This window comes from Symphalangus syndactylus, chromosome 15 (genome assembly GCF_028878055.3).
Source record: "Symphalangus syndactylus isolate Jambi chromosome 15, NHGRI_mSymSyn1-v2.1_pri, whole genome shotgun sequence".
NCBI classification, from domain to species: Eukaryota; Metazoa; Chordata; class Mammalia; order Primates; family Hylobatidae; genus Symphalangus; species Symphalangus syndactylus.
The window spans coordinates 72,449,267-72,561,560 of NC_072437.2; the positions used below are offsets into that span (position 1 = coordinate 72,449,267).

At 41.3% G+C, this 112,294-nt stretch overlaps 1 protein-coding gene across 7 annotated transcripts; it reads left to right on the forward strand.

Moving 5' to 3' along the window:
* The first annotated feature begins 3,963 nt into the window (after positions 1-3,963).
* On the forward strand, positions 3,964-90,912 carry ZDHHC20 (zinc finger DHHC-type palmitoyltransferase 20). Of its 7 annotated transcripts, none has more exons than XR_008651471.2 (14): positions 3,997-4,312; positions 37,575-37,601; positions 42,179-42,282; positions 49,597-49,717; positions 61,331-61,400; positions 62,457-62,489; positions 63,647-63,767; positions 70,949-70,984; positions 72,092-72,224; positions 76,602-76,728; positions 81,221-81,310; positions 82,304-82,348; positions 82,705-82,820; positions 85,220-85,244. XR_008651471.2 is itself a non-coding variant. In XM_055245336.2 (14 exons), the coding sequence occupies exons 1-13, from the start codon at positions 4,195-4,197 to the stop codon at positions 85,255-85,257; spliced, it is 1,134 nt and encodes a 377-aa protein (XP_055101311.1). In that variant the 5' UTR covers positions 3,997-4,194; the 3' UTR covers positions 85,258-85,297; positions 86,838-90,912. The 7 variants fall into 7 exon arrangements, 6 of the variants coding, with proteins under 6 accessions (XP_063475099.1, XP_063475100.1, XP_055101311.1 ...); XM_055245336.2 differs by lacking the exon at positions 82,304-82,348 and adding an exon at positions 86,838-90,912 and having other exon boundaries at positions 85,220-85,297; XM_055245340.2 differs by lacking the exons at positions 70,949-70,984; positions 82,304-82,348 and adding an exon at positions 86,838-90,912 and having other exon boundaries at positions 85,220-85,297.
* The last annotated feature ends 21,382 nt before the right edge of the window (positions 90,913-112,294 follow it).

Genomic DNA, 112,294 nt, shown 5'->3' on the forward strand with positions numbered 1-112,294 from the left:
GAAGGATATACTTCCAGGTATAGGGAGGGCACCTCCCTAATGAGGGTCTTATGGCCTACTTCAGATAATTCTTTTATGGCCTGCTTTAGGAGGGAAGGATGGGTCAAAGAGAGCTTCTTGTTTTGGTTGTTCCCTCAAATGCCAAGGTGCCATATATTGGAGTAACATGTCCTGAACCCCATCAGTAGAAAGACAAAAACATGGTTTTATGGATTTGTCTTTTTTTTTTTTTTTTTTTTTTTTGAGACAGAGTCTCACTCTGTCACCCAAACTGGAGTGCAGTGGCGCGATCTTGGCTCACTGCAATCTCCACCCCCTGGGTTCAAGCAATTCTCCTGCCTCAGCCTCCCGAGTAGCTGGGATTACAGGCACCCAGCTAATTTTTTGTATTTTTAGTAGAGACGGGGTTTTGCCATGTTGGCCAGGCTGCTTTTGAACTCCTGACCTCAGGTGATCCACCCGCCTCGGCCTCCCAAAGTGCTGGGATTACAGGTGTGTGCCACCGTGCCCAGCCTATGTTTTTTCATATATTCCAGCCCACCCCTCCGCCACTTGGATGGGTTGACATATTCAAAGGGCTGCACAGTAAGATTCAGCCCACTGCTGCAGGAAGCAAGACCCAGGACCTTGTGTGCCAAGTCCCTCTTCCACAATGTCCAGATTGGAATTTTATTCTGTCTATTAAGTTTTAAATTTGACAGCAGTATTTTCTTATTTCAAAGACTTGTAATTATTATTTTTCAAATCTACCTGTTGTTTTTTGTTTGTTTGTTTTTTGCTTTTTGTTTTTTTCTTAGACGGAGTCCTGCTGTGTAGCCCAGGCTGGAGTGCAGTGGTGCAATCTCAGTTTACTGCAACCTCCGCCTCCCAGGTTCAAGCAATTCTCCTGCCTCAGCCTCCTGAGTAGCTGGAATGACAGGTGCCCGCCACCGTGCCCGCCACCATGCCCAGCTAATTTTTGTATTTTTAGTAGAGACGGGGTTTCACCATCTTGGCCAGGCTGGTCTTGAACTCCTGACCTCGTGATCCACCCACCTCGGCCTCCCAAAGCACTGGGATTATAGGCATGAGCCACTGAGCCCAGCCAAATCTACCTGTTTTTTTCCCATTTTTGTCTATTATTTTGTTTCCAAATTTTGTGCACTTTTCAGATGGAAGATATTCCTTCATTTACCTCTTTGTACATGCATGCTGAATACTGTTTTTAAAAGTCTTCATCAGACTGCTTCATATAATTAATTTTATTTTGAGTGAACTCTCGTTCTGATTGTTGATTTTTATTTGCATCCTTTTTCAGTATTAGATCTCTTCATGTGTTTTGAAATTGTGGTTTAATTTTGAACTAGTGAATTGTTCGTATTTTCCTCTTCACTCTTTCCACATTTATATGTACATGGTTTCCAGAAACCCTAATTGTTTCATAGCTGCCTCTACTTGCCCTCATTCTTCCCCAGCTCTCAGTCCAGAACTAGAACTTAAAATGGTATTTTCAGGTTCCTGGATGGTGGTTATAATGGGGAAACCACAGATCTAGTCCCCAGGCTAGTTGGTAGCTTGGTTTACTTCCAGGTTAGGGAGCTGCATGGTGTCCTCCAGTCTCCATGAAAAGCCATTATCCTAGAGATCAATCAGCACAATTCTCTTTTGTTACAGAATGGAGAGGGATAGAGGTTGGGGATGAAGGTTTGAGGCTGACTGTCTTTTGTTTTCTATCTACCATTGCTATGTTTTGGAGTAGAGTAGGTACATCAAAGCTGGTCTGAAGTCCTAAGTAGCTTCCTTTTTTTTTTTTTTTTTTTTGGAGACAGAGTCTTGCTCTGTTGCCCAGGTTGGAGTGCAATGGCGTGATCCCGGCTCACTGCAACTTCCACCTCCCAGGCTCAAGCAATTCTCCTGCCTCAGCCTACAGAGCAGCTGGGATTATAGATGCCCCGCCACCATGCCCAGCTAATTTTTTTTTTTTTTTGTATTTTTAGTAGAGATGGGGTTTTACCATGTTGGACAGGCTGGTCTCAAATTCCTGACCTGGTGATCTGCCCACTGTGGCCTCCCAAAGTGCTGGGACCACAGGCGTGAGCCATCACACCCGGCCCTAAGTAGCTTTCTTATCACCTTCTCCACTGCCACAAATCAAGGTCAGGCTACCATCATCTCTTGCCTCTACGACTGCGACAGCCTCCCAACTGGTCTCCTTGCCTCTAGACTTTCCTCCCTCCAATCCGTTCTTCCTACCACAACCAGAGTGATTGTTATAAAATGTAATTCTACTCACGTCACTACGCTGCCTAAAGTCTTTAAATGATTCCCTGTTGTCAAAACCAGTAGCAAAGATGGAGTGAAATCACAAGCCCAACATGGAAATGGAAGGAAGGGGTTTAAGACACTGGCTTCTATTGCTCACAAGCAAAAGAACATTAATTCATGTCTGTAAGCATTTATGTCAGAAAGAGTCCAAAATAATAAAAATATTACCACCTCAAAAATGTGTCTGTCCTCATTGTACAAGGACATAGATCAGAAATATTCTCTAGATCCCACATAAATCTCCTTAGAATATGTGGCAGTCATTTAGAAATCAGAAACTGGCCGGGCACGGTGGCTCATAAAAAATACAAAAAATTAGCTGGGCGTGGTGGTGTGTGCCTGTAATCCCAGCTACTGGGGAGGCTGAGGCAGGAGAATCGCTTGAACCACAGGGTCGGAGGTTGCAGGGAGCTGAGATGGCGCCACTGCACTCTAGCCTGGCAACAGAGCGAGACTCTGTCTCAAAAAAAAAAAAAAAAAAGAAAGAAAAAAGGAAAAAAAAGAAATCACAAACTAATGTGATCTGGTTGGCAACGCCAGAAGTTAGGAGGAGTAACTGGATGACAACAGAAAACTTTAAATATTCGTTCAACAATTTCTTACTAAATATTTCCTACTGCAAGTCACTGTGGATGTGCAAGAAATACTTTCTACCTTCCAGAACCTTACAAGGTAGTAGGCAAGATCACACATTTCAATGAGTATCAAAACTATTGGCTGAGCGAGGTGGCTTAGGCCTGTAATCCCAGCATTTTGGAAGGCCGAGGCAGGCAAATCACTTGACTCCGAGAGTTTGAGACCAGCCTGGCCAACATGGCGAAACCCCGTCTCCACTAAAAATACAAAATACAGGCCGCACGTGGTGGTGCACGCCTGTAATCCCAGCTACTCGGGAGGCTGAGGCATGAGAATCACTTGAAGCTGGGAGGTGGAGGTTGCAGTGAGCCAAGATCACGTGACCGCACTGCAACCTGGGTGACAGAGCAAGAGTCTACGGAAAAAAAAAAAAAAAAGAATGTGGCCTTATTTGGAAGTGGGCCTTTAAATTTCCGTAGTCATTTGCGGGGCAAGGAGAGGGTCATTTACATGCCCTTTCCTTCTCGCTACTCAATCTTCAATTTGGGTTACGAATCAAACTGATGGACCCTACATGGCTTCTACCCGAAATTACAGGTATCTACCGTTCCATCTTCAAGAAAGGGAGGGGTTCCGCCAAGATGGACATAAAAATCACAGGAGGAGCCTTCTAACAATGTGCATTCTTCGCACACTGAGTGGGGAATGGCCTCGTCATGTTTGAAACAGTGCCCCAACTACTCAATGTCCCAGGAACCCCAGTGGAGCGAGTTCTGTACACAGAGAGGCCGAAGATCCACAAATCAGCTAAGGAATCATTTCCATAGTCTCCCTCCCGCAATGAGTCTCGATCCACAAAAGCTATCCCCTGTCCCTCTCATCCATCAAGGGCGTATTTTTCGCCTCTCCTTCCCCGGCCTCCCGCGTCCGCCCAGCCTGTCCGCATCCAGCCCCGCCACGCCCCATGGGCGGTCCCGAGCTGCGGCCCCGCCCCCTCACCGCCTCCCCGGCCGCGGAAACCCCGCCCCAATAGCGCGGAGACCGTGGGCGGCCGGCGGCCCGCGGCCCGCGACGGGCGGGCGGGGACGGACGCCGGGGGAGGGGGGCGACGAGATGTGGGGTGGGGGCGGGACCTGGCCGGGCGCCGGGACGGGAGGAGTCCCGGCGGCGCCTCGGACTTTTGCTCCCACAAGCCCTGCCTCGGAGGCGGGGGAGCTGGACCAGCAGCCGCCTGGAACGTCCGAGTCGCCGTTGCCGGGGCTCCCGCGCTCCCCAGAACGGTGGGACTCGGGGCTCGGCAGCCGCCAGCGGAACATGGCGCCCTGGACGCTGTGGCGCTGCTGCCAGCGCGTCGTGGGTTGGGTGCCGGTGCTCTTCATCACCTTCGTGGTCGTCTGGTCCTACTACGCGTACGTGGTGGAGCTCTGCGTGTGTGAGTACCGTCTCCGGGGACTGCGGCGGGGCGCGGGCCGCGGCTAGGGCGCGAGATAGGCCTCTGCGCCCCGCGCCCGCCGCCTTTCTGGAGCCAGCGCCGGACGCCGGGCGTCCGGCCCCGAACGCGCTCGGAAGCGCCGAGGTCGCCGCACCCGCCGCTTTGTTCAATCCTGCGGCGCGGCCTTCGGGCGACCTGGGGCTCCTGAAGCCTTGCGGCGGCTTCCCGAGTGCAGGTCTGGCCCAGGGAGGCCCCAAGAGCTTCCTGGTTCCCGCCGACACCGGGGGTCCGCATCCTTCTGGGAAGGAAAGTGCAGAACGGGAGTAGTCGAGCTTCTTAGAAGGTTCAGGTTGTGTTTGTGGCCGTTTTGGCTTTTGTTCTTTTTTTTTTTTTTAAAAAAAAACCAAATCTGTTCCTTCTGTTGTTTTTGTTCAAACTGCGCGAGAAGAAACGCCTGTTACCTGTAGAGCGGGCTGTGGCGGGTTGGGGGAAGGGAGGTGTGTCTTTTGGTGGCCTCGGGCTGGAGGCGGGTCAGGGCTGGAGGCGGGTCAGACCTGGAGGACGAGTAAGCTCCCACTTTTGATTTTTGGTGGAACTTGGCTCGTTGTAAAATTCATTTATTTCTACTCTGAATCCAGCCGACTTTTGCAAAAGGTTAAGACAGAAAGAATGGGTGGGAGGAGACATAACCTGATTATCTTTTTCTTGGCTGATTATTATGTAGGCTTATATTTCTTATACTCATATTTTGGCGTCTTATTTTCGTTACTTCCATTTCCCTGATTAGTTCTTAGCACAAAATTCTCATCTGATTCCCTGGAAAAAAGGAGTAGCATTGCAGTGTACTTCAAGGATTTAACCTACTGGCTTGAATTGGTTGCCTTTTTAAGATGGAAGGAAATTGGTTGTCATTAATCAAAACACTGTTTAGGGGTGACTGCTATATTTGTGATATTGGGCAATTTCTCCAAGATTGTTTTGTCTTAAGTAAATTGTTCTTAGGCTTTGAGTATGTGGGTATTTTACACTTAAACCGGCCTCACCTAGGTTGTTCTGTATACATCTGCTGCGTATTTTTTATGAAAACCTAGGACCAAATGGTAAGTGGTGTTTGTGAACGTTATTGTTATTCCAGAATGTCCTACTCTTAGTCCTTAGATTGAATCTACCATTTTATGAAGGACTGTTAACAATATTCTTTGAATAAAGAACCACATGAGCTAGAAACTAATGTTATGAATGAGAAGAATCTGTACCGCCCACTCTTGAAAGTGGCAGAATCAAGACTTCAATTATGTTTGGATTTGTACAGCTTTCAACCAAGTATTTGGTTAAAACCCTAGTTCTATACATGGAAGAGAATGCTTTGGCTCAGAAAATTTATAAGTTTTGAAATTAAAACATCCACTCTTAAAATTACTTTGTACCTATAGAACGTTTAATTTTGAGACGACTATCCCTGCAGGTAGGCCCAGAATAAATTAGTTGTGGAATACATTTCCAAATAATATTAATCTTTTCAATATCATTGTTTAGTCTCATCCTTTTGGATACCAGAATGTTTACTAAAAATGATGTTTGAGTCAATTAAAATTACTAGATTTAAATATTTCTGGGAGCTACTTCCAGAAAGTGATAGTGATCATAGGATTCTCATCAACTTATGATGATACCTCCTTTATCTTCTTATTTACTCTGAAGTGGGCATTTATTCCAAAAGTTATATCATTCCTATTCTGTCAGAAGATTATTCCTACCATATTTTAATTCCCATAGTGGTTTTGAAGTAAAGCTGAAGGAGCACTAAAAATGTGCATTTATGTTGAGCTTCCACAGCTTAACCTGTAGATGGTTTTTGTCAAAAATATTAAAAAATGAGATGAAGCAGTGCTGTGAAAAGTCCTAAATTGCTTCTGATTTCTTTCACCACTTCAAATAAAGAAAGAGAAATGAACATGAATTGAGAAGTGCCATGTGCTAGTGGGCATAGAGGGGACATTTCATTCACCCTCTCCTTTAATTGTTTCAGTATGTCACAGCATAGGTATCTCTGCAGGTGGAGGAAGTGAGACTGAGCGAATAGGTCCTTTTGGTTAGGTCACACAATTGTTGATTATTGGAATGTGACCCACATCTTTCCGTTCTTTCATATAACTTCAGTGAGCTATGAGGGTCAATGGAATTGTAATTGTTTGGTCCATAATGGTGTTGGGGATAAAGAGGTTGGCATATTTTTGGAGATCATCTAGTTAGGCTTGAGGTTCATACTGTGGAGATTATACCCTACAATTTCATTAAGTTAAAACATTCTACAACTATGGCCTGATGCTTGGCAGAATCTTAAAATGTTTGGTGGTGAAAGGTCTTATGTAGAGGCTGTATTAACTCTGAGTTATCTCATTTTAACTAGAGAGAATTTGGGAGGTCTGCAGTGTCACTGGAGTATAAAATAGTTGAGCATAAAAGTGCATTTACTCATATTAAAACTATCCTTTAAACTACTCGTATGTATTCGTTTTCATAAGTACTGACCCTCCCACTGAAATATGTATAGATATATTACTTTATAAGTAAACTAAATGGAGGGAAGTATGAGTTTTACTTAAAAGTGCTGTTTTAATAGTTTTATAGGATATTCTTTTTATTTATATATGTATTTTTTGAGTCGGAGTTTCACTCTTGTTGCCCAGGCTGGAGTGCAATGGTGTGATCTTGGCTCACTGCAACCTCCGCCTCCTGGGTTCAAGTGATTCTCCTGCCTCGGCCTCCCAAGTAGCTGGGATTGCAGGCGCCCGCCACTACGCCCAGCTAATTTTTTTTGTATTTTTAGTAGAGACGGGGTTTCACCATGTTGGTCAGGCTTGTCTCGAACTCCTGACCTCAGGCAATCCACCCACCTTGGCCTCTCAAAGTGCTGGGATTATAGGCATGAGCCACTGCACCCGGCCTATAGGATATTCTTAGATTCTGGTATTCTTCATCAAACTAGGAGGAGAAGATCATAATTATATCCTTACATGTATGTATTAATTCATTTAATCTTAATCATGATCCCCACAAGGTTAAGTAATTTGTCTACGGTTATAGAGCCAGTAAGTAGCATGGTTAGAATTGGAACTCAAGGGGTTTGGCTCCAAAGCCCATGCTGTTAACCACTATACAATGAATGACGATTTCTATTTGGTGTCCAGATCTGGACACTCAGGGCAGATTTCAGTCCTGTATATGATATATTTATATAAAGTACTTTTCTCCTAAAAGGCAGCTGCAGAAGATTCCTAAATATCTCAGACAATAAAAATACCTGGCCCACAGTTGGCCGTAAGTTGAACAAATTATTGATTACCAAGAGGCCCTCATTCCGTCTCACCCTCTGTAACTTCCTAATTTTGTAATTAGACACACACACACCACTTCACTGGGAGTAATACTGAGGACAAAATTGAGGAAGAGGGTAATACATGTAAAATGGCCATCTCACAGGAGTGATAAGCTGAGAAGCAAAGATTAAGTAATTAGTAATATTGGTCCTTGATTTTAAATTAGACTGAAATTCTCCTATGATTTTTTTTCCCCAGGGTTGATATTTAAAGTATGAATGGATTGAATAACTTCTTCTCTTTGGTCAAGGTGGCTATTTTTGAGGAAAGTGCTAATTCTGGTTCCCAAGGTTTTATCAGAATATCTTGTTCAGGTCATCTTGAGTTGTTAGTAGATGTGTACCTCTTCTTTGGCATGTAGAGAATCTTAGAACTTAAAGAGATTTTAAAGATAATCTCATTCAGTCCCTTTACTTCTGAGGAAACTATTGCTCAAAAGAGCTATATTGGCTGGGCGCGGTGGCTCACGCCTGTAATCCCGGCACTTTGGGAGGGCAAGGCGGGCGGATCACGAGGTCAGGAGATCGAAACCATCCTGGCTAACACGGTGAAACCCCATCTCTACTAAAAATACAAAAAATTAGCCAAGTGTGGTGGCGGGTGCCTGTAGTCCCAGCTACTCGGGAGGCTGAGGCAGGAGAATGGCATGAACCTGGGAGGTGGAGCTTGCAGTGAGCGGAGATCGCGCCCCTGCACTCCAGCCTGGGTGACAGAGCGAGACCCTGTCTCAAAAACAAACCAACAAACCAACCAACCAACAAACAAAAGAGCTATGTTGTTTGTCCAAGGACAGGTATACCTTTTATATTTTTTCAGATAAATTTGTGGAGTGACTCTGACCTTTGAGTATGTATCAAATACTTCTTTGTGTCTCCTGCATAACTTCTTCAAATTTAGAGACAGATTAAGATAAATAACTTAAGCACTATCATTGCACACACTAGCTTGACACAGTTGATTCTGAAGTATTTTATTGATCTTGAAAGAACCAGTTTTGTATTTTATTGATGTTTCTCTTTTCTGTTTTGTTTTCCTGTTTGATCTTTACTATTTTCTTTTACTTTGGGTTTAATATGCTCTTTTTCTAGATTAATGTGGAAGCCAAGGTCATTGATTTGAGCCCTTTCTTAGGTAGCTAGTCCTATAAATTTACCTCCAAATATTGCTTTAGTTTTATTCTATCAATTTTGCTATGTTATGTTGTCGTTGTCATTCAATTAAAATTATTTTCTTGGGCTGGGCACAGTTGCTCACGTCTGTACTACCAGCGACTTTGGGAGGCTTGATGAAACCTCATCTTTTTGTTTGTTTGTTTGTTTTTTTTGAGACAGAGTCTCATTTTGTCGCCCAAGCTAGAGTGCAATGTGGTGATCTTGGCTCACTGCAACATCCTCCTCCTGGGTTCAAGCAATTCTCCTGCCTCAGCCTCTTGAATAGCTGGGATTATAGGCATGTGCCACCACGCCCGGCTAATTTTTGTATTTTTAGTAGAGATGGGGTTTTGCCATGTTGGCCAGGGTGGTCTTCAACTCCTGACCTCAAGCGATCCACCCACCTCGGCCTCCCAAAGTGCTGGGATTATGGGTGTGAGCCACCATGCCTGCCAAAACTCCATCTCTACAAAAAATACAAAAAATTAGATGGGCATGGTGGCTTGTGTCTGAAGTCCAACCTACTCAGGAGGCTGAGACAGGAGGATCCCATGAGCCCAGGAGTTCAAGTCTGCGTTGAGCCATGATTGTGCCATTGCACTCCAGCCTGGGTTACAGAGCAAGACCCTTTCCCAAAGAACAAACAAATCCTTTTATTTTGTTTTGTTTTAAGACAGTTTTGCTCTGTTGCCCAGGCTGGAGTGCAATGGCACCATCTTGGCTCACTGCAGCTTCCACCCTTCAAAATTCAAATTATTTTCTAATTTCACTTTTGATTTCATCTTTCACCCCATGGATTTAGTTTCCATTTATTTGGGGGTTTTACAGATATCTTTCTGTTACTGATTTCAAATTTCCTTGTGGTCAGAGAACATACTTTGTATGATTTAAATCCTTTAAAATGTATTCAGGCTTGTTTTATAGCCCAGAATGTGGTCTGTCTAAGCAGTGTTCCATATGTGCTTACAAAAAATATGTCTGTACTCAGCAATGTATTGTGCTGTTTGTTGCTGGATGGAGTATTCTGTTATGTTATAATGCTCCATAAATGTCAATTAAGGAAAGTTGGTAGTGTTATTCAAGTCCTCTATATTCTTGCTTTCCTGTTTGTTCTCTCAATTATTAAGAGAGGTATAACTATAATTGTGATTTATTTCTCCTTGTAGTTCTATCAGTTTTTGCCTCATGTATTTTACATCTGTGTAATTAGGTGCATAAAACATTTAGGATTGTGATATCCTGTTGACCAGTTGGCTCATTTAACATTATGAAGTGACTTTATTATCCCTGGTGATATTGTTTGCTCTGAAATCTGCTTTGGCAGATATTAACATGGGCACTAATCTTTCTTTTAATTATTGTTAGCATGGAGTATCTTTCTCCATCCTTTTAATGTGTATATGTCTTATATTTAAATTGTAATTCTCGTAAAGAGCATATATTTGGATCTTTTTAAATCCAACCTGAAAATCTCTGCCTTTTAATAGGGGGTTTTGACCATTTACATTTAATGTGATTACTGATACAGGCTTAAGTCTATCATTTGCTATTTGTTTTGTTGTCTGTCCTCTTTGTTCCATTTTCCTCCTTCTTTGACCTTCTTTTGAATTAATTGATCTTTACAACTTTTTTAATTTTGATTTTTAAAAATGATTCTATTTTATCTCCTTATTGGCTTATTACTAGTAATTCTTTTTGTTATTTTATTGATTGCTTTAGGGCTTATAACGTGCGTCTTTAAGTTATCACAGTCAACCTTCCAATTACGTACTGTTTCATATATAATACCTTATGAAAATATACTTCTATCTCTTCCATCTTGGCCTTTATACTATTATTGTGCATTTTATATGTTGTAAACCTCACACTGTATTGCTACTATGTTTAAACAGTTGATTATATTAATAGTTTTTGAAGATTTAGTTTAAAAAAACCCAAAATGTATATATTTATTCCTATAGTTAACATTTCTAGTTCTCTTCATTCCTTTTTATAAATCCATCTAGTGTCATTTCCTTCTGCCTGAAGGCCTTTTTTAACGTTTATCGTAGTGCAAGTCAGCTGGACTGAATCATTTCAGTTTTTGTATGTCTGTGAAAGTTTTAATTTTGCGTTTGGTTTTTAAAAGACAACTTGATCGAGACATAGTTTGCATGTCATAAAATTCACCAATTTAAGATGTACAATGCAGTTATTTTTAGTAAATTTGCCAAGTTTTGCAGTCATCACAACAATCCGTTTTTAGAACATTTCTGTCACCACATTAAGATCCTTCATGCCCATTTACAGTTAATCCTTCTTCCCACCCCCAGCCCAAGGTAACCACTAATCCATGTTGTCTCCAAATGCCTTTTCTGAACATCTCATACAACTGGAATAATACATGCTTGCAACACATATACTGAAATTGGAAGGGTACAGAGAAGATTAGCATAAAAACCAAGAAAAATTTAAAAAGGGGAAAAAATAAATGGAATCATACAATAAGTGTTTTTTTGTGTTTTTTTTTGGAGATGGAACTTCACTCTTGTTGCCCAGGGTGGAGTGCAATAGTATGATCTCGGCTCACTGCAACCTCCGCCTCCTGAGTTCAAACAATTCTCCTGCCTCAGCCTCTCAAGTAGTTGGGACTACAGGTGTGTGCCGCCATGCCCTGCTAATTTTTTTTGTATTTTTAGTAGAGACAGGGTTTCACCATGTTGGCCAGGCTAGTCTCAAACTCCTGACTTCAGGTGATCCACCTGCCTCAGCCTCCCAAAGTGCTGGGGTTACAGGAGTGAGCCGTGCCTGGCCAATAAGTGGTCTTTTTTGTCAGGTGTATTTTGCATAGCATAATGTTTTTGAGGTTCATCTGTGTATTATGTATCAGTATTTCTCCCCTACTCTTCACTTCACACCCTAATTTGTGTTTTTCTGTTTTCAAAACATATTCAGTTTTATTTAGGAATATATTTCTAGTAAGCCTCCCCACATCATTTGTACATTGAATTAGAATATAAATTAAAAGTATGCACTTTCTTATATTTATTTATGTACCTGAATAATCCTGCTTACAAGACTTATAGTATGATTGGGTCCTGTTTGTTCTTGTATCCATTAGAGCCTAGTGCTAGTAGACTTTAAATTAATATAACTTGAATTGAATTGAATCATACTCTTGTAAACTCACTTGAATCATGTTTGAATATTAGGACACACAAACATCTAGAATAATAATACTAATTATAGTTACAAAACATGTATTTCACAATCTTTAGTGGTAAAGGCTACGTGAAATGGCTTATTGGTCCAACATGCAGTCTTTGTTTTGGGTTATGAAACAGTGATTCTTTGAAATTATGCTGACATGGTTTAAAAAAACCTATTTCCCTCAATCTTATCCTCAGTGGTTGGCATACTTATAGGAAAAGTTAAATGTGAATTAGAATTAAAAACAAAAAACTTTTGGCCAGGCATGGTGATTCATGCCTATAATTTCAGTACTTTGGGAAGCCCAAGTAGGAGGATTGCTTGAAGCCAGGAATTCAAGGGCAGTTTGGGCAACATAGCAACACCCTTTACAAAAATAAAATAAAAAATTAGCCAGGCGTGGTGGTACCCACCTGTAGTCCCAGCTACTTGGGAGGCTGAAGCAGGAGGATTACTTGAACCCAGGATTTGGAGGCTGCAGTGAGCTATGATCACACCACTGCCCTGCAGCCTGAGTTACAGAGTGAGACCCTGTCTCCAAAAAAAAAAAAAAACCTTTTTATTAATTTTATCATTTCGCATCTATTTTCAGATGCGAGAGTGTAGTAATTTTCTAGATAACTTGCCTTTGAAAGATACAGTGGCCAGAAGACCTATTTATTTGAATTCTGCAGTTACCTTAGCCTTCTCTTTTACTTTTTGTTATTTTTGAAGAAAAAGTTTTTTTTTCTCATGACTACTAGTGAGTTAATCTGTCCTGGTATGATTTTCTGTGCTACCAAATAGCAAACTGGTCTGAGAGAGCTCTGTAAATACATATTTTTAAAAACCCACCTAAACTCAAATGAAAAAAAAAGATGTTTTATTTCCCCACAGAAACTAAACCTTCTTTGGGGCTTCCCTGCTTTCTTTAAAGACAAGAAGTGTGGAAGAGAAAGATGCTGGACAACCTAGAAACCAAGTCAGACTGTTTAGAAGAACCTTATGCCCTAGTCATGCAAATAAAAGCCTAGCTGCTTCTCTGCCCACTCCCTTTCTGGCAGAGAAGTAGTAGTATGCTGAACTCCAGACTCTAATCTGTTTACTTGACATCTCTGCTTGGAGATCTAATAGGCATTGTAGACAAAACTCTTGATTTTCTTTTTTTTTTCTCACCTGAACCTGCTGCTCCTAATAGCTCAGTAAATGACAGTTGTATCCTTCTACTTCTTGGGTTGAAAAGTCATTCTACATCCAGTTAATCAGCTTGTCCTGTCATTAAATGTATAAAATCCAGCTGCTTCTCACCACTACTACTGCAACTGTTATTATCCTTTAAACCACCATGATCTCTGCTTAGTGTAATAGACCGAAAAACATGACTTTAATAATTTGCACTGTCTGGGTGCAGTGGCTCATGCCTGTAATCCCAGCACTTTGGGAGGCCGAGGTGGGCAGATCATCTGAGGTCAGGAGTTCGAGACCAGCCTCATCAACATGGCAAAACCCCATCTCTACTAAAAATACAAAAATTAGCTGGGAGTGGTGGCAAACACCTGTAATCCCAGGTACTCAGGAGGCTGAGGCAGGAGAATCGCTTGAACCCGGGAGGCAGAGGTTGCAGTGAGCTGAGATCATGTCACTGCTCTCCAGCCTGGGAAACAGAGTGAGACTCTGTCTCCAAAAAAAAAAAAAAAATATGTAAAATAACAATAATAATAATAATTTGTACCATCTTCCATCAAGAAATAGTCTGTTTACCACCCATTGAATCTGGGCTGGCCTTGTACTTGCTTTGGCCAGTAGAATGTAGATATGTGAGTTCTGGAACTCAGGCCTCAAGACAGCATACATCTTCTGCCTTAGCTCTTTTGGGACATTCTGGTCGTCGTGTAAGGAGTCCAGACTAGACTGCTGAGTGGTCTGGTCGTCGTGTAAGGAATCCAGACTAGACTGCTGAGTGAGAGACCACATGGAGAAGAGGCCCAGCCAAGAGAAGCCAGAACCCCTAATGTGTGAGCAAGGCCATTTTAGACTCCCACCCCATTCGAGCTGCCTGATGACTGCTGTTAGTAGAAAAACTTTCCAGCCGATCATAGCCCAAACTGCTGACCCACACAATTGCAGGAAATAATTAACAGTGGTTGTTTAAAGTAACTAAGTTTTAGGGTGGGTTGTTAATGCCACATTATCACCTATATTGTTGTAGTATCCTTGTAAACCTGTCTCATCCTCTACTCCACCCCCACCTTTATTCCATGTGTTCTCCAGGAAGCAGTCAGAATGGTCTTTTTCAAATTAATATCAGTTTGTTACTCCTATTCTCAAGACCTTGACTGGCTTCCTCTCTTGCTCAGCAAGATATCTAAAAGCCTTACCATGGCCTTTAAGGCATTATGTATTCATTACTTCATTACTTCTCTGACATAATTTCCTTTCCACTCTTCCTCTAATTTTATCTCTAACTTAAGAAATCTATTTTCTATAGGCAGGTCTGTGGAAGGGTGTGTTGTCTAAGGGAGGGAGCCCTCCACATCATCACCATGTGGGATTTTAAGATTAATACCTGACACTATTCCTATAAGCATATAAACAATGCATTTAGATACTGCTCAAATATGTAGAACATACACTTGAACAGATGGGCATTACCCTTAAATAACTGATATAATAAAGAATAAAGGTGACTAGTTTTATGGAGAATAGATTCCCTTAAATAGAGATCCATAGGTCTTTAAAATAAAATTAAAAAAAATTTGGGTTTAAAACATCTGTATTTTGGCTTTCCCGATGCATTTTAGTAACTATCGTGAACTTTGAACCACTCATTGGAATCATAGGAAGAGTTAATTTTTATGGACATACTAATTGAACAGCATATAAAAACAAACACAAACTTATTAAATGTGAAGTCTTCTGGGAAGCTTTTAAAACTAATTGCATGAAAAGGATATCCTCAGCATCTGAAGGAAATAATACCAAATACACCAAAATATTAACAGTATATGTTGCTGGGTGTGAGATTATACTGATTTTTTCCTTATGCAATACATAGCCTCTTAATAGACTTTCATATTTTCCCCTTACAGCATATTCTTCCCTTATCCCCCAAAGAGCTAATGAATCTGCTAAAAAAAATACAAGTCGTGATTATGACTCCTCTGCTCAGCACCCTCTGATGGCTTTCCACTTTGCTTAAAATGAAATTCAAAGTTGAAAATATGTAAGGCTCTAGATGCTCTGGCCTGCCACTGCTTCTCACCTAATTTCTTCCTTTGCTCATTCTGCTTCAGCCAACAGGCCACCTTTCTTTTCATCTGTCAGGCCACCTGAGGACCCTTGAACTTCCTGTTCCTTCTGCCTGGAATGCTTTCCTCCCAGATTTCCGCATGGCTAGCTCTCACTTCATCTAGATCACTGTTCAGATAGTCAGAAGAGGCATTCCTATCAGAGAGGCATTCCTATCAGAGAGGCATACCTATCAGAGGCATACCTATCAGAGAGGCATACCTATCAGAGAGGCATTCCTGACTACCTTCTGTAAAAGAAGTACTTCGTCTTTTACTATCTCCTCACCCTGCATTTTTCCCCCCTCATAGCGCCTATTATTACTTGACATATAGTTATTTTTGTTTCTCTCCAGAGTCGTATATTCACTGCTGTATTTCCAGAACTTAAAATAGCGTCTGGTATAATATGTTCTCAATAGATGTTTGTCGAATGAGTGGATTGATTGTGTAGCTGCCAGTTCCCATGCTAGTAGAAGAGGGAGAATTGGAATGTTTTCATATAGTAAACAACTTGCAATTATTGATAATCGGTGTTATTGATAATCTTAAAGTTGCCTCTGGATTTCAGATAGCCTGTTCATTAGGCAGGTGAGGAAACTGTCTTGAATTGTCAGGAGGAAATGTTAATTATAATAGCTGTTATTATTTATTGTATGCCCACTGTGTGCCTGACATAGTCTAAGGCACTTCACTTATGTTAGGTCTTTTTTAATTCTAACTCTATTGGAGAGAGATTATTAGCATTATTTTATGGATTAAAAACAAAGACTCATAGGTTAAAGATCTCTTTTGAGGCCATACAATTGATACATAAAACCAAAGCTCAAATCCACATCTGTGTAACTCTATAAGTTTTGCCCTTTCCATTATACATTTGTCCATTAAAATATTTAATAATTTATAAGCTCTATGTGCAGGCCTTTCATTATATTTGTTATCACTAGTCAAATCTTGTATTTGGGGCGTGTAATGCAAATAAGACAAAACCTCTCCCATGTATATATAAAAATATATAAACCATACATGTAAAACGTGTGTGTGTGTGTGTGTGTGTGTGTGTGTGTGTGTGTGTTTTGAGACAGGGTCTCTGTTGCCCAGGCTGGAGTGCGTTTGGCATGACCACAGCTCACTGCAGCCTCAAACTCCCAGACTCAAGCAATCCTTCCACCTTAGCCTCCTGAGTAGCTGGGACTACAGGCGCATAACACCATGGCCGGCCAATTTTTGTATTTTTTATAGAGACGAGATCTTGCTATGTTGCCAGGGCTGGTCTCGAACTCCTAAGCTCAAGCAGTCCTCCCACCTCAGCCTCCCAGAGTGCTGGGATTGAAGACATGAGCCACTGTGCCCAGCCCTATATTTTTATACAGGTGACATTTGGTATAACAGTACCTATCAAGAGCAGTTTGGAGGAAAAAGATCATAAAAAGGTAGGGGATGGATATACCTACTAACTTTCACGTAGAGAAGGCTGATTTACTGGCTGTTTGTATTTATAACTATTTCAGATCTATGCTTGTTTCTTGGGTTTATGGCCCAATACAAATAATTTAATTTAGTAGAATAATATAAATTTACTAATTTTATCATATATAATGTATTTTTTGAAAGTACCCTTTATTATCACTATCATTTTATAAAAGGATATTCTAATATCAAAGTATGAGACATAATCTAAATGAAGACTTCAGTGCTTTTAAATTATTGCAGTTTATGAAAAATTCTCTCCCTTTTGCTTATGTTTCTTGTTTTACTGTGGCCTGGGTCATAGACTTGGATTTGGGAGTCATTTCTTTAGCACACCAATTTATCTCTCCAACTAGTTTCTATGCTGATCTACATAATAAACAAGTAACCTTCCGTGACTTCCAGGCAGTCTGTTTAGAGCCTAAAGCCTTAACCTAAAACCAGGGAGGTGAGGTATTCCTGGTTCTAACAACAAAATTTTACTTATTTATTAATTTTTTTGAGACAGAGTCTCGCTCTGTCACCCAGGCTAGAGTGCAGTGGCACAATCTCAGCTCCCTGCAACCCCCACGTCCCGGGTTCAAGCAATTCTCCTGCCTTAGCCTCCCAAGTAGCTGGGACTATAGGCACACGCCACCACACCTGGCTAATTTTTGTATTTTTAGTAGAGATGGGGTCTCACCATGTTGGCCAGGCTGACTCCTGACCTCAAGTGGTCCTCCCGCCTTGGCCTCCCTAAGTGCAGGAATTACAGGTGTGAGCCACTGTGCACAGCCAAAATTTTAGAACACAGACTAATCATAAGATGACATTATCTATAGCTATATGTGGAAGTTCTAGAAAAATGAGAGTTAGCAGAGAATATTTTAAATCCTTCTGAACAATATTGAAGGACCCCAGGAAATAGTAATAATTATCCTTACTATTCATGCATTTAATGTGCTAAGTAATTAAGTGGTCTGTCTATATCTTTTGATCTTTACAATAACTCTACAAAGGAGATGCATATTTTTCTTCAATTTATAACTTGAGAAGTTGACTTAGTTCCTCAATTCAGACCTTTCCACATATCCTTCTAAAACCCATACAGATTAGTAAGAGCAAATAAAATCAACTATATAACCTGGGCCTATGGAATAACTAGGACATAGAGAATTTTTAAAACCACAGTTTATATATGAGTGGGGAAATAGTCATCTAAGAATAGCTAGGTGAACTCTGGTGACTATCAGAACTAAGAGTAAGGGACTCTGCAGAGGATAACAGGCTCTCTTTGTTCATCCTCAGAAGATGAGAAACCTATCCCGAGTGGGAAATACTGAAAACAGGTCTGAAATCTGGTGGATCAGAGCATGGCAACTGAGAATGCAAAAGAAAAGGGACTTGGAAAAGTGTTTATGACTTGAGATGGCAGCCTTAAAAAAAAAAACACCACTCCTAGGGGAGAAGGTAGCACCTTGGAAGTTGAAAGTGTCCCATGAAGTATTAATATTTAATAGTAAAGAGAAAGAAGGAAATAGCTGGAAGGACACAGCTGAAACAAGAGTATCAAAGCAATAGAGGATAATAAATGCAGCGTCCATCTAGCAAATAAACTGTACTTCACTGAAGCAACAGAAGAAGGCACTGGTAGAAATAAGAAATTAAGCAAGCCCTTTTGCCCCAGAGGGTTTCTTGCTGTGGATGGTCCATGAAAATCAACGTAACTCAGCATGAACAATAATTAAAACAGCATCCATGTAGATTTCTCTGATCCAAAAAATGAGAATCAATGCTTTTCAGTAGATGAAAATACATTAAAAGGCAACAAAGAAGAGAACTAATTCAGCATCCAGACATAAATTAAATATAAATAAATATCTGCTGAATAAAAGAAACTCCAAGTCAAAAGTTTTTTTTTTTTTTTTTTTTTTTTTTTTTTTTTTTTTGAGATAGAGTCTCGCTCTGTCACCCAGGCTGGAGTCCAGTGGTGTGATCTCGGCTCACTTTAATCTCTGCCTCCTGGGTTCAAGCAATTCTCGTGCCTCAGCCTCCTGAGTAGCTGGGATTACAAGTGCATGTCACCACACCCAGCTAATTTTTGTATTTTTAGTAGAGACAGGGTTTCACCATGTTGGCCAGGCTGGTATTGAACTCCTGACCCCAAGTGATCCCCCCGCCTTGGCCTCCCAAAGTGCTGGGATTACAGGCGTGAGCCACCATGCTCGGCCACGTCAAAAGTTTTTAAAACTCAATAAAAACAGTCAAAGAGCAGGAAGATCTGAAATAAGAGCTGTTCAAACTCAGGAAAGAAATGGAAAATAAGACAGTATCAGAAATGAAGACTAAACTACAAGATGCCTAAAGATGAACAGATGTGATTGAAGATACAGTGAAGGCATAGAGGATAGAAATGGAAAAAGCCAAGAATCTGAAATCATGATAAAGGGAAAGGTAAAAGGATTGGAGGAAAAAATGATGGATATACAAGCTAGGCTAAGATTCATTATTATAATTCACCATCTTAATACATCATTATTTCCACATATACCAAAAAGGTATTTGAAAAGTCCAACACATCCATTCTTGATAAACAATAAAATAGGGATACATAACGTAAACAACGTAAACAAAATTTATGATACCTAATGTAAACAAAATTTAGGTACACACAAAATGCTTGATAAAATTCCACTATAAAACCAAGAATAATGATGCCTACTATGTCTATTACTTGGTAACATTGTATTGACGGAATTAATTTTACCATATTCATTCAAGAGAAAATAATCAGGAGCTTGAGACTTTGGAAAAGGGAAAGCTATTTCTGTGTGCAGATTATCTGATAGTGTATGTTGAAAAGCCAAGACAATAACAACAGAAAACCTAGACGAAAAGAATTGAGTAAAACGGCAGAATAAAAAATTAGCAAACAAAACCCAATACTTTTTATATATACAGTAATTTAGTTTGAAAATATAGTGGAAGAGGGCTGCGTGCGGTGGCTCATGCCTGTATCCTAGCACTTTGGGAGGCTGAGTTGGGCAGATCACGAGGTCAGGAGATCAAGACCATCCTGGCTAACACGGTAAAACCCTGTCTCTACTAAAAATCAAAAAAAAAAAAAAAAAAAAAAAAATTAGCTGGGCGTGGTGGCGGGCGCCTGTAGTCCCAGCTACTCGGGAGGCTGAGGCAAGAGAATGGCGTGAACCCAGGAGGCAGAGCTTGCAGTAAGTGGAGATCGCGCCACTGCACTCCAGCCTGGGCGACAGTGTGAGACTCCGTCTCAAAAGAAAAGAAAAGAACATCGAGTGGAAGAGAACTGTCCATATCCGGTAACATCAAAAAGAGAAAATACCTTAGGAAAAAAAACAAGAAAAATGTCACATTCACAAGAGGAAAACATTCTTAAAAGACCCAAAATGTGACTTGAACAAATGGAAAGACGTTTCATACTTTATGTTCGTAGACAGAATAATTCAACATTACAAAGATGCCGGTTCTCCCCCAGTTAATGTATAAATGAACTCTAATCCCAGTAAACATTTTTTGTTTCTGGTGCTAGACAAGTTGATACCAGAGGTCTTATGGAAAAATAAGAAAGAATAAGCAACCAGGAAGTCTCTGAAAAATAAGAGCAATAAGTAGGGGAATTCCCCCAGATTTTAAACCAAAAAGCCTTATAATTAAAACTGGGGAGGCAGGAAGTATATGAGAACTTTCTACTTTCTGCCCAATTTTGCTGTGAACTTAAAACTACTCTAAAAAATAGTCTCTCTCTCTGTTTTTTTTAAACTGTGTGGTATGGTGCATGGACAGATGTATTGACTAATGGAACAGTATATAATGTCCAGAAATAGACTAATTAAAGAAATTTAGAATATTGTAAAAATAGTACATCAAATTACAGAGGAAAAGATGGGACAACTGGATACGTATTTTCTAAGAGTAAAATCAGGTCCATACCTCATGCTATGTTTTAGTATAAACTCAAATGGATAAAATCTTTCTTTTGTCATACACACACACACACACACACACACACACACTTTTTGTTTTTGAGACAGAATTTTGCTCTTGTCACCCAGGCTGGAGTGCAATGGCATGATCTCGGCTCGCTGCAACCTCAGCCTCCCAGATTGAAGTGATTCTCCTGCCTCAGCCTCTCAAGTAGCTGGGACTACAGGTGTGTGCCACCATACCTGGCTAATTTTTGTATTTTTAGTAGAGACAGGGTTTCACTATGTTGGCCAAGCTGGTCTCAAACTCCTGACCTCAGGTGGTCCACCCTCCTCGGCCTCCCAAAGTGCTGGGATTACAGGCGTTGAGCCACTCCACCTGGCGGATCTTATATTATTAACTTTTCATTTTAAAATAATTTGACTTTTGAAAAACAGTACAAACAATTGTCATATAACCTTCACCCACATTTTCTAAGTGTTACTATTTGTCATATGTGCTTTGTCATTCATTCATTCATTCATTCATTCATTCTCTCTCTGAAATGTATGAGAGTAAGTTGTAGAGCTAATGCCCCTTTACCTATGTTTACCTTTATTTCCTAAGAACAAGAACACTGTGTTTTTTGAAGATAATTTTCACCAGATGTGGCAGTTTTTTTTTTTTTTTTGTTTTGTTTTTTATATGGATCAGTGATAATAACTCAATCCTCTATTTGACAAAGAAGAGGGAGAAGGAAGAGGAAGAAAAAGAAAGTGGGATAAAGGATCAGAAAGGGAGGAAAATAGAAAAAATTAGAGTATGACTCCAGGGTAGACCTGTTTTGTTGTCATTGAGTTGGTTGGTTGGTTTGTCTGTTGTATTCTTCATGTTTCGCCAAGTTGGCCAGACTGGTCTCGAACTCCTAGTCCGAAGTGATCAACCCGCCTCGCCCCCTAGAGTGCCGGGACCACAGGCGTGAGCCACCACGTCCAGCCCCCACATTGCTTCTGGCCTCCATGGTAGACCTCCCAGACGGAGCGGCCAGGCAGAGGAGCTCCTCACTTCTACCCAGACACGGGGCGGCCGGGCAGAGGGGCTCCTCACCTCCCAGATGGGGCGGCCAGGCAGAGACGCTCCTCACTTCTTCCCAGACGATAGGTGGCCGGGCAGAGGCGCTCCTCACTTCCCAGACGATGGGTGGCCGGGCAGAGGCGCTCCTCACTTCCCAGACGATGGGTGGCTGGGCAGAGGCGCTCCTCACTTCCCAGACGATGGGTGGCCGGGCAGAGGTGCTCCTCATCTCCCAGACGATGGGTGTCCGGGCAGAGGCACTCCTCACTTCCCAGATGGGGCAGCCGGGCAGAGGCGCTCCTCACTTTCCAGATGATGGATGGCCGGGCAGAGGCGCTCCTCACCTCCCAGACGGGGCGGCCGGGCAGAGGCGCTCCTCACTTCTTCCCGGACGGGGCGGCCGGGCAGAGGCGCTCCTCACGTCTTCCCGGACGGGGCGGCCGGGCAGAGGCGCTCCTCACTTCTTCCCGGACGGGGTGGCCGGGCAGAGGCGCTCCTCACTTCCCAGACGGTGGGTGGCCGGGCAGAGGCGCTCCTCACTTCTTCCCGGACGGGGGCGGCCGGGCAGAGGCGCTCCTCACTTCTTCCCGGACGGGGCGGCCGGGCAGAGGCGCTCCTCACTTCTTCCCGGATGGGGCGGCCGGGCAGAGGCGCTCCTCACTTCTTCCCGGGCGGGGCGGCCGGGCAGAGGCGCTCCTCACTTCTTCCCGGACGGGGCGGCCGGGCAGAGGCGCTCCTCACGTCTTCCCGGACGGGGCGGCCGGGCAGAGGCGCTCCTCACTTCTTCCCGGACGGGGTGGCCGGGCAGAGGCGCTCCTCACTTCCCAGACGGTGGGTGGCCGGGCAGAGGCGCTCCTCACTTCTTCCCGGACGGGGGCGGCCGGGCAGAGGCGCTCCTCACTTCTTCCCGGACGGGGCGGCCGGGCAGAGGCGCTCCTCACTTCTTCCCGGATGGGGCGGCCGGGCAGAGGCGCTCCTCACTTCTTCCCGGGCGGGGCGGCCGGGCAGAGGCGCTCCTCACTTCTTCCCGGGCGGGGCGGCCGGGCAGAGGCGCTCCTCACTTCTTCCCGGACAGGGCGGCCGGGCAGAGGCGCTCCTCACTTCCCAGACGATGGGTGGCCGGGCAGAGGCGCTCCTCACTTCCCAGACGGTGGGTGGCCGGGCAGAGGCGCTCCTCACTTCCCAGACGGGGCGGCCGGGCAGAGGCGCTCCTCACTTCCCAGACGGTCGGTGGCCGGGCAGAGGCGCTCCTCACTTCCCAGACCGTGGGTGGCCGGGCAGAGGCGCTCCTCACTTCCCAGACGGTGGGTGGCCGGGCAGAGGCACTCCTCACTTCCCAGACGGTGGGTGGCCGGGCAGAGGCGCTCCTCACTTCCCAGACGGTGGGTGGCCGGGCAGAGGCGCTCCTCACTTCCCAGACGGGGCGGCCGGGCAGAGGCGCTCCTCACTTCCCAGACGGGGCGGCCGGGCAGAGGTGCTCCTCACCTCCCAGACGGGGCGGCCGGGCAGAGGCGCTCCCCACCTTCCAGATGGGGCGGCGGCCGGGCAGGGGCTGCAATCCCAGCACCCTGGCAGGCCAAGGCAGGCGGCCGGGGGGTAGAGGCTGCCGCGAGGCCAGACCACGCCACCGCCCTCCAGCCCGGGCAACACCGAGCACTGGGTGAGCGAGACTCCGTCTGTAGTCCCAGTACCTCGGGAGGCTGAGGCGGGCAGAGCACTCGGCGTCAGGAGCTGGCGACCAGCGTGGCCAAGATGGCGAACGCGTGCCTGCATCCAAAGGAGAAAAGGCAGGCAGCGGTGGCGGGCGCCGGCAGTCCCAGGCAGTCCGCGGCGCGGGCAGCAGCAAGCCGAGTAGATTGTAGCCTGGGCCAGAGAGGGGAAAGAAAGAAAGAAAGAGAGAGAGAGAGAGAGAGGAGAGAGAGAGAGAGAGAGGGAGGGAGGAAGGGAGGAAGGAAGGAAGGAAGGAAGGAAGGAAGGAAGGAAGGAAGCAAGCAACACTGTGTTTTTTTTCCTGAGAAACAGTCTTACTCTGTCGCCCACGGTGGAGTGCCGTGGCGCGATCTTGGCTCACTGAAACCTCTGCCTCCTGGGTTTGAGCAATTCTCGTGCCTCAGCCTCTCGAGTAGCTGGGATTACAGGCACATGCCACCACACCTGGCTAATTTTTGTATTTTTAGTAGAGATGGGGTTTCACCATGTTGGCCAGGCTGGTCTTGAACTTGTGACCTCAGGTGATCCACCTGCCTCAGCCTCCCATATTGCTGGTATTACAGGCATGAGCCACCGTGCCTGGGAATTAGAATATTATATAACCAGAGTGCAGTTATTAAAATCAATAAATTAGTATTGATTAAATACTACTCTTTAATCTGTAGGCCTATTCAGACTTCATTTGTCCACTCAGTTCCTTGTTCTGCTCCAAAGTTCAGTCTAGGATCACATATTGCAGATGTCATGTCTCTTTAGTGTCCTTATATTCGGAAGAGTTCTTCAGTCTTTATTTCATAATCATGATTTTTTAAGAGTACAGGTTTGTTTTACTTTGTTTTGTTTTGTTTTGAGACAGAGTATCACTCTGTTATCACTCTGTTGCAGTGCAGAGTGCAGGCTGGAGTGCAGTGGTGTGTTCGCGGCTCACTGCAGCCTAGACCTCCTGGGCTCAGGCAATCCTCCTGCCTCAGCCTCTTCAGTAGCTGAGACCACAGGCATATGCCACCATGCCTGACTAATATTTGAAATTTTTGTAGAAACAGGGTCCCACTATGTTGCCCAAACTGGTCTCAAGTTCCTGGGCTCAAGCAATCCTCTTGCCTCAGCCTCCTTACGTGTTGGGATTACAGGCGTGAGCCACTGCACTCGGCCAAGGTTTATTTTTTAAATGTTCCTCAATTTAGGTTTATCTGATCTTTCCTCATGATTAGATTCAGAGAATTGCAGGCATGCCTTGGTGGGAAAATTGCAGGTTTGATTTCATACCACCACAATAAAGCAAATATCAAAATAAAGCAAGTTACACAAGTTTTTGGTTTCCTACTGCATATAAAAGTTATGTTCACCCTATACTGTAGTCTGTTAAGTGTGCAATAGCATTATGTCTTTAAAAAATGCTTTTTGCTAAAAAATGCTAGCAATTAGCAATCACCTAAGCCTTCAGCAAGTCTTGATCTTTTTGCTGGTGAAAGGTCTTGCCTCGATGATGATGGCTGTTGGCTGATCAGGGAGGTGGTTGCTGAAGGCTGGGGTAGCTGTGGCAGTTTCTCAAAACAAGACAAGAACGAAGTTTGCCACATCTGTTGACTCTTCCTTTCACAATATTTTTCTGTAGCATGTGATGCTGTTTGATAGCATTTTACTCACAGTAGAACTTCTTTCAGAAATTGGAGTCAGTCCTCTCAAACCCTGCTGATACTTTATCAACTAAGTTTATGTAATATTCTAAATCGTTTTTGTCATTTCATCAGTGTTCACAGTATCTTCACCAGGTATAGATGCCATGTCAAAAAAACCATTTTCTTTTCTCTTCCATAACAAGCAACTCCTCATCTGTTCAAGTTTTATCATGAGGTTGCAGCAATTCCATCACATCTTCAGGCTCTGTTTCTTATTCTACTTCTCTTGCTGTTTTCACCACATCTGCAGTCCCTTCCTCCACTGAAGTCTTGAGCTGTTAAGCGTCATCCATGATCTTGGACTGGAATCAGCTTCTTCTGTTCTCCTGTTAATGTTGATATTTTGACCTCCTCCCATGAAAAACGAGTGTTCTTAATGGCATCTAGAAATGATGACTCTTTTCCAGAAGGTGATCAATGTACTTTGCCTAGATCCATCAGAGGAATCACTGTGGCATTGATAGCCTTATGAAATGTATTTCTTAAATAAATAATAAGACTTGAAAGTTGAAATGACTCCTTGATCCATGGGCTGCAGAACGGATGTGTTAGCAGGCATAAAAACAACATGAATTCCTTGTACGTCTCCATCAGAGCCCTTGGGTGACAAGGTGCATTTTCAATGAGCAGTAATATTTTGAAAGGAATCTTTTTTCTGAGCAGTAGGTCTCAACAATGGGCTTAAAATATTCAATAAAGCTGCTGGGTGCAGTGACTCACACCTGTAATCCCAGAACTTTGGGAGGCGGAGGCGGGCGGATCACGAGGTCAGGAGATTGAGACCATCCTGGCTAACATGGTGAAACCCGTCTCTACTAAAAATACAAAAAATTAGCCAGGCGTGGTGGCGGGCGCCTGTGGTCCCAGCTACTCAGGAGGCTGAGGCAGGAGAATGGCGTGACCAGGAGGTGGAGGTTGCAGTGAGCTGAGATTGTGCCACTGCACTCCAGCCTGGGCGACAGTGTGAGACTCCATCTCAAAAAAAAAAATATCAATAAAGCATACTGTAAACAGATGTGCTGTCACCCAGGTTTTGTTGTTCCATTTCTAGAGCATAGGCAGAGTAGATTTAGCATAATTCTTCAGAGCCCTAGGGTTTTTGGAACGGTAAATGAGCTTTGGCTTCAACTTAAAGTCCCCATCTACATTAGTTCCTGAGAAGAGTCTGCCTATTCTTTGAAGCTGGACATTGACTTCCTCTCTCTGGCTAGGAAAGTTCTAGGTGACCTCTTCTTCCAATAAAAGGCTGTTTCATCTACAGCAAGCATCTGTTATTTAGTGTAGCCACTGATAGGGTGTGGCTCTGTGCCCCACCCGAATTTCACAGTGTGAAAATGGACTAATATAGCTACCTTCATCAATTATCTCAGCTAGATCTTCTGAATAACTTGCTGCAGCTTTTACATAAAAACTTGTTGCTTTGTCCTGTACTTTTATGTTATGGAGATGGCTTATTTCCTTAAACCTCATAAATCAACTTCTGCTAGCTTAAGACTTTTCTCCTGCAGCTTTCTCATCTCTCTCAGCCTTCACAAAATTAAAGAGAGTTAGGACTTTGCTCTGAATTAGGCTTTGGCTTAAGGGAATGTTGTGGCTGGTTTGATTCTCTGTCTATAAAACTCAAACTTTTTTTGTATCAGCCTTGTTGCACTTTCTTATTCATCTATTCACTGGAGAGTACTTTTTTTAAATTAACTAATTTTTTTATTATACTTTAAGTTCTAGGGTACATGTACACAATGTGAGCCAAAGTTAATTTTAATTTTCTTCAAGAGCTTTTCCTTGGCATTCACAAGTTGGCTAACTTTGGCCCAAGAGGCCTAGCGTTTAGCCTGTCTTGGTTTTTAACATGTCTTTCTCACTAAGCTTAGTCATTTCTAGCTGTTGTCAAGTGACAGGTGTGTGACTCTTCCTTTCACTTGAACACTTAGAAGCCATTGTAGGATTATTAATTGGCTTGATTGCAGTATTGTTATGTCTCCGGGAATAGGGAGGCCCAAGGAGACGGAGAGAGATAGAGGAATGTCTGGTTAGTGGAGTGGTAGAAACACTACATTTATTAAGTTTTCCATCGTATATGGATGCAGTTGGTGGTACTCCAAAACAATTACAATAGTAACCTCACAGATCACTGATCACAGAGCACTAGAGCAGATATTATGATAGTGAAAAAGGTTGAAATAATGTGAGAATTAACCAAAATGTGACACGGAGACACAAAGTGAGCATGAAGTGTTGGAAAAATAGCACAGATAGACTTGCTTAACGCAGGGTTGCCACAACCTTCGATTTGTAAAAAACATAATGTCTGCAAAGCACAATAAATCGAAGCACCTTTTGAGGTGAGATGTGCCTATATGTATTTTCAGCAAGAATATCACAGAAGTAATGCTGTGTCATGATAACATTTTGGGGATCGTTAATGTTGATCAACACCTAAGGTAGTGTGTGCTATGTTTCTCCATTCTATAAAGGTACAGTTTTTCTTTGTAATTAATATTCTGTTAGACCACCACATCACTCGGATTCTTTTTTGAGGAAGGACTTGTTGCTCAGTTTTGGTCAGTGCAGTCAGCAGATAGCTTCCAGCACTTTCAGCATGACTCATATCACCCAAGGTCACACCCTTCCTGGTGCAGCTTGCACACAATGCCTGAGTGAGGTGGGGTGGGACTGCCCACTTCAGAGCTCCCTGCGGGTTGCTGAAGCTAGGCCTACATTGCAGTGAGATTGCTCCCTTAGCCCAATTATACCTCTTCCCCCTTCCTTTCACATATGCTGGTCCCTAGTAAATACATTGCACCCCAAACTCTGTCTTAGCATCTGATTCCAGAGAACCCAACCTGAGTCATTTCTTACTGGGAGACATTTTGAAACCCTGTGAATAATCTGTTTGTTATTACTTTCACTTACTCCTTTTAGCATCTATTGAGAATTCTTGCTTGAAACAGTTATTATTGTGCTGGTTGCCAAATGGTGGTTTTCTAATTCCACGATTTCTGCTACATTTACTAGTTAGAATTCTACTGTATGGAAGAGATTATCCTTCTCCCATTTACTTATTTATTGATTCACTCACATATGTCAGCATGCACCGGCAAATTCTATTTTGTGAATTATAATCTAACATTTATTTTATTGTTCAATTTGTCCCAGATTTGGCCAGTAGGAGCCGTTTCCATCTTGTTTCTGTATGCTTTGATGTGTCCTTATTGTTTTTTTAGTACTTCCTTTCTTTCTGGCAACATATTTCAGCATTGTTTGATACTTTTCCTGCCCCTGGAATTGGTCACTTCAACAGGGACCAAGAATGAATATAAAAAATGGAAACATTCAAACATTAGAAGAAAATATGGGTGGATGATCTTAAGGCAATGAGGAAAGCCTGTAACATCTCAGAATCACCAAGCCCAATAGAAAAAACAAACAAACAAAAAAATAAGCAGATGTTTCACAGGAAAAAAAAAATGGAAGTGACACATAAGCATAAGAAAAGATACTGACCCTCACTTATAAGATAAATACGAGGTGAAATTACCCTGCCATACCAAAAGATTGAAAACTTCATTGAGTAGACTGCAGAGAAACAGTCAGTTTCATTCATTGCTGGTAGAAGTATAAAATGGTACAACCCGTATAAAAGGGTTTTTGCAAAAAGCTAAAGACATGGTGGACAGATTTACTTTTGGTTCAGTAATCCCACTATTAGGAATCTATACTGAAGATAAACTTCCACAAATAAACAACACATGCACAAGGTTATTTGTTGCAACACTGTAGTAGCAAAGGATTGGAGACAACACAGATGCCCATCAATAGAAGGCTGATTGTATAACTGGAATATCCACACAATGGAATATTGTGCAGTGCTTTAAAAAAAAAAAAAAGGATGTCTCTGTGCTAATGGGTAGTGATTTCTAGAATTTGTAGGACATTTCAAAAGACATCTGGCCTGATCTTTTCAAAAAGTCATCATCATATGGATTTAGGGAAGATGATGGTAATAGTGCATTATTTTTGAGTCACTCCAAATCACTGCATAAAAACAGAACATGAACAGTATCTGTAGCAAAACTAGTTTGCTAGAGAATGACAATGAACTTCAGACAACCAAATTGACTGCAGAGATACAAATTAAACTCTAATATGAACATTAAATATTTATTTTCTTGTGGACCCAAGACTAAGACTAAATGAGGAATAATGTTTGAAATGGATACTATATGCTTTAACAATGTAGGTTCAGCACAACTACTAGAGAAAGGAGAGAGAATATGTGAAAAACTTATTCAAACTTTTAAGTAATTGTATTACTGACAGTGTTATTGGTGTCATTATCTTGAGATTATTGGGTAAGCAATATGGGATATTCTAATTCTTCATCCCTTGTGTCCTTGAGAACCAGAATTCTCAATGGAAAAAGGAGATACAAATGTGAGATAGAAGATGTTAAGTAAAAACCCTGTAGACTTTAATTTTAATTGGAAATGTCAGTATCAACTTATCAGGTGTTTAATCTTCCTTTTAAAATGGTATGCATGTGCGCGTGCACGCGCACACACACACACACACACACACACACACACGTAGGAAAGGAAAACAAACCCTGTTGATTACCAGACTAGTCATTTATGTAGAAAATCCCAAAGAAACTGCAAACAAGCTACTAGAACCTATAAGTGAATTTAGCCATTATACAAGGTCAATAAACAAAACTAAAACATATTTCTAAATAGTATTCTATAGCAATGAGTAATTAAAATTGGAATTTTTAGAAATGCTGTTTATAATAGCATCAAAAACATGAAATATTTTAGGGATAACTCTAACAAAATATGTGCAAGGTTCTGTGTGATAGAGAAAATCTAAAATGGAGAGCTACGCCATGGTCATGGGCTGTAAGACAATATTTCAAAGACATTAGTTCTCCCCAAATTGATCTGTAAGTTTAGCCAGTCAAAATCCAGGCATCAGCCAGTACTGGATCTGCCAGAACAAACAAACAAGAAACAAAACCAGGCAGATTTTTGTTTGTGAATTCCTGCCCCCCACCCCCACCAGGTGGAGTCTTGCTCTGTCGCCGAGGCTGGAGTGCAGTGGAGTGATCTCGGCTCACTGCAAACTCCGCCTGCCGGGTTCACACCATTCTCCTGCCTCAGCCTCCTGAGTAGCTGGGACTACAGGCGCCCACCACCACGCCTGGCTAATTTTTTGTATTTTTAGTAAAGACGGGGTTTCACCGTGTTAGCCAGGATGGTCTTGATCTCCTGACCTCAAGATCTGCCTGCCTCAGCCTCCCAAAGTGCTGGGATTACAGGCATGAGCCACCATGCCTGGCCTTGTTTGAATATTTTTTTAAGGAACTCGATAAGATGAATTTAAAATTTACATGGGCCAGACACAATGGCATGCAAACTGTCTAGCTACTTAGGAGGCCTATAGTCCTAGCTACTTGGGAGGCTGAGACAGACAGATTGCTTGAGCCCAGGAGTTTGAGACTAGCCTGGGCAATACAGCAAAATCCTGTCTCTAAAAAAGGTAAAAATAAGTAAATATTTACATGGAAATGCAAACCTAAAATAGCCAAAATACTTTTGAAAAATAATAATTTGGAGGACTCATACTATCTGATTTCAAGATTTACTGAAAGCTATATGTAATCAAGACTGCAGTATCTGAGTAAGAATGGACATATAGATCAGTGGAACAAAATAGAGTTCAGAAATAAACCCTTACACGTATAGTCATTTGATTCCCATAAAAAAATTCCAGGCTGGACGCGGTGGCTCACGCTTGTAATCCCAGCACTTTGGGAGGCCGAGGCAGGCGGATCACGAGGTAAGGAGATCGAGACCACGGTGAAACTCCGTCTCTACTAAAAATACAAAAAAATTAGCCGGGCGTGGTGGCGGGTGCCTGTAGTCCCAGCTACTCGGAGAGGCTGAGGCAGGAGAATGGTGTGAACCCCGGAGGCGGAGCTTGCAGTGAGCCGAGATTGCGCCACTGCACTCCAGCCTGGGCGACAGAGCGAGACTCCGTCTCAAAAAAAAAAAAAAAAAAAAAAAAAAAAATTCCAAGTTAATTTAATGAAGAACAAATAGTTATTTCAACTAACACTGTAAGAACTATTCGCCATTCATATGTAAAAAAAATTAACCTCAACCTTTACCTGTACCATATACAAAGTATCAACTTTTAAAATGGGTTACATGGCCAGGCATGGTGGGTCACACCTGTAATCCCAGCACTTTGGGAGGCCATAGTAGGCGGATCAGTTGAGGTCAGGAGTTCAAGACAAGCCTGGCCAACATGGTGAAACCCTGTCTCTATTAAAAATACAAAAAAGTTGGCCAGTAGAGGTGGCTCATGCCTGTAATCCCAGCACTTTGGGAGGCCGAGGCAGGTGGATCACGAGGTCAGGAGATCAAGACCACCTAGGCTAACATGGTGAAACGCCATCTCTACCAAAAAATACAAAAAAAATTAGGCATGGTCGTGGGCGCCTGTATTCCCAGCTACTTGGGAGGCTGAGGCAGGAGAATGGTGTGAACCCAGGAGGTGGAGCTTGTAGTGAGCCAAGATCATGCCACTGCACACCAGCCTGGGCTACAGAGCGAGACTCCGTCTCAAAAAAAAAAAAAAAAAGTAGTGGGACATTATGGTGCATGCCTTAGTCCCAGTTACTTGGGAGGCTGAGGCAGGAAAATGGCTTGAACCGGGAAGTGGAGGTTTTAGTGAGCTGAAATCGCACCACTGCACTCCAGCCTGGGTGACAGAGCGAGACTCTGTCTCAAAAATAATAAAATAAAATATGAAATAAAACGAGAGCAAGACTCTCTCAAAAATAATAAAAAATATGAAATGATATAAAATGAAATATATTACAGACCTAAATAGAAGACCTATAAAACTTCTAGAAGAAAGCATATGAGAAACTGTGACTTTCATAGGTTGGCAAAGATTTCCCAGGCATGAATGATAAAAGAAAAAAATTGATAAATTAAGACTTCATCAAAATTAAGAGTTTGTGCTCTTCAAAAGACACTGTTAAAAAATATAAAGAGGCAAGTTATGGACTAGGAGAAAATATTGGCACACACGTATCAAGATTTGTATCCAGAATATATAAAGAACTCATGACTCAATAAGCAATACAGTTAAAGACGGGCACCATTGAACATATAACTTCACAAATAAGGGATAGTGATTGTTAATAAACACATGAAAAAATGCTGTAGTTATTCGAAAAACACAAAAGTAAAATGAAGATACCACTGCATATTTTTTAGAACAGCTAAATTTTAAAAATTATCAATTCTAAGTATTGGTGAGGATGTGGAGCAACTATAACTCTGATCCGTTGTAAGTGGAAGTGCCAAACACTTTGTGCCAAATACAGCCACTTTGAAAACAGTTTGGCCGTTCCTGGTAAAGTTAAGCACACATTTAACATTAGACCAACAATCCCATTTTTAGATATTTACTTAAATAATGAAAATTGATACTGTTTGGCTGTGTCCCCATCCAAATCTCATCTTGAATTGTACTCCCATAATTCTCCTGTGTTGTGGGAGGGACCCAGTGGGAGATAATTTGAATCATGAGGGTGGTTCCCCCATACTGTTCTCGTGGTAGTGAATGAGTCTCGAGAGATCTGATGGTTTTATCAGGGGTTTCTGCTTTTGCATCCTCATTTTCTCTTGCCTTCACTGTGTAAAAAGTGCCTTTTGCCTCCAGCCATAATTCTGAGGCCTCCCCAGCCATGTGGAACTGTAAGTCCAATTAAACCTCTTTTTCTTCCTAGTCTCGGGTATGTCTTTATCACCATCGTGAAAATGGACTAATACAAAAATATTATGTCCACGCAAAGGCTTGGTGAATACACGAGTAATCATAATAGACAAAAAGGTGAAATCACTCAAATGTCTATGAACTGATCAATGGATAAAGTTGTCGTACCTCCATATAACAGAATGCTATTTGGCAGTAAAAAGACAAGCAGGGACTTCCAGTTCTGAGACAAGATGAAATAAAGACTCTTCTTCCTTTTCTTAGTAATTACAACTAAAATCCCTGGAAAATGTACAGAAAACAAACCTGTGAAGACTCTGAAAGGTAGCAAGAAGAAGCCAGATCAGCTAGGGACCTTGCCACCTGAGGAATAATATGGTGGTGTGTTCCCTAGATTTTTTTTCTTCATATATGTGCCAGAGAAGCTGTCAACCTGGAAACACCAATGAATACAGACCAAAACAAACCCTAGAAAAGACCATTTTTATTAGTCAAGCCAGGAAAGGGACAACCTAGTACGACAGAAAACTTGTAGACAATAACTGCCCTACTCTAGCCAAAAACAATAGACAAACTATGCTCCATCCCCCACTCTCACCAGCAAAGACTGAGTATTGAGCTTAAGACTTCCCCTGCTTGCCCAGCTGCAACAAGACACCCCTCCTGTGTCTCTTCCCCAACATTCCTGCTGAGAGAGTATCAGAAAAGGTGAAGCCCTAGTCAGGAGCCTAGATTTTCATTCCCACTGGGCAGTAATGATGTGTCCCTTTCATCCCCCCACCCCAAACAGTAACAAGTTCCCTCTCATGGTGTCAATGGAGGCTATTTGGGAAGCACTAAGAGGCACCTCTACCCTTCTCAGCCAAGATACATGTGCAGAAGCCTAGCGGGGAGCTGGGACTTGGACTCCCACCTGATGGCAACAAGGTGGTGCTCCCACATCTCTCACTGCATGGAGTCAGACGAGGCCTGCAAAAACAAATTTAAATAAGATCTAGAGTCTCAGCATAATACTAAAACATTTCAGGATAGAATTGAAAACCATCCCTCCTACCAAGAGCCAGGAAAACTAATTTAAATGAGAAAAGACAATAGATACTAAAACCAAAAAGACACAGATGTTGGAATTACTCGACAAGGACTTTAATGCAGCTATCTTTAAAATGATTCAATTTGTAATTGAATCATGAAAAAATAGAATTCTCATCAAAGAAATAGAATATCTAAAGAACCAGATGGAGATTTTTAAACTGAAAATACAATAGCCAAAATTTTAAAAAGTCAACTGAACAGCAGAATGGAGAGGGCAGAGGAAAAAAGTGAATGAACTTGAAGATAAAACATTAGAAATTACCCAATCTGAACGAAAGAGAGAAAATATACTGAAAAATAAAAATGAACAAATCATCAGGGACTTGTGGGACTATTTTTATATTTGTACCATCAGAGTCCCAGGGGAGAAGAAATGATAGCTTAAAATTTTCAAAGTTGGCAAAGGATGTATTCAAGAAGAACTCAAGAAGTTCAGCAAACTCTGAACAGGAAAATCCCAAAGAAATCCACTCCAACATACATTATAACCAAATTTCTGACAACTAAATATAAAGTCTTGGAAACAGTGAGGACACTTTACCTATAGGGGAAAAACAGAATAACAGCAGATTTGTCATCAGAAACCGTGGAATTTAGAAGGAAGTAGTACATATTTAAAGTACTGAATGAAAAGAAGTGTCAACCCAGAATTCTATATCCAGCATATAACTGGCCCATCAAGGTTGAAAGTTGACAGTTGTAGGCCGGGCGCGGTGGCTCACGCCTGTAATCCCAGCACTTTGGGAGGCCGAAGCGGGCGGATCACAAGGTCAGGAGATCGAGACCATCCTGGCTAACACAGTGAAACCCCATCTCTACTAAAAATACGAAAAATTAGCCGGGCGAGATGGCGGGCGCCTGTAGTCCCAGCTACTCAGGAGGCTGAGGCATGAGAATGGCATGAACCCCCGGGGGGCGGAGCCTGCAGTGAGCCGAGATCGCGCCACTTCACTCCAGCCTGGGTGACAGAACAAAACTCTGTCTCAAAAACAAAAGAAAAAACAAAAAAGAAAAAATATTTTGGGATCCCCATAAAAAGGAATAGCTTTGTCTCACTGTGAGAGGTTCTGCAGATTGCTGTTCCCAGCCATGTCTTTGTCTCTGTAGTTAGAGGTGCCAGTAGCAAATATTGAGAGCTTGTTCCATGCCATACACCGTTTCAGATGCTGGTGAAAAAGTCATGTCCTCTACTTCCAGGAAAAAGACCTAGGAGGAACTATGAACTGTAAACCAGTAATTACGAGTGTCAGGGGTGTTATGAAAGGGAAAGTATAAAGTGTTGTGGGGATATATACCGAGATTTATTTAACCCATTCTGTGGTCAAGAAAGTCCTCTGTGAAGAAGTGATTCTAGCCATTGTTGGTCTGGTGTTTTGTTTTGTTTTGTTTTTTTTTTTGAAACAGAGTCTAGTTTCTGTTGTCCAGGCTGGAGTGCAATGTGCAATCTTGGCTCACTGCAACCTCTGCCCCCTAGGTTCAAGTGATTCTCTTGCCTCAGCCTCCCGAGTAGGTGGGACTATAGGTGCATGCCACCACACCTGGCTAATTTTTGCATTTTTTAGTACAGATGGGATTTCACCATGTTGGCCAGGCTGGTCTCGAATTCCTGACCTCAAGGGATCCGCCCATCTCAGCCTCCCAAAGTGCTGAGATTACAGGTGTGAGCCACTGTGCCCAGCCTAGCTTTGTTTTTATATGAAGCAGTTTTATTGTTCCCTGAATATCTTAGTGAGAAGCTGGAAGAGACAACCACTGGAAACTGTTAGCTAGATGTTATTTTAAATTCAGATTTTCTACTTGGGAGGAGGGTAATAACACAGTATATTACCAAGTTTTCATCCTTACCAGTAGTCTGAACAGACTTTTAGTTCAAATCCCATCTATACTACATATACTAGCTCTGTGATCTTAGGAAGGTCATTTAATTGTTTTGAGCCTTAGTTTACTTATCTGTAAAATGGAGCTAATGATAACTTGAAGGGTTGTTACTATTCTAAGACATGATTCCACACTTCAAGGAGCATTTATTCCAGTAAGGTGAGACAGACATATTGACAAGTAATTGAAAAAATAGAAAAAAAGAAAAATGAGATGGTGTGGTAAAGATGGAAGAGTGATCAGTGGTGATATAAAGGAGTTATCTACTCTGCCTAAAGAGGGACTCAGGAAGGCTTTACAAAGGAGCTAGTATTCAAAACGGGCCTTGAAGGATGAATAGACAAGGTACATGGCACATATGAAACAGCTTGATGCATTTGGGAAACCACGATTTGTTTAGAATAATCAGACCAGAAATATGGGCAAATGACAGAAGACACTAGAGAGGGCCTGGCGCAGTGGCTCATGCCTGTAATTCCAACACTTTGGGAGGCTGAGGCAGGCGGATTCACTTGAAGTCAGGAGTTCGAGACCAGCCTGGCCAACATGGTGCAAACCTGTCTCTACTAAAAATACAAAAATTAGCCAGGCGTGGTGGCACGCACCTGTAATCCCAGCTACTCTGGAGGCTGAGGCAGGAGAATCACTTGAACCTGGGAGGTGGAGGTTGCAGTGAGCCAAGATTGTGCCACTGCACTCCAGGCTGGGCGGCAGAGCTAGACCCTGTCTCAAAAAGAAAAAAAAAAAAAAAGGAAGAAACTAGAGAGATAGACAGATTGTAGATTACAGAGGGCTTGTAGTGTTTGCTACCCTGAAGATTTTGGGCTTCATTCTGAAAGTGACTCATAGGTATCGAAGAGTATTCATCAGATTTGCTAGTGGTGGTGGTGTGTTACACTGACTGTAGGAAGATGCCTTAAGCTGTTGCATTTGAGGAAGACAGTGGGGAGGGATTGAAAAATAGGTGACAGATTATAAAGAGACTTTGATAGTAGAACCAACAGGACTCGAGGCCATTGGATTATCCAGGAAGAAAGAGTAAATAGCAGTTCGCAGGGTTTCAGGATTGGTAGACTGAAGTGGTTGTTGGCTTTATTCATCACAATAGTAATACAAGATGGAAGAAAACATACGAGAGGTAGACACTGAATTACCTTTTCTGTACGTAGTCTGACTTCTTCAGTATTTGATTATTCAGAGAAAAAAAACCCTAAAAATTAGCAGGGTAAGTTCCTCTACTTTTTTCTTTAGAAAAATACATTTGTCTTGAGTATAGATTCACAAAGAGGTTGATAAGAGTACATCACAGACTAACAAATAAGTTATGGGGGTCATAGAAGACAGTTCTGTTCATTCTGCAGATATCATTAAGGAAAGAGCTAAAGAAAGCATTGCAGCTATAACCATGTTGATACACTTAAAATTAATAAAGTTCTGAAAACATTTAGTGTGACTGTAGTGTTAATGATAAAGAATTTGGATTTTAGCATTTGAATGGTTTTGGAGTTTTTTAAGTGCAATTTTGACTTTGAATTAGTGTCTACAATTTATAACTAAAGTTTATTTTTTTGAAAATGATATTAAGATGAATATTCAACCTGAAATAAAACTTACGTACAAAATGTTTAAAGTATATTTATTCACTATTTTTTCTTCTATTCTAGTTACTATTTTTGGAAATGAAGAAAATGGTAAGGTACTTTTAGTTTCAATTTAAGTTTAATGCTTAATGATATTTTAACTGGAACATACTTTTTACTTAGTGATAAATGCATGTGTTTTTGTTTTTTAGAAATAAAATCCCTATCTTTACATTTTAAGTAATTAAAAGGAGATCTAGTAATGGGGTTATTTCCAGACCAAGACATTTCATGTGTTCTCATTTTGTGTTATTTATGTAAATTAAAGTAGACATTATTTTGTGCAACACCTAGTACCCAAACTTGTTTGTGTATTTATATAGCTATTTCTGTCTCATATGTTCTTCAAAACTTTTTATTTAGATTTTTTTAATATGAGTTCTAGCTACGTTGAGGAGACAATTCTGCTTTCATGATGTCTGAATTTTATTGATGGTTCTCGTTTAGGTATTTGTTAAAATCGCACTTTACAATGCAGAGATATTTAAGAAAATAACCAGACTGTAAATGTGTAAATTGCATTACCAGTTTAAGGAAGCTAAAGTTTTTATAACAACTAAGTAAAAAAGATAGTGCCTAGAGGGAGAAATCATTTCTCAAAATTTCACTGGGATAAAAGCAAATTTCATAAGTCTGTTGAAATTAAATTTAAACAAAATTTAATTGGACATACAAAACTCCAGAGGATTTCTAAAATACTTGAACAGTTAGAAATTATTAATAAATAGTAATTCCTCTTACTGGAGACAATTAGGCATTAAGTATGTAAATCTTAAATTACCTTTAAATTTAATTTCTCGGTAACAGAATAAATGCAGACTCAATCTTGGTTGGCTTATTTTCTTTCTTTAAATCAAAAATGTTTCCTGTATGTTGGAAGCACAGATATAGAAAGCAAAGAATTTCAGAAGTTCTTATAAAAGAACTTTTAACTTATATCATTATCTCTTGGGGCTATTTTTACCGTGTCTCTCAAAGAGTCTTTTTTTTTTTTTTTGAGACAGAGTCTTGCTCTGTTGCCCAGGCTGGAGTGCAGTGGCGATCTTGGCTCACTGCAAGCTCCACCTCCCAGGTTCACGCCATTCTCCTGCCTTAGCCTCCTGAGTAGCTGGGACTACAGGCGCCCGCCACCACGTCCGGCTAATTTTTTGTATTTTTTTAGTAGAGACGGGGTTTTACTGTGTTAGTCAGGATGGTCTCGATCTCCTGACCTCGTGATCCGCCCACCTCGGCCTCCCAAGGTGCTGGGATTACAGGCGTGAGCCATGTTGCCTGGCCAAAGAGTCTTTCAATACAGTCTTTTGTTGTTGTTAGCTTGTTTGTTTTTAAATTCAGTTACGGGTGATGTTTGAACTTTTGAACACAGAGTTTGGTATATAGGTTTCAGGTTTTTCTTTCAACTTTGATTGAATTTTCTCAGTTAACTATGATTTTACTTCCTATATTACTTGTAACCAGTGGTTTAATAGCATGTATATGTAACCAGAAGTTTGCCTATTGATAATCACATTAATTTGAATTTAGTGAAAAGCATTGTTTTCTGTTATTCTTTACTCATTATAATTTAATGATAACATCTTTTAAGTACTTACTATATTCTAGGTCTTGTGTTAAGAGCTTTATTTTATCTGTTTTTTAACAGAATATATTTTTAAGCAAAACCATTTCCTTTTGTTTTCATGAAGAAAGAAAATATTCTAAAATTATATTAAATGTTTTTAAAACTATGAAGAGTATATTGTTTTTACATTTAAAGTATCTCAAAGTTACCATCTATCTCAAAGTTATACGATAGTGTATAGATGAGGAACAACAAGCTTGATTTAATATGGGGTCTAGGCAAAAATATTTATAAAGGAAGTAAGCAAAGTGAAGATAACATTGCAGGGTTGTTAAATGGTCTCAGTGTTATCATAGCAGTAGGAAACTAAGTTCTTGCATGCTTTTCCAAAGGAAAAACAAATGAAGCAATTATATATAATATATAAAATATACATATATATATTTTTTCTTTTTCTTTTTTTTTGAGATGGAGTCTCCCTCTGTCACTCAGGCTAGAGTGCAGTGGCACGATCTCGGCTCACTGCCACCTTTGCCTCCCAGGTTTAGGCGATCCTCCCACCTCAGCCTACCAAGTAGCTGAGATTACAAGTGTGCACCACTACGCCCAGCTAATTTTTTGTATTAGTAGAGATGGAGTTCTACTATTTTGGCCAGGCTGGTCTTGAACTCCTGACCTCAAGTGATCCGCCCGCCCCAGCCTCCCAAAGTGCTGGGAATACAGGCGCGAGCCACTGCACCTGGCCAAAGCAATGATACTGAGTCCATTGGGTACACCATGGGGTTCAACCTGAAGGGAACTGACAGGATAGAGAAAGCAGATTTTGAGAAACCAGTTTTTAATATGTATGACAATCAATGTTAGTGGAAACAAAAAGAGCACATTTGAAAATGGAAGTTAGGGTTACGATTTTATCTTGGCATCAGATACTGGCTTAGAAGTAGAATATGACCATTAAGATGATGGTTTAAAACGTGGAGGAAACTATAATTTTAGCTAGGACATAGTGAAAAGAACCTTGGATTTTTGTCAAACAGATACGGGTTTGAATTCTGGCTTCATCATTTAATAACTGGACGTTGGGCAAAGTATTAAATTCTCTGAGCCTCACTGTTTACATCTGTAAACTGGAATAATACCTAAGAAGACTTACTGTGAGGGTTAGAAATAAGGTATAGATTATATGCCTTCTAGTTGGCTTTCAGTACATAGGAATGGTGATTTGAGTACCTATAGTCAAATATGGTGACTCAATAGTCCCACGGTTTTACTAGGGTGCACTGGTCATGAGGTTGGAATTATTTCTTAGGAATTCCACAGCCGAGAGGGAAAAGAAACTATGAGCAGCATATTTTACATCAACCACTGAGATGGATTGGAAGCAAGGAGACCAATTGGCTTTTGCAGCAATCCAAAGAACATAGGCAACAATTTATGAACTATGCACTGGCAGTGAAAATAATGATAATTATTTTGAAATTATTGAAAAATAATGATAATTATTTTGAAATTATTGAAAAATAATGATAATTATTTTGAAATTATTGAAAAATAATGAAAATAGTAATGAGTTCACTTGGAGAGAAATTTTAGGAGCTAGAATTAGTATTTGTACTGATAAGCTGTGAGATACAAGGAGTCATTTCAGGCCTGGGTTTCTGCATTGGTCAACTGTGTGACTGCAGTTTCTGTTCTCTGAGATCAGGCATGAACCCAATACAATTTCAAAAGAAAAGGTTGGGTTGCAACAGGGTTGTCAAATTATTATTATTATTTTATTTGAAAAGTACAAGCAATTTTTAAACCAAAAACAAAGGAAAATAAACCTCAGACCGAAGGAAGGACAGTACTTCAAACTGAATACATGTTAGCTTTTACAAAAGCTTCCTTACATTGTTCTTGGTCTTTCTTTTCTTTTTTTTTTTTTTTCAGCGCAGACCAGTGAACACTTTATCACTTCTTAAAATTGAGAAACACTGATATAGGGAATGCACAAAAAAGACCAAATTTTGCAGAAAATAATTAAAATACCTGGATAAGACTAATAGTAATATTAAGAGTCAGTATTTATTGAGGATTTATTGTGTGCCAGGCATTCTTCTAAGTGTTTTGCATGTATTACTTCATCAGTATTAAGCAGCTAACTTTACTGAAATAAGTACTTTAATTGAAATCTAAGCAAATTATTTGGAGAGTGCAATATGAAGAAGTAATGAATTCTGAAAGTAACAGAAAAGACCTTTGTGGAAGGAGTAGCATTTTATCTGAACTTTAAAAATGAGTAGAATTTCAGACCATTTTATCTGAACTTTAAAAATCAGTAGAATTTCAGACTTGTCTGTATTTGTTATCTTCAGTGGGTTTATGATGCTGCATTACAAACTGAAAAAGAGTTTAAGCATCTGGTAGATAGTTCTTGCTTCTTAAAGAAATCAGTACTGCTTCTTTGAAATATGTAGAATACAACAAAAAGCTTTTGAAATATGTTGGAATGTTACATTAATCTACTTGCGAAACAGTTATGTTAGATATTCAAAATGGCCAAAACTTTTTCTTGTTAGCCTGTATTGAACAGGGGAATGAAATTTAGGGTACTTTTTCTGAACAATACAGGGAATGAGTTATTCAGATGTATTCATCATTTGTGGTGATGGTAACTTATTTTATTTACTTTCAGTTGACAGTTGCTTGGATTTAATGTTCATAGTAATAGATTCTGTTTTAAATAATTTTAAGTCATTTAAAATGAACTTTTGGAGAACTTGAAATACAGTGAGTGAAGAAAGTGTTTTAGCTTAAATCTTCAGCAATTTAATACAATCAAATCTCATCTTAAATCTCATCTTATAAACCAGACTGATAATCCTTAAATATAGGAACAGAATATTTCTTCATATCTAGTAATGTTTCCTCATGCAAGTAAAGTTTATATATTTGATGTTTCAGTACATTTTAATTTAATCGTTTATTGGATTCGGCCTCCTGACCCAATTATTGTGTTTTAATGTAATGCTTTTTGCTGTTTTCACCTGGATTCAATGAACTGTTATTTGTTTTTATTTACCAGGAAAGACCGTTGTTTACCTTGTGGCTTTCCATCTGTTCTTTGTTATGTTTGTATGGTCCTATTGGATGACAATTTTCACATCTCCCGCTTCCCCCTCCAAAGAGGTAAATTTAATGTTGGTAAATTACCAAATGTTTTAACTGATTATGGAATTTTTTTCCCTTGTGTTACCTTTGTTAAAACTTTACATAATGCATGTGTTCTGTTTCCATTCATAAAACTGCTTGGTTGCTCTGTACTGTGAATGTGAGTCATCAGCTTATTCTCAGATACAGTCCACTGACATAGCAGAGTCAAAGTTCAGCGGTATAGAAATGCTTACTACTTTTCTGCCATGCTATGTTTCCTTAGAGACATACTTTATATTACTGGAATAAAAAGTCTTAAGGAACAGAATTGAGTTAGGAAAGTAGAGTTTATTTTTTAGAAACTCTCAACATTTATATTTTCTCAGGCATGAACAGATATGCTGCAATTAAAGAAAGTTTTGTGATGGAAACAAATTGTCTAGGCTATTGCTTGCTGCACTTTAATATGACTAGTGTTTCTTCTAATTGGAGGTTCCATTTGGAAAATAATGTAGGTAAACATTTATGTGGAGTAGCTATTATGACCAGTATGTCTCTCTTACCTCGCCATAGCTGACTGAATTCTTCCTTCACCGAAAATTTCATATAGCAAGGTGGTTAAGAATACATTCTCTAGAGTTAGAGTTTGATCTTTTGCTCTAACAATTTAATCTCTCCAAGCTGCAGTTTTCTTACCAAAAAATGGAACTAACAATTGTGCCTGTCTCATCAGGATGTTTGTAAAGATTGTGAGATTTATTCAGTTAAAACATGCATGTATTTATTTATTTATTTATTTATTGAGATGGAGTTTTCGCTCTTGTTACCCAGGCTGGAGTACAATGGCGCGATCTTGGCTCACTGCAACCTCCGCCTCCCAGGTTCAAGCGATTCTCCTGCCTCAGCCTCCTGAGTAGCTGGGATTACAGGCACGCACCAACATGCCTGGCTAATTTTTGTATTTTTAGTAGAGACGGGATTTCCCCATGTTGGTCAGGCTGGTCTTGAACTCCTGGCCTTGGGTTATCCACCTGCCTCAGCCTTCCAAAGTGCTGGGATTACAGGCTTGAGCCATCACACCCGGCCTAAGCTTTTAAAATAGTAGTGTACCTGCCACGTTGTTAGGACTCAAATATTAGATGATGATGATAATGTAATCGTTTCCCTTTGTGTTAAATTTATCAAAATCATTAAAAATTATCGACCATATGTTTAAAAATAGTGTCAACTTTTATTTAACTTTGCAGTGAAGAACATATATCCAAAAAGTATGCATATGTGTACACACCTGTGTAACTACCACCCAATTCAAGAAACAGAACATTACCAGAACCCCATCAACCCCCGATGCTTCCTTTCAGTCATCCACTTAATAAGAAGCCACTCTCTTGCCTTCTAACAGCATAGATTAGTTTTGCCTGTTTTTTGTATTAAATATAAATGGAGTTTTATAGTAGTGTGTGTATGTGTATAGTCATAGTCATATGTGTGTGTGTGGCTTCTTTCATTAACATTCTATTTGTAAGATTCACCTGTGTTACATATAGTTGCAGATCATTCATTCTCATTATTGTTTAGTATTCAGTTGTAGTATGTAACACAATTTATTTACTCGGTCTACTGTTGATGAGCATGTGGGTAGCCTCCAGCTTAGAGCTGTTACAAATAGGGTTGCCGTAAACATTCTAGTGCATGTCTCTTGGATAGTATATATGTAGTTCTTTTGGGTAGATGCCTAGGAGTAGAACTAGTATATATACATTTAACATTAGCAAGTAATGCCATACAGCCTTTTGCCTGCTTTTTCTATTAGATGCTTTTGTTTTAAAAGGTAAAGTAAACCATAAGTCCAACTTTAGTGTTGCTTCAAATATATTCATCAGGCATTTGTTACTAATTAGTCAACCCTTAAAGTTATGTTACAAACTATCCCTTTCTTAATCTTGAAATTGAAAAGGACTTAATTTTATTTAATCAATTACTAGTAGTGATGACTATTGAAAACATAGCATGTGTAAAAAGTAAATAATTCTCATTTCAGGAAATAAGAAATAGAATAAGAAAAATAATTGGTAGTACTTTTGAGAAGCAGTATAATGTAGAGGTTAAGAATGCAGGCCAGGCGTGGTGGCTTATGCCTGTAATCCAGCACTTTGGAAGGCCAAGGCAGGCAGGCAGATCACTTTAGCCCAGGACTTTGACATCAGCCTTGGCAATGTAGAAAACCCCATCTCTACAAAGAATAAAAAAAATTAGCTGGGCATGGTGGCCTGCATCTGTAGTCCCAGCTACTCGGGAGGCTGAGGTGGGAGGATCACTGAGCCCAGGGAGGTTGAGCCTGCAGTGAGCCGTGGTCATGCCACTGCACTCCAGCCCAGGCAGCAGAGTGAGACCCTGTCTCAGACAACAACAACAGTACCACTCTGGACTAAAACTGCTCAGGTTCAGCTCATACTTCTGCAGCCTACTAGCTGTGTTAGCTGTGTGACTTTGGAGACTTTCCTTAGTTGATCTTTCCTCTGTAAAGTGAGGGTGATATTAGTACCCATCTCATAGGATAGCTATAAGAATTGAGCAAATTAGCAATCTATATAATTAATAATAGATAATATATGGAGTTAATAGTCTATATAAAGGGCTCAGAAGAATGCTTAGCACCTAATAAGTACCATCAAAATGTTGTGTTTTTTTTTGGTGGTGGTTCTAGCATATTGCATCCAGTTACCATTCAGCCCAGAGCTTAAGCTTTTACATCAACTTCTCCTTCATTCTCCCCTACTCCTATAAGGTCATCTGACTGCCCAAGCCTGTATCCAGTGACCTTGCTGTGGCATGCTCCATTTGCCCTGTCAGAGAACTTATCATCTGGTATTGTAATTGCCTGTTTACTAATATGCATCACATTATTAAATTTTAAATTTTGTGAGGGCAGGGATATTTACGTTGCATTCTTCACTATATCCCTTCCCACACTATCTGGCACATAGTGGATTTTCAGTAACTCTTAAATGAATTAATTATTAAATCTTCATGGGCCAGCTAAGCTAAGCTCTAGGGACAACCAAGAACAGGAATTTAAGATTCTCTTTGTCACTGAGCTTACAGTGTGCTGACTGAGGTAGGCCTGTATAAGCAATTACAAAGCTGTGAGTTTGGTGCTAATGTAATACCAAGCTCACAGCTTTGTTAAAGGAGGATTCTGTCAGCTCAGAGGTTGGTGCTAATATAACACCATACTCACAGCTTTTATTAGAAGGATTCGGTCAGCTCAGAGGTTAGAACAATGCTTGGAGATCTAGGTCTAGGGGAATTGATTGGGTTGAGAAGCAAAAGCTAGGGCCAGACGTGGTGGCTCACGCCTATAATCCTAGCACTTTGGGAGGCCGAGGCAGGTGGATCACCTGAGGTCAGGAGTTCGAGACCAGCCTGACCAACATGGTGGTGAAACCCCATCTCTACTAAAAATACAAAATTAGCCGGGCGTGGTGGCGTGCTCCTGTAATCCCAGCTGCTTAGGAGGCTGAGGCAGGAGAATTGCTTGAACTCGGGAGGCAGAGGATGCAGTAAGCCAAGATTTCGCCGTTGCATTCCAGCCTGGGCAACGAGAGCGAAACTCTGTCTCAAAAATAATAATAATAGTAATAAAAAGCAAAAACTATAAATCTTTAAGGAAGTTTAGTTATAAATACAGGTGGGGTATCTTTTCTTTTTTCATTGTTTCAGTCAAGTACTTCTTGACCACCCACCAGATATCAGACTGTGCTAGGCTTAAAGGTAGAGACAGATAGTAAACAAATAAAATAATTATAAATTGTGATAAATTTAGAAAAATAACACGGTAATATGATAGAATATAACAAAGTAAAAGCTACTTTCTGGAAGAAAGAGCTCCTTTAGATAGTATAGTCAAATAAATCTCCGAGGAAGTGGCATTTAAGCTGAGACCTTTATAAGTATCTCTTCCACTAAGCTTTTTCTAGGAAAAATCTTTGTTGTTTATTCCTGTACCCCAGTACTTAGAATCAGACCTCGTATATAACAGGCAGATTGATAAAGACTTAAATGAAGAAATGGTGAGGAAAAGGCAGCATGTGAATAGCTGATAGGCATCTCCCATCACCAAGTGTCATCTTTTCTAAAAAGAAAATATGGTCCCATCCCTTCCCTGACTATAATCCTACAGAGTTTGCCAATTAGCTATAAGATAAAGCTCATGTTCATTTGCATGGTACACCAAATCCCTTCATGAACGAAATCTTACTAATTTAATCTTCATTGCTTCTTCATGGAACTCTATACTCAAGCAGTGTATTGAGCTGAATATACTGTACTATTTTCACATCCTTGTGCTTTCTGTATGCTGTTCCCTTTGCCAAGATTTTCTTTTCTTCTCTGTCTTCCTGAAAGATTCCTGTTTATCTTTCAAAACTTAGGTACACTGCCTTCAAGAAACTTTCATTGATATCTCCCACCACCTCCCAAGGGAGCTTTTATCATACCTTGTAATATATTATTAATGTTGTACTTTATGCTGATTCGTATTTTGTAATTCTTTCTTTATATGGCTCTCTTACTAGACTATAGAAATAATACTTTTTGAAGGCGAGGGTTGTTTTTATTCATCTTTGGATCTCTGATATCTGGGACAACACCTCACTCTTAATTGGCATTTAATATATATTTAAATAGAACTGTCTGAATACTGAATTTAAGACAATAATAGCATTTTATAGTTTGAATTCTGTTCACTAGTTTTGAATAAAAAGACAAACTTGTAGTACTAATTCAAAATTACAATCTGTTTGAATTTTTGTTTTGTTCCATTCCTCATCTAAAATTCTGATGCCTCTTGAAATTTTCATTTGGTTTAATCTTTTCATAATTTTATAACGTTCATTCTTTTTTTTTTTTTTGAGATGGAGTCTCACTCTGTCACCAGGCTGGAGTGTAGTGGTGTGACCTCGGCTCACTGCAACCTCCACCTCCCGGGTTCAAGCAATTCTCCTGCCTCAGCCTCCCGAGTAACTGGGACTACAGAAGTGTGCCACCACACCCAGCTAATTTTTGTATTTTTTTAGTAGAGATGGGGTTTCACCATGTTGGCCAGGCTGGTCTTGAATTCCTGACCTTGTGATCCACCTGTTTCGGCCTCCCAAAGTGCTGGGATTATAAGCGTGAGCCACTGCGCCCGGTCCATAACCTTCATTCTTAAGGAAAAGTAATGATGTTGAGTAGCAGTAGAGAGGCTTGAGGCCTGGGACACTACTGCAGACTAGGAATAGGACAGCCCAGGGAAATCTGTTGAAGTTTTGTAAGGAATCTGTAAAATTTGATCAGAACATCTTCTATTCAAATATATTTAACATGTTACCATGTGATTTTTATACTCTACTATGAATATGTAAGAGACACATCATGTCAGGAAAGAATTTTCTAACAAGTTAAAATTATCTTAAAAGAGAACATGCCATCTTGCAAAATAGAAAAATATTTCTCTGAAAGCATTCAAGAGGGGCCCAATCTGTCAGAAATATCTGAAGACCCCTACTTGTGATGGAAGATTAGATAAGGGACCTCCATTGTCTTTAAGACTTTTTCATCTTTAAGATTATGTGAGTCTTTCCTGACCTCTTACTGTCCTGTTCATCTGTCCATGTTGCTTCTTGTCCCCCATAAGTAATTTAGGGGTTTCTTGTCCCATCACAATTTGATTGTGGAAGCTGAGCTAGGTAATCTAAATAGACTCTTCTGTCTCCTAAAGTATGGTGTTTTAGTCAGGTTAGAGTAACAATCTATAAAAAGCAAAAACATTTATTTTACATTGTAATATTGAGGAAAATGTACCAGAGTAGAACACAGAAGACCTGTATTTTACTGTTGGCTCTGCCAGTAGTTCTGCAATCTTAGAAAATTGCATAAGTCTCTTAGAATCATAATTTCCTCAACTCAGAGCTCTCTCTACTATGCCAAGCTATTGCCTTGTTCATAGCAGAATACCGTGTTGTTAAGCTAATACCGTTAGCAATGATGGTGCAGCAAGAGGAGGAGACATTTTGGTATTTGAGTTAGCAACTAGACCAAATACTCCTTAAACATGAAAAGTCAGGATTCCTTAGGGCTTTTTAAGCAGAACCCTACAAGTAAATAAAAATTGAGGAATTATATTATTAAAATATAAAACACAATGAAGAACAAGTCTCAAGCCATTCTTAGTTTTTTTTTTTAATCTATGAAATAAAGACTGATAGAAACCTGTATTTCCTGGTAAATGAAATGGAGGTATAAAACCTAGGATCCTTGAGATGTTAGGATGACATATGAAAAGAACAATTAAACAAGTACTCTGAAGGGAAAATGCTATTAAGAGAAATGAACCAGAGGGTGGCCACACATGGGAACAAACACTAAGAAGTGAAAACAAGAAACAGCTCTAGGCCGGGCGCGGTGGCTTACGCCTATAATCCCAGCACTTTGAGTGGCTGAGGCGGGCGGATCACGAGGTCAGGAGATCGAGACCATCCTGGCTAACACGGTGAAACCTCGTCTCTACTAAAAATACAAAAAAAAAAAAAAAAAAAAAAAAAAAATTAGCTGGACATAGTGATGGGCGCCTGTAGTCCCAGCTACTCGCTACTCGGGAGGCTGAGGCAGGAGAATGGCGTGAACCCAGGAGGCGGAGCTTGCAGTGAGCCGAAATCACGCCACTGCACTCCAGCCTGGGTGACAGAGCGAGACTCCGTCTCAAAAAAAAAAGAAACAGCTCTATAAAAGACTCTGTCCTTGAAAAGGCAACTATGCTTGCCTTGACAATCTTTCATAATTCTGGTGAAAGTAAGTCCTCTTGGTTAGCTTTTTAAAAGCTAAAAATGGTTAAAAAAATAATGATTCGTTGGCCTTCTTGAGACATTTGGCTAGAAATTTGCGGGACTCCATGACTGTGATTTAGCCTTTCACCCAAAGCAAGTAAATCTTTGGACATTCTTCCAAAAATTAAAAATCTCTTGACAGTAACTTTTAAACAACTAAAATTTTTACTAATGGAGACTATATATTAAGCCTTTCTTGTGTAGAAATTTAATTTTATTTGTGAAAAACAAAGATGGAAAAATATTTAGTTCATGTTCTTTGCCGTCTGGTGTGGAGGGCAAATATTTTTTAATATGCCAAAGGTATGTAGTTTTTGTTAAAATGTACTTGATTTATCTGCTTAACAGTTAAGTTTGAAGACAAGTTTTGTCTTCATAAAATAGTTTTTGGTTTTCTTTTTCTGTTCTAGATAAAACTTTTTCTGAGCATGATAATTAACATCATGGTATTTAAAAAATTTAATAGTCCTCTTTCCTTTTATAGTTCTACTTGTCCAATTCTGAAAAGGAACGTTATGAGAAAGAATTCAGCCAAGAAAGACAACAAGAAATTTTGAGAAGAGCAGCAAGAGCTTTACCTATCTATACCACATCAGCTTCAAAAAGTAAGAAAAAAAATAAGTTTTCCTTTTCAAATGATTTTTAAAATATGCTTATTCCTGCCAGGATATATTTGCATGGTTTGACTATTAAATGGATACTATGATTGCCATAAATAATATCTGTAGCAACAAGACTTTCCTGTTTCCTTACTGTGGTATTTCAGATGCAGAAATAGATAAATATATAAAAATAATAAAATAATAATCAATATAAATTGTTTAAGGGGCCCACTTTAATATGAATCTCTTCCGTACTTGTTTTTTTCCCCCAACTCAACATTCATGGCTAAAAATTTTAATTATTATTCTTAGTAAACTGTCATTTGGAAGTCTGAATTTGAGTATTACGTGTCATCACTGAGTAATTAAAAAAAAATCTAAAAGTGTGCTAAGAATGGGGAACAGTAAAAGACACAAATAGGAAGAAACTTGTTCAGATGTATAAGGCTAATACTCTGAGAGTTAGACTGTGAACTCAGGTTTGTCTAGTTCCAAAGCCCTTGGTGTTTCCTCTGTACTAATGCCTCCACTGAGATCCATGACTGTAACAGCAGCTTCCTGTTCCTAGGTTGTAATCTTATGACAGGGAGGAGTCTATGAGTGGCTGGTCGTTTAAATATAGGGAGTTGTTTTCTTTTATTTAAAAAAATTTTTTGTTTTTGTTTAGGAAATTGTTTTAAATTATGTATTATGTACTTCATTAATTGGTTTAAACACCAGGTAATGATTGCAGCTTAACAGTTATTCTGTTTACATGTACAAACTCATTTAGACCTCACAACAACCTTATGAAGTGTAGACTATAGTTTCCATTTTACAGATGAGGAAACTAAGACACAGTGAGGCTAAGTAACTTGTTCAAAGTCATACAGCCAGTATAAAAAACAACAGGATTTTAAGTCCAGGTGCTCTGCCTCTTCAACCCACTAAGTTTCTAAACTCCAGTGGGAAATTACCTTTGTGCAGCTATGTACAAATTGTGACTCAAGAAAATTTAAAGTGTCTACAAGATTTTAGGAGGGGATATTTGACTGACTGTCCTTTTTGCATAACTAATATAGTATGGATTGAAAACATGGATTACAGATCAAACCCTAGCTTTTCCCTTGCTAATACAGTGCAAGTCACTTAAACTTTCTAAGCACTAACTTCCTCATTTTAAGGTAAGGATAATAATATTTTCATGGCTGGGTTAGTGGAAGTATTAAAAGAGACAATATATGTAAAGTACTTAGTATAGCTCTTTGCATATAATACATTTCCAGTAATTTTTTATTTTTTTGAAATGGAGTCTCGCTCTGTTGCCCAGGCTTGAGTGCAATGGTGCAGTCTCAGCTCACTGCAACTTCCACCCCCAGAGTTCAAGCGATCTCCTGCCTTAGCCTCCTGAGTAGCTGGGATTGCAGGCACACGCCACCAAACCCGGCTAATTTTTGTATTTTTAGTAGAGATGGGGTTTCACCATGTTGGCCAGGCTGGTCTCAAATTCCTAGCCTCAAGTGATCTGCCCACTTTGGCGTCCCAAAGTGCTGGGATTATAGGTGTGAGCCACCGTGCCTGGCCTATTATTTTATTTCATTTTCCCTTGATTATAGGTCTTCTAGGTGGTCTGTATCCAGGGCCTCACTTCCTTCTAGTGAATTCCAGGCAACGGGCTTTCATTCTCCCTACCAGGATCAGTGGCATTTTGTCATTCTGTCTTCTTGAAACGCTTTCTTCTTTGTATTTTTCTGTAGTTTTATACTTCTGTTTTAGTATACTTGTATGATTGTTCTTCTTCATCCCACATTTGTTGTTTTCTCCTATGTCTTAACTTCACAATGGTGCCTTACCCTGTTTTTTTGTTTTTTTTTTTTTTGAGACGGAGTCTTTCTCTGTACCCCAGGCTGGAGTGCAGTGGCGCAGTCTCGGCTCACTGCGAGCTCTGCCTCCCGAGTAGCTGGGACTACAGGCGCCCGCCAACACGCCCGGCTACTTTTTTGTATTTTTAGTAGAGATGGGTTTCACCGTGTTAGCCAGGATGGTCTCGATCTCCTGACCTCGTCATCCGCCCGCCTTGGCCTCCCAAAGTGCTGGGATTACAGGCTTGAGCCACCGTGCCCGGCCTCATTTTTTCTGTACTGTCCTTTCAACTGTTACTTTTAGCCTTGGAATTCTAGTACCACAATATTGTGATCATTTGCTTATTGTGCTGCATAATTTGTTTTCTTTAATAGTTTTCAGTAATGAGTTACCTTCTTTATAGAAATAACAACAGATTCAAGGATATTAACATGCTAGCACTCACCTGCATTCCAAACGCTTTCTTGTGTGCCAGGCCCAGGGGTAGATTTGCAGCTGCGTACAAGGATTGCATGTCTACAGAGTGGTCTGCGATCTAGCTGCACCCTGGGATACAGCGCCCTTCCTGTTGTTTCCGAGGAGGGAGCTGCAGACCTCTGCCTAGAGCATCCAGTCGCCACTATCAAGCCTTCATCATTCACCTTGGCATGTGCCCTTCAATTCAGCATTTGTAGCTCTCACTAGAGCTCCACTTGTGTGTTTGCAGCTTCCAAAGGATAGCTGTACTTGAATGGCCTATTATCCAAAGCTTCAAGCTCCTACAATACTGGATTCATCACTTAAAACCTAATATCTTATCTTGGGGGAGGGGCCAAAAGTCTGCCTCGTTCACTTTTATATTTCCTGCATCTAGCAGTATTTGTCACATGGTAGAAACTCTCTAAATATTTGTCAGTGAAAAACACTACCCTCACCCAAACTGCGTACTCTATTTCTATCCTTGGCACCATCATTCTTCTAGCCACCCTAGAAACTCAGATTTCCTTTGATTGCTACTTCTGAGTTCAATCTGCTCAGTCATCAAGCCTCCCTTTCCTACAAGGTCTGTTTGGTTTAATCCCATCTCAGAGCCTAGGTAATTTCACAGCCTTTGCAACGTCAGAATGTTGAGTGGAGAAGGGTAGGGGAAAGAGAGAAAAGATACTCGTTCCTGATGTTACCATTTGCTTAGCCATTCAACCTTCAACTGATGACTCTCTAATCTTTGGGGTGTCTTTGATCTGTAAAATGGAGAGATTGAACTAGGAAATCTCTAAGGTCCTTTATAGCTCTACTTTTTCTACATTATATGGTTTTACCTCCCTAGTGCCTAACCCAGGCAAGGTGTTACAGAAGGCCCTCAATAAAATATAACATACTCGGTCAATTGGGGCAAGATGGCCAAATAGGAACAGCTCCAGTCTGCAGCTCCCAGTGAGACCAATGCAGAAGGCAGTGACTTCTGCATTTCCAACTGAGGTACCCGCTTCATCTCCGTGGGACTGGTTAGACAGTGGGTGAAGCCCACAGAGGGCGAGCAGAAGCAGGGTAGGGCGTCGCCTCACCCGGGAAGCGCAAGGGGTCGGGGAACTCCCTCCCCTAGCCAAGGGAAGCCATGAGGGACTGTGCCATGAGGGACGGTGCTATTCGGCCCAGATGCTATGCTTTTCCCATGGTCTTCGCAACCCACAGACCAGGAGATTCCCTCGGGTGCCTACACCACCAGGGCCCTGGGTTTCAAGCACAAAACTGGGTGGCCATTTGGGCAGACACTGAGCTAGCTGCAGGAGTTTTTTTTCGTACCCCAGTGGCACCTGGCACGCCGGCAAGACAGAACCGTTCCTTCTCCTGGAAAGGGGGCTGAAGCTAGCGAGCTTCAGCAGATCCCACCTCCACAGACCTCAACAAGCTAAGATCCACTGGCTTGAAATTCTCGCTGCCAGCACAGCAGTCTGAAGTTGACCTGGGACGCTGGAGCTTGGTTGGGGGAGGGGCTTCTGCCATTACTGAGGCTTGAGTAGGTGGATTTTCCCCTCACAGTGTAAAGAAAGCCGCCAGGAAGTTCCAACTGGGCAGAGCCCACCACAGCTCTGCAAAGGCACTGTAGCCAGACTGCCTCTCTTGATTCATCCTCTCTGGGCAGGGCATCTCTGAAAGAAAGGCAGCAGCCCCAGTCAAGGGCTTATAGATAAAACTCCCATCTCCCTGGGACACAGCACCTGGGGGAAGAGGCAGCTGTAGGCACAGCTTCAGCAGACTTAAACGTTCCTGTCTGCCGGCTCTGAAGAGAGCAGCTGATCACCCAGCACAGCACTCGAGCTCTGCTAAGGGACAGACTGCCTCAAGTGGGTCCCTGACCCCCATGCCTCCTGACTGGGAGACACCTCATACAGGAGAGCTGCAGCTGACATCTGGCAGGTGCCCCTCTGGGAGGAAGCTTCCAGAGGAAGGAGCAGGCAGCAATCTTTGCTGCTGTGCAGCCTCAGCTGGTGATACGCAGGCAAACGGTCTGGAGTGGACTTCCAGCAAATTCCAAGAGACCTGCAGAAGAGGGGTCTGACTGTTAGAAGGAAGACTAATAAACAGAAAGCAGTAGCATCAACATCAACAAAAAGGATGACCACAAAAAAACCCCATCTGAAGGTCACCAACGTGAAAGACCAAAGGTAGATAAATCCATGAAGGTGAGGAAAAACCAGCACAAAAAGGCTGAAAATTCCAAAACCAGAATACCTCTCCTCCTCCAAAGGGTCACCACTCCTCGCCAGCAAGGGAACAAAACTGGACCGAGAATGAGTTTGACAGATTGACAGAAGTAGGCTTCAGAAAGTGGATAATAAACCCCGCTGAGCTAAAGGAGCATGTTCTAACCAAATGCAAGGAAGCTAAGAACCTTGATATAAAGATACAGGAACTGCTAACTAGAATAACCAGGTTAAAGAAGAACCTTTGACTTGATGGAGCTGAAAAACACAGCACGAGAACTTTGTGAAGCATACACAAGTATCAATAGCTGAATCGATCAAGCAGAAGAAAGGATATCAGTGATTGAAGATCAACTTAATGAAATAAAGCATGAAGACAAGATTAGAGAAAAAAGAATGAAAAGGAACGAACAAAGCCTCCAAGAAATATGGGACTCTTAAAAAAGATTAACAAAATAGTTAGACCACTAGCCAGACTAATAAAGAATAAAAGAGAGAAGAATCAAATAGAGACAATAAAAAAATGATAAAGGGGATATCACCACTGATCCTACAGAAATACAAACTACCATCAGAGAATACCATAAACACCTCTACACAAATAAACTAGAAAATCTAGAAGAAATGGATAAATTCCTGGACACATACACCCTCCCAAAACTAAACCAGGAAGAAGTGGAATCCCTGAATTGACCAATAACAAGTTCTGAAATTGAGGCAGTAGTTAATAGCCTACCAACCAAAAAAAGCCGAGGACCAGATGGATTCACAGCCATATTCTACCAGAGGTACAAAGAGGAGCTGGTACCATTCCTTCTAAAACTATTCTAAACAATAGAAAAAGGGGGACTCCTCCCTAACTCATTTTATGAGGCCAGCATCATCCTGATACCAAAACCTGGCAGAGACGTGACAAAAAAAGAAAATTTCAGGTCAATATCCCTGATGAACATCAATGTGAAAATCCTCAATAAAATACTGGCAAACTGAATCCAGCAGCACATTAAAAAGCTTATCCACTGTGATCAAGTTGGCTTCATCCCTGGGATTCAAGGCTGGTTCAGCATACACAAATCAATAAATGTAATCCATCACATCGAACCAATGACAAAAACCACATAATTATCTGAATAGATGCAGAAAAGGCCTTCAATAAAATTCAGCACCCCTTCATGCTAAAAACACTCAATAAACTAGGTATTGATGGAACGCATCTCAAAATAATAAGACCTATTTATGACAAACCCACAGCCAATATCATACTGAATGGGCAAAAGCTGGAAGCATTCCCTTTGAAAACTGGCACAAGACAAGGATGCCCTCTCTCACCACTCCTATTCAACATAGTATTGGAAGTTCTGGCTAAGGCAATAAGGCAAGATAAATAAAGGGTATTCAAATAGGAAGAGAGGAAGTCAAATTATCTGTGCGGATGACATGATTGTATATTTAGAAAACCCCATTGTCCCAGCCCCAAAACTCCTTAAGCTGATAAGCAACTTCAGCAAAGTCTCAGGATACAAAACCAATGCGCAAAAATCACAAGCATTCCTATATGCCAATAACTGACAAACAGCCAAATCATGAGTGAACTCCCATTCACAATTGCTACAAAGATAATAAAATACCTAGGAATACACCTTACAAGCGATGTGAAGGAGCTCTTCAAGGAGAACTACAAACCACTGCCCAAGGAAATAAAAGAGGACACAAACAAATGGAAGAACATTCCATGCTCATGGATAGGAAGAATCAATATCGTGAAAATGGCCATACTGCCCAAAGTAATTTATAGATTCAATGCTATTCCCATCAAGCTACCATTGTCTTTCTTCACAGAATTAGAAAAAACTACTTTAAATTTCATATGGAACCAAAAAAAGAGCCTGTATAGCCAAGACAATCCTAAGCAAAAAGAACAAAGATAGAGGCATCACATTACCTGACTTCAAACTGTACTACAAGGCTGCAGTAACCAAAACAGCATGGTACTGGTGCCAAAACAGATATATAGACCAATGGAACAGAACAGAGGCCTCAGAAATAACACCACACATCTACAACCATCTGATCTTTGACAAACCTGACAAAAACAAACAATGGGGAAAGGATTCCCTATTTAATAAATTGTGTGGGGAAAACTGGCTAGCCACATGCAGAAAACTGAAACTGGATCCCTTCCTTACACCTTATACAAAAATTAACTCAAGATGGATTAAAGATTTAAATATAAGACCTAAAACCATAAAAACCCTAGGAGAAAATCTAGGAAACACCATTCAGGATATATGCATGTGCAAAGACTTAATGACTAAAACACCAAAAGCAATTGCAGCAAAAGCCAAAATTGACAATTGGCATCTAATTAAGGAGCTTCTGCACAGCAAAAGAAACTATCATTAGAGTGAACAGGCAACCTACAGAATGGGAGAAAATTTTTGCAATCTATCCATCTGACAAAGGGCTGATCTCCAGAATCTACAAGGAACTCACACTTCCAAGAAAAAAACAACCTCATCAAAATGTGGGCGAAGGGTATGAACAGACACTTTTCAAAAGAAGACATTTATGCGACCAACAAACATATTTTAAAAAGCTCATTATCACTGGTCATTAGAGAAATGCAAATCAAAACCGCCATGAGATACCATCTCATGCCAGTTAGAATGGCGATCATTAAAAAGTCAGGAAAGAAACTGAGTGTGGTGGCTCACACCTATAAACCCAGCCCTTTGGGAGGCCGAGGCAGGTGGATCATGAGGTCAGGAGTTTGAGACCAGCCTGACCAACGTGATGAAACCCCGTCTCTACTAAAAAAAATACAAAAAAAAATTAGCCAGACCTGGTGGCGGGCGCCTGTAATCCCAGCTACTCAAGAGGCTGAGGCAGGAGAATCGCTTGAACCCAGGAGACGGAGGTTGCAGTGAGCTGAGATTGCGCCACTGCACTCAGCCTGGGTGACAGAGAAATAGAAACACTTTTACACTGTTTGTGGGAGTGTAAATTAGCTCGATTGTGGAAGACAATGCAGCAATTCCTCAAGGATCTAGAACCAGAAATATCATTTGACCCAGCAATCCCATTACTGGGTATATACCCAAAGGATTATAAATCATTCTGTAAAGACACATGCACATGTATGTTTATTGCAGCACTGTTCACAATAGTGAAGACTTGGAACCAACCCAAATGCTCATCAATGATAGACTGGATAAAGAAAATGTGGCACATATACACCATGGAATACTATGCAGCCGTAAAAAAGAATGAGTTCATGTCCTTTGCAGGGACATGGATAAAGCTGGAACTCATCATTTTCAGCAAACTAACACAGGAGCAGAAAACCAAACACTGCATGTTCTCACTCATAAGTGGGAGTTGAACAATGAGATCATATGGACACAGGGAGGGGAACATCACACACTGGGGCCTGTCGGCGGGTGGAGGGGAAAGGGAGGGATAGCATTAGGAGAAATACCTATTGTAGATGACAGGTTGATAGGTGCAGCAAACCACCATGGCACGTGTATACCTATGTAACAAACCTGCATGTTCTACACATCTATTTTAGAACATAAAGTATAATAATAAAAAAAAAAAACACATAGAAAAGCACAAATAACAGAAACCCAGTTGAAATGCTTAACTAGAGTCAATTAGATGTGCAGGAATAAGTAGCATAAGAAGAATCAAGTCCGGGAGTGATCGGGAAATAAGTATTAAACAGTATTTGAGAAAGAGAACATGCCCCAGGGCCCAAAAGTCAGAAGGGACCCACCAGCCAGGCAAGTTGCTTAGATGCTGTAAGGTGTAGCCAAGGGAAACCAGGAGTATTTGATACATGGCAGCAGGGGTTTATGGCTGCCAGGGGGAAATAACTGGTCAGGTGTTGGGCTTTCAGTTAAGATCTAATTTAATTTCCTTTCCCTCATTCTGCAGCAATCAGAATACACAATCTCACTCAGTCCTTAGTGCTTTTGTTCCATTTTACATTGGATGTTTCCACTGCCTCACAGAGTCCGTTTCAAATGTTTTGGCTGAAAGGGCTTTTTGTATTTGTATGTTCTGAGTTCAGATCCTGCTGGTGCACCCAAGCATTATGGAAACAGGGACTTAACTTAGCTCTTCCAATAGAGTGATGAGGGATTCTGCTTTTAAAATTTGTAGCATTTATCTTTTTATGTAAGGTTTTCCTTTACAGTTGAATAGGTCTCTATATTTTTCCATCATTAGACAAATACTAAAATGGACTAAATAATTTTAAGCAATAGTGGAGGAGAGGAGGTACAGATTTCCTTCTTAGAGAGTGTCAAAGAATATGCTCCCAGTAGTGGAAAAGGAAGATTTTCAGTCTAGCGGCTAAGTACTTCCTACACATTTCTCGTCAATCAGAAAACAGGTACACTGAAGGCACCCTGAGAACTCATGTTGTAATTTCAACACACCCAAAATCAAGGGCCCAGATGCCAGTAGCTGCAGCAAACAGGTTTTTCCTCCCTGTTGATCAAGACAGGTGAGTGAGACAGAACTTGGCTTTCTTATGTGATGTGGGATTATCTTGTGACTTGTGTCTTTTTCCCTAATGTGCTAGAGGGAAAAAAATAGCTGAGTTTTCTAAAACGATAGCTCTCTATTTTTAAATGAATTTGAAAAGTCAATTAAATTATGTATTTTATTGCCTCTGTATCATATTAAACAAGTATTTTATTTTAAAGGCTTAAATAAATGAAAATGATTTTTGTTAAAAAATAATATTTATTTAATAAGTAGATATTTCTGTAAATTCCCTTTGTTCTAGAGAAATTCTTATTTACATTATAGAAGTAATACATGCCCATTATTTAAAAAACAAATTTTTAGGGGCACCAAAAAAGATTGAGCCTACACACCTCACCCATGACACCACTCATCAGAGGCTACCACCTTTTCTTGTGTATCCTAGCAGAAATGTTTTATATATTGTAGAACTATATACAAGTGACAATCAAATAGCTAAATGTTAACTAATACAAATTTGGTTACCTGGATAGAGCTTTCTATGAGCTATAGCTTCTAACATTGCTTCAAAATATACTCTGTCTCCCTGTTATATGTATTAATTGACATCTGACATATGTATGCATTTTATTGGGATAGGGTATATAGTTATAAAAAGAAAATATGCTTTTCCCTTCGGAGATGGGAACTCTATTCTGTATATACAAACTATTGTATGATTGCTTTTTTTTTTTTTGAGATGGAATCTTACTCTGTGCAGTGGCACGATCTCAGCTCACTGCAAGCTCCGCCTCCTGGGTTCATGCCATTCTCCTGCCTCAGCCTCCTGAGTAGCTGGGACTACAGGCGCCCACCACCACGCCCAGCTAATTTTTTGTATTTTTTTAGTAGAGACGGGGTTTCACCATGTTAGCCAGGATGGTCTCGATCTCCTGACCTCATGATCCGCCCGCCTCAGCCTCCCAGAGTGCTGGGATTACAGGCGTGAGCCACCACGCCCAGCCCTAAATTGCTTTTTTTCCCATGTAATGTCCTTGTATTTTTCCATGTTAGGGTTGTCAAAAACCAAAATTTCAACAAATTGAGTTTGAGAGATCTAATTGCCTTTTATTAATGATTTATGAACTAGGCCTCATGCAGTCTACAAAATAGAAAGGAGCTCCAATGAGCTGGACAGGGGAAGCCGGCTTTAGAAAAGGCTGAAGAAAGTGGAAACAAAGAACAGAAAGCTGATTGGTTATTTCCAAGTGAGCCACTGCACCCAGTCATAAATGTATTCTGTGGGGAAAACTTTTGTTAAACTCTGCATAGCGTTTCACTGGCTATACCATAAGATGGTTAACTATTTGTATAATTCAAGTTATTCCTAGTGTTTTAGTAAGAACAATGCTGTAATGAACATCACTCTTCTTCACTAATCCTTGAACAAGCCAAGCATAGTCACACCTCAGGGTCCATTCTCTGATTAGAATCCACATTCTCCCTGCCAGGCACGGTGGCTCATGCCTGTAATCCCAGCACTTTGGGAGGCTGAGGTGGGTGAATCACCTGAGGTCAGGAGTTCAAGACCAGCCTGACCAACATGGTGAAACCCTGTCTCTACTAAAAATACAAAAATTACCTAGGCATGGTGGTGCACATCTGTTGTCCCAGCTACTCGGGAGGCTGAGGCAGGAGAATTGCTTGAACCCGGGAGGTAGAGGTTGCAGTGAGCTGAGGTCGTGCAGCTGCACTCCAGCCTGGGCGACAGAGTGACACTCCGTCCCCCAAAAAAAAAAACAAAAAACAAAAACAGAAACAAAAAACCTCTTTCTCCCTCATGGACATGACTCACTAGCTTCCTTCTTTCAGTTTCATTTTTCTCATAGATCTTTCTAAAATTACAATTCCCCGATGTTTCCTTCCCTGCTATCTATACTGTCTAATACATTGTTTATTTTGTTAACTTGTTTATTATTACTCCTCATTGCTTCCTGTAAAATGAAAGGTCCTTGAAGGCATGAACAATATCTGGCACCTAGCAGGTGTTCCATACATTTTAAATGAACATATGTATTGGGCAACAATAGTATATATTAGGATTTAGTGGAAAACAATTCAGAGTTTTTATTCAAAAATGCATTCCCAATTTTATTGTTTATCTGGGGTAGGGATGGCAGATAAAAGTTTTTTTTAGTGAAGCTATTTCAGAATTTCAAAAACAGTCCCACAGGATGCCTTAAAAGTCTAAATTTTTATATTACTGTAGGCATTGTGGTGTAATAGAAAAAAACACTGGACTTGGGGCTTACTAAATCTTGAGTTCTAGTCTAGTTCTGCTACTCACCCTGGTGTTTGACCTTGTATGAGTCATTTATTTGCTTTGCATCTACTTTTCATCTAAAAATTGCTGAGCAAACTCCATTCTGATGTTCTCTTTTATCTCTTGACATTTTGATTTGAGAAGCTCTCTAGTATAATACATTTTGGTATTGCTTTATAATTATTAGTTATCAATTACCCAGAGTTATTTTTTTTAGAAGATCAAATTTTAATGTCAAATTAGTTAAGTTGGTACATCCTTCAACATCTTCCTTTTACTTCTTTCATGTAGCTATCAGATATTGTGAAAAATGTCAGCTGATTAAACCTGATCGGGCGCATCACTGCTCAGCATGTGACTCGTAAGTGTCACTCACACATATGCTTAATATCTAGCACTGGAAATCAGTGATGGGAGAGTGCAAGGGAAAGGAACATTTTATATGCTTTACACTTGACAAGAACACTTCATCCTCTCTCATTATTTGCTGTGCATACAGGGCAGACAAAAATATTGATAAAAGCTGGAATATACTCACAAGTTATCTTTGATAACAGTTCCTATACCAGTTAATAGAATTTTCTTGGACTTTATGCTGTCTGTGCTTGTGCTTAATGTAAGTCTTTCTGCACATGTAAGGAGGTAATATATTGAAGGAAAGATCACTAGTTTGGAATCCCAGATAATCCTTGACTTACTCATTTTGTTACATTTTTTGAGATGATCCGTGGTCTACATATAAATATAGAATACATATTCTAGTAAGGAGGCAAATTTGAGGTTTGGTTTCTTTTTAATTACAAAAATACAGTAGTGCTTATGCATGGGGTAAAATTTTATAGAATATGTGGAAAAATAACCATCTCCAAGCCCATCGGTGTTAATATTTTGGCTTATTTCCTTCTAAACTTTTGTTTTTATGACCTGCATATGTTTAAAATAACATAGGGGCCATCTGTATTGCATTCTACCTCCTTCAGCTAATTTGTTAGCTGGATCTATCTTATGTACCAAGTACTGTGCACCGGATCTGAATTTTGTTTTTTTCAGGACAGGGTCTCATTATGTCAGCCAGGCTGGTTTCACTCTGACCTCAAATGATCCTACCACCTCTGTCTCCCAAAGTGCTGGAATTACACGCATGAGCCACCGTGCCCAGCCCAGATCTAAATATTATAGTATCATTTGATGTGGTCTAAGGCAGCTGAATATGTTCAGCTGAATTCCCAGTATAAAAATGACTTTTTACTTATGAACATTCTTGTGGAAGCATCAGAAATTATCTCTAACCTAGTTTCTGGGTTGATTCTCTTAAGATGTAGTTGTAAAGGGAAAATTTTAAGTCAAATAAAAGAAAATTATGAGAAGTTAGAAGAATTTTTCTGCATGGATTTTCTTATGCTTGTTTGTTTTCTAGATGTATTCTTAAGATGGATCATCACTGTCCTTGGTATGTATTAAAAAAACAGAAGAAATTGCATTGGTGGTGAGAAAGAGAGAATTTAGAGTAACTTCAGTATTCCTAAATTTTGAAGGCCAGTTTACTCATAGATATTAAGATTGATCTCTTTACGTCTATGCGCATATTTGTATGTAAACAATTATATTAAATGGTTTCTATTAAAAATATCTGCTGAAATTAACCCAAATAACAGTGTATTAAGAATTAACATTAAAATTCCACATTCCTTATAGAATTTATTAAATACAAACATTCACAATTAAGACACCACTGTCAACTTCCCAGATGACCCATTTCTAGGTAATAATGATTAAGTTTTCTGATTTGTCTTTTTTTATGTTTGTTTTGTTTTATTTTATTTTTGAGACAAGGTCTCTGGTTGCCCAGGCTGGAGTACAGTGGCATGATCTTGGCCCACTGCAGCCACGACCTTCTGGGCTCAGGTGATTCTTCCACCTCAGTCTCTCAAGTAGCTGGGACTGCAGGCATGCACCACCACGCCTGGCTGATTTTTTATATTTTTAATAGAGATGGGGTTTCTCCATGTTGCCCAGGCTGGTCTTGAACTCCTGGGCTCAAGCAATCCACCTGCCTTGGCCTCCCGAAGTACTAGGATTACAGGCATGAGCCACTGCACTCGGCCCAATTTATTTTTTTAAATTACTATGTTTTAATTGTTTTAAAAAACATCGAAGAGGTCAGGAGTTCAAGATCAGCTTGGGCAACATGGTGAAACCCCATCTCTACTAAAAATACAAAAATTAGCCGGGCGTTGTGGTGAGCACCTGTAATCCCAGCTACTTAGGAGTCTGAGGCAGGAGAATCGCGTGAACCTGGGAGGCAGAGGTTGCAGTGAGCCGAGATGGCACCACTGCACTCCAGCCTGGGCAACAGAACGAGACTCCCATAAGATGTACCATCTTAACCGTTTCTTAAGGTACAGTTCAGTAGTGTTAAGTATGTTCAAATTATTGTGCAATTAATCTCCAGAACTTTTTCATCCTGCAAAACTGAAATTTTATTCTCATTAAAGAGCTCCCCTTCCCCACACCACACCAGCCCCTGGCAGCCTCCATCCCACTTTCTATTTCTGTGAATTTGTCATTTTTCTTACTTTTGTAATGTGGCTTTCTTTATTTTTCCAGGGTGAATAACTGTGTGGGATTTTCTAATTACAAATTCTTCCTGCTGTTTTTATTATATTCCCTATTATATTGCCTTTTCGTGGCTGCAACAGTTTTAGAGTACTTTATAAAATTTTGGACGGTAAGTCTTTTTTTCTATCTTGAAACATGTATTTAAGACTTTAAGATGCTATCTTCCTAATTACTTCATTTTTTATGACAAGTAGATATTCTTTAGTTTAATTTTACAAGTTAGAGTTTTATAAATCCATCAGAGGACAGATAGGGCTACAATTTACTTTCATATACACGTTTATTTGTAAATAAATGTATATTAAACAGGATATAGTGAGCCTCTTTTAGTGATCCAAATTATTTTCACCCACATTCTAACAAAGACATATTCATTTTAGGGAGGTAAATTGCTTTTCTTTGAGTCGGTGAGACTTATTGCAATTTTATACTAATAAAATCTATAAAGACAGGAAGTAATTTAATGATTGCCTCAGCCCCAGGCAGCCACTAAACTGCTTCCTGTCTTTATAGATTTTACAGCATTTCTTAAAATGGCAAATGAATGAAAACAATCAGATGTCTTATCAACTGAGGTCTCCTTAAACTATGATACATCTATACAAAGGAATGCAATACAGCTTAAGAAAGAATAAGGAAGCTCTTTGTAACAAATGATGTGAGGTGATCTTTGAGATCTATTATTAACATGAAAAAAACAAGGCACGGAAGAATGCATATAGTATGCTGCCATTTCTACAGCACAATAACACGTGTATATATTTGTATATGTCTTATCTGGAAGAATGCAGTAAAAAATTCTTAACAGTGGTTGCCTCTGGGGAGGGCACTTAGAAGGGAGACATGCTTTTTACAGTTATCCTTTGGATTTTGTATAACATGGACAAATAGTAATATATTCAAAACAGATAAATATAGCTTTAAAATTTGTTTTAAAATTTTAAGTATATATTTTTTGGGGAGTATATATTTTTTGGGGAAAAACTACCAAAAACATTGAAAGTAACTGGCCTCTTGGAAGTGGGAGAACTGCTGTTTTTCATTAATAGCTTTTTAGCATTATTTTAATTTTCTCTGTGCATGTACCATTTTTGAAAAATTTAGAAATTATTTTATTTATTTTATTTTATTTTTATTTTTATTTTATTTTATTTTATTTTATTTTTATTTGAGATGGAATCTTGCTTGGTCACCCAGGCTGGAGTGCAGTGGCATGATCTCATCTTACTATAACCTCTGCCTTCTGGGTTCAAGCGATTCTCCTGCCTCAGCCTTCCTGAGTAGCTGGGATTACAGGTGCCCCGCCACAACGCCTGGCTAATTTTTGTATTTTTAGTAGAGACGGGGTTTCACCATGCTGGCCAGGCTGGTCTCGAGCCCCTGACTTCAAGTGATTTGCCTGCCTCGGCCTGCCAAAGCGCTGGGATTACAAGTGTGAGCCACCGCACCTGGCCAAGAAATAATTTCAAAATAAATGAACATTTTCTCCTTCATTTAAACTCTCTTTAAGTTTCAAGATAATATTCATTCCTTTCTTTTTCCCCTTCAGCCCTTTAAATATAGGTTCAGTCCTGGGCTGTCTCACTCTTGGTTCCTTCTACTGTGTTTCTGGGTTATTGTGTGTCCCCCTGTGGCATTCACAATTGCTGTTCCTAGCCCTAGTGCTCACATGGGCTGAGCCCATTCCCGTTTCCAGTTGCTATTTATTGAACCAGCAGACATGAGGAAGACACCATAAAAATCAGCACGTCTCAAACCAACCTCATTTTCTTTTCACTGTTCTTTCTGTGTTTATCTGATTGGGAACAAAATCTTTACAAATCTATCAGTTTCCAAGGTAGAAAAATTAATAGCGTCTTGGAATTATTGTTATTCCCTTATGAAACTGAAGTGTAGAATCAGGGTGATATACTAGGGAAAAAAATGAGCTTTCTTTACATGTAAATGCCATGTATGTATTTATTTGCCAGAATCTAAGCTCCATGAGAGCACGAATATTCATTTATTTTGTTTATTTATGTTTCTTTCTTTTTTTTTTTTTTGGAGACAGAGTCTCGCTCTGTCACCCAAGCTGGAGTGCAGTGGCACGATCTCGGCTCACTGCCAGCTCCGCCTCCCGGGTTCACGCCATTCTCCTGCTTCAGCCTGCCTCCTGAGTAGCTGGGACTACAGGCGCCCACCACCTTGCCCGGCTAATTTTTTGTATTTTTAGTAGAGATGGGGTTTCACCATGTTAGCCAGGATGGTCTCGATCTCCTGACCTTGTGATCTGCCTGCCTCAGCCTCCCAAAGTGCTGGGATTACAGGCGTGAGCCACCGCGCCCAGCCTGTTTGTTTATGTTTCTTAATCACCCAGTACTGAACACACAGTAGGTGTTCAGTAAATATTTGCTGAGTGAATAGCCAGAATTAAGATACTTAAACTGTAGACTCTTTGTTCTTTCATTTTTAAAATTGAGGTAATAACTTATAGGATTGATTTAATGATTAAAATAAATAGTGTAAATACATGGAAAGCAGTCAGTAGATGTTATTTATTTTGTTTTTTCCAACTCTGTGCCTCAAATCATTCCTATTCCTAATATCACAGACGTGGTTTAGACCCTCAATCTTCTAATTTCCTGTCTTTATTCTCTGCCTTCTTAAGTACAATCTGCCAATTTATGAGCAGAGGAAAATATTTTTGTTTTGCATATGCTTTTGAGGATATGCTTGCTAGCCACTGGCATGTCTTTTTTGTGAAATTTCTATTGTGTTCTTTGCCCATTTCTAGTAGGTTTTCATATTTACACATGAACGAGTTTGTCTTACATTAAAGATACTAATCTTTTTTTGTTGTTGTTGTTTTGTTTTTTGAGATACGGTCCCACTCTGTCTCCCAGGCTGGGCAGTGGTGCGATCACGGCTCACTGCAGTTTCAATCTCCCAGGCTCAAGCAATCCTCCTGCCTCAAGCCCCCGAGTAGCTGGGACCATGGGCAGGCACCACCATGTCCGGCTGGTTTTTGTATTTTTTGTAGAGACGGGGTTTCACCATGAACTGGTCTATAAGTCCTGATCTCAAACAGTCTTCCCACCTCAGCCTCCCAAAGTGCTGGGATTACAGGTGTGAGCCACCGAGCCCAGCCACTAATCTTTATTCTTGACCTTGAGTTAGATGAGGATTTCTTTTTTTTTTTTTTGAGATGGAGTTTCACTCTTGTCACCCAGGCTAGAGTGTGATGGCACGATCTCGGCTCACTGCAACCTCCACTTCCTGGGTTCAAGTGATTCTATAGCAGAGACGGAGTTTTACCATGTTGGCCAGGCTAGTCTTGGACTCCTGACCTCAGGTGATCCGCCCGCCTCGGTCTCCCAAAATGCTGGGATTACAGGCACGAGTCACCGCAGCCAGCCCAAATGAGGAGTTCTTACACTGAACATAGCAATCACCATAAAAGAAAAGATCAATAAATTGGACTTCATTAAAATAAAAAACTTTTTATAAAAAGATGACTTTTGGAGTGAAAAGGCAAGCTACTGACTGGGAGAAGATATTTACAATGCATATATCTCACAAAGGACTCCTAACCAGAATATGTGAGACACTCCTAAAGATATTAATCCTTTTTCTGTCGTGGGTTACAAATGCTTTTTCCACATTTTCTGGGTTTTCTTTTTTTTTGAGACAGAGTCTCACTCTGTCATGCAGGCTGGAGTGCAGTGGCATAATCTCAGCTCACTGTAACCTTCACCTCCCGGATTCAAGCGATTTTCCTGCCATTGCCTCCTGAGTAGCTGGGACTACAGGCATGCGCCACCACGCCTGGTTAATTTTTGTATTTTTAGTAGAGACAGGGTTTCACCATGTTGGTCAGACTAGTCTTGAACTCCTTACGTTAGGTGATCCACCCTACCTCGGCCTCCTAAAGTATTGGGATAATAGGTGTGAGCCACCATGCCTGGCCCACATTTTCTGTTTATGTCTTACATTCCTGCTGTCTTTTGTTTTTGTGACATCAAAGTTTTATATTTTTAAAGCAGTTGTTTTTATATATGATACCTGTCTGTTGTCTGTTCCATATAAATTTATACAGATATTGTTCTGTTTTTTCCTCTGGTACTTTTGTTATTTTTGTTTTTACCTTTAAATCTGATTTTGGAGGAGGGATTATTGTAGTTAAAAAGTACTTTTACATCTACTTTTTCTAAAAACCTTGTGAAGGTGTTTTACAACGTAGGTTTTGTTATTATTCAGGTATGGTGAGGCCAATAGATGAGGAGACAATTGCCACTGAAAAGATAGTTTGTTACTCACAGTGCCAAGAGGAAGAGGCCCCAGGATAGGAAGCACCATGTGGGAACCAGAGCCTTCATTGTGGTTCCTGTGGGGAAGGCAAGGTGAGCAGATTTCGGATTGGCTGGCTGCAGGCATTGCAGAGGACTCAGGTATCAGGGCTATCTCTAGTTGTCTTATACCTGGTCCTGGGATGATGAAGGCAGAGGACTGCTGCCTTCTGGAGTATAAAAGGCAGATAGAAGAAGCAGTTCTCAGTGTGGGATCTGGATTGTTTAGTTTGTGTATGAAAGATGTACTCCTGGGTGAGTGGTTTGCTGTCTCTTAAGAACTGGTTAACCCGGGGAGGGGTAGTTTCTCCCCAGTTAGTGAGGCCCCAGATGCCAGAGCATCAGGAATATAGAAAATAAGAAAATAGGGTTGGGTGTGGTGGCTTATGCCTGTAATTCCAGCACTTTGGGAGGCCAAGGCGGGCAGATCATGAGGTCAGGAGATCAAGACCATCCTGGCCAACAATGGTGAAACCCCGTCTCTACTAAAAATACAAAATTAGCCAGGTGTGGTGGCGCACACCTGTAGTCCCAGCTACTCAGGAAGCTGAGGCAGGAGAATCGCTTGAACCTGGGAGGCGGAGGTTGCAGTGAACCAAGATCACAGATCACACCACTGCACTCCAGCCTGGTGACAGAGCAAGACTCTGTCTCAAAAAGAAAAGAAAAAGAAAAGAAGAAAATATGATTTATATAGAAGGGGGCCATTATTATTTCAGTTTTCAGAGTTGGAAACAAATTGGAGAAATTATGCAACTACCGAAGGTCACATACTTAATAACATAGGAAGAATTCAGGCTGGGCGCGGTGGTTCACGCCTGTAATCCCAGCACTTTGGGAGGCCGAGGCAGGCGGATCACGAGGTCAGGAGATCAAGACCATCCTAGCTAACACGGTGAAACCCCGTCTCTACTAAAAATACAAAAAATTAGCTGGGCGTGGTGGCTGGCACCTGTAGTCCCAGCTACTCAGGAGGCTGAGGCAGAAGAATGGCGTGAACCTGGAAGGCAGAGCTTGCAGTGAGCTGAGATTGTACCACTGCACTCCAGCCTGGGCTACAGATTGAGACTCTGTCTCAAAAAAAAAAAAAACAAAAAAAACATAGGAAGAATTTAAACTAAAATCTGGGTATTCCAGCATCCAGCTACTTTCCACTATAACTTGCTACTCGTAGTTGGGAAGAATATAATGAAAGCCCTGAGTCATCAAGCACAATTCTATTTCTAGGAGATACCTACTACATTTTAGAAGGATTTAAACTTCATTAGATGTTTAAAGTTTGGGTATTTAAAACCAGGGGATGCTAACACTTACAATGCCTTTGCACATATTAGAAGAGAACACCCCTACCTGTATGTTGTCAGCCTCATGAATTTTGGCTTTTGATTTCCCCTGTAGCTGGCACCTTTGTTCAGTTCACAACATACTAACCATACCGCTTATTTAAACAGATTCAGTGCCAGATAGATGAAATCTAAATTACTTAATTTCACATTTCTCTATCAGAAAATTAAGCAATGTTTGTATGCAATGATTTATTAAAGAATGAATAACTTTTTTGGATTAATTCTGAGTAAAAAAAGACTAGTAAATGTAAATCTACCTTTTTCTTCATTCATTCAAGAAATATGTATTTAGTACCTACTACATGGCAGGTAGTACTCTAGAGACTTGTAGTATATCTCTGAAAAAACGGGCAGAGTTCTGTCTTTATAGAGCTTGCTTTTGAGAAGGAGGGGGACAAGTAATAAATAATGAGCAGGGTAAGAGATTTAAGTATTGGGCGGTGGCATGATAGGGCAGGTGGCAGTACTGAATAGCACAGTCAGGGTAGACCTCATTTAGAAGGTAGGATTTAAGCAAAAACTTGAAGGGAATTAATGGATATCTGAGAGAAGAGCATTCTGGCCCAGAGGACGTGATACGTGTCCCTGCCATGTTTCAGTAACACAAGAAGGCTATTGTGGCTGGGGTAAAACGAGCGGAAAGGAGACTGAAAGGAATGGACCAAGAGGGGGCCAAAATGACAGAGGGCCTTGGAGAGTATTGAAATGACTGTGGCTTTTACTAGCAGCCAGGTGGGGACATGATCTGACTTGTGCAAGGCTCACTCTGATTGCTGAGCTGAGAATACATGGGAGAGGGCAAGTACCAATACACAGGCTCACATGGTAGAGGCTGTTGCAGCATCCCAGGTGGAATAAGGTAGAAGCAGTGAAGGTGGTAAGAAGTCATCAGATCTAGTTTTTAGAAACTAGTCAGAGGTTTGTTTGTTTGTTTTCAATATTGGCTAAAAACATTTTATTTTATTTTATTCTTCCCCAGACTGAAATGTGTCTGCACAGGTGGCTCACGCCTGTAGTCCAGCACTTTGGGAGGCCAGGATCACTTAAGACCAGGAGTTCAAGACTAGCCCTAGCTCTGGTGCCTTAGTGAGACCTTGTATTTTTTTTTTTTTTTTTTTTTTTTTGAGACTCGCTGTCACCCAGGCTGGAGTGCAGCAGTGCGATCTTGGCTCACTGCAACATCCACCTTCTGGGTTAAGTGATTCTCCTGCCTCATCCTCCCAAGTAGCTGGGATTACAGGCGTGTACCACCATGCCCGGCTAATTTTTGCATTTTTAGTAGAGACGGGGGTTTCACCATGTTGGCCAGGCTGGTCTCGAACTCTTGACCTCAGGTGATCCACCTGCCTCCACCTCCCAAAGTACTGGGATTACAGGTGTGAGCCGCTGCACCCAGCCAAGACCTTGTATCTTTAAAAAAAAAAAAAAAAAAAAGAAATGTGCTTTTGAAGAGCTGCATGTTCTTGCCTATTTTCTCTTTTGTATTTCTTGAGAAAATGTTGTAGATGGCCATTAGAAAGCAACATCTTAGTGTTCCTTCAACAGGATTTATAAAACTAGTGTTTAGGATAATTTTGCATAAAAATTGGTTTCTTAATATATGTCTCTATTTGCACAAGCTTTGCCGCAGGAAATCTACAGAGAGTTGTCCAAAGGTAAAATACATCATTACCATGACATTCTCATGATCTCTTTTGTGACATTTATAGTGAATATATTTAATAAATTTAGCTTCACAAGATGGTCAGATAGAAGACTCACTTGATAATGTTTGAAACATATGTTGGTTACTCTTGAAGAAAAGAGAAAAAGATCAATGTCACAATAACCTAATGCTAATAGCCTTCTTTTAGTCTGTAATACTTCTTAAATCAAGCAGAACAGCCTCATGTTCTGGTGGAGTAGGTGCTTTGCCTCTATGGTTTATTTTAAGAGCTAACATTTAAAGGCCTCCTCCTTCTATTAACGGTAGTAATTTCTTCTAGGCTCTAGTTTGCTTCTGTTAAAATGTATATAGTCATAAGAAGGGATACCAGAGAAGCTGTTTTCATTCATTAATACCTTGTGGTAAATTTATCTATCAAAATTGTTAACTATGCACAAAGGCTCTGTAGACATACAGATGAAAAAAGTATGAATTGAAGCAGCTGAAGGCACGGGTAAGGTGGTCTGAAAATAGAGATTAGAGAAGTTCAGAAATATTTCACAATTAGTTTTTAGTTAGCAGCAAATCTAAATAAAATAAGCAAATATTTTTGTGTAGATACGGGGAGCTTATATATGTCGGATGTTGGAGAAAGCTTGAATATATACATAAAGTAGAAAAGAAAATTTGTTGGGTAGCAGAGTCGATCTTTTCACTTTATTACTGAAAGTATTGCTATTTTTTTTTTTTTATGAGACAGGGTCTCACTATGTTGCCCAGGATGGCCTAGAACTCCTAGGCTCAGGTGACCCTCCTGTCTCAGTCTCCCCGATAGCTGGGATTACAGGTATGTACCACCATGCCAAGCTAAAATTTAAAAAAATTTAAGAGCAATATTTTAAATAACTCTTCCTGAACTCCTAGATAAGCAGGTTGCTTTGGTAATACCAATTCTTTGCTTTTGCCCTTGTTGCATTGGGATATATTAAGTAATTTATTATTTTTCAAATATGGCAAGTATTTTGATATATTCAACAATCTTTAGGCAGAACTAACTTGTAAGTTATATTTTAGAGGTTGACTGTCCTCAAAATTAACTTCTTTTTTTCCTCCTCAGAATGAACTGACAGATACACGTGCAAAATTCCACGTACTTTTTCTTTTCTTTGTGTCTGCAATGTTCTTCATCAGCGTCCTCTCACTTTTCAGCTACCACTGCTGGCTAGTTGGAAAAAATAGAACAACAATAGGTAAGTAGGTTAAAATAAATTATAATTACTTAGGACAATGACCATAAATAAATATGAAATCTAGAGATGGACAAGGGTCAGATGATACAGAAGCGTAAGACAATTCTGACTCTGGAATTGGTGGCACGTACCTAATAATCTCAGCTACTGCGGAGACAGAGGCGGGAGAATCCCCTGAGCCCTGGAGGACAGCCTAGACAACATAGGGACACCCAGTCTCTAAAAAATAAAAATAAAATAATTCTGTAGTAAAATTAATTGTGACTGGATAGGGACAATGGTTTTATAATAAAGGTTCATTATTTTGGAGAAGGTTGAGGAAATGAGACTGACTTTTTAACATATTTTCAGTAATGTGTTATATATAAAAGTGGAGAACTATTTTATAAATTTTAACAAATAAAAACTTTCCTGCATTCATACAGTGTCATTTCAAAAATTAATCTATGAGAGGCCGGGCACAGTGGCTCACACCTGTAATCCCAGCATTTTGGGAGGCCAAGATGGGTGGATTGCTTGAGTCCAGGAGTTCGAGACCAGCCTGGGCAACATGGAGAAACCCTGTCTCTACTAAAAATGCAAAACAAAACTAGCTGCAGTGAGCCAAAATTGCACCATTGCACTCCAGCCTGGGCAATGAGAGTAAGACCCGATCTCAAAAAAAAAAAAAAATTAATCTATAAGGGATAGACAGTAGATCTACATGCTTTAAGGAAGTTTGTTCTCAAATAAAACCTTTATATCCTCAATTATAGCTTATCTTTTAGCTAAAACATAACAATATATTTCATGTATATTCTTTTTTTGAGACAGAGTCTCACTCTTGCCCTGGCTAGAGTGCAGTAGTGCCATCACAGCTCACTGCAGCCTTGACCTCCTGGACTTAAGCAGTGTTCCCACCTCAGCCTCCCAAGTAGCTGGGTCTACAGGTGTGCACTACCACACCCGGCTAATTTATTTATTTCTTACGGAGATGGGGTCTTGCTATGTTGCCCAGGCTGGTCTCAAACTCCTGGGCTTGAGTGATCCTCCCACTTTGGCCTCCCAAAATGCTAGGATTACAGATGCAAGTCACCTTGCCCAGTCCATATATATTCTTTACTTTTTTCCCCCACAGTTAAACACAAATTTAACTGGCATATGTTCCATGACTGAGGCTAAGGAATAGTGCTTTTGACATGCCTCATTATTTCCATCTTTGTGTCAGTTGTCAGTGAGACTTACGTATTGTGTCACTAGTATTAGCATTTATTTCTCTTTTTGTTTGCTCATTTTAAAAAATGAAAATATGGGGGAAAAGTAAGGTATTCACATAATTGGACAAACATTCCCTAAATAACAATGGTGGCATTGCTCACTGAACTATTGACATGTAAGAAGCACTGCTATGTTATCACTGAAATATTCATGTATCTGCTAACATACCAAGACACAAAATAAGGATTTTTATGGTAGTGTTTTGTAAAAAAGTTAAAATCCACCTGCAATCTGCAGCCATATATCTGCCAAGTAAGTTGGAGGGAAACAGTTTTTAATTATAGAAAAATTAAGGGATTTCGGGTGAGACATGTAGATGCTTTAGTATAGGATCATTTTAATGTTGTGTTACTGAGCTGTGTTGTAAGTTATGGTGGGCTTCCAGTGTGAGGATTTATTCCTTCTCTTCCAATTCCATCATACCTTCATCCCTTTTCCATGTAAATAAAATTTTTTTTTTTTGTAAATAAAATTTCTTATCCCTATTAACTACTTTTTTTGTTGTCTTTATAGAATATTCTGCCATCTCTTTACCTTTAATTGAAGATGACAAAAAGGCAGCCTACAGGCAAAGTCCAGCCTTTAAGTTCTCCCCAACCAATAAAATCTATGTGAGCGATTTCACAAAGAAAACCAGATTTCTTCTTTTCAAAACTGATCAGTCTAGTGGTAGTAGGCCCATTTTCCCACTTGGCATCAGTGAAATGGAGCTAAGCAGTGGTGGACTGCCCAAGATAGGGCATGGATTTAGATAGTATGTGGACACTGTCATTTGCCACAGGTCTTGCCAGTCGTGCCTTTTTTGTTTCCTGCCCAGCCCCCGTAGGTATGTGAGAGATTGGCATTTCTAGGGAACCTGCTGTTCTCTTGAACAGTCTTTTTCAAACTGTTTTTTGCCGGTGGCCACAGTAAGAAATGCAGCATTTCATATCATGACTTAAAACATGCACAAATATTTATAAAATTATATAAATAAAATAAGCAAAAGTTTCACAAAACCTTTTTAATCTCTACTATATGCAGTGTATTCTGATATTTTCTTTTCTAGTTTCTTTTTTTTTTGAGACGGGGTCTCGCTCTGTCGCCCAGGCTGGAGTGCAGTGGCGCAATATCGGCTCACTGCAAGCTCCGCCTCCCGGGTTCACGCCATTCTCCTGCCTCAGCCTCTCCGAGTAGCTGGGACTACAGGCGTCCGCCACCACGCCCGGCTAATTTTTTGTATTTTCAGTAGAGACGGGGTTTCACCGTGGTCTCGATTTCCTGACCTCATGATCCGCCCACCTCGGCCTCCCAAAGTGCTGGGATTACAAGACTGAGCCACCGCGCCTGGCCTTCTTTTCTAGTTTCTTAAAAGGAAGTGCGGGTTGCAAGTCACTCAGTTGATTATGTGGTCTATTAAGGTGTTCTAACCCACACTTTGAAAAAACATTGCTTAGCACACCACTTTTTTTACAGCTTCATCCTCCACAGCCCTGGTCTTTAGCTAATTCTCCACTGCTACATTCAGATGTTTGTTCTTAGATTTGAGGGTGTCTTATTCTGCTGTATCACCTCTGTCTTCTTCATAACTGTCACCTACCCTCCTTGAGATCGTTTACCCTCATTTAGTGAGTTCCTACATTTAAGCTAATGCCATTATCCCAAACAGGCAAGCTAGTCCCTTTGATTCTGAGCTTTTTAATCGCTTAGAACTGAAGAACCCCTGAAAATGAAATTTTAAACTTGAATATGTTATTCTCTATTTGCTGTATTCTAATGTACTTCCTGAGTCTTCTATTCTCCAACAATTTTCTCCTAAGTTTTTCTTTCCCTTCTGGTTTTATTTCTCACCCATGTCCATTCTAGATCCTATGGTAAATGACTTTAGCAGCTCTTGACAAAAACAGCTCCTTACATCTTTGGTGCCTAGACTTTCTCCCATTATTCTGCTAATTCATGGCTCTGGTTATCCAGCCATCCTCTATCCGCGTGCACAGTGGGGCTGTTGAAAGCTGTTGAAGGATGTCTTACTCCATAAGGTTTGCTATAGCTACAGATGTTAGGCCTCATTGAGGGCCTTAGCTCTATTTGGCAGTAATGTCACATGTTTCTGGTCAGGTCCCTCACCTGTTACCCAAGACGGTTATTCCAGATTTTCATAATTCTCCCACTCTCCTTACCCATTTTATGAGTCCCTAGTAGAAAAATCAGAAGGAGTCACAAGTAAACTCTCATCTTAATGTCTTTATAGCCTCATACAAACATTTCTTCTTTCACACCCATCACTCTCACCTGCCTCTAACTTCTGAGGAAGAAAGATGTCTTTTCTGGTATTCAAGGTTAACCTTTACAACTTTTCTAGACCCTTCCCATCTCTTCTAGGATCCCTTTCTTCAGTTTTTATTTTACTTTTTTATATCAGCAATCCCTCCCAATGCCCTGGGTTCTTATCCTTAGCTTATAAAACACACTGAAGTGCATTCTATTTTTAAATTAAAAAACATTTTTTGTGAAGCCTGTATCTTTCTCCAGACCTCACTCTACATCACTTAACAACCAAGCTTGAAATAATGGTCTAGTCACCCTCAGCTTGATCACCTTTCCCTACAAGCACCCCCAAGGCACATATATATCTCTGTTGAGACAAAATTAGCTTCCTTCACCTCTGTGCTCCCAGTACATCATGGCTATGTTAGCACTTATAACATTGTAATTTTTGCTAGACTCTAGGTTCTTGGGTAGGAATTTTATCTAATTTATCTTTGAATCCCAAATACCTGGTACAATGCTATCAGGAACATAGTAGGAAATGCATAAATAATGAGTGAAGTTGCAGGAGTTAGAATATCTTGTAGGAAAAAAAAGCCAAGAGATACTGAGCACACAATACTAGATTTTCAGTAATATTTGATAATTATTTTGACATAATACTTTATAAGGTTGATGAAATATTAAATGTGCTATTTTTTCCCAAAAGAAGTTTCAGAAATTTATCTTTTAATTGCTACTAATGTATTATTTATTTTAAATTATATTTACAGTTTTTATGTCAAAGATATAAGCAAGAAAATGGGTAATTTCCATCCCTCCTGTAATTTTTAAATAGATTAATTAGTTTATATATGTATGTGTATTTAACAGAATCATTCCGTGCACCCACGTTTTCATACGGACCTGATGGAAATGGTTTCTCTCTTGGATGCAGTAAAAATTGGAGACAAGTCTTTGGTGATGAAAAGAAATATTGGCTACTTCCAATATTTTCAAGGTAATTTATAAAATGTGGGTGTCAGAGATTACGGCATCTGTGGTGGTCTCTTTTTCTGGTTATATGTCTTCAGATTTAGAGAATATAATATATAATGATATTCTTACAGACTTTGAGAATGAAAACTCAAAATATCTTTTTATACATAAAATATTTTATTTGTCATTTTTTAATTAGATAAGGTTAAGGAGAGTTTATATATTTGAATCGAAAGTAGAAGAAAAAGATGATTCACTAGAAAAATAAGATTTTTTTCTTCAAAATGCAAATAACTTGAAGTAAAGAATTGTAAAAATTTATAGTTATTAGCCGCAATTTCAAAGATCCTATCATAGAAATGAATTGTGTATTCTGTTGTGTCCTAAATCAAGGAAAACCAGCCACATACTGCAGTTTTACCCCAAATATAAACAAGAGTATATTCTTGAGATGACTGATAGTTTCCATTTCTTTCCAGTTTCCATCCATTTTAGGCTAACTATACACCAAAGTCATCAAAAAGAAGGGAAAAATATTTGAAGATTGAGTGACCTATTTGTAAGAGTTATGGGTTTTTTGCCTAGATTAACTGAATTGCCTATTTTTGGTCTGAAAATGACTTACTTGCTTTCATTTTTTAAAGATATTTTTGCTTGGTATAAAATTCTAGATGTTAGCCAGACACAGTGGGTCATGGCTGTAATCCCAGCACTTTGGGAGGCCGAGGCATGTGAATCACTTGGGGCCAGGAGTTCAAGACCAGCCTGGCCAACATGGCGAAACCCGGTCTCTACTAAAAATACAAAAATTAGCTGGGTGTGGTGGTGCACACCTGTAGTCCCAGCTACTCGGAAGGCTGAGGCACAAGCATCGCTTGAACCTGGGAGACAGAGGTTGCAGTGAGCTGAGATGGCACCAACACATTGCAGCCTGGGCAACAGAGCAAGACTCTGTCTCAAAAACAAAACAAAAAATTTTAGATGTTGCTAAATGTTATGCTTCTGGGTTGCATTTTTCTGATAAGAAATTGTGATAACTCTTATTTTCGTTAGTCTATATATGTTTTTTTCTATGGCTACTTTTAAGACTCTATTACTACTTCATGCAATTTGATTATGATATATCTTGATCTAGTTTTCTAGTTTCTTGTGCTTGGGATTAGTTGAGCTTTTTGGATCTCTGGTTTTAGAGCTTTAATCAAATTTGGAAAATATTGTTAGCCATTATTTCGTCATCTCTGTCCCCCTATTACTGTGGGGACTCCAATTACACCTGTTATCAGTCACTCACAGTCCTCCCACAGCTCACTGATGCACTGTTCATTTTTTGTATTTTTTCTGTTTCATTTTGTATAGATCCTATTGCTGTATCTTCAAGTTCATCGATCTCTTTTGTATACTTTATCCATTGTCTCATGTATTCAAGATTTTCCGCCTCCCATTGGTTGGAACACAGATTACTTGTTTTGAAGTTATTTTCTCTAAACAGAAATTTCGAAGTTATTTTCTGTAAACAGAGAATTCTAAGTTGATAGGATTTTGTTGCTGTTTTTTGTTTTCCTTCGTTTAAAGATGTTCCATTATCTTCCGGTCTGCATTGTTTCTAATGAAAAGTCAGCCTGACTCCCATCTTTATTTCATTATTTGTAAATTACTATCCTTTCCCCTCCTGTAGCTACTTTTAAGATTTTATCCTTATCATTGGTTTTAAGCGGTTTGATGAGGTTCCTTGGAGTTTATCCTCCCTGGGGTTCATTAGGCTTCTCGGATCTGTGAGTTCATAGTTTTCATCAGATTTGAATAATTTTCATCAATTATGTCTTTATTTTTTTCTGCCTATTCCCCTCTTTCCACCTCCTCCCTGACCAGCTTTTCTGGTACTCTCGGGTATACATATATTAAATAGCTTAATAGTGACCCACAGGTCATTGCTATTTTGTCCTTCTCTGCCTTCTTCTTTTCTCTGTTGGCTTCATTTTGGTTAATTTCTACTGCTAATATCCACAAGTTCACTGATCTATAATGTCCAGCCTGCTAGTAAGCTCCTCCAATAAATCTTTCACTTAAGATTTTTAAAACCTTTATTCATTTATGTAGAGACAAGAGTCTTGCTCTGTCACCCAGGCTGGAGTACAGTGGCGTGATCTAGGCTCACTGCAACCTGTGCCCCCTGGGTTCAAGCAATTCTTGTTCCTCAGCCTCCAAAGAAGCTGGTGCATAACACCACACCTGGCTAAGTTTTGTATTTTTAATAAAGACAGGGTTTCACCATGTTGGCCAGGCTGGTCTCAAACTCCTGGCCTCAAGCAATCTGCCCACCTTGTCCTCCCAAAATGCTGCTATTACAGGCATGAACCACTGTGCCTGGCCCAGATGTTGTATTTTTCAGGTCTGGAAGTTCGGTTTGGTTTTTTTTATATCTTACATTTCTCTTTCCATTGTATCTGTTTTTCCTTTTAATTCACAGGTACATTTATAATCATTTTAAAGTCTTGTTTGCTAATTTTCACTGAAATTGCTAATTTTCTGATTTTTTTCTATTGACTTTTTTTTTTCTTAGGTATAGATCACATCTGTGCTACTTTTCATGTCCAGTAACTTTTGATTGGATGGTGGACATTTTGATTGCTACTTTGCTGCCTATGTAGATTGGCCTCCCGAAGGGCTAGGATTACAGGCATTACTACTGCACTTGGCCTGAGGCTTGTTTTAAGCTCTATGACGTTGAGTCCAGAGTAGTACGTTCTGTAGTGCTAGTTTAGCGCTCCAATAAATGGAGTTTCTACCAAATCCATGTGTTCAGTGAGATCGCCCCAGAGCCCCAGTCAAGCTGGTCAAATTTGAATGCTTCCCAGTGCTGTGAAAGCTCTGTGAATTATTCTTCATTCATTATTCCCAGTTGTTCTTTTCCTGGATTCACAAGTGCAGCTTAGTATTTATCAAAAGACCTCAGGTACACCACAGTACAGATTCCTGTAGCCATTTCTCTGCATATCTTGCTCTCTCTCAACTCTGTCCCATAGATTTAAGCTACCTCAGCCCCTCTTTTTTTTTTTTTTTTTTTTTTGAGACAGAGTCTTACTCTGTCTCAAAGTGAGACAGGCTGAGTGCTCAGGCTGAAGTGCAGTGGTGCGATCTTGGCTCACTGCAACCTCTGCCTCCTGGGTTCAAGCGATTCTCATGCCTCAGCCTCCCTAGTAGCTAGGATTACAGGCTCATGCCACCACACCCAGCTAATTTTTGTATTTTTAGTGGAGACATCGTTTCACCATGTTGGCCAGGATGGTCTTGAACTCCTGACTTCAACTGATCCGCTTGCTTCAACCTCCCAAAGTGTTGGGATTACAGATGTGAGCCACTGCACCCAGCCCACCTCAGCCTCAAAACTCCCACCTCTGTCATCTCAATTCAGTGAAACTACCTTGTTCTCCTTGGTTTCCCACCCCCCATAGTGCCAAGGTCCTGGCAGAAAGCTGTGACTTACTTGGTTTTGTTTTTCTTTGTTCTGAGACCACAGTTCTCTACTGCCTATTTTGAAAACAATTATTTTGTACTGTTCAGTTTCTGACTATGTACAGTTTACCAGTTATTCCATCTTGGCTAGAAGTAGAAGTCCCTATAGTATACAATTTTGATGTGTTTAGATAATATGAAAATAAGGCGTAAGTATGCTCTTTTTAGACCATAAGCTTCTTGAAGGCAGAAATTTTCTTCTCTTTTGTTCACTATTTCCTATATCCGTAGTGCTTAAAATAATACCTAAAACATCATAGGCATTCCGTAAATATTTGTTTAATGAATATTGTTGAATAAATAAATATGTGGAACTTACATCATGAATTTCAATTTGAGCCTGAATGATTACGATAACCAGGTCAGTTACCCAAATACTTGAATACCTATGCTTGGGGTGCTATACTAGGCATCATAATCTTAATAGGCACAGAAGACATTGTTTCTAAATGTATGTAAATTATAAAAGAAAAGGGCTTATATCGGCAATGGAGGTATTAGTCTGTTCTCACACTGCTAATAAAGACATACTGGAGACTGGGTAATTTATAAAGGAAAGATGTTTAATTGACTCACACATGGCTGAAGAGGCCTCACTATCATAGTGGAAGGCAAGGGAAGCAAAGTCACGTTTTACATGGTGGCAGACAAGAGTATGTGCCAGGGGAACTCACGTTTATAAAACCATCAGATCTCGTGAGATTTATGCATTATCATGAGAACAGCACAGGAAAAACCCACCCCCATGATTCATTTACCTCCCACTGGGTCCCTCCCTTGACAGTGGGAATTATGGGAGCTACAATTCAAGATGAGATATGGGTGAGGACACAGCCAAACCATATCAAGGTAATAACCCCTAAATTAGAAACTTTAGGAATTACTTCCTTATATGACAAGTTATGATAACGTATGCCATGTCTCTGAAAAATGGGTGTTAAATTTGACCATTTTGATTTAACTTAACATTATTTAAATTATTACTATTTTTCATTATGCAGCTTGGGTGACGGTTGCAGTTTTCCAACTCGCCTTGTGGGGATGGATCCAGAACAAGCTTCTGTTACAAACCGGAATGAGTATGCCAGAAGGTATGCTTCTTGTCCTTATGCTTTTCCATATTCATCATAAAGCAAACCATATACATGTGTTGTGTGTATGTCTTATGAGTAAATACAGTAGTGATTTAGTAAGCCAGCATAGTTAGGGAAAGAAAAATTTAAATTTTTTTAACTGAGGGTTAATAAAGGTATATGTGCTAATAACCATAATTTTTTATTATCTAAACCAGAACACTTAAGAGTAGGAAAGAGAATGCTTGTTTATTAATAGTTAAACCGGGATAATCACATAAAGCTGGAAATGTCTGGGCAAGCTGAGAAGCAACTAAGACCTTTCAAGATTTGATTAGATTAGTTTATGTCATTTATGTTTTTGCAAATAAAGTAGTCATTATACTAATCACCATTTTATTTTGATAAACAAATTTTAATATACTATCAAAATGAAGATTCAACAATACAAATTTTTTTTTCATTAATTCATCTTAGAGGAAATTTTCCCATAATATTTGCATGGCAAGTAAACTTTCATACATTCAGTGTAATAGTTCATTTTAAATGAAATTTTAAAGAAGCTAGAGATACTTCTGTCCAAGTAAAACATTCATAATTTATTCACTACAGAAATAAGTTATAGGAGAAGAGGAATGATAAGTTCTAAGCTAGCATATTAATATTGGAAGAATCATAAGTCTTAGAACTTAGGTTAAAGCCTTAGACCTTTGAGCTCTAACATTTGTTAGGGTTCTGGCCAAGTCACTTAAACTATGAGCCTCAGTTTCCACCTCTATAAAATTAGGATAATGATACTTACCACCAAAGGTTATTTTGAGGGTTGAGATAATGTGTATAAGGTGCCTAGCATCGTGTCTGGCCCATAATAGGGAACCAACAAATATTAGTTTCCTTTTCCTCCTCCTTTCCTTCTCCTCCTCCTTTCCTTCCTCCATTCCCTCCCTCCCTGGATCTTTTAGCTAGAAAAATAAGTCTACGCTAAATCACTGAATCATTTTTTCCCCTTAGATCTAAACTGCAGAGGTAGAAAGCAGAAAACTTGGGAAATGACAGGTAATTGTTTTGTACTGGCCACAGATATAGATCCTCACCTGTCCTTGTACTACCTATGGCTCCTGATTAACATATTAAGAATATTTCAGACTGGCCTCTGAAGCTTTTTAAATTTTGACTAATTGTTTTCATTGGCAGTGTTGGAATACAGATTCTTGGGTCTAGAGAGCCATTTAATGAGGGGTTGTGGGCCTATTTTTATTTTGAAGATAGTTTTTTCAGAGTGCTAAGATCTCATGAGTTGCCCTCACATATTTAGGAGAAGGAATACTAATTTGCTGCTTATTAATTTATTAAGTATCCATAGTTGATTTGAGCATTAAGCTATTTACTAAGTTGTTTGCTCTTCTTTTCAGTAGTGGCTCAAATCAGCCTTTTCCTATCAAACCACTTAGTGAATCAAAAAACCGCTTGTTGGACAGTGAATCTCAGTGGCTGGAGAATGGAGCTGAAGAAGGCATCGTCAAATCAGGTGATAGTTCTCATTTGAAACACTGCTTTGTCTGGTTCAAATGAAAAGCACCAGATATGATACATGTGGAAAAATCAAAATAATGTAACATTTTAAAAATACTAAAATATGTGAAACTTTTAAATATATGCTGGGCGCGGTGGCTCACGCCTGTAATCCCAGCACTTTGGGATGCCGAGGCGGGTGGATCACAAGGTCAGGAGAACGAGACCATCCTGGCTAACACGGTGAAACCCGGTTTCTACTACAAATATAAAAAATTAGCCAGGCGTGGTGGCAGGCGCCTGTATTCCCAGCTACTCGGGAGGCTGAGGCAGGAGAATGGCTTGAACCCGGGAGGCAGAGCTTGCAGTGAGCCAAGATCGTGCCACTGCACTCCAGCCTGGGTGACAGAGCAAGATTCCATCTCAAAAAATAATAATAATAAAAAATAAATAAATAAATAAAATATATATAGGGTGTTTGTCTTAGTAGCTTCTATGAGGAAGGGATAGAGCAAGGAGAGTATAGTGGCTCATGTTGTTTTTTTCTATGCAACTGCAGGTTTTTGTTAACCCAGCCACATATTTCTCCACTCAGATATGGAAAGTTCTTTTGGCATTGGCTGTTGAATAAGCAACGTTATTCTTTTTCTTTTTTTTCTTTTTTTTTTTTGAGATGGAATTTCGCTCTGTCACCAGGCTAGAGTGCAGTGGCACAATCTCTGCTCACTGCAACCTCCACCTCCCGGGTTCAAACAATTCCCCTGCCTCAGCCTCCCGAGTAGCTGGGACTACAGGTGGTTGCCACCACGCCCAGCTAATTTTTTGTATTTTAGTAGAGACGGGGTTTCACCATGTTGGCCAGGATTGTCTTGATCTCCTGACCTTGTGATCCACCTGCCTCAGCCTCCCAAAGTGCTGGGATTACAGGCAGGCGCCACCACGCCTGGCCAGCAGTGTTATTCTTTAGGGTCCCAGCTTTTGCTTAGTTGAAAATAATTCTTGAAAAGCATTACATTCTTTGCTGCCTTAGTTAAAAAAGAGCACACTGGCCAGGCACGGTGGCTCACGCCTATAATCCCAGCACTTTGGGAGGCCGAGGTGGGCGGATCACAAGGTCAAGAGTTAGAGACCAGCTTGGCCAATGTGGTGAAACCCCATCTCTACTAAGAATACAAAAATTAGCCGGGTGTGGTGGCACGTGCCTGTAATCCCAGCTACTCGGGAGGCTGAGGCAGGAGAATTGCTTGAACCCGGGAGGCGGAGGTTGCAGTGAGCCGAGATCGCATCACTACACTCCAGCCTGGGTGACAGAGTGAGACTCCATCTCAGGGAAGAAAGAAAAAAAAGAGCACACTGAATACATTTTTAACCTTTTCTAGGTGACTCCTAATCATTTATGAATTGAGGATTCAGGTATAGAATAGTCAGTAAAATTGAAGTGGGAATTCATCAGACCTGGATTTAAAATATTGTCTGGCTTAACTAGCATTACAGCCTAAAACACATCTGTTTTTTAATGATAATAGTAATAACACTGTGATTATCTCCTTGCACTATAGAAAAGTGGTTTTGGGTCAGGCACAGTGGCTCACACCTGTAATCCCAGCACTTGGGAGGCTGAGGCAGGAGGATCACTTGAGCTCAGGAGTTTGAGGCCAGCCTGGGCCATATAGCCTATCTCTACCAAAAACTTTGGGAAAACAATTTTCTAGGCCTGATGGCATGTGTCGGTAGTCCCAGCTACTCAGGAGGCTGAGGTGAGAGGATTGCTTGAGCCTGGGAGATTGAAGCTACAGTGAACTATGATCATGCCACTGCACTTCAGCCTGGATGACAGAGCAAGACCCTGTCTCAAAGAAAAAAGGAAAAAGAAAAATGATTCCGGACATTTAGCTCCATTTATACTAACTCTAGCAAATACCCTGAATGCCCTTAAAGACCTACTGTTAGAATTTCTGAGGTGTTTTTGTTGTTGTCTTGACTTTTAGCAGCATTTAAAACATTCTCTTAAATGAATATCTTTAGGGTCTTCATTAGGATCATTACACCTTTTGTATAAGGTCAAGGAAAAATTGCCAAGTTTAAGGCCAGCCTAGGCAATACTATTGAGGCCCATCTCTAAAAAATAAAGATCTAGGGAAAAGTTCATTTTGTGAACTTCTTAATTATTGCTGTTTAACATCCTTAAAGCCAATAGGTATTTCCACAAGATAAACATAAAATCAAACTTTTGACTGCTAATGTTAGCTCTTTACTTACTTCTAGGTTCTATAAGAAGACAAATGGTTGACACCATAAGCCTATTTTGTATTTACATGATAGTCATTTTTGCTGTCATTTTACCATTTAGCCAGACACTTAATACTTCTTTTTTTTTTTTTTTTTGTCATGTCATATATAATTATGTGCTTACAGGGACAAATAACCATGTAACAGTGGCAATAGAAAATTGAGTACCACTTGTTCATAACTAACCATTTGAATAAGAGCAAGGTAAGGCAGTATAAAGGTAATCCTTGAATAAATGCAGCTTATTTGCGTATTTCATAATCTTTAAACAATTTGCAGTTCTATTTTTTTAGTCTTTTTAATTATATCAGCAAAATTAGGCAGTACAGGAAAGACTAGAATGTAAGATCTGCCCAAATCTCATTTTCCTTATTCCTTATAGCACAATCTTAGTAATTATTTGTTGGTAAATTAATGAAGAAACTAATAAAAATAGTTTAGGACTAGTATGTGGACCACTGGCCTTTTCAGTAAGCAGTACCTTATTAATTAAAGAAAAAAAGGTGGCCAGGCAAGGTGGCTCACACCTCTAATTCCAGCACTTTGGGAGGTCAAGGTGGGAGGATCACTTAAGTCCAGGAGTGAGAGAGCAGCCTGGGTCAGATACTTAAATTAGTATAGTGAGACCTCATCTCGACAAAAAATAAAAAATTAGCCAGGTTTGTGTTGATGCACACCTATATAGTCCCAGTTACTTGGGAGGCTGAAGTGGGAGGATCAGTTGAGCCCAGGAGGTCAAGGCTGCAGTGAGCCAAGATGGCACCACTGCACTCCAGCCTGGGTAACAGAGCAAGGCCCTGTCTCAAAAAAAGAAAAAAAGGTGACTTTTGTCCACTATTGAGGAAATTCGACCCACAGAAAAATGACCAAAATTAAAGGCTCTAGAAAAGAAATAAGAGGTTTATTTATGTTATATGGTTTGTAAAAGACACAGCAAGAGAAAATTGCTAAGTAGTAAATTACCAAAAACATGGAGCTTATCACATTTATCATCCTGTTCCTGTATAACAGGAGTTTGTTTTTCTAAAGGCATCTTATCTGGAGTGTCAGCTAGAGGAGCATCTGTTTCCTCACTTGTGGGCTTGTCCTCAGCAGTGAGGTCCTTGCAGAGGACCTTGAGCCTGCGTGCAGGGCTGCAGCCAGAGCCTAAGACCCAGGACAGAGTCAGATCACAGGCACTAGGGGTGGAGGTCACATCGGGCAGAGTGGGCTGCAGTCAGAAGAGGAGCTGTACGTCCCGCATACGGTGATCGTAAGCCAGGTCCATGCCACCAAGAGCTGGAGCTGTGGAGTAGTACTTGGTCCCCAGACAAGCCCTCAGTCCGAGGTCTTCATTTCTTCTTAATGTGGGCGGAATAATTGCTGATGCTTGTGGTTGTTGAGAATCCTCAGCTGCAGTTCCTTTAACAGTTGCTGTGGGAAGTTTTCTACATCTTGCACCAATCTTAGGACAGGTGTAGGTGGACCAGATGTCTTCTCAAATGATGTCTAAGTTAGCAGTCTGGGAGTACTGTAAGATTCTCCCTTTTAAAATACTCTTTTGATTGCTTCTGGGGAAGACAGTAATACCCGCTCATTTACTGCTACAAAAATCTTTATTATTATAATATTAGTAGTGTTAAGGAATTCATTTTCCATCTTGTTTTATTAGTAGCTTTGTACCTTAGCCCACAGAACCATTTAGTAAATATTTGCAGAAATAAAAAATCAAGTTTTAACCAATAATTTGTTTCTTTTTTTGTAGGTGTATGAAAACATTATAGACTGATATTTTCAATTTTCATTTGCAAGAAAATGATCAATGGAATGAAATAATTGAAGTATAACAGAAGATATATTTTTTAAAACAGAAAGCCTTTGTACAGTTCCTGGGATTCACAGAAGCATTACTCCAGAGCAGAACGATGCCTTAATCTTAAGTGTCCATTTGTGCAGCATTGACTTAGAGCTACAAAAGTGACTTAATGTTATTCTGGAAATAATACTTACCTGTTATGAGATGCTATAATATGAGCTGTCATCACATTTTAACATGCATATGTATTTTTTGATACCTGAATTACATTATTAGATTAAGTATCCATATACATTTTCACTCCAAAAACACAAGCTTAAAAACTTGAAAGTAAAGTACATCTAGGGCAAATGGTGGCTGAAAGTGAATAATATTCAAATTACTGTTGCTTGTACTGTATAAGGAAAACTGCTTTTTTAAATTGGGTATTTGCTAATTTATAATTACTATTTTATACTTTTCAACATTTTTAATAACTTTTTTTATTGTTGGCTATAACAGAAGGATTCAGATATCTAAATATCATTTAGAACATAGAACACATTGGTCTAATTCAGCGAAAGCTTAGTTATAAGCATTAATACAACCATGTAGTAGAGCAAGTGCCCAAGGCTTAAAGGGAACTTGGCAGTATAAGAAATATTTTGGGTTCTCTCTGCTATTTTACAACTTTTTTTGTTGAACTTTCAGGGGTATGTACATGGGCAGAGAAACACAAAGGTACATGTGCTGGAGAAATACTGGACACAGTAGGAAGAAGTATAGGTGTCCAGAAGAAAAGCTAAGAGGAATATTGTAATTTGTTAAAAAAAAAAAAAAAGTTTTGAGTTTTAACAGCAGTTAGAATAAAGCATGCTGTTGACTTGACTTTCAAATTTCAGTGTAGGTAATGACTAAAAATTACTTTGAAACTTTTTACAGTAATACTGTAACAGCTTAAACAGTGATTTAAAATGCAATTCAAACTAGGCAAAAAAAACTTTAGAGTAAGTTTTCCTCCTGGCTGTCAGTTGGAAATTCTAACCTGAGTGGTCATTTTACATTCCCAGTCTCTGAGAAGTGGATTCTACTCTTAGATGCACAATCTTAAGTCTGACTTCCTAACAGCAACCCCTTTATGACTAGACACATTTCTCCTTTTTCCTTTTAAAATCTAAGCGACAGCAGTTGTTGCATTAACTCCAAAGAAAAGTACAGAATAAACAATGTAGAAATGTTACTCCTCATTTACACCTTTTAGTCAGGCACACACACCCCCCAAAATAATTGATTACTTCCAGTGAGTGGGTGGAGATGAATCTCAGCAGCATCTGTGAGTACTACAGGTTAGAGTTTCCTGTCTGTAAAATGGGACTGCAGGGGAGGGGGTGTTGTGAATGAGTTGGACTGGATGACTTCTAACATTCTGCGATGCCTAATTTTGCAAAATCACTTTTCATTCACCCAGTAAATTTTTTTCTTCTTTTTTCCACAGAGTCTTGCAGGAGTGCAGTGGCGGGATCTTGGCTCGCTGCAACCTCTGCCTCCCCAGTTCAGTAGAGTCTCCTGCCTCAGCCTTCCAAGTAGCTGGGATTACAGGCTCATGCCACCATGCCCGGCTAATTTTTACATTTTTAGAAGAGACAAGGTTTCACCATGTTGACCAGGCTGATCACGATCTCCTGACCTCAAATAATCCACTCACCTCAGCTTCCCAAAGTGCTGGGATTACAGGCGTGAGCCACCATGCCCTGCCCCAGTAAATTTTTTTGAGTACCTTCTGTATGCTAAATAATACACTAGGAATAGCTCTATCATTTCCTAGTACAGCATAAATTTTATGGTTGCTACTGTAGGTTTATAATTTGTTGTTTATAATTTGGTCTAATTTCCATCAGCCATACTAATAATTGATTTTAAAAGGAGGCAACTTTTTTTCTTTTTGAACCAAAGGAATGAGTTAGCTTTGAAAACATAATTTGGGATATTATAGTATGGATTCTTCTACCTTTGTTTCGACTCCTTAATAATCTTGATTATAGCAAACTAGAATGAGAGTTAAGAGATACCAATTATTGCCGGGCGTGTTGGCTCATGCCTGTAATCCCAGCACTTTGGGAGGCCGAGGCTGGCGGATCACCTGGTGGATCACCTGAGGTCAGGGGTTCGAGATTAGCCTGGTCAAAATGGCAAAACCCTGTCTCCACTAAAAATACAAAAAAAACAAAACAAAACTGTCCAGGCATGGTGGCACACGCCTGTAGTCCCAGCTGCTCGGGAGGTGGAGGCAGGAGAATCACTTGAACCCAGGAGGTGGAGGTTGCAGTGAGCCGAGATCGTGCCACACCTGGGTGACAATAGTGAAACTCCATCTCAAAAAAAAAAAATATATATATATATATCAATTACCAACTAAAAACATAACTTCAGTTTGGCAGTTTGCATATTATAAAGAGAGAAATGTTAAAACATACTTGACTACTTTCAGAAATGTTCTCCTGGTACTTTTTGTATTTCTACATTCAGATAAAAAGATTTGCATGCACCTGGCTAACACCAAGGAAACTTTATTTTTTTCTTCACTATTATGCACTTTCATGGTGTAGTCTTTCTCAATTCTTTTAATTTTTGTTATTTAGCATCTTTAAATAGCACAGCAAACATCTTTTCAGAAATTTTCAGTTAAAGCCTTTGAATTACTTATCTTTGATTTAATTTACAGCCAGCATTTTGCCACATTCTAAATAATATTTAGCTGAACTGATTCATGTGTATTAATGACCATTCTAGCAAAGGCCAACAAGTGGTGTGGGAATCAGGGAAAGGCTGCCTCTTTGGTATCTCAACTGGTATTGATTATTGCTATCAACTATTTGGGGAGAAAAAATCAAAATGAAGCCCTGTCAAATTTTAGAAGTACTATCTTTGGTCCTTCAAACACTTGACTTTTGTGATGACACCTTAAGAAAAATAAAGTTGAAGTTCAGGTCTTGCCATTGCCATTAAAAACAAATTAGGAGACTTGGTTTACCTGGGAACAAATTTACTTGAATATTCAGTACCTGAAACTATGCCAAACCAAAGAGCAGCTGCAGTACACTAGTTATTGTAAATGAACAAGTTTACAAAGTTTATTTTCATCTATACGTAAGGATGATTTTTTAAAAACTTTTTACATATTAGTGGTTATGATCCAATGTGTCATGAGTGAATTTAACTGTAAGGTGGTTTAAATCAAATATGCAATGTTTACTTGAATTGTATTTCTATTAGCAGATTTTGACTATGTTTACAGGACTGTTTAAGGATTATCAGGCATGTGAGATCTCCTTTTAGTTATCTTTAAAGTAGATGTATATTAAGGGCTTAGATTTAGGATCTACATATTCTGGGCATTGAATAGGCAGTAACTTACAAATAAGTTTTGCTTACCTTTTGTTCTAGGGACTAGCACTGCTATCAATGGAAAGTATTTTTAACCTGTTATTAAGAAAGTCAAATTTTTACATTTCAGCCAAAATAAAGACTGTATCTAATAATCTGTTAGAAACAGATAATACATGTCTGAAATCCATATGTTTCATATAATCTAAACTGTATTTTCCAATTTAAATTAAAAATGTAATATAGATTCAGAAAGGTTCATATTTTTCTAATGACTTCTATATTATTTTGTTAGGTTGCATAAAGAAGCAAGGAATTGTATTAAAACATGAAGAAAGCTATTAGGTATATTTGTACACGACTGCAAATGAGTCTATGCCCGTTTAAAAGAAAAGAAGGACACTATTTTAAAGTGAGCTTTAATATGCTTTTATATAAACAAATTTGAAGTACAGTTTAATTTGGTTGTGTTTACCTAACAGTACCATAAGCCTTGTATTTGTTCTTATTTGTATAATCCTAGCCTGTGACTTAATGTTGACGCTTTGCTTTGTCTTTTGGCTGGCCTAACCTACATTGACATGTACACAGAACATTTTAAAACTTTTTTTTTCAAAAGTCGTAATGAATTACTTTATTAATAAACAAATAAAGTCTTGTATTTGAAGTGTTTTCTTTGTTATAAAGTGGTATTTACCAAATGAGAGAATAACTATTATTTTTATCAACTTGAAAATCTGGTAAAATAGTGCTTAGAGAAAGAGATTGGCTAATAGTTTGGGGAAACCACGTTTAAGATAGGTAATATTTTAGTGCAACAAAATTGTTTACTTAGGTTTATTCAAAACCTAAAGAGTTTAACTTAGTTTTTTACTGAACATAATTTCAGAAGTCATTTAGGATCTTGAGAACCTTCAGATCACTGTAAGTTGTTGAATTGTGATTGTTAAAATGCTGAATAATTAATAGATTTTATTATGTAGAATTATTTTATGGCATCTGTGTTCCAGTGCCCTTCCAAAGAGGCCAAGTTTATTATTAAAGCCATTTAAAGATTTCCTGTAGCTATATTTATAAAAATTGAAGTATCTCCATGAGAAAGGAAAGATCTTGAAGACAGGTAAAAATATCAAATTGCAGGTCAGATGTGGTGGCTTATGCCTGTACTTCCAGCACTTTGGGAGGCCGAGGTGGGTGGATCACTTGAAGTCAGGAGTTCGAGACCAGCCTGGCCAACATGGTGAAATCCTGTCTCTACTAAAAGTATAAAAATTAGCCGGGTGTGTTGGTGGGTGCCTGTGATCCCAGCTACTTGGGAGGCTGAGGCAGGAGAATCACTTGAACCCAGGAGGCAGAGGTTGCAGTGACCCGAGATTGTGCCACTGTACTCCGGCCTGGGTGACAGACCAAGATTCTGTCTCAAAAAAAAAAAAAAGCCAAATTGCTGAAATCTGCAATCTGCATATAATATGATCCCACTTAAGAGTTTTACAGTGTCCATGCTGTGTACCTGTGTGTTCAAACTCAGCCTATTAATTGAGCGCCTACTCCAGGGGGTGGGTAGTGGAAATAGAGCCACAGGCATCCTGCCTTTGCAGGCAGTGGCCCTGTGTGGGGTACAGGCATACACGTACAACACCCCTCTGGGTGTTAATTGGTAGAGGGAGCGAGAAATGATGGCTTGTGGTTTGTCTCGTTCAGCCACCGGAAGCGACAACCCTCTATTTAGAAGATTTACCAACTATGATCCTGTGCATATAACGAGGACCAGCTGCTGTAAGTTTTTACCGCAACCTTCTAAAATAAATTTGAATTATTTGCGACATGTGGCCTCTCTAGATGTGGAGAGGTTGTCAACGATGCTAAAAGCAAAATGAGAAAAACTTGTTTTCCAACCGTTTTGTTAAGATTCACTGGAAAGGAACATTGCCTTCTGGAAATTACTTATGGGAATGCAATTTTTACAGCATTTCTTGGACTCATGCCCTCGTCTGTTTCATGGGTTGAAGGAAGGGCAGAAGGCAGTGAAGGAGGGGAAGGGTTCCCGCCAGAATGTGCATTTAGAGGCATTGATCCACAGGCGTGCTATTACTCAGCACTCCTGTGGATGCAATGATAAACTTCACTCAGCACTCCTGTGGATACAATGTTCAACTTAGGTCCTTCATTCAAATGCCTGTATCTAGCTTTTCTACATGTTTAGATGTGCTCACCACATATTAAAAATAGATGTGAAGTAGTGTTAATATTTTCAATACAGTCATCTCTTGGTATCCATGGGGATACTGAGGTCTGCTTGAGCATCCTCGGATTTTGATATCCGTGGGGATTGGTCTAGGACCTCCCACAGATACCAAAATCCACAGATGCTCAAGTCCCTGATACAAAATGGCCTAGTATCAGGCACAGTGGCTCACGCCTGTAACCCCAACACTTTTGGAGGCCGAGACAGGTGAATCACTTGAGCTCAGGAGTTCAAGATCAGCCTGGGCAACATGGTGAAACCCTGCCTCTACAAAAAACAAACAAAAAAAATTAGCCAGGCGTGGTGGTGGACGCCTGTAGTCCCAACCATTTGGAAGGCTGAGATGGGAGGATGGATTGAACCCGGGAGGCTGAGGCTGCAGTGAGCGGTGATGGAGTCACTGCACTCCAGCCTGGGTAACAGAGCAAGATCCTGTAAATAAATAAAACGGCCTAGTATTTGCATGTAACCTATGCATATCCTCCCATATACTTCAAATAACCTCTAGATTACTTATAGTGCCTAATATAGTGTAAATGCTATTAATACATATAGGAGTTGTATTTTTATTTATTATTATTATTTTTGAGACGGAGTTTCGCTCTTGTTGCCCAGGCTGGAGTGCAATGGCATAATCTTGGCTCACCGCAACCTGTGCCTCCCAAGTTCAAGCAATTCTCCTGCCTCAGCCTCCCAAGTAGCTGGGATTACAAACGTCCCACTATGCCCTGCTAATTTTGTTTTGTTTTGTTTTGTTTTGTTTTTTTCAGTAGAGACAGCGTTTCTCCATGTTGGTCAGGCTGGTCTCAAACTCCCAACCTCAGGTGATCCACCTGCCTCAGCCTCCCAAAGTGCTGGGATTACAGGCATGAGCCCCCGCACCCGACTTTTTATTTGTATTTTTTATTGCATTGTTATTTGGGTGGAGGGTTCCCTGAGTATTTTTGAGCCATGGTTGGCTGAATCTGCAGATGCAGAACCCATGGATATGGAGCATTGCTTTAGAAAGATTGTCTCCCTGCGCCTCTGCCCGGCCGCCCCGTCTGGGATGTGAGGAGCGCCTCTGCCCAGCCGCCCCGTCTGGGAAGTGAGGAGTGCCTGCCCGGCCGCCCCGTCTGGGAAGTGAGGAGCGCCTCTGCCCAGCAGCCCCGTCTGGGAAGAAGTGAGGAGCGTCTCTGCCCGGCCACCCATTGTCTGGGATGTGAGGAGCGCCTCTGCCCGGCCGCCCTGTCTGGGAAGAAGTGAGGAGCGCCTCTGCCCGGCCACCCATCGTCTGGGAAGTGAGGAGCGCCTCTGCCCGGCCGCCCATCATCTGGGAAGTGAGGAGCGCCTCTGCCCGGCCACCCATCGTCTGGGAAATGAGGAGCGCCTCTGCCTGGCCGCCCATCGTCTGGGAAGTGAGGAGCGCCTCTGCCCGGCCGCCCCTTCTGGGATGTGAGGAGCGCCTCTGCCCGGCCGCCCATCGTCTGGGAAGTGAGGATCGCCTCTGCCCGGCTGCCCTGTCTGGGAAGAAGTGAGGAGCGCCTCTGCCCGGCCGCCCCGTCTGGGAAGTGAGGAGCACCTCTGCCCGACCACCCATCGTCTGGGATGTGAGGAACGCCTCTGCCCGGCCGCCCCGTCTGGGAAGTGAGGAGCACCTGTGCCTGGCCGCCCATCGTCTGGGATGTGAGGATCGCCTCTGCCCGGCTGCCCCGTCTGGGAAGTGAGGAGCGCCTCTGCCCGGCCGCCCTGTCTGGGAAGTGGGGAGCGCCTCTGCCCGGCCGCCCCGTCTGGGAGGTCTACCACGGAGGCCAGACGCAATGTGGGGGCTGGACGTGGTGGCTCACGCCTATAGTCCCAGCACTCTAGGAGGCCGAGGGGGGTTGATCACTTGAGGCTAGGAGTTCAAGACCAGCCTGGCCAACATGGCAAAGCATATGAAAAATATAACAGACAAACCAACCAACCAACCCAGCAACAACAAAACAGGTCTACCCTGGAGTCATACTCTAATTTTTTCTATTTTCCTCCCTTTCTGATCCTTTATCCCACTTTCTTTTTCTTCCTCTTCCTTCCCCTTCTTCTTTGTCAAATAGAGGATTGAGTTATTATCATTGATCCATACAAAGTCCCTCTCTCATTTAATTTCTTTAATTCCTACCCCCCATTTCTATTCCCCGTCTTCCCATGTGCAACCTTCCTAATATGTTTGATATGCATCTTTTTGTTTGTATGTATTTTTAGAAAATGTTTATTGTTTTGTGTGCAAAAAATAATAATAAAACTGGCATGTCTTCAGGAAAAAAAAAGAGTACAAAATTACAGTTAGACGAGAGTAAGTTCTGGTGTTCTATAGCACAATAGGGTGACTCTAGTAAATGATATTATAGTGTATATTTCTAAATATCTCAATAACTAGAAAAGAGAGGGCTGAATGTTCTCACCACAAAGAAATGATGAATGAGGTGATGAGTATGCTGAACACCATGATTTGATCATCATACATTGTACACATGTATCGAAACTTCCCTCTGTACCCCACAAATAATGTACAATTATTATGTATCAATTAAAAACAAAATAAAAAGTGCTCCCACTGGTAAAAAAAAAAAAAAAAAAAAGAAAGATTGTCTCCCTAATAGAAAGTGCTAAACCATCTACAGCTGTACCGCCCTAAACATGCCTGATGTCATCTGATCTTGGAAACTAAGTAGGATCGTGCCTGGTTAGTACTTGGATGGGAGAATGTTAAACCACTGAAAATTACGTTAATCTATGCTCTTCTCTGAGTAGTTGGAGAATAGGGAGAAGGGAATTATGCACGTTTATTTAATGTTGAAGTATATATTCCAATTTCATATGACACATTTAATGTTGCTGTATACATAGGGTGTATAAAAGTATAAAAGTATGTGCTCTAATTTCATGACAAATAACGAGTTAGCAAATATATTTTAGGATACTGTTGGTTAAATTCAGAAGAAAGTCTTTTTTTTTTTTTTTTTTTTTTTGAGACAGAGTTTTGGTCTTGTCACCTAGGCTGGAGTGCAATGGCGTGATCTCAGCTCATAGCAACCTCTGCATCCCAGGTTCAAGTGATTCTCCTGCCTCCCGAGTAGCTGAAACTACAGGCATCTGCCACCACACCTGGCTAATTTTTGTATTTTACTAGAGCCAGGGTTTTGCCATGTTGGCCAGGCTGATCTCAAACTCCTGACCTCAGGTGATCCACCTGCCTTCACCTCCCAAAGTGTTGGGATTATAGGCACGAGCCACTGCACCCTGCCAGAAGAAAATCTTTTAAACATTGCTTTTTTAAAAATTTTTAAATAATGTCAACATATTTATTTGAGAACAGGCGATGAGACTGGCTAATTTTTGTATTTTTCTGGTGGAGACGGAATTTCACCCTATTGCCCAGGCTGGTCTCGAACTCCTGGGCTCAAGTGATCTGCCCGCCTTTGCCTCCGAAAGTGTTAGGATGACAGGCGTGAGCCACCGCGCCCAACCTTCAGCATTTATTTTAGATTGAAGGGGAATGTGCAGATTCGTTACATAGGTACATTGCATTCGTCCTGAGGTTTGGGGTACAGTTGATCCCATTGCCCATGTAGTGAGCATAGTACCTGATAGACCTACTATCTACTGTTGCCATCTTTATGTCCATGTTTACCCAATAAACATTGCTTTTATTTTTTATTTTTTTGAGAGGGGTCTCATTCTGGTGCCCAGGCTGGAGTGCAGTGGCACAAACATAGCTCACTGCAGCCTCAACCTCCTGGGCTCAAGCAATCCTCCCACTACACCTTCCTGTGTAGCTAGGACCACAGATGGGCATCACCATGCCCAGCTCATTTTTTTTTCTGTAGAAACAGGGGTCTCACTTTGTTGCCCAGGCTGGTCTTGAACTCCTGAGCTCAATCTTCATACCTTGGCCTTCCAAAGTGCGGGGATTACAGGTGTGAGCTACCATGCCCAGCCCCAAACATTGCTTCTAGAAATGAAATTCCTAATCTACCTCTGTAGTATAAGATATCTGTACTTTGCCCATTGAGAAGTGTTCTGAACCAAAATGTCCATATTCAGATTATAGCCATTATCCCCAATGTGCACTTCATTCTACAAACAGCTGCGTGTAGAGTGGATATATTAAATCCATATTTTAATATCTAGTCCTAGGTATTTTGAAGTGAAGATGTTTGTGACAAATTTTTAAAAATGAGATGGTGAACTGGAATTGGCCCACAGGCGATAGTTAACCAACCCCTATGTTAGCAACTTCATGAATTCCACACCAGTCTCTATAGTAGCAAATAGGAAGCCCTGCTCCTCCCCCACAAAAGGTGACATTTTTGACACATTTTTGGGGTTGTTAAATTCAAAACCCAATGTCCTTTGGCAGCATTTGTAAAGGAGGAAGGACTCTCTCCAACTGATGGTTTTTTTTTTTTTTTTTTTTTTTTTGAGACAGAGTCTCACTCTTTCGCCCAGGCTGGAGTGCAGTGGTGTGATCTCGGCTCACTGCAAGCTCCGCCTCCCAGGTTCATGCCATTCTCCTGCCTCAGCCTCCTGAGTAGCTGGGACTACAGGTGCCTGCCACCGCGCCCGGCTAATTTTTTTTGTATTTTTAGTAGAGACGGAGTTTCACCATGTTAGCCAGGATGGTCTCGATCTCCTGACCTCATGATCTGCCCGCCTCAGCCTCCCAAAGTGCTGGGATTACAGGCGTGAGCCACTGCGCCAGGCCAACTGATGTTCTTAAGACATCGCTTTGAGCTGTATCTCATTAATGAACACTTTACTGGAGAAGTCAGAAAAGCATAAAAGGAATGGTTCTATTTGTTTTTAGAAAACACTCCCGATTATACCGTAGTTCCTTGTCGGTTCCACTTAACACAGCTGTGTTGCTAGTGGATGAAATTAAATCCCTTGTTTTGAAACACCTTAGGCTTCTGGGTGTTCAGAGGTGATGACACATGATAAAGTACAGCTAATAGAATAATACATGTTATAAATATCTCTTTAATTATTTTAACAAATGAAATACTATTTTGTAGGTGGGATTGTTCATTCAGTACTTATTCCTGGGTTTGTGAGTGGGAGGGAGAGGCAGCACCAGGGTAGGTTTCTACAGATGTGTCTTTTTTTTTTTTTTCTTTTGAGATGGAGTCTCACTCTGTCGCCCAGGCTGGAGTGCAGTGGTGCGATCTTGGCTCACTGAGACCTTCACCTACCGGGTTCAAGCAATTCTCCTGCGTCAGCCTCCCGTGTACCTGGGATTACAGGCATGCACCACCACGCCTGGCTAATTTTTTGTATTTTTAGTAGAGACACGGTTTCACCATGTTGGCCAGCCTGGTCTCAAACTCCTGACCTCAGGTGATTGGCCCACCTGGGCCTCCCAAAATGCTGGTGAGCCACCGCGCCTAGGCAGATGTGTCTTTTTAGATGACAGGTGCAGAGTGATCTGTGCCTGTATTTTATATGGCTCTTGCTGTGTACACACTCTTTTTTGAGACACAGTCTCACTCTGTCACCCACGCTGGAGTGCAGTAGCACAATCACAGCTCACTGCAGCCTCCACCTCCTAGGCTCAAGCAATCCTCCCACCTCAGCCTCCTGAGTAGCTGGGGCCACAGGTGCACGCCATCATGCCCAGATAATTTTTCGTATTTTTTGTAGAGAAGGGATTCCACCATGTTGCCCTCACTGGTCTTGAACTCCTGGGCTCAAGCGATCTGCCCGCCTTGGCCTACCAAAGTGCTGGGATTACAGGTGTGAGCCACTGCGCCCAGCCAACACTGTCTCATTTACCATTATATTCCCAGTGACTAAAACAGTGCCAGACACATACTAGGCAGTGAGTACCTTCTGAATGAACGTAATTCCGTATATATGAACAATCATTATGTATATGTGGAAACCTGGGAGGACGTATACCAAAATATCAACAGTAGTGTTTTCTGGTTGGTAGACATTAGGGTAATTTTACTTTCCTTTTTTGTTTAAATTTGCCACAACAACTACATATTGTCTTTGTAAACAAGGTGGGGAACGTTCATTCACTAATTCCTTCTCAGAGTATGATTGTGGTGGTATAAATTGATGCAGTATTACAGGCACAAAGCCACTTCAGCAAACCCTTTTTATAAGGGCCTTAATACATTCATGAGGGAAGAGTCCTCATGACTTAATAACTTTCCAAAAGGCCCCACCTCTTAATACTACCACAGTGGGGATTAAGGTTCAACATGAATTTTGGAGGGGCCACCATCATTCAAACCACGTAGGTGGTATCAGAGAAGACTACGTGGAAAATGGGAATTTTTATCACCATCCAGCGATAATGAGGCCTCACACCTCCTATGGTGACATTAGAGACCACATGGGGAGCAGTAATGAGGCACCCCTCCCCTGCCCAGCAGAAGTGTTGTCAGTGGAAGCCAACTGGGGGGTCCCAAAATACCACTGCTACCAACAGTAATGAGATACTCCTCCTTCCTACTGGAGTATCAAAGGAAGGCAAAGGGGGAACTTTCTTTTTTTTTTTTTTTTTTTTTTTTTGAGATGGAGTCTCGCTCTGTCGCCCAGGCTGGAGTGCAGTGGCGCAATCTCAGCTCACTGCAAGCTCCGCCTCCCGGGTTCACGCCATTCTCCTGCCTCAGCCTCTCCGAGTAGCTGGGACTACAGGCGCCCACCACCACGCCCGGCTGATTTTTTTTGTATTTTTAGTAGAGACGGGGTTTCACCGTGGTCTCGATCTCCTGACCTCGTGATCCGCCCGCCTCGGCCTCCCAAAGTGCTGGGATTACAAGCGTGAGCCACCGCGCCTGGCCAGGGGGAGCTTTCAAACACACACCGTAGAAATGAGATATGTGTGTAGTGAGTTCAGTTCACATGGCTGTGAGTGTTTAGTGGGTCTGGGGTTATTCGAGGGAGGAGGCAGAGAGAGGGGAAGGAAGGTGCAGCACAGAGGCAGAAAGAGGCCAGAGGTGTTCGGATCTGCAGGTGGCTCCTGGGGCAGCAGATAAAACGGGCCTGGAGGGGCAGGTCAGGGCTCTGTTAGGCAGGCCTCCGTGACGGGCTCATGAGTGGAAATTTCACCCTGAGAGGAGACCGCAGACAGATTTTAGGCAAGAGCCTGACATCAGAGAGACAGAAAGGTGTCATGTGGGGAAAAGTGCAGGGAGGAAAGGCTGCTGGCTGAGGCCACACAGGCAGTGGCTGGAACTCAGGATGTCACGAGACCCAAAGCAAGCCAGGCCTGGTGGGGCTGAGAGGTGGGCGTGGGGCTGAGAGGTGGGCGTGGGGCTGAGAGGTGTTGTAGAAGGCAGAGTGTGCAGGGTTTTGTGCTGAGAGACGGGGGAGGTACTGAGGTCATTATCTGACGTTTTAAGCTCCAGGAGACTGTGAAACGTTAAGATAGTGTGATGGACAATTTAACGTGTCATCTTGGCTGGGCCACTGGGTGCCCAGGTATTGGGTCAAACATTATTCCAGGCACGTCTGTGAGGGAAGTTTTGGATGAGGTTAACGTTGGAATCAGTAGACTGAAGAAAGCAGAGGGCCCTCCGCAATGTGTGTGGGCCTGGTCCAGTTAACTGAAGGCCTGAGTAGAACAAAAAGGCTGAGTGAGAGGGAACTCTTCCTCGTGCCTGTCCTCTGAGCTGGGACATGGGCCTTCTTCTGCCCTCAGACTGGAGCTACACTAACGGCTGTCCTGGGTCTCCTGCTGGCTGACCGCAGATCTGGAACTTCTCAGCCTCCACAATCATGCGAACCAGTTTCTTTATTATTATTATTATACTTTAAGTTCTTGGGTCCATGTGCACAACGTGCAGATTTGTTACATATGTATACGTGTGCCGTGTTGGTGTGCTGCACCCATTAACCTGTCATTTACATTAGGTATTTCTGTTAATGCTATCCCTCCCCCCCTCCCCTCACCCCATGACAGGCCCCGGTGTGTGATGCTCCCCACCCAGTGTCCAAGTGTTCTCATTGGTGAACCAGTTTCTTGTAATAAATGTATTTATACACACACACACACACACACACACACCCCATTGGTTCTGTTTCTCTAGAGAACCCTGATGTATCTGATGTATAGAGATAGAGTCTACAGGAAAATTTAATTTCTGGACTAGAGCAGAGAAATCTGGCTCAGACAGATCAACACTTCAGTGGTGCATGAACCACTGAAAGAGTAATTGTGAGAGAAACGTAGAGCAGCCCTGGGAAACTCATGTTCACGGGGTGAGACTCAGGGAAGACGGGCCTGATTTCAAGCTGAGACCTGAAGCAGGAGTAAGAGTTTCCCAGGCCAGGTGCTGTGGTGTGTAAGCTGAGGGCCCCGCTGGGCACAGGCACAGCAGGTGCAAAGGCCCTGGGGCCAGGAGGAGCCTGCTGGAGGGATTGCAGCAAAAGGAGCTGGCAAGGATGTGGTTGCAGAGGCAGGCAAGGCTAGGGCCAGCCATGCAGGGGCTGTCATAGCCCTGGCACTAAAGGCCCCTCTCTACCTGGTAACAGCACTAATGAAGGGAGGTGGTGGTGACGGATGTTGATAGAAGCGTATTCTTTCTGGTTTATCATCCCCAAATGTATTATCCTGGATATGACTTATGTTTTAAATACGTGAACATTATTGTGCTTTCTTGGACATCCACTGCCTAGGGCAGACCTCTGCCCTGATGGGTGTCCAGGCACTGGGTGTATTACCCATGTCTTTACTTTTCTCTATTCGTTCATGATACTTTGACATCTGGGGCCTTGCTGACTCTGGGGGGACTGCCCCACCTTCCCTATCAGGCTCTTACACGAGGGCTACTATCCATCCACCTGCCTTAGTCACCCCAGGGCCATTGCCAGACATCAGGGATAGTCATCTGCCCCAGAGCCCTGAAATTAAACTAGACAATCCTAAGCCTGTGTGGTCTACTCATCCACTCCTCCCGGGGAAACCATAAAAAGCCTCCAGCCCATAGTTCCTCCGCCTCCCTTGGTTCCTGACTGGCCCAGTGTCTCCTGTGAGGCCCTGTGTGCTGTGCTGGGCCTCCTGTTTCTAGGGATGTATGAGCAGAATAAGCTTCTTCCTTCATGAGAGTCATTTTTGTGTCTGTGTACCTTATCATCCTTAATTAAGACAGATCCTGGACCCTTAAAACACAGGTAAGCACTTGCTCATCCATTCTTCAGGAGGCTGTCTGGATCATCTACCTCTGTCTCTTCTCAAACCCTTTTAGGGCGTAGCATGGGGCTGGGGTTGCAATAAGAGCTCAACAAACGTGGCTGGCTGAGCTCTCCTGTGCTGTCCACCAGGTCTCCCCATCAGCTCCCATGGGGCTGTCTGTGTGTGTGTCTGATGTGGGGTGCCAGCAGCACAGACACACCAGTGTGTTGTGTTTCCCTCAGAGGCAACCTCAGGGCTCAGCCTGCTAAGGGTGAGGACAAGGAGGTGCTGGGTGGTGACGTCTTAGACTTCATCTGAGCCTTCGGTGAGTCATAATCTTTTTGCTGGTGGAGGGTCTTGCTTCACTGTGGATGGCTGCTAACTGATCAGGGTGGTGGTTGCCAAAGGTGGGGGCGGCTTTGGCAATTTCTTAAAATAAGACAACAATGAAGTTTGCCTTGGCAATTGACTCCTCCTTTCGCGAAAGATGTCTCTGTAGCATGTGATGCTGTTTGATAGCATTTCACCCACAGTAGAATTTCTTTCCAAATTAAAGTCCATCCTCTCAAACCCTGCCACTGCTTTATCAACTAAGTCAATGTAACATTCTAAATCCTTTGTTGTCATTTCAACAATGTTCATGGCATCTTCACCAGGAATAGGTTCCGTCTCAAGAAACCGCTTTCTTTGCCCATCCATATAAAGCAACTTCTCACCTATTTAAAGTTTATCATGAGATTGCAGCAATTCAGTCACATCTTCGGGCTCCACTTTTAATTATAGTTCTCTTGCTATTTCCACCACATCTGCAGTGACTTCCTACGGTAAATTGACCAAAGTCTCAACTGAGCCACTCAAAGTCATCCAGGATTGGAATCGACTTCTTCCAAACTCCTGTTAATGTTGGTATTTGACCTCCTCCCATGAATCATGAATGTTCTTAATGGCACCTAGAATAGTGAATTATTTTCAGAAGGTTTTAATTTCTTTTGTCCAGATCTATCAGAGGAATCACTATCTGTAGAAGCTATAGCCTTACAAAATGTATTTTTTAAATAATAAGAATTGAAAGTCAAAATGACTCCTTGATTCCTGGGCTGCAGAATGGATGTTGTGCTAACAGACATGGAAACATTCATCTCCTTGTACATCTCCATCAGAGCTCTTGGGTGACCCGGTGCGCAATGAGCAGTCACATTTTCAAAAAATCTTTTTTTTTTTTTTTCTGAGCAGAGGTTCTGAACAGTGGGTTTAAAATATTCAGTAAATCATGATGTAAACAGAGGTACTGACACCCAGGGTTTGTTTTTCCATTTATAAAGCACAGGCAGAGTAGATTTAGCATAAGTTTAAGTGCTCTAGGATTTTTGAATGGTACATGAGGATTGGCTTCAACTTCAAGTCACCAGCTGCATTAGCCCCTGACAAGGGAGTCAGCTTGTCCTTTGAAGCTCTGAAGCCAGGCATTGACTTCTCCTTTCTAGCTATGAAAGTCTTAGGTGGCATTTTCTTCCAATAGAAGGCTCTTTCATCTACCTGAAAAATCTGTTGTTTAGTGTACTAACTGTCATCGATGATCTTAGCAAGATCTGGAGCGCCTGTTGCCTCATCTTGCACTTGATGTTACGGAGATGGCTTCTTTCCTTAAACTTCATGAACCAACCTCTACTGGGTTCCAACTTCTCTTCTGCAGCTTCCTCACCTCTGTCAGCCTTAATAGAACCAAACAGTTAGGGTCTTGCTCTGGATTAGGCTTTGGCTTAAGGGAACATTGTGGTTGGTTTGCTCTGCTATCCACACCACGGACACTTTCTCCATATCAGCAATAAGGCTGTTTCGCTTTCTTATCATTCGTGTGTTCACTGCAGTAGCACTTTTAAGTTTTTTCAAGAAAGTTTTCTTTGCATTCACAGCCTGGCTGTTTGGCACAAGAGGGCGAGGTTTCAGGCTCTCTCGGCTTTCAACATGCCTTCCTCTATAAGCTTAGTCATTTCTAACTTTGGATTACAGTTGAGAGACATACCACTTTTCTTTCACTTGAATATTTAGAGGCCATTGTAGGGTTATTAATTGGCCTAATTTCAATATTGTTGTGTCTTAGGGAATAGGGAGGCTTAGAGAGAGAGAGAGAGAGACAGAGAGAGAGAACAGCTTCAGTGAGGCAGTCAGAGCACACACATCATTAATTGATTAATTAATTGTCTTATATGGGTGTGGTTTATCATGCCCAAAAACTATTACAGTAGTAACACCAAAGATCACTGATTACAGATGAGTATAGCAGATATAATAACAATGGAAATGTTGAAGTATTGCAAAAAACTACCAAAATGTGACAGACAGGAAGTGAGCACCTGTAGACTTGCTCGATGCCATGTTGCCATAAACCTTCAGTTTGTAAAAAATGCCATCTCTGCAAAGCACAATAGAGCGAAGTGCAATAAAATCAGCTATGCCTGTATAAAAAGTGCCCGGCACACAGGAGATGCCCCATGCGTGGTACTTATTAATATTGGTAATTTTCATGTGCTGACCCCAGAAATACATAGCTAGATTAACCCAAATGAACTCTAAGGAAACTTAGGTTAAGTCTTAGGTCTCTTTCCTCCAGATGTCATGGGAACAGACATGTCTTGGAGAGGTGCACCCTAGGATCTGTCCAGGATCAGAAACTCCTGGAGCCAGCCCAGCCAGAGGTACTGCTCAAGGACTTGTTCTCCAAAGCTTCCAGTCATGAAAGTGCTCAGCCCAAGGTGGGTGCCAGGGTGACTGTGCCCCAGGGATGGCTGGGCTTCTTTCTCTACCTGGTTCAGCCCAAGCCACTTAAGGCAACTGTGGGTTCACAGCAGTACCTCTAACTCTTCCCACCCCATGGAGACCTGGGCATGCATGAAAGGCTAGGAGGACGGCATAGAATTTGGCCACTGGCCCCTACGGCCATGGGTGGTGGCTGGTGACTGAAGAAAGAGATGAAGGCTTGTCAGGGAGGTGCTTGAACCCTGTCTGGAAGCCCACAGAACTGAGATCGGAGGCTGTGGAGGCACTGCTGCCTCGTGGGCTCTAAATGAGCAAATGTTTGGGAACGAGGGTGCCAGAACAAAGCTGTCTGCGCTCCTGTCCCGGTCCCTTCTCAGCTCAAGTCACACATTTGCTAAGAGGCTTTTGGCTACAAGTGGCTGGTAGACATTGGCTGACAGATTTGGGATCTGATAAGAGGCTGTTGATTTCATTCATTTGTGCAATGTCGGAGATAAATTTTAACAGTCAAAACGGGGGAAAAAAAAGCCCTAGAACTTTGCCAGCATCACAACTCTGCCTGTTTCTTCTAACGGATTTCTTGAAACTGTCAACTGCCTCAGCTGGAGAAGTCCACTTATAAGGAGCGTTGTCATGTGTTTTCGGGGGAGCCAGGACCATCCGAGGGGTTGGCTGGCCTTTCACAATGTGACTGCACTCCCCTGGGCTCCCTCTTTGCTCCTGCACAGCCCTGGGGTGCAGGGCTCCCTCTGGAAGGCAACAGCTTCCAGAGACTCAAAGGCCTGCAAGGTCATGTGATCTCAGCATCACGGGTCTACCCACAGAACCAGCAATTTTATCAGTAGTATTAATTATCCTCTGCAAAAAGAGACACTGAAAACAAAGTTCCCTTTCTCAAAGAATTCTGATGAGAAATTTAAAAACATATTTGACCTTGGAGGATTCATTGTTTTGGAAGCCACGGAGACCTGCATCATGCAACCCAAAAGAAGGACTGCATCTGTGATGTGTGGGACGGGCACGAGGGGCCTCTGCAACCAATTTACCCCATGTCTTGACTTCTCTGAGAGTTGCATTGGGTTCAACAGTGATTCTATTTCCTCCCAAAGGGCCATGGGAGATAAGAAGTATTGAGCTTATATCCAAAAAGCTCTATGTAGTTTCAAGGTGTTTCCAAAGCACCTCCTCTGATCCTCATACCCTCCAGGGTGGTAGGCACCACAGGGCATTTGCATTCACTCTGAGATGAAGATACGACCATAGGGTTGTACCGAGAAGGTCTCATGACTCTGGACATCCAGCTCTTTCCACCACACTCCAAAGGGAGAAGTGGTCCAGGTTGCCTTCTGAGGGTGAATATCACTTCCAGCACAAGCTGCAGCCTGCATCCCAGCCAGCCCTGCTGATGCCTCCAAGAATGTGAGTGAGAGTTACCCACATCATGGGAACCCTTTGCTGGTCTGCAAAATATCCCGGAGCTTGTTCCTTTGAACCCTGTGTGTGGAGAGCTTTGACTTAAATGTGCCATACATTGAACAAACCCCTGCAGGGGTAGCTTCCCAGGAAGACCACCCGCTTTTCTGACACTGTCCCTGGAATGACCAACTGTGGCCTTTTTACAAACTCTTCAGTCTCGAGAAGTGCACATCCTCATTTACAAGGGACATGTGGAAAGTCTTGAAATTGGATCCGAAAAGTGTGGATTCTCCAAGAACTAAAGCTCCTGAAGCAGTTTTGAGAAGAGAGGGACATAGGCTAGCATGGATTTTGGCATGGATTCCTTTCCTTTGCTCTTAGGATGTGTGTGATCCCAAAGAGTTTGTCGGCAGGCTATGGGAACTCCATCCCCACACATTCAGCCTCTGCCTCAGATGGCAGGGGCCCTGGCTAGGGTTTGGCTGTAATATTCAGGACTGACCGAGCATCCTGCACACTGGTGAAGGGAGGGGTCCTCTGGAGACCATGCCTCTCCCACAGTAAGCCCCACCCCCAGGTGGGAGGGATGTGCCAGTGCCTTCTCACCCCCACATGCCTGCATGCCGCCCTTCATTCTGCTGTTTCCTAATAACACCTGCTCTCAGGAACAGGTGCAACACAGCCCCACTAGATGCATTGCTACTCACACTGTGAGACGGACACTCCCAGGAACACCAGCCCCATAAAGCCTTGGAGGAGAGGGCTGGAATTCTAGGCAACCTTGAGCTAGGGAGGGCTCCTTTGAACTAGAGATTCTCAATGTCTTTGAAGTCTTATTCTTATCAAAAGTCCCTCTGGAGAAGCCTTGTCTTGGGGATTGGCCAGAGGGAAAAGTTTATGGCAGCACTTGCATCAAAAGACACCATAGCATCACATCAACCAACGACCAACTGTAATGATTTCACTTTTATCAGTATACACATGCTTAGAAGTTTTGGAAACTGGACCACTCTTCTGTTCTACTAGCCAAACACTCAATACCATGAATCATGTGAGAGGACTGTTGCCCATGTTAGGTTATGTGACCTTTTTCTTTTGGCTGGGGATGGTATACCTCATTGACGGTGCATGACAAGCTGGAGCTGCCTAAGCCCCTGTCCTTTCTCCAGGAGTCTGGAATGGAAACTGACTTTGGGGAGCCTGAGTGGGGCAATGACTCCCCAGCAGCTGGGGGTTCACTCTTCCTCTCGTGCTCCTGATGGAGCTGGTTGTCTGGGGTCTTACTCGTTGGAGGCCGTGTGGACCATAAGGTACATCACCCTGTTGCTGCTGCCAAATTCATCCCAGGAAAGGAGGCTGACAAAGTGGACGTTGAAGGTAATGCCAGTCGTGGCACTGAAGGCAGAAGAGTGCGGGTGCCAATCTTAAAGTCAGAGGAGACAACTTGGTCCTCAGTGTAGATCAGAATGCCCTTGAGGGGACCCTCCTATACCTGCTTCAGCATCTTCTCATGCCATCATATTTGGCAGCTTTCTGCAGGTGGCAGATGAGAGCCACAACCAACATATTATGGGTGGGAACACAGAAGGCCATACCTGTGAGTCTCTTATCTGGCTCAGGGATGACCTTGCCCATAGCCTCTGCCACACCAGTAGATACAGGGATGATGTTCTGCAGCAGTCACGCCGAAGTTTCTCCAACAGTCTTCTGGGTGGCAGTAGTGGCATGGACTGTAGTCATAGATGACCTTGGCCAAGGGTGCCAAATATTGATAGTGCAGGAGGCACTGCTGACAATCTCGAGAAGATAACTCATACTTCTCATGGTTCACACCCACCACAAACATGGATCTGCACAAGAGCACAAGGGGCAAGGATGACGACAGTTTTGGCTACTTCAAGTGAGCCCCAGTCTATACTGGAACATGTAGACCATGGAGTTGAGGCCAATGAAGAGATCATTGATGATGACAATGTCCATTTTGCCAGAGTTAAAAGCTGCCCTGGTGACCAGGTATCCAATATGGCCAAATCCATTGACTCAGACTCTCACCATTGTATCCTGGTTGAGGCTGACACTGCATGAGCAGATGGGGCTGTTTGTCGAACGAGGAGGAGAAGAGAGCCACAGCTTTTTTCTTTTAAAAACAGACTTCATTTTCTGAGCAGTTCTAGATTCACAGAAAAATTGAGCAGCGTACAGAGATATCCCAGGTACCTTCGCCCCTACACATGCATGGCTCCCCTCATTATCAACATCCCCCACCAGACTGGCATGTTTGTTTCAATTAATGAACCAACATTGACACCTCTGTATCATCTAGAGTCCATGGTTTACCTTAGGGTTCACTCTCTGTGTTGGACATTTTATGGGTTTTGACAAATGCATTATGACACGCATCCATCACTATAATATCAGAGTAGTCTCACTGCCCTACAAATCCTCTGTACCCTACCGGTTCATCCCTTCCTCCCGCTCCCCCCTTGGCAACCACTGATCTTGTTACCCTCTTCATAGTTTCACCTTTTCCAGAAAGTCATACGGTTGGAATCCTACAGTATGCAGCCTTCTCAGACTGGATTCTTTCACTCAGTAATATACATTTAAGTTTCCCCCATGCCTTTTCATGGCTTCACAGCTCAGTTCTCTTTGGCGCTAAGTAATACACCATTGTCTCTATGTACCCCAGTTTATCCCCTCACCTACTGAAGGATATCTTGGTTGTTTCCAACTTTTAGCAAATATGAATAAAGTGGCTCTAAACATCCATGTGCAGGTTTTTGTGTGGAAAAGGTTTTCAACTCCTTTCATAAATAAGGGGTGTGGCTGCTGGAAGTTATGCAACTTTTACTTTGCCCAGCCCAAGCTGGGCTGCCCGTTGTGACCACCTGGTGAGCATTTAACAAATCCCTGTGCCCATCCCGACCCAGGCCACTTTAAACCAGACTCGGAGAGGGGTGGGGCTTGAACAAAGTGTTAACCAACCCATTGGGAGGTCCTGAAGTGCAGCCAGTGTTGAGAATCACCAATTCAGAGGCTGAAACCAGATACCCGAGTTTCTGCAGATTTCTAGTCAGCTTCTCTACCAAGAGACATTTAGATGTTGAGAGCAATAAGAAAATGGTTAAATGACCAAGTATTTATGTCTTATAAAACATTTCTTTTTTAAAATTTACATATATGTGTGTATATATATGTATATATATGTGTGTATATGTGTGTGTATATATATATATATATAGAGAGAGAGAGAGAGAGAGAGAGACTCACTCTGTTGCCCAGGCTAGAGTGCAGTGGTGTGATCATGGCTCACTGCAGCCCTGAACCCAAGGGCCCAAGTGATCAAGTGATTCTCCTGACTCAGCCTCTCAAGTAGCTGGAACTACAGGCACATGCCGTCATGCACAGCTATTTTTTTTTTTTTTTGAGACTGAGTCTTGCTCTGTCACCCAGGCTGGGGTGCAGTGGTGCAATCTCAGCTCACTGCAACCTCCACCTCCCAGGTTCAAGCAATTCTCCTGGCTCAGCCTCCTGAGTAGCTGGGATTACAGGCTTGCACCGCCCTGCCTAGTTAATTTTTTATTTTTATTTTTAGTAGAGATGGGGTTTCACCATGCTGGCCAGGCTGGTCTCAAGCTCCTGACCTCGTGATCCTCCTGCCTTGGCCTCCCAAAGTGCTGGGATTACAGACGCCCTGTTAATTTTTTAAACTTTTTTGTAGAAATGGGATCTCCCTATGTTGCCTAGGCTGGTCTCAAACTCTTGGACTTAAGTGATCCTCCTGCCTCGGCCTCCCAGAGTGCTGAGATTTCAGGTGTGAGCCACTGTGCCTGGCCTATGAAACATTTCTATTTTCATTTCCAGAAAAATCAATTTCATTTTTCTAGAAAGTTTCTATATGAAATTAACATCTGCCCTTTTTCACCCCCTTTGACTGACAACAGGCCCCAGAAGTTCCCCTTTTAATGAATTTCAGCATCCCTGGGCCCAGCCAGGCCACCATGGGCATTCCAATCAATTCCAACTTCTCCCAGCTCCCAGGGGCAACAGTTCTTGGTGTGAGGAACATGGACTTGATCCAACTCCCTTCCTTCTGCACCAGCTTGACCTGGCCAGTTCCTTATAGCTAACAGAGTGGACATCTGTCACTGTCTGCCTGGGGCAGGGTGAAGACCAGGAGATGTCTGAGGTAGAGGGGTCCTTGGTGGGGGGTGGGGGTGGGGTCCAGGCCAGTCATCTATGTGTTTATGTTAAAGCATTTACATATTTATTTATTTATTTATTTATTTTTTTTTTTTTTTTGAGACCGAGTCTTGCCCTGTCGCCCAGGCTGGAGTGCAATGGTGCAATCTCGGCTCACTGCAACCTCCGCCTCCCAGGTTCAAGTAATTCTCCTGCCTCAGCCTCCTGAGTAGCTGGGATTACAGGCACCTGCCACCACGCCTGGCTAATTTCTTTAATCTTTAGTGGAGATGGGGTTTCACCATGTTGGCCAGGCTGGTCTCGAACTCCTTGGCCTTCCAAAGTGCTGGGATTAGATGCATGAGCCACCGAGCCCAGCCCCAAAAGGTCTTTTTTAAGCACATTGAACAGATATAAACTGAGTAGCTCTCCTTGGATAGTGGGCTGGAGGGTCAGGCCCCCCATGCGACATCCCCTGCTTGATGACCTGGTGGCTCAGGCACTTTTAAGAAACTTGTAGAGTCCCAAAGGCAACACGTTGAGCCTTATTTTCCACAGATGACACGGGGGTAGGAGTGGGCAGCAATCCAAGAAGAAACCCCCTCATTTCACAAGATCTGTTGGGGCCAGGCTTTCAGTCTTTAGATATGTCTGTGTGCGAGGCACTGTAGCTGCTCTCCAAATGGTGCCAAGTGTCTCCCTACTCTCCTCCACCTTGTTCCTCCCACCTGCGTTCTGTCCTTGCCCTCCCTGCTCTCTCCTTCCTCTCCCCTCCTTCCTCTTTCCCTCCTCCCCGTCCCCAGGCTAGCTCTGAAGGACAGATGTCTTCCCCCGAGAGGCAGCTGCTCTCAGATGAGGAGCTAACCTACGAATGCATCAGATGTCTCAATGTTAGGGGAAATCATCTTCCTTGAAAGTCAGACCCTAAGCATTTGGGCTCTCCCAGGCTTCCCTCTGCCCGAGTGGAGCCTGGAGCCACTGAATTCAGATCCAAGTGAAAAGCAAGTCCCAGGGCAGCCGAGCAGGCAACTTCTAAGCAAAGGAGTGTGGGGCTCTGAGTGGGAGAGAGGAGTTAAGTCTGAGAGTGAAAACAGAGTCTGTTGTTCTTCCATTTCTTCCTCCCCTCCTTCTACTTTCCCTCTTGCTTTCTCGCCTTTTGTTGCTTTGACTTTCCAGAAATTCTCCCTGGAGATGGAAAGTGGCATCATTGAAACGTTCCAGAAATGAGCTGAAGTCACTCAAGGAAGGCCTTGGGAACTAGGGTTTGGCCCGGTGGGCAGCGCATCGTAGACATTCACATGAGCTCCAGCACTGAACACTGTGAGACCTGGCAGGTAAGTACTCAATCTTTATGATGGCGGTAATGAAGCGAGGGGACACCTCCAGTGCATGCTTGCTTTCTCTGCCCCTAGAACATCGCTGAAGTGCGTGTGATGCAAATCTTTGAAGCGGTAATTATGACATGTTTGGCACTGAGCTCTCTGCTCTGACCCAGGAAGAGGCGTTAGAGGAATTCTGTGGAAGGTTTGTAGAGGTCATTGACCCAGGATGCTGCTGGAACCCCAGCAGGAGGGGAGGTCCCAGGAATAGCACATCACTTGTCCTGCACAAAGGGAACCACTGGGAGCCGGCACCTGAAAACACCACGCGCTTCTTACTCCTGCTGCAAAGGAAGAGGAGAGACCCAGAGAAGGTTGCAACAAGAGCAGCTGAGATGACCACGATTAAGGAGATGTGGCTGCAGAGGTCAGACTCCAAAAGGACTCTCAAAGGTGAGTGGCCGGGGGTTGTTAGGGCTTATTCATGAGGATGCCTACCACAAAGAGCTTTAAAATAGGCAGCAACTCCAAAATCAACAATGAAAGCACAAACGTGCCAATTACAAAGCAGAGAGAGGACTTGAGCAGACATTCTTCAATGGAGACAGATAGCCATCAAACACATGAAAAGGGGCTTAACCTCAATAATTATTAAGAAAATGCAAATCAGAACTACAATGAGATCCCACCTCACACCCGTTAGAATGGCCACAGCTAAAAATAAACAAAAATAACAAGTACTGAAGACATGGAGAAACTGGAACCCTCATGCACAGTCAGTGGGAATGTAAAATGGTGCAACCACTGTGGAAAACAGTATTGAGGTTTCTCAAAAAAAAAAACAGAATTATCATATGATCCAGCAATCCCACCTCTGCATATACAACCAAAGAAGTGAAAGCAGGGGCTCAAACAGATATTTGTACACCTATGTGCCTGGCAGCATTACTCACAATAGCCTAAAGATGGAAGCAAC

Excerpts from the sequence above, each read along its gene's own strand:
- ZDHHC20 (XM_063619029.1), top strand. The coding sequence starts at position 3,994 with ATGTGGGGTGGGGGCGGGACCTGGCCGGGCGCCGGGACGGGAGGAGTC. Across the intron at positions 42,283-49,596 it reads CCGCTTCCCCCTCCAAAGAG|TTCTACTTGTCCAATTCTGA; the intron begins GTAAATTTAATG and ends TTCCTTTTATAG. Across the intron at positions 63,768-72,091 it reads ACTTTATAAAATTTTGGACG|AATGAACTGACAGATACACG; the intron begins GTAAGTCTTTTT and ends TTTCCTCCTCAG.